The sequence below is a fragment of the Tasmannia lanceolata genome, unplaced genomic scaffold (assembly GCF_043159265.1).
Source record: "Tasmannia lanceolata isolate RefF3 unplaced genomic scaffold, GAP_Taslan_0.1 ptg000012l, whole genome shotgun sequence".
Lineage (NCBI taxonomy): Eukaryota > Viridiplantae > Streptophyta > Magnoliopsida > Canellales > Winteraceae > Tasmannia > Tasmannia lanceolata.
The window spans coordinates 51,291,577-51,435,755 of NW_027518689.1; the positions used below are offsets into that span (position 1 = coordinate 51,291,577).

Genomic DNA, 144,179 nt, shown 5'->3' on the forward strand with positions numbered 1-144,179 from the left:
CCACCCAGTATATAAAATCTCGTTCATGTAAACACCTTATCTTGTGTTGCCCTCTATTCTAGGATAGATCGGTCTGGACTCTGGATAAGTTCTTCCCATGTATTTTGTTTCACTGTTAAAATAGTTTATCTTAAAAAGTGATATTGAATACAAATTCCACCTTTTAGTATGAATCAAAATTATCTTAATTTTTGAAGTGAAGGTGCATTTTTTGGTGACATCTTGTTATGGATAGTTCATCTGTGGGGGGCTGTTCTCACTTGCAAAACCCAGCAGCGAAATAGCTCTCTGCGAAATTGCCTAGCAATGGGCCACCCTAAAAAACAATTGCATTGATTATGGATCTTAGCCATCGATTGAAGGAATTTTTCTTTAACCTTCCATTTGCCTTGGATGGTTTGGATTGCAACATCTATGTGAATTTTGGGTTATAGTTCAGATGCCGATGAAGGGTCCTCTTGATTTCTAGGTTGGAGTTCATACATGAAGGGTCTACATTTGCAACTTGGATCACTTTTGGAAATTTGGGTCGAGTTTTTACCATAAAATGGGGTCGGGTTCGGGTTGATTCTAATTCTTTTTTATAGCAAAACCTCAACCTCACCCCACCTCACCCAAGTTGCACCCTAGTCCTGCCAGATAAAACTTATTTATCCTTCCAGGGATTGTTTGGAAAAGAAAATCCCTTTCAGAATTTATAATTTTTCCGTTGTTTGACTAGAAGTGGAAAAACAATAACCCGTTCCACAGCGGCTTCAGTTTTACTTTTAAAGACCTTCATTTTATAATGATATCCCTCTACATGACTCATGAGCCATGATCATATCATTTCCCTCTAATGATTTGAAAATATTGGCTCTAGGGTGAGACATTAGAGAGAATATGAATGGCAAGCAAAAAATAAATCCTATTTTTAGTGGAGGTTTTTTTGTGTTTTTTATTTTCCATCTTTTCCTTATCCTCTCTCTCCCTCTCCTGTCCTCCCTCACCATTGGGGAAGCTAATATTCCATGGAAAAAAAAATTAACATGGCTTAAAACAAAACAAAAAATCCTTGGAAATTTTTTTTCTGCCAGAAATATTTTTCCTGGAATACAAACAGGGCATAATGCCTTTTTTTCTGAATAATGTCTATAATAAAAAGTTACTTGCATTGTTGACAGATCAATAGGGGTCCACAATTGAATTGATTAGGATTTGTTTGAAATCATCTCTGAAAAAAAGGCTTCGTAACAATAATGAAATTAGTATTTTTTTTTCTCTTGAATATAAATTGGTTTTGCCGTAATTTTCCTTGTGGAAAAGATGTGACCATTCACTGTACATACAAATTGAGTTAGAATTAAAGAATGCAAGAGCTAGGGATGCAACTTGGGTCGGGCTCAACCCGCACTTGACGGGTTCAACCGGATTTTGGCTCGGGTTGGGTTGGGAAAAGCCAACCAGATTTAATTTGGGTTGGGTTAGAGTTGAGGCCTTCGCAACCCGACCCGAACCCGACCTCCGTCCTCTAATTTTCTCATGACTTTTTAAGATTATGCTAATTTTTTCTTGTATTTTTCTATTTGGCCCTAGATCCCGACTCAACCAAACCTGATTTAGAGGCGGGTTGGGTTAGGGTTGACCATCCTCAACCCGAGGCTCGGGTTGGGTTGGGTTTGGGGTTGGGTTTGGGTTTGGGTTTGAAAAAAAGCTATCTCGGGTTGGGTTAGGGTTGGCCTCAACGCGACCCAACCCCGACCTGAGTTGCACCCCTAGCAAGAGCCTACAGAGTCCATGAAGTGGATAGTTAGGATCATTTCACCCCTAGATGTTGGGTCATGTTGATTATTTGTTAAAAAATGAAATGAAATGAAATCAACTCAAATCCGACCCAATTTTATAGTAAAAGCTCAACCCAAAATCCAAAAAAATTCCCCGAGTTGCACCCTTAGATGTCTCCCATAACCCGTACTTCAATCGACTTTTCAAAATGTTTCAATTTAAGTTGTGGGCAAATTGAGTTGGTCAATGGCCTCAATAGAAAAAATAAATCCCACAGTTGGGCAATTTAGCCATCGAATAAATAAGGGAAATGATAAATGCGCCCCTTTTCATCTTATGGGACACCCAACTGCATTGTACGTAGCAATCAAATCTGTTGAATACTTCGGACGTGAAGTACATCAGGCCCTTTGCAGTCATTGATACACTTCTGCTGGGTGTCCCAAGTGATGAAAAGGGGCGCATTTATCATTTCCCATAATTAACCTGCATATGAGTAAATAAAAGAAGATAAAGATTAGGCAAAAATGGCCATAGCTCTGCAGATATGACCTATACGGTCTGGTTTTGATGAACAAAAATGACCATAGTTCAGTGCACACATGACACATTTTCTTGGTGATTGGGCCCACATTACCCTCATTCTGTTAATCTATTTCAATTGCGATCGATACCAAATAAAGATCTCATTCGTCTGATTGATGCGTGCAAAAATCAATGGCTAGAAGATTTGCTAAGGATGTTTTTTCATCATGCTTGATTGGATAGTCTTCGGATGAGATGAAGACAGATTTTTAGTAAAAAATGTGAGTCATGAGATCGTAAGCCCCATTATCCATGATTTTTTATTAGTAACCTTATGGGTTTCTTGTTTTACTTCTTTCTGTCACATGTAATAATAAAAAGGAATTTTCCAGGGTTTTATCCCTATAGTATTAGTAGCCATCTCTGGTTTCTTCTTCTTATTCTTCTGCTGTGGCCTACATTCCTCTCAAAAGAAAGGGTTTTTTTTTTTTTTCCTGGGTTTTGGGCAAGGTTGCCAAGGCGGGAATCGAAAGCGAGATTCGATTCGGGATTCGAAAGCGGGAATCGAAGGCTCCTGGGATGGTGGGAAGCGGGAATCGTAGGTTTGCCAGAGAGTCGACGGGGATTCGTTGGGGATTCGCCGGGGATTCGCCAAAAGTCGCTGGGGAGTTGGGATTCGCAGGGAATCGCCTGGGAATCGGGGTTCCTATAAAGTGAGAATCGGGGTTTTCATAAATTGGGAATCGGGGTTCCTAAAATTGGGAATCGGGGTTCCCAAAATTGGGAATCGGGGTTCCCCATAATCGGGGATTCGAATCGAATCATGGTTCGGATTCACGATTCGGGGATTCGCGAATCCCCAACTCCAGGTACGAATCCTGCTTCCCTGGTTTTGGGTTAATAACTTTCTAGGTTCCTTCTTCTTCATCTTTCACTTGCTTACATTTCTATAAATGCACAAGGTTTTTCTCACGATGGGATGGAGATTTTTTTTTTCAGTGTTCTTATTCTTCTCTCAGCTTCTTTATTTGGTAATTTCTGATTTTTCATGAGGACCTTTTTCATTTTCCCTCATCATGGCAGGACTTCATATTTGATGTACTCATCAAGGAAACATGTAAGGATAGAAGGGTTTTGGAAACTCTATATAGTATGCTTGTTAACATTTATGTTCAGGGAAACATGATAGACGTGGCTTTGACATTCATTTATCGGATGAAACTACTTAACTTCTTCCCTGCAATAGGGGTCTGTAATTGTTTAATTCGGGTATTGTTGGAGTCAAAGCAGATGGAACTGTTGGAGAATTGATTGTTGGAGAACTCGAGAGTACTGTTTGTGATAGAAAACAGAAACTAAAAACTGTTGCTTCAAGGTGTGATATCACTTTCCTTAAGACAACATTCGCCCCACCAGTAGTGTGCAAAGGGGATCCGTGAATTGCCTCCAAGATACAATGAAGCCTAGTAGGGAAGCCCTACTAACGTTTGATGACGCCTCGCACTAGCGGAATCAAACTCGAAATGCCCTTCAGAAATTTCAAGCCTTAGAGAAATTTTCAGATACTGTTTCTGCAGAAGAATAGTATCTAGAATAATAAAACAAAAGAAAGCAGTATGTAGAAATACTTGGGGAATTTGTAAGAATGTAGAAGTGTGTTTAGAATCTGTCAGAATGGCAGAAGGAAATTGGTAATTCGATTCTGTAATGAAATGACAGAATTCTGCACATTTTACAGACCACCAGGTGTCTTTTCAGTGTGTAAAACACCTCTACAGGGCACCTTTCCAGAATGATTGAAATCTGACCGTTAAATCGCACCCATTTGAAATTGAACGGTCCTGATCGATCTTAGACGTGACTGTTGGTTTGAGCAAAACCTCACTCCAACCCCGTCATCGTTAGATCAATTATCTATGGTGCGGATCACACCCCCTTGGCTCTTGACCGTTGGGGGAAGGGACATAACCCATTTGATCACACTCCTTGACCGTTGGAGTTCTGGGCCCGTTGGGCAGACTGTTAGGCCCGAGTCAAAGCCCAACCCAACCGAACCATTCGGCATTGGGCTTGATGGGCCTACGAACCATTTGGCCCATCCATCCAACCGGTCCACCTTCATCTTGATCCAGCGGTCTAGATAAAATCTGGAAAAATTAAAAGCTCCAATCGCTCCTCGCAACAATGTGTACGTGTGAAGTGCAAAGCGTGCATTAAAAAAGCGCAAATAAAGTGCCACTATGTGCCCTATAGCCCACGCCGCGCGCGCGTGTGTGAACGGTGCGTTGCACCGTCCCGTGGGTCCAACCATGGGTTCAACCCGATGTGTAACCAAACAAGTGGTAGAAAAGTATAGTGCTTTATAAGCTCTTCTCTTTCCTTTCTCTCATTCGGTACGGGACTATCTTTTCAACTACACTTCTACATCCTTTTATAAAAAGCAAATCTTTGCAAGAAAACATTTTCTTTTTTCCAAACGCTATTAAGAAAAACACTAAAACATGGCAAAATATAAGATTTTGAAAACCAAAATCACTAACAATCCCCCACCATTTTCAAAATCAAAGAAAATTTTCTCATCAGGCTTGGAAATCTTATGCATAGATGAAGGTATCTCTCAATTTGAACCTTCACTTAGTGAGGACACATCAAAGTTAACCAGAATTGCATAGTAGACGTATCTTTGAACTAGCTATTCTATTTGGTTAACCGGATACGTCTCACACACATGATTTAACCTCTTCGGGCAATTTCTAAAAACCGACACATGTACTGGCCTTGTGTCTATATCTTGGTTTCATAAGCGCTCTAGAGACTAGCCAGGTCTCATAGGAAGCGGCACCACTCCCTCACTCACATATGTAGGCTTATCAAGAGTGCCCCTGTAACTAAAACACTCCAACACTATGTTATAAGCCTATTAAGAGTTTAAATACTCAGCCTTCTCCTTTTAAACATTACAGGTACCAAGCACTTTACTTTGGGATGGCAAATAATAAAGATTATAGTGCTTGCAATCACTCCATATGATGTACTTGGACTTAATGAACTCAAGACTTGATGTTTATTCAAGTGTTGAGTTGATGTTCCATCATTGGTGACTATTGGTTAATGGCTTTAACCCCATCCCTAATGATATTTTACACACTAGATCTCTTGCAAGAGCTTTAGTGAATGGATCGGCCAAGTTCTGGCTCGATCTCACAAAATCAATAGTTACTACTCCATTAGTAAGTAACTTTCTTATAGTACTATGGCTAAGTCATATATGTCTGGACTTACCATTATAAACATGATTATATGCCCCTGATAGTGCGGCCTGACTATCACAATGGACATAAATCAATGGCATTGGTTTAGGCCATAACGGAATTTTCAATAACAAATTCCGAAGTCATTCCGCCTCTTTACAACATGCTGCCAAAGCTATAAACTCTGCTTCCATAGTTGAAGTTGTTATGCATGTCTGTTTCTTAGAAGCCCAGGAGACTGCTCCCCCACCAAGGGTGAAAATTCACCCACTGGTTGATAAATGGTCTATTCGCTCAGTTATCCAACTAGCATAAGTGTATCCTTCTATTATAGTTGGATACCCACTATAACATAAATCATAGTCTATAGTTTTCTTTAAATATTTTAAAACTCTATAGACTGCATTCCAATGAGAAAAACTATGATTACTGGTAAACCTACTAAGTTTACCTACAACAAATGCTATGTCTGGTCTAGTACAAGTCATAGCATACATAAGACTACCAATTACACAAGCATACCCCAGTTGAGAAATAGTCCTACCAGTATTAAGATACAACTTCATATTTGGGTCAAAAGGTTTTGAAATGGGTGAACATTCAAAATGGTTAAACTTTTTGAGAACTTTCTCAATAGAATGAGATTGGGTTAGAATAAACTATTATCCTGTCTTATGATTCTAATACCCAAAATCACATCAGCTTCACCCATTTCTTTCATATCAAAATTTTGAGAAAGAAATGATTTAGTACTTTGAATGCTTTAAATATCGGTACTAAAAATTAACATGTCATCAACATATAAACAAAAAACAACACATTTGCCACCTTTAAAGTTACTATACACACATTTATTTGACTCATGAATCCTATAACCATTTGATACGAAGACTTTATCAAATCTTTCATGCCATTGTTTAGGGGCTTGCTTAAGGCCATACAAAGATTTGATTAGCTTCCATACTTTATGCTCTTGGCCTGGCAGAATAAATCCTTCAGGTTGTTCCATATACACTTCTTCATCAAGTTCACCATTTAAGAATGTGGTTTTAACATCCATCTGGTGAATGTGAAGTTTGTATATGGAATCAAAAGCAATCAACACTCTAATGGTAGAAATCCTAGCAACTGGTGCACATGTGTCAAAATAATCAATACCGGGTTTTTGAGTAAACCCTTTGGCAACTAACCTTGCCTTAACTTTTCTATGGTCCCATCTACTTTGATCTTCTTCTTGAAGATCTTTTTACATCCTATAGGTTTAGACCCAGGTAGTAGATCAACCAAAATCCAAGTTTTATTACCCATGATAGAATCCATTTCGTCATTAATTGCTTCTTTTCAAAAGACAGCATCTTGTGACTTTATGGCTTCTCCATAGGTTTGAGGGTCACTTTCTATGCTTAAGCTTAACAAGACAGAACCTTGGAGTTTTTCTCTTGTCCCTTCTACCAGATAGGTTACAAAGTCAGGGCCAAAACTCCTATCTCTTCTATCTCTTGAACTTCTTTTTATTTTACTAGGTTGTACACTAGGTTCACCAACTTCTGTTTGTGATTCTAAAGGTTGATCTACAGAATTTGAAGGTTCAATTTCTTTAGGAATTGAAGTGAACCTATTTTCATAGAAAATGGCATCTCTAGACTCAATTATGGTATTGACATCTATGAAATCATTAGGTTTTATAACTAAGAACCTATAGGCCTTACTGTGACTAGCATATCCCAAAAAAATACACTCAATACCCTTTTCACCTAATTTCCTTAACTTAGGTTTAGGGACTTTAACTATAGCCCTACAACCCCAAACTTTAAGGTAACTTAAGTTTTGTTTCATTTTCTTCCACAATTCATAAAGGGTTATATTAGATTTCTTACTAGGTACCCTATTCAAAATGTGACAAGTCGTAAGTAAGGCTTCACCCAAAAAACTCTTATTTAAACCAGAATTAACAAGCATAGAATTAATTATTTCAGTAAGAGTCATATTCTTCCTTTCTGCTACACCATTTTGTTGTGGTGTATAAGGGGTGGAAGTTTCATGGACAATGCCTACTGATTCACATAAATGAGGAAAGTGATATTTACCACCTCTATCCGATCTGAGACACTTAATGCTTGTTTCACATTGGTTTTCAACTTCTGTTTTATAAATCTTAATTTTTTCTAAAACCACATCTTTATGACTAAGTAGATATACATAACAGTACTTAGAATAATTATCAATAAATGTAACAAAGTACCTTTTACCTCCCTTTGTGGGAACACTATGTATGTCACATACATCACTATGTATTAAATCTAATAAATTACAAGTTCTATCTACTTTAGGAAATGACTTAGTGATTATCTTGGTTTGCATGAATATTTTACATCTATCTACTAAGTCATTTTCATATTTAGGAGTTAAAGCTAACTTAACCATATCATTCATTTTCCTAGTATTTACATGTTCTAAACGATTATGCCATAAAGATAAAGAAGAATCCAAAACATAAGCAAAGACATTCACTTTATTGATATTAAGTTTGAACATCCCTTCATACATATATCCCTTCCCAACAAAAGTACCCCCCTTAGAAAGAATGAACTTATCAGATTCAAATACAAGTTTGAAGGCATTATTGTTAAGAATGCTTCCAGATACTAAGTTCTTTCTAACTTCTGGTACATGAAAGACATCGGTTAGAGTGAGTCGCTTGCCGGATGTGAACTCAAGTTCTACCTTTCCTTTCCCTTTGACTTCTGCTGCCGACGAATTTCTCATGTATAACACGCTTCCATCTTCAACTGTTTCATAAGTTGAAAACAGGTTCCTGTCTTTACAGACATGCCTCGTCGCACCAGAGTCAATCCACCAATCATTGCCATCTTCAAGCATATTTGCCTCTAAAATCATGGCGACAAACTTTTCTTTATCTGTTGGTGCACCGACTTCTTATCCTTAAGAAGCCGACACTCACTCTTGTAATGGCCTGGTTTGCCACAGTTGAAACAAGCACCCTTCTTTTTCTTATTCTTATTATTCTTCTTTTCAGGGTGTTTGTTTCTCTTCCGATTGCCTTTTCCTTATTGGTTCGGTTTATTGACATTTTCCACCAAGTGTATCTTAGAGGAAGAATTCTCATGATCTTCTTTAGGATCTTTAATTCTAGACTCTTCCTCAATCCTGAGACATTGAGCCAAGTCATCAAGAGAAATCTCCTCCTTCTTGTGTTTAAGACGCTTTCTAAAGTCTTTCCAACTTGACGAAAGTTTGTCAATAATCGACGGAATTATGAAGGAATCATCAAGTAAAATGCCTTGCAAATGAATTTGACTCACCATGTGTTGAATTTCATGCAGTTGATCAATAACAGGTCTATCATCTACCATTCGATAATTCAGGAAACGACTCACAGAGAACTTTTTGCTGCTTACATCCTCTGCCATGTATTTTGCTTCGAGTGCATTCCAAAATTCGCTTGCCAACCCCATTCCCTGATATATGTCGAATACAGTATCCGACATAGCGTTGAGGATATGCCCTTTGAAGATGTAATCATCTTGTTCCCATTTCATTCTTGCACGAGCCTGCGCTAATGTCTAATTTTCAACTGCCGCCGGCCTTGGGGATGTGAGAACTCGAACAACTTTGAGCGACGTAAGGATGAAGTGCACCTTCTTCTGCCATCGCTTGAAATTCCCTTTGTCAAACCTCTCATGTTTGACAAAGTCTTGGGACATTTGACGGATTGAAAACAACACCATTGAAGCAAGAAATAAATCTTGTCTTAAGATTGTAGGAGAATTGATTGTTGGAGAATTCGAGGGTACTGTTTGTGATAGAAAACAGAAACTAAAGACTGTTGCTTCAAGGCATGATATCACTTTCCTTAAGACAAGATTCGCCCCCACCAGTAGTGTGCAAAGGGGATCCGTGAATTGCCTCCAAGATACAATGAAGCCTAGTAGGGAAGCCCTACTAACGTTTGATGACGCCTCGCACTAGCGGAATCAAACCCGAAATGCCCTTCAGAAATTTCAAGCCTTAGAGAAATATCTAGATACTGTTTCTGCAGAAGAACAATATCTAGAATAATAAAACAAAAGAAAACAGTATGTAGAAATACTTGGGGAATTTGTAAGAATGTAGAAGTGTGTTTAGAATCAGTCAGAATAGCAAAAGAAAATTGGTAATTCGATTCTGTAATGAAATGACCGAATTCTGCACATTTTACAGACCACCAGGTGTCTTTTCAGTGTGTAAAACACCTCTACAGGGCACCTTTCCAGAATGATTGAAATCTGACCGTTAAATCGCACCCATTTGAAATTGAACGGTCCTGATCGATCTTAGAGGTGATTGTTGGTTTGAGCAAAACCTCACTCCAACCCCGTCATCGTTAGATCAATTATCTATGGTGCGGATCACACCCCCTTGGCTCTTGACCGTTGGGGGAAGGGACACAACCCATTTGATCATACTCCTTGACCGTTGGAGTTTTGGGCCCGTTGGGCTGACCGTTAGGCCCGAGTCGAAGCCCAACCCAACCGTGCGAAGTGCAAAGTGCGCCTTAATAAAGCCCAACACATTTTACAGACCACCAGGTGTCTTTTCAATGTGTAAAACACCTCTACAGGGCACCTTCCCAGAATGATTGAAATCTGACTGTTAGATCGCACCCATTTGAAATTGAACGGTCCTGATCGATCTTAGAGGTGACTGTTGGTTTCAGCAAAACCTCTCTCCAACCCTGTCATCGTTAGATCAATTATCTATGGTGTGGATCGTACCCCCTTGGCTCTTGACCGTTGGAGTTCTGGGCCCGTTGGGCCGACCGTTAGGCCCGAGTCGAAGCCCAACCCAACCGTACGAAGTGCAAAGTGCGCCTTAATAAAGCGCCAATATGCGCCCTATAGCCCATTGCCCACGCCGCGTGTGCGAACGACGCACCGTCCCGCGGGTCCAACCCAATGTGCAACCAAACAAGTAGTAGAAAAGTATAGTGCTTTATAAGCTCTTCTCTTTCCTTTCTCTCATTGTACGAGACTATCTTTTCAACTACACTTCTACATCCTTTTGTAAAAAGCAAATCTTTGCAAGAAAACATTTTCTTTTTCCGATCGCTATTGAGAAAACATTTTCCAAAAATACTAAAACATGACAAAATATAAGATTTTGAAAATCCAAAATCACTAACAGGAACTGGCTTGGGAAGTGGTATGGGAAATGCAGACTTGTGGAATGAGTCTTAGTGCTACTATTATGAGCTTATTTATTCATGCTTACTGTGTTGAAGGTAGCTTGTAATCTGCTTGTAAATTGCTTTTTGATGTGAAAAACTATGGGTGTGAAACAGATGTTATTGCATGCACAACAGTGATTAACACACTACGCAGAAGGATTCTCCTTAAAGAGGTGATGTCATTCTTTTACAAAATAATCCAAATGGGTATGCATCCCGATTCTGTTTTAGTTGCTTCTGTCGTTGATGGTTACTGTAAAGCAGGAAGGCTTGTAGCAGCAATGCATGTGTTTAAAGGTGTCTGGCATTTCTCCTGACATTTTTGTGCATAATAGTTTCCTATCAGAGTTATGAAGAATTGGTAATGTAGTGGAAGCCGCTAAGACGTTTGATGAAATGTCTGAGTCAGGAATGTTTCCTGATTGTTGTAGTTATACTACTATAATTGGAGGTTGCTGTAAAGCTTGTAAAATAGATCAAGCTCTTATGTTTTTGGCAAAACGTTGAAAAATGGACTTAAACCAGCTATTATAACATATACAATGGTGATTGATGGCTATTGTAAGATCCACGATTTGTAAGGGGCATAGTATTTCTTTAAGATGATGTTGAGAGACGGTTTGAAACTAGATGTCGTCACTTACAATGTGTTAATAGATGGGCATATGCATAAGGCTTTTCAGTGGCTTGATATGATGAGGAGAGCTAATGATTCTTCGGATGTTGCGACTTAAACCTAGCCCAATCCCTCAAATGATTTTTAAATATTGGCTCTAGGGTGATACTACTTATTCCCACTGCATAAGTTGGAGAATTAAAAACAGCATAAGTTGGGGAGCCGACTGTCCACTGCATGGTCAATACCGGACTTGTTCCCACTATTGACTTTGGAAAATCATATCGGATTTTGATGTTCTCGTGCATTCCAAAAACCTTGGAGAGTCTACTTTCTGTTTAAAAATGATTTCAATATTATTTGAAATTTCCCCAGTGCAATTATCCACACATATATAAAGAGGGGTTAGTTTACATTCTAAGACTTTACACACATCTTCAATTCTTCAAGTCGTCTTCAGTCCTCTTCTTCATAGATCTTTTTCTCCTTCCTTTGGTTTAGTTGATGTTTAATTCAATCCTTGCTTGTACCCAAGCTTTGGTTCCTTGATTCATGCCTTCTTGCCTCAATGCACTACTTTTGTTCTTTACAAACTATTCTTAGACAACTTTGAAGGCATTAGTAAAAAAATTAAAAATAACATATTGTGTCTGTTGTCATCAAAACAATCCTTGAGAAAATGACCGAGGTTGAACCCTTGGGCAATCACATAGTAGAAACCTCTTCACTAGAAGCTTCTTCTTCCAATCTTTACTTACAACCTACTACAAGAAAGTGTACACATTAGAACATAACATTTTGTGTTTGTTGTCATCAAAACAATCCTTGAGAAAATGACCGAGGTTGAACCGTTGGGTTAACACATAGGTGAAACCTCTTCTCTAGAAGCTTCTTCTTCCAATCTTTACTTACAACCTACTACAAGAAAGTGTACACATTAGGACCCTAACCTTTTACTTTTTATTCCCTTTAATACTACTCAAAAGTGAGTGATGGGACACAAATACGGCGTCGCTCTCAGATATCGTCACGTGTCGTCCACGCACAAGTAGAGCCTAACCATCATGAAGAAAGGCGTTGGAAAACGGCAAAGACCATACAATCATGACACGTGTTGCCCTCTCACCGTCCGGGTCTCATCATCACAAGTTATTGAAGGAAATATCCGGCAAAGCCACGCGTGCCAGCGAAGCAGGGGGACGGCCCAATCCTGCAAAGGAAGGTTTTCTCTCCATAATGATGAAAAGGCCCGCGCACCTCCCTTTAAAAAGGAGGGAAAGGAAGAAGAGAGGGGATCCACATTTTTGGAAAGACTTCCCCCATTCTCAACTCCCGCAAAACAACCGGAAAAAGAGGCGAGGCAACAACAGAGGAGACTAGGAACTCAATCCTACTCTCCCTGCTAGTCCCCTCCGACCCCCTCATCTCCGCACCCAGAAAAGAGCATGCACCTTGGTCCTGGTAACCCTGATACAATCCCTCACTCTTCTCGCCGTCCTTTATATTGATTGGTCGAAGGATCTGACTTGGGTGTCGAAGTGGTCGTCCGGGACCCACCCCGGACCCCCTGACCCCCTTTGTTTGTGATTGCAGACCCCGCGGAGGCCCTCTACCGACCGCGCGATCGCAGACCCGGATTCAGACGCCATCAGTGAGCTTTACAATCATATGTATAAGCCTCCACATGTAACCCCAATCCTAATGAACAATACACGTGAATAATGAGGAATAGTGAAGCGGTCTGCATCTTTAAAACATAAAGATGTCTTAACATGACTGAAGAACTCACATGCCCCAATTTCATGTGAATTGATTCCCTTCGAATAGTGCTTGATATTTCCACCCCTTGTAGTTGCATTCTTCAGCTTCTTCCTTCGATCTTCAGTTCCTTCAAAGTGTCCAGGAGGATGAACTACATCACCATGAGTCCATGACTCATCGCTATCTTGAAAATTCAACAATGCCAAACCTTAGACACTATGGAGAAGGCAATAGGACATCTCTCCATCACTTGCTAGCTCCTGGTTTGATCCATAGTCACAAATATCTATCTTGGTAATTTCTCGTGAAGTTTGTATTGGTATATTTTTAGTGTTTTTTTGTCATTTTTTATTTTATATCGAGAAAAATTAAAAATATATTAAAATATAAAGGATTAAGAACAAATTAGTGAAAAAAATAATATTGTGAATTTACTTTTCCTTGCTTCAAAAACTAATGCAGCAGGTTTTGTCTCCTTCCGCCCTTTACATTTTCACGGTTGGGCATCATATAATTTCTCTTTTTCTAGTTGTCTCAAGATGTCCAACCATTAATTTCATCTGTGGGGGCTGTTCTCACTAGCAAAAGTCAGCAGCGAAATAGCTTTCCGCGAAATTGCCTAGCAAAACCCATTATTTGTTAGGGTAGGTGTGGAGGGTGCGTGTGTGCAACATCGAGGGTTGCCCACCGTAAAAAAAACATTGCATTGATTATGGATCTTACCCATCGATTGAAGGGCCCATTTGCCTTGGATGGTTTGGATTGCAACATCTATGTGAATTTTGGGTTATGGTTCAGATGCCGATGAAGGGTCCTCTTGATTTCTAGGCTGGAGTTCATACATGATGGGTCTATGGGTGCAACTTGGATCACTTTTTGGATATTTGGGTTAAGATTTTACCATAAAATCGGGTCAGGTTCGGGTTGAATGTAATTCTTTTTTTTTTTTAGCAAAACGTCAACCTGACCCAACCCAAGTTGCACCCTAGTCCCGCTAGATAAAACTTATTTGTCCTTCCAGGGATTGTTTAGAAAAGAAAATCCTTTAGGGGCGTTTGGATACGCAGATTTTAGAATCCAGGTTTTAGTTTGAAAATAGTGTAAATGAGGGTCATGAATCATGATCAAGCTGCTGGTATGCTGTCCAGGCAGCATTTTTAAGATTTTAAGTAAGAAATCTAGGTTTTAGAAATCTCTCCCGCATCCTAAGATTTCTGAAAGCTGGAAACTTGGGACGATCGCCAGTTCTCTTGCTGCAGGAAAGAAGGGTTAGAAATCATAAAACAACGGCTGCTCTCTTTCTTCTCTTGTCTCCCAACTACAATTTTGAGGAAATCTAGGATTCTAAAATCCGCGTATACAAACGGCCCCTTATAATTTTCCATTGTTTGACTAGAAATGAAGTTTTTGGTTAGAATTTATTGGAGTTTTTTTTTTTTCCTTATCCTCTCCTCTGTCCCTTTCATCTTGCTTCCTCTCCCATCCTCCCTCACCATTTGGTATGCTAATATTCTATGGAAAAAAATTATGGTTTCCAAACATGGCTTAAAACTTAAAAAATCCTTGGAAATTTTTTTTGCCAGAAATATTTTTACTGCAATCCAAACGGCGGACAAAGCCCTTTTTTTCCTGAATAATGTCTATAGCAAAAGGTTACTTGCATTGTTGACAGATCAACAGGGGTCCACAATTGAATTGACTAGAATTTGTTTGAAATCACCACTGAAAAAAAGGCATTGTAACAATAATGAAATTAGTATATTTTTCTCTTGAATATAAATTTTTTTTGCCGTAATTTTCCTTGTGGAATCAAGGTTTTGCTTGAGAAAAGGTGTGACCTTTCACCTTGTACATACAAATTGAGTTAGAATTAAAGAATGCAAGAGCTAGGTGTGCAACTTGGGTCTGGCTCAACCCGAACCCAATGGGTTCAACCCGATTTTGGCTCGGGTTGGGTTGGGAAAAGCCAACCCGATTTAATTTCGGGTTGTGTTAGGGTTGAGGCCTTGGCAACCTGAACCGAACCCAACCTCGGTCCTCTAATTTTCTCATGATTTTTTATGATTATGCTATTTTTTCTTGTATTTTTCTATTTGGCCCTAGATGAACTCGAATCTAACCCGATTTCACCCCTAGATGTTGGGTCATATGTATTATTTGCTAAAAAACGAAATGGAATCAACTCGAATCTGACCCAATTTTATAGTAAAAGCTCAACCCAAAATCCAAAAAATCTCCCATCACCCGTACTTCAATGTTCTTTTTGAAATGTTTCGATATAAGTTGGGGGCAATTGAGTTGGTCAATGGCCTCAATAGAAAAAAATTCCGCAGTGGGTCCAGATTTGACCAAAAAGGGTGAGCCATGAGATCGTAAGCCCCATTCTGTTCATCCACAGGATCAAAGCGGATGACTGTAATAAAGTATTGGCCAAGTCTGTTGTGGCACGTGTTTCGTAAAGGGCTCCACACATGTCTCAGCCCTCGCACTAACACGAAACACAAGGCACACACAACCATAGCTCCTCGAGGAGGCTACATCTCTGCAGTAACACGGCCCGGGGACTTTCCTTGGTCTGTCCAACTGCTTGAGTCAGACGCGACCAACCCGCTTCATCTCAATGACTCGAAGAAAGACAAATTTTCCCCTACTTTTATACACTGATGTCCCGTTTAAAAGACCCGATGTGGGACTATTTTTAAAACACTAATGATAGTTTCACCACTAATATTACACATAAATTACCATAATACAAAGAACCTTGAAGCTCTCTTTGGATCAGAAACTTGGATACTGCTGAAACGAGAAAGTGAATAAAAAAGATCTTTCGAGCTAGTTAGGTTGCAGGGACACATGTTCTCCATGATTTTCCATTAATATCTTTCTGGGTTTCTTGTTTTACTTGTTTCATTCACATGTAATGGAAAGGAGTTTTCTGGGGTTTTATCCTAATAGCCATATGTTTTCTTCTTATTCTTCTGCTCTGGCCTATATTCCTTTCAACAGACATGGGTTTTGGGTTAATAACTTTGTGGGTTCCTTCTTCTTCATCATCTTTCACTTGCTTACATTTCTATAAATGCAGAAGCCTCCTCTCACGATGGGATGGAGATTGTTTTTTTCACTATTCTTCGTCTTCTTTCAGCTTCTTTATTTGGTAATTTCTGGTTTTTCATGAGGGCTTTTGTATTTTTTTCCCTCATCAATGGCTATGTTGGGGGGTCAAAACTGGTATATAGAAGGGACAACATCCTTAAATTCCTATTCCTTTCATTCAGGAATTTTGGCTCTCCATGTTCCTCTTTTTTGGATAATGAAATCTCAATTTCTGAAGATTCTGGAGACGAGATTTCATTACCGAATTCGCGACAGGTTCAAATCGAATCCGGGGAACAAGATGGGTTTTCTTTTTATGGGAATGGAATGTGTGGCCCTGTTAGAAGGAATCCATCAATATTAAGTTTTTGGGAAAGTACATCAAATTGTACAAATTGGGAAATACATGAAGATCCTATGAAAAGGATAGTATCAATTCTTTTGCTTCGAGGATGGGATTTGAGCCTCTCAAATGAGCTCATCATTGATCTCGACGATTCAAATGTAGCCCTGATATTGAATGATTTGTTCGATTCGAGTTCAGATGCCGAACTTGCATTCTATTTCTTTAGACGGTCTGAGATGTGCAATGGATCAAAGCATGGAGTTCGATCAGTTTGTACGATGACACATATTTCTATTTTGGGGGGAATGAATCACCTTGCAATGGATTTGCTTCCAAATCTTATTAGAAACAATGTTGACGGAGAATCATGGCAGGACTTTGTATTTGATGTACTCAAGGAAACATATAAGGATAGAGGAGTTTTGGAAACTGTATATAGTATGATTGTTAACATTTATGTTAATGATAACATGATAGACATGGCTGTGAAATTCATTTACCAGATGAAACTACATAACTTCTTCCCATCAATAGGGGTCTGTAATAGTTTTCTTCAGGTATTGTTAGAATCAAAGCATATGGAACTGGCTTGGGAAGTGTTGTGGGAAATGCAGAGCCGTGGAATGAGTCTTAATGCTACAATTATGAGCTTATTTATTCATGCTTACTGTGCTGAAGGTAGTTTGGCATCTGCTTGTAAATTGCTTTTCGATATGAAAAAATATGGGTGTGTAACAGATGTTGTTGCATACACAATAGTGATTAATGCACTCTGCAAAAGGAGTCTCCTTAAAGAGGCAACGTCATTGTTTTACAAAATAGTCCAAATGGGTATGCATCCCGATTCTGTTTTAGTTACTAATATTGTTGATGGCTACTGTAAAGCGGGAAGGATTGTCGAGGCAATGGATGTTTTAAAAGTGTCTGGCATTTCTCCTGACATTTTTGTGTATAATAGTTTCCTATCAGAGTTATGTAGAATTGGTAATATAGTAGAAGCCGCTAAGATGTTTGATGAAATGTCTGAGTCAGGAATGTTTCCTGATTGTTGTAGTTATACTACTATAATTGGAGGTTGCTGTAAAGCTTGTAAAATAGATCAAGCTCTTATGTTTTTTGGCAAAATGTTGAAAAATGGACTTAAACCAGCCATTATAACGTATACAATGCTGATTGATAGCTATTGTAAGATTGATGATTTGCAAGGGGCAGAGTATTTCTTTAAGATAATGTTGAAAGAGGATTTGAAGCCGGATGTCGTCACTTACAATGTGTTGATTGATGGGCATAGCAAAAATGGTCGTATGCGTAAGGCTTTTCAGTGGCTTGATATGATGAGGACAGCCAATGTTTCTCCGGATGTTGCGACTTATAACATTCTCATCCACGGCCTTATCAAGAGAGGCTTTGTGAAGGAGGCCAAAGAAATATTTGATGAACTTGTTAGAAGGGGGTTTTCTCCCGACCAGTTCACTTTTACCAACATCATTCATGGGTTGTCTAAGGAGGGTAACTTCCAAGAGGCATTTCTTATATGGTGCCACATGGGCGAAATTGGTATAGAACCTGATATCATTACTTGCAGTGCTCTCCTTAATGGTTTCTGCAAAGCATGTCGTATGCAGGAAGCAAATGCTCTATTTAATAAGATGATTGATGCTGGTTTGAATCCCGACTTAATATTGTACAATATGCTTATAAATGGTTTTTGCAGTGAAGGAAATATACATGATTCTTGCCAATTGGTAAATATGATGGCGGAACGTGGTATAATTCCAAATGATGTCACTTATCGGGCATTAGTCCATGGTTTTCAAAAAATTGGGGTTAATAATGCAGCTAAAAATGCCACCACCAAGATCCGACACATATTGCTGAAGAATGGTATTGATGTCGACGAATGTCGGTACATGGCCAAGTGCGAAGTAGCTGATTAAGAGATTACATGGGTTCGATGGTCACCCCTGTGTTTCCTTATGGAAAATATCCGCCAAATGAATTCTCTAGGCCATCCAGTAAAGGGAGTGGTCTACCACCTACACGTTTGACATGCAGTTAATCTGGCACCTGCCTGTGCTCTGAGACCAAAGGCAATTATCATTAATTTGGACTTCTGAAACTTCAAAGACATGTAAGTTCTTGGTATTTTCTTGGTTGGTGATGTTGACTGAACAGAGTATCTATAACTGTTATATCGAGGTATATAATGTTTGTGCATGAAGTTTATTCATGTTGTGTATAAGAAAGATAAGTTTCATTCGGTGGCCATGATTTAATAAGAAATAACTACATGATACTATGCCTTACACAGTTACAGAGAGGAGCTCACTTATTGATGAACTAGAGGGGAGCTCATTCACCGATGGAGCAGTCTCGTCATTGCTATGTTGTAAGTACTAATTCTTTTAAGTACCATATGTGAATCTTTGAATGTAAATTCGTCTTTTTCAGTTTAGGTACAATAGCCTAATAAATGTCTCAACATTTGATACCTTTCCACTTGCCTTGTCTTTCCCTTTTTTCTTTTGTGACGTTAGATTAAATTTATGAGAATGTTAGCAGGCTGCAGAAATTCTGAATCTTTGGAACAAAACAGATCTCGGTCTATTTATTCTTTCTTTCTTGTTCTGTTATTTTGATTGTTGTAGTTATATTACTATAATTGGAGGTTGCTGTATTGCTTGTAAAATAGATCAATGCCTTATGGTTTTTGGAAAAATGTTGAAAAATGGACTTAAACAGGCCATTATAACATATACAATGCTGATTGATAGCTATTGTAAATCGATTATTTGCAAGGGGCAGAGCATTTCTTTAAGATGATGTTGAGGGAGGGTCTGAAACCATATGTCATCATTTACAATGTGTTAATTGATGGGCATAGAAACCAATGGTGTGCGTGCGTCTGGGAATTCATTCTACATTTCTTATGTGAAAGTGTAGCTCTTGAATCCTTGAACCTTCACATTGAACTGGTTGTAGATCTCTAGATTAATGAGCCTTACCTATGTGCGTTCACTAGGGGCCATGAGAACAATGCTATTGAAGTAACAAAAGCTTGAGTTTGTCATTGAGCTATCTTTTCCCCTGATGCTGAAAGGAATCTGTTGATCAGAAATTAGATTGAGACCCTCTCCAAAGAAACTCCTATCTGAAACATATCCATTTAATTACATTCGGCAACTCTCTACTATGAAAGTGGCTGTGAATTGGGAGAATAGCAGCTTGTAGGACTCAGTTCATCTCTAATAGTGCCTTATGGCTTTGGCACGAGAGGGGGTCATTTAGCTCGAGCTCTTTGCTATTTGATCATTCATTCGTCTATATTGTCTTATATAGTTTGTCATATTCCTGTACAATGGAAAGGGATGTTACTAGGAAAATGACTTGAGGCTGCCTGGGGGCGGGGGCTGGCGGGATGGCCTGTGACATGAAATTCTAAGTTGCTATTTCTTTGCTGTCTCACAGGGAATTCCCTATCATAAACTCATCCGGTTCCAAGGCTCTTGGGGAGGATATTGATTTGAGAACTCGAAAAAATTCCGCATCGATCAGTGGACTAAGGAGTGTTAGGTTTTCCTAATCCGTTAATTTCATTTGAATATGGGCAGGAGTAGTAATTGTAGAATGTGGGGTGAAGCTGTGTAGTTTTTTTTATTTTATTTTTTAAGATGTGGAACAAGAGGGTTTGCTTGATATTTTGGGGTAATTTAGGATGAGTTCATGTTGGCTTCTTAATGTGGGGATTCAGTTTCACTATCATTGACGATTGGTCATGGTATGGAAGAATTTTGTTTCTATTACTTATTGAAGCCAATGAATGACCTGGAGTCCTCAAACTGAGGAGGACATCTCTCCTGAGCAACATACCCAAGAGATTGCACCATATACACCTCCTCAGTCAAACTACCCATGAAGAAAGGCATTTTTGACGTCCAGTTGATATAGGGGCCATCCTTGATTGACAGCGAGGGAGATAAAAACTCGGACATATTTGATGGAAAATACCCAGCGACAACCAATAGCCTCAGCTCCAGAAGGAAGGGGAACCAAATCCGGGGTATGATTAGATTGAAGGGCCTCCATTTCGACATTCATAGCAGCACGCTAGCCACAATAGGTGAATCAACTGAAGTAACAGGACTAGAAGCAACGGATACCTGAGTGGCAGCAGCCGGGATCTCTGTCTGGGAGGAAACCTGCTCAGGCATGACATTAGATGCCTTCTCTTTTGCTCGTCGTTGGTAGACCTTAGTAACAGGCGGTGGGTGACACAGTGCATCTGTAGTAGGAGGACTAGGATGATCAATAGGATCATGAAGAACGGGGATAGGGAGAGGAAGCAGCGACGCTGAAATGACAGAAGCATCTCCTGAAGTGGGAGGAAAGAACGGCTCCGACTCAAAGAAGGTAACATCGGTTGAAACAAACATGCGTCTCAACCATGGGATATAGCAACGATAACCTTTCTGGGTACGAGAGTATCTTAGAAATACACATTTCTCTACCTTACGATTCAATTTATTAGCACCTGGAGATAGATTATGGACAAAACAGACACATCCGAACACTCGCAGATTCAGATGAAAGGGCTCATCCGTAGGATGGAGAACGGAAAAAGGGGTAGAGCCATCCAGAACAGAGGATTGAAGATGGTTAGCTAAGAAACAAGCAATGATTACGGCATCACTCCAATAAGACTTAGGAACTTGCATTTGAAAAAAGCATAGAGCGAGTGATATCGAGAAGGTAGCGCAGCTTGCGCTCAGCCAAACCATTTTGCTGTGAAGTATATGCGAATGAAGACTGATGCACAATACCACGAGAGGATAAGAAATCCTGAAACTCAGTAGAGAAATATTCCCTAGCGTTGTCAGTGCATAAACATTTAATGATACAATTGTATTGGTTAACAATCTATGCATAAAAAGTGCGACAAAACATGAAAAACCTGAGATCGATCCTTAAGCTAGTAGAACCAAGTAACACGATAATAATCATCCACAAACACAATAAAATATCGGTAACCAGAATGTGACATAATCCGTGAAGGACCCTATACATCTGAATGTACTAAAGCAAATGACTCATAACACGACTAACGACTCTAGAGGGAAAAGGCACACGACAGTGCTTCCCGAGTTCACAAGACTCGCAATCAAAAGACTGAACAGTAGATGACACAACTGACAACTGGCGAAGCTTCTGTAGAGAAGGGTGGCCTAAGCGACAATGCCACAAGTAAGAAACAGCAGAGTTGTGCAGAATATGACGAGGTGGGCTACTGTCCAAGCGGTAGAGCCCATCATGCTCACGGCCCGAGCCAATCATGCTCCCAATTGAGAGATCCTGAAAGACACAATAAGACGGATAGAATGAAACAGAGCAATTTAAATGTTTTGTAAGCTGACTAACATAAATGAGATTAAAAGGGGATTTAGGCGCACACAAAACAGAAGATAAAAAGCCCAGAATGGGGCGAAAGAGTACCAATACCCGAGATAGGAGTGGATGTCCCATCAGCGAGAGTGACCGAGTGGGAATCAGAGGGAAAATGGCGAAAAGAGCTAAGAGAAGAGGAATTACCAGTGAGATGGTTCGAAGCCCCATAATCAATGATCCAGGAGTTGGAGCTACTAAGTAAGGATGCTGGAGAACTACCTGTCTGGGCAAAACTCGTAATGGCTGTACAGATGCTCAAGCGAAGACATCGAAACTCATCATAATCAACTCGTGAAATGGTCAGTGTATCCTTAGCAGGTACAGGAGCCGAGTCAAATGGAATATAAGTATCAGGTAGACCGGCAGCAGTGATGTGGGTCGAGCGTGGAGATCGAAGCTTAGGATGGAGCTGAAAACTGATATCAACATGGTGGCCCTCTCTCTGACAATAGGTACAAAAGGAGCATCTTTGGCCGCGACTAAGATGACCACCACCACGGCCTCCACAGCCACCTCCACGACCAAAGGAGGCACCACCACGGCTCGAACGAGAACCGCTATCATATGCTGCTAAACACGAGCCATCAACAGACACTTGCTACTGAGGAGTCACCAGGAGAGCACTGCTGAAGATGGGAATAAACTTCCGTGAGTGAATGAATGGATCAAGATCCAATAATCTGCTGACGAAGATGTGTGTACTTGGGACCCAAACTCTCAAGGTAATAACACCACACATCTGGTCCCTCTGGTGAGCAACAACAGTAAGATCAGACGTGAGAGGCATAAATACATCAAGCTGCTGGCAGAGGGCTGCGAACTGACTGTAGTGGGCAACAGTAGACATATCTCCACGGAGAAATCGTATCCACTCAGAGTACGTGGAGCAGATACGGCTGATGTTGGCCACACCAGAATAAAGAAGGGTAGTCTGATCCCAGACCTGCTTCGATGTAGGAAGAAGCATCAAGGGACCAACAATATGAGAGGCCATACTCTGCTAAAGTATTGTACGGGCTAGGGCATCCTCTTGTTCCCACCTATCATGGGTAGTATCAGTAGGAGGAGGAGGATCACACCGAATGATGTGGGCCTTTCCACGAGCAACGAGATAAGTCTTGACTGCAACCTTCCAAGTCACATAGTTTGTCCCATCTAATTTGACAAGGGTCATCTTTGGGACTAAACCATCCACAGAGAAAGAAGAAGTCGAAGGAGAGGGCATCGCATGGATCCCATGGGTCACGCCGGTAGATGGATTCTCAATAACAGGATCCATAACGACAAACAAGAAGAGATAAATGACAACCCTGACTATGTGGCTCAGAAATCACAGATAAATGAAAAGAGGGACAAACTAAATGAGGAAGAACATGCTAAACGCGGCTTTGACGAGAACAGACACATGAAGTAAAGCGCAATAAGGCATCCATAGGGAACAAATACGAAGATGCGAACGAGAGAAAAGGAAGAAGGGAAGATGGAATGGCAATCTAGTGCATTAGGGAACTAGGAAAAATAGAAAAGCTGCAAAGGAATAGAAAATAGACGATTTAAATGATGGTTAGGGTTAGGGTTTTAAGAACAAGAAAGTAGAATAAGGTGGGGGCAGGGTTTTAGAACATGTGTTGGGGTGGGATAGAGGGTGTTGTATTGATTTAGGTAAGGGAGAGGGGATGTGGCACTGATTTGGGGTTGGAGGGGGTGACACTATTCACAGTACTGTTCACGGGTTAGGGTTTGGAAAGGATGGATTGATGGATTTGGGGTTAGGTTAGGGCTAGGGTTAGAGTTAGGGTTAGGGCTTTGGAGTGGAATCGTCGATCTTCAATCTGGAGCTTCGCTCGGGTTTGTGGCGGAGATGGGGATGGGTTTGTCTGAGAGAGAGAGAGAGAGAGAGAGAGAGAGAGAGAGAGAGAGAGAGAGAGAAAGAGAGAGAGAGAGAGAGAGAGAGAGAGAGAGAGGGCGAGGCGGACGTGGTCCCTAGGGCATCGTAACCCTAGGGCTCTGATACCATGTTAGAGTGGAAATGAGAGAATAAGAAGAGTTGGGGACTTGCTCCCCCTCACTATGATATTTATATTATAAAGACAAGTGCAATGACTATATTGCCCTCAGGCTTATTACATGTATCTAACATCGCTTTATCTATATTTCTCTCTTATAGACCCCGCAATGGCCGGAGCCTCATGCACTGGGCCGCCCTTTCTTATCTATATTCTCTCTTGGCTCTGTCTATTTTGCAAGGAGACAATTAGGATGCTACAAGGCCACCCTTGACGACCAAACACACCAACGGGTTTACCACTACTCTACCAGTTGGCTACTCACCCACTACTCTACTAAGACACAGTGGTGCATCCACACAGACCTGCATCCAAACAGACCCCAGAAATGTGAATGAAATAGCCGATAAGTTGTGGAAAAATAGGGGTGGGATGGGTGTTGTATTACTGGCAGTTGCTGCCCACCGATGTAAACTTGTAATTTTTTATTTTTTAGGGTCCAATCCGACGATCGGATTTGATGGAGGCAGAAGTAAGAGCACATACAACAGACAGGGACAGAGCACGTATGGAGGCTAGGGCATTACATGAACCAGATATTTGAAAAAAATGAGGGGTTTGTGGAGTGTAACCACCTTCCTAGAAGTGGGAATGAAACAGCCCAAAGTTTGGGAAATCAGGGGTGAGAACCGTGGAGTTGCATTACTTGCAGTTATGCCCACTGATTTAAATTTGTAATTTTTCTTTGATTATTTCAATAAAATTATCCTTTCAGTCTTTCACAAAAAAAGGGTAAAAAAATTGAAGGATCTTGTCAAAGATGTAAACATCCTTGTCATCTACCCAATCAAGTGATCTTTCCATTCAACCAATGAGTAAATTGGAATGGTTAAAATCTTCAAATTGGCACTCCTTTTCTAAATGATCTACAAGAGCTTCTTGCATTTTGTGAAGTACAGTGTCCTACATTTCCCAATTGCATGAGGGTTATTCTTAGATGGTTGTAAATCAGATAGCTATTAGACTTTGGCATACATTGTCCTACATTTCCCAATTGTATGAGCGTTATTCTTTGGTGGTTGTAAATGAGATATATGTTGGACTTTGGTATAAATTGTTATGTGTGTGTGTGTGTGTGTGTGTGTATATATATATATATATATATATATATTGAGGAAAAGGACTGTACGCTCGAGCGTACAAAGCTTATGGTACGCTCGAGTGCCCCAATCACATGGGTCCCACATTTTTTGTGCTGATCCAAAGCATTCATTTGCAAGGCCCTATCATAGATAGGGTGTGTACCAAAAATCAGCTCCATTGAATCATCCTAACCCCTCCAAAAGTGGAGGGCAAAAATGGGCAGATTTGTGGTCTGTCCATTTTGCCCTCCACAAATGGATGGGTTAGGATGATCCTATGGAGCTGATTTTTGGTACACACCCCATCTATGTAAGGGCCTTTCAAATGAATGCTTTGGATCATCCTAACAAAGTGGGCCCACATGTGATTGGGCACTCGAGCGTACCATAAGCTTGGTACGCTCGAGCGTACAATCCTTTTCCTCACATATATATATATATATTCCTGTTATTTTAGATCCGATTAAAGTTTAGATCTGTAAAGTGTTTCTAATTAGTGATCATGTCTTCAATTGGACATTACTGTTTCTCAGGCTTGAGCTACTGCAAATCTCGCCAATTTTATTCAGCATGGTGGTCTGTCTGCAAATGCTGCATCTCTCGCCCCATCTCTAATAGAGGTACATATTGCACGCATTAATTGTATTGCTAAATCACTATCTCTCTCCCTCATTCTAGGGTTTTCTTATCTTATAGGGTTTCTATTAGCTTTGCAGCAGATCTCTAATTTTGGATTAATATTTTCTCTGATTTGATCATTTTAAGTTTTTCTTTTTGCACGGATATAATGAAGATTAGACTAGATCTTTTGAAGAGAAGCTAGATCTGCTGAAGATCGTTGCACACTGTATTTTTGCACCCCATAATTCTGGTTTTGCTTGGACTGTTGGTGGTTAAAGGGTTTTTTGGTTACTTTTCATTGTAATATTCTTGTCTTCTGTTTCAAGTATTGAGGGTGCCGCCGTGCCGGACTAGGAAGCATATTTGATTTGATTGAGAATTATTATATCCAACAGTTGTAACAAATCTTGCTCTGATACTATCTAATTCCACCAACACTCAATACCTCGAGAAGCCTAACAACCAAACCCAAGCATATCCTATAACCCAAGCCCATGATAGGCCAATGCCAAATATCTTTATTCTGCCAAATTCCAAATCCTACAATTTATCCTAGGCCTAAGTTCTTACTCGAGCATAAACATATTAAGTATAAAATATTAGTACTCGGGAGAATGTGGGGAAGAATGTGGCTAAAGGTCCCTCTACCATATGTAGCAAAATTTCCAAACTAGAGGGTATGAATACAAATCTTTGGCCGAAAGCTAGAACCCATTAATTTGGCAGCCATATGAGAAATTTTTATGCAAAATCTTCTCGTTTAGATCCCTTAAATATTGCTGTTCATGTTTGATGCAGCTAGTGGAAGGAAAATGGAATTCTTCAAGATTATAAGCATCTCAAATTTTGAGAAAGGAATTTGATAGCTCCTCGATTTTTTTTCATAACTGTAGTTCATGGGTCGAGTGATTTGTGTAGATCTGCATTACTAGCCCACTGAAACCTTGAGTCTTGAAACATGGAAGTGGTGAGAGGAGGTACTAGAATGCCATGTTTTGTCTTAAGTCTCTTCATCCTCTGATGTATAACCAAAAAAAAAAAATGTAAATTCCAAATTCTATGAACAAATCATGTCTTAACAAATCTCCTGATAGAATAGTAATTAAAATCTCTTAACTTTAAAGTTAGAAAGAAAAGAAATCAAAATCAGAGGAATAAAACACACGTAGTCCATTAAAAAGATAACATAGGTGGGATTAGAGACTTTAGTAGGAATGAACCTATGACATCATCATTCCTAGAAGCGTCAAGCAGACATACTTAGATAATCTGGTGTTTCTCATTCTTATCTGTATGATGTTATTCTTGAATGAATGTGGACCGATTTTAATAGAGGGTTGTAGTTCCTCATATGATGCATTGGATTATATTTTTTGTTTTTCTAGAAGTGCTCCTTATGATGCGCTAGATTGTATTCCTTATTTGAATGTAAAAGGAAATCAAGTTAGGGGTAGGGGTTTCTTTAGTTTTTTTTTTCCCTTATGAACTTTGTTTTGAGTGTGGTCTACATATGCTACTAGTGAACGAAGACCACAATCCTCAAGATGACTGTTATCTTCTAATCTTCATTGAATACTGTTAAACAATGTGTAATCTGACATTTAAAAAAATAATAAAAAACGAGACTAGCTTCGTGCATGTTTGAAGGTTGTCTTTCTCATTCTTTATGGTGACATGGTTGTAGGTGTGAATTAATCTACCAGTTGAAATCAGATTTCACACATCTGGCTAAGGACCAACATGCCATTAGTCATGACCGAGCTTCAAGCCCAGATTGGGAATTTCCAATATGCGGTGAAATGGTGTTTCAGCAGGTGGACTTGGACGGCCGTTCAACTCTCTGGGACTATATTTATTATTTTGTAAACTGCCCTACTAGGAAATCAGCTTGTATACGGCTCAAGTGGCGAAGGCCCTTAGCTCAATATGAAATCCTATTTCATTGCAAGACGCGTTCGAACAAGGGGAAACACCAAAGATTGCTTCGAAGTTGGATCCTCATCTCGTGTAACCACTCCATGTGTCTATTTATTCTTTGCCACTAACAATTATCTTACTTTGCATGTAAATGTAGTATACTTCCAAGTAAAAACCCATTTCATCATTCTCCGAAAGAGTTGCATATGTGCATGCTTCATGTGAGTACTAGTCATGGATCTTTATTGTTTTGAGTAACATGGAGAATGTGATAGCAAGCATATCTTTGAATTATGAGCAAGTTTGTTGGTTGAGAGCCAATTCATGGATGACCTGTCTGCTAATGACGATGTACTGTGCTACCATTGTAGTTATACATATAGATAATTTATCTTTAAGCTACATAAATGAGTTAAAAACAAGATGAATTTCCACATACTCAATTCCAAAATTTTCTCTCAAGCATTCGTTTAACATGGTTTTGACCGTAAGATCATGTCAATATATTTTAGGCAGAAGTACAAAAGGTTGACACTAATTCACAGCAAAACATGTTGCAAATGCAGAGATTATATTGGAAAGTTTACTTGGTTGGACTTGGGTTTGGATTTTCATTATTGCGTGGGTTACAGGCCCATATGCATGATAGAGGTAGTTTAGTTATTTTCTCTTAAATAAGGTATATTCCCATTTTCCAGGAGATAAGGTATTTTGGTCATTTCTCATTTGAATGGGGTTGGTTATTTTTCCATGAGATAGGGCAAGTTGGTCATTTTCCATGAGATAGGGTATTTTGGTCATTTTCTATTCGACAAGGGTATTTGTTTGATAATATATGGGTGTTTGTCTCATTTTCAATGAGATATGAATTAATGAATATGTTTGTTATTTTCCATGATCGGGTTACTTCAATCATTTTTCATGAGATGGGTATTTTGAAAATGTTTTATGACAGAGAAGTACTTTGGTTATTTTTTAATGAGTTAGGGGTACTTTTGGAAAGTTCATTCATTTTCCATGAGATAGGGTTATTTTAGTCATTTTCCATGAGACGGTGGTATTTTACTCATTTTCAATGAGACAGTGGTATTTTAGTCATCTTTATCCTATGAAGGTACTTTGGTGGGGTTTTCTAGTCCATTTGCATGATATAAGGGAATTTTGGTCATTTTATGTAGAGGGGTGTTCTTATTTAATGTCATTTTTCATGAGATGTATTTTGGCTATATTCAATGAGATATGGGTATTTTAGTCATTTCCCATGTGATATCAGGTGGACAATGGGAGCCATCCGGCGTTACTGGACAGTGGGCTTTCAATGTGGGCCCATCCAGAAAAAATCAAAAAATATATAATTTTCCTTTATATACTTGTAAATCGAATAAATTTTTTTCTTCCTGTGGAATAATTTTCATTTCAAGTTTGGTAATCCAAAGCGTAGAAAATGTTAGATGTTAAACTTTGATGGTTCTAGCTTGAGGAATCCGGGGCCGTTAGATATAGGATGCATTCTTAAAGATCGACGAATGGAGTGGCTAATCATCTAGCTCAAGAAGGAGTGTTCAGATTGGCACTTGAGGCCTTTGATTTTCTCCCTCCTCGAGGAGGTTTTTGTTCTTTTATCTTCCCCTTTGCTTTGCTTCCTTTCTCCTCATGATTGTCTCAGTCATTGGTCGTTCTATTTAATAAGTTTAACCAATTAAAAAAAAGGGATAATTACATTTACACCCCCTCTAGTTTCTGACACATCCACTTCAACACCAATAGTTTAAAAAGTGATAAAGACATCCCCTCTAGTTTCGTTTTGTTTAAGGTTTGCCCCCTCAGCTGAAGGTTCGTCTATAGATTGAAGGGTTAGGATGATCCGATGGAGCTGATTTTTTGGGCACACCCTATCTATGTCAGGACCCATCAAATGAACGCTTTGGATCATCCAAATAATGTGAGCCCATACCCGAATCCAAAGTGTTTGGTAGTGTTTGGATTCGGGTATGAGCCCACATTATTTGGATGATCCAAAGCGTTCATTTGATGGGTCCTGACATAGATAGGGTGTGCCCAAAAAATCAGCTCCATCGGATCATCCTAACCCTTCAATCTATGGACGAACCTTCAGCTGAGGGAGCAAGCCTTAAAGAAAACGAAACTAGAGGGGATGTCTTTGTCACTTTTTAAACTATAGGGGTTGAAGTGGATGTGTCAGAAACTAGAGAGGGTGTAAATGTAATTATCCCTAAAAAAAAAGGAAATAAATTCCAAGAAAAAATTCTGCCAGAAATATTTTTCCTGCAATCCAAATGGGCCCAAACATGATTCATTATGAGCGTAAGGAGGTTCGAACCATTAACAGAGCAAGGTTGCGGCCTCAAAACTATAGAACAATCAGATTCAGAAGTACTCTCCCATAAGCATTTTTCTGAAAGTTCTTGCTACACTACCTTCTGTGAAATTCAGAACTGAAAAACCTATTCATTTTTCTGAATGATATAGATATATGGAGTTTATATTCTCATATATATATATATATATATATATATATATATATATGAGAATAGAGTTCCTAAGGTGTCATCTCATATAGCTTATATGAGGTGGCGCTTACAAAACATAAGGGGCCCACATTTTTGGGGTGATCGAAACCACTCATTTGAAAGGCCCTTAGATGGATATGGTGCCTACAAAAAATCAGGTCCATAGGATCATCCTAACCCTTCTATTTATGGAGGTTAAAAATTGGCAGATTTATGGAAGTTTATACCCATCCATTTCAACCTCCACGAATGGAAGGGTTAAGATGATCCTATGAAGTTGATTTTTTGGGCACACCCTATCTATTTGAGGGCCTATCATATGAATGCTTTGGATCATCCAAACAAAGTGGGCCCCTTATGTTTTTAAGCGCCACCTCATATAAGCTATATGAGGTGACACCTTAGGAACTCTATTCTCTCTCTCTCTCTCTCTCTCTCTCTCTCTCTCTCTCTCTCTCTCTCTATATATATATATATATATATATATATATATATATATATATATATATATATATATATATATATAGGGTTAACATTTTCTGTGGGATACCACACCCTGAGCAGCCCTCTATAAAACACCACCTGCGTGTTGTTTGACTCATCCTACCCATTCATTCTATAGGACCTCACATAGATAGGGTGTCCCTAAGAAACCACCTCCATACCATAATCCTAACCATTCGATTTATAGGAGTTTAATTTGCAGCCATCCATTTGGAAACCTCCACTAATCATAACCATAACCCATAACCCATAACCCTAACCCTAACCCTAATCCTACCTATAACCTACATAACCAATGGGTTGGATGAGTCAACCAACTATGGGAAATGAGATATCTAGAGGGCTGCTCACGGTGAGCGATACCTCAGAAACCTTTTTCCATATATATATATATATATAGAGTTTTTATATGGTGCCCGACCATCAAGTCCCCTGTGGGCGGTACCACCCTTGATGTTTGATCCAACAAGAGATCACTTTTTAAGATGCTGCTGGTGGATCAAACATCAAGTGTGGTAAGGGATTTGACGGTCGGGCACCATATAATTTCTCTAGATATATGATCAAACAGAAGAGATGAAATGCATCTACAAACTGCACACCCTTTTTGGATTTCATGCGCATGAAATGAAGTTTATTGCATGAAATAAGGCATGCCGAGCAACCATGACATTATTTTTCACGGAATATTAGTTTATGACAGTTGAAGAAAGTAGAGTATAAGTATCCTACCATGCATCTCATGAAACTCCCATCTCATACTCTTAGGGACTGTTAGGATGTAGGGAATTTTTTTTTAGATTTTCTTTCCATCAAAAATGAATTTTCAAGTGTTTGGTATACTCATTTTCCAAGGATTTTTTTTCTAAAATAAATTTTTTTCCTTGTCTTCCAAGAAAAACTGCATACTTTTGGTTGCCGGATGTAAATGCTGAAGAAATGCGTATTAACATTGGTCCATATTCAAAGGCCAAATACACATTATTAGAAGGGCGCTGATATTCTCTCTCTCTCCCCCGCCCCCACCCTCGCTCTCTTGTAGGCTATTTCCCCGCCCTTGACGGCTGGCTAACGTTAAACATTAGGATTTAACATATACGTCACTTTCCCACCATTTGACTCACTTTCCCACCATTTGACTGCTCTCTCTCTCTCTCTCTCCACACACACAAGAGGAACAATTGGTGGGCCCATCTTTGAACAATGTACGCCCCGCCCATACCACACCATAGGATAATCCAAACCGTCCATTTGATGGGCCATAAACGTAAATAGGTTGCGTCCCAAAATATCATTTCCATAGGCTGATCCTAGTCCTCCGATCTAAATAGAAACTACATCTTATGCAACCTCTATAGATTGTAGGGTTGTGATCATCCTATGGAAATGATTTTTGGGGCACAACCTATTTACATTGTGGCCCATCAAATGAATGGTTTGGATCATTCTATGGAGTTGGTCGTAAAGTAACATTAAGGCCCGTCCACAACATAGGACGATCCAAGCCGTCCATGGTTTGGATAATCCTATGGAGTTGGTCGTACAGTAACATTAAGGCCCAATCGTAGGCCCCACCGATATTTTTTTCAAATTGAAGCGTACCGTCCACAACATAGGATGATCCAAGCCGTCCATGGTTTGGATCATCCTATGGTGTGGTTCGTACAGTAACATTAAGGCCCAATTTAGGCCCCACCCATATTTTTGAAAATGAAGTGTACCGTCCAGACCATAGGATGATCCGAGCCATCCATTTGATGGGCCATAACGGAAATAGGTTGTGCCCCCAAAAGGGTTGGCCCATCAAATGAATGGTTTGGATCATCCTGTGGTCGTATAGTAACATTAAGGCCCGTCCACAACATAGGATGAGCCAAGCCGTCCATGGTTTGGATCATCCTGTGGTGTGGTTCGTACCAATTTAGGCCCCACCCATATTTTTGAAAATGAAGTGTACCGTCCAGACCATAGGAAGATCCGAGCCATCCATTGGATGGGCCACAATGTAAATAGGTTGTGCCTCAAAATCATTTCCGTAGGATGATCACAACCCTACAATCTATAAAGGTTGCATAAGATGTAGTTTCTATTTAGATCGGAGGGCTAGGAGCAGCCTATGGAAATAATATTTTGGGACACAACCTATTTACGTTTATAGCCCATCAAATGGACGGTTTGGATTATCCTATGGTGTGGTATGGGAGGGGCCTACGTTGTTCAAAGATGGGCCCACTATTCCACCAACTGTTCCTGTTGTGTGTGTGGATGAATATCAGCGCCCTATTAGAATTGTATGATTGGCATGATTTGTAGACCATTAAAGATATGATGTAGGTCTTATCAGATGGATGGTCAAGATCATCCAAAGGTGGGGCCTCTGGCCAGGTCTATTGCCGTGCTTCCTTGAGTCCCATAATCAGTTTTCGACTCAAAAATCAATTCTTAAAAAATTCAAAATGAACGGGGCATTTGTTTCACACCTCTCTTTTATCTTTAAAAAAAATGAACAGGTCGTTAGGTTACATTCTTTACCCTTTCTCTCCTAACATTTCTGTGCTTTTTCCTATTATGGATAACGAAAAGAGTTGAAAAGACATGGAGAATGGCATTCTTTAATCCGGCCTTGGTTCATTTCTGCAAATTTCTAATGAAAAGCTGCTGGGAGAAATAGTTTTTCTGAATGAACAGGAGTCGCTCCATGTGATTCCATGCTACCCATTTTCCCAGTGTTTGAGTGCTTAGGACAGATACTCTATCGACCCTCGCATCCTTTTTTTCTGATTGAAATGAAAATTTTATTAGTGAATACGAACACATTCACTAAATCAGTGGATTAGGAATCCAAAACATGCGATTTGATTGAGTACTTGGTTGATATGGAATTAGAGCAGGTAATTCCATAAAGTTTTTTTGTTGGCAGGGTGCCAATCACTTTTTCTTTTAAATCCTCTGGTTATGGTTTGGGTTAGTGAGTTATTTGGATCATGGATGTTATGGTATATAAATTCAGGAAAAGGTTTTTGAGGTATCGCGCAGCCTGAGCAGCCCTTTATATACACCATCTCCCATGTTGTTTGACTCATCCAACCTATTCATTCTATAGGACCTTACATAGGTAGGGTGTCCCTAAGAAATCATCTGCATAGGATCATGATATCTGTTGATTTGTAGAGTTTTAGAATGTACGGCCAGACAGTGGGCTTCTACAGATCGAGTGGTTAGGATGATTGTATGGAGATGGTTTGTTACGAACACCCTATCTATGTGAGGTTGTATGGAATGAATTGGTTGGACGAGTCAAACAACATGGAGATGGTGTGTTTATAGTGGGTTGCTCAGGGTGAGCTATAGCTCAGAAACCTCGCCCTAAATTACCAATATATGTATATTCTAATGCAGTTATGTTATGAATTTCTAATGATAGAAGCCTATTTACCTTCCAGTGAATCTTTGCCCATTACAGAAATGTACAAGAACCCTCCATGCAAAAGAGGTCGTTATTAGAATTCCATGAAAGCTTCCATTCATCCCTCATCATTCAGTCATTCTCCATGTTCGCAAAACCCTAACAACTCTCCTTGTGAGGGCAGTCAGGATTGAAATTTCGACATCGTAATCAACACAAGGGTGAGGGGAAGACCACAGTGCCAATCTCATGTTAAGACAATTTTATCGTTTCATGATCGCGTGGATTCCGCAATTGTTAACATGTTGAGGAAAAAGAATTTGATTGCAGTGAAGGGCTTAGTTGACAGGGATTTTGAAGGGCATTTCATCATTTCATGATCGCGTGGATTCTGCGATTCTGTTTGGATTCTGCAATTCTATCTCGGAAGCAGTGAAGGGAAAATTTTTGATAGGATTACAAAGAATCTGATTGTGCAGATATGGACAAAGTGCTAATCTCCATTGGATATCAGGAGATGGCTGAGGATCAAGCTCTTCCTTTACGAGGAGCTTAGTTGAGAGGGATTTTGAATCCCCGGGGGACTTCGCAGATGTGGGTCACTCTAGGGAACTCTAGCAAACTGTGCCGACTCTGGGTTTGGTAGTCTATCACATTCGTCAACAGAAAAAGGCTTCAAATTTCATGGTAGGAAAAAGGGATTTGTAGTCTATCATACTCGTAACAGAAAAGCCTTCAAATATTTTCATTACACCATTATTATTGAGTGGATTGGATAATGATCATCAAATCCTGTGTGTAATGTGTAACTTAGGAGGATAATCATCCACCTGCGGCATCTCCAAAAAATATCATATAATGGTGAGTGTTGACGTTGATTGAGCAATTTTATCTTTCTGAAAAATGCAAGCAAGATCAAACATGACGTATTGTGAGCTTATGGATCCATGGTTCAGTAAGATCAAACATGGTGGATTATGAGCTTATGGAGCGATGGTTCAGTAAGATCAAACATGGTGGAGTCTGAGCTTATGGCGCCATGACACATTAACTGTTGCCACTCGATGTGTGCTCAGAAAACAAAGCAAGTTTAAGAACCTAACCTCAGCTCAAAACATTGGAATGATCAGATGCACAGGTTTCTTCTAGAGGCATTTCTCCATGCATGGGGTCCAAACCAGAAAGTATCTTCTACTTACCAATGTCGAACGTCGGAGACTCGATCTCAGATCTGTATCGTGAATGAAGCATTCCAATTGCTTCATGGGGGAAAATTTTAAGATGATTTTACACTAGAATTCCTTACCAAACATTTGTATAAGTTATCTTAAAAGAACACCCAAGAGATTTCAAACCAAAGAAAAGAATATACCCAACAATTTCCCTCAACACCCTCCATCATCTGCAGTCAAACCTGCTCATCAGCCTTGAGAATGTTGAATTTGCAGAGTGGGCAGGTAGCATTTATCCGGAGCCATTTGACGATGCATCCGGAATGGAAATAGTGATTGCAGGGAAGTGAGTGCAGTTCCACCCCATCTTCATACTGAGAAAGGCAAATGCAGCATTCCTACAACAACATTTCAATACACGTTGAGTGAAGGTTCTTACGACACTACCTTGTGTGAAATTCAGAATTGAAAACATTTTTTTTCCCGAATGATAGATATATAATCAAATGGAAGAGATGAAATACATCTACAACTGCACAACTTGTTTGCATTTCAAGCACGTGAAATGAAATTTATTGCATTAATTAAATAAAAAAATAGGATTATTTCCATGCTTATTCTTTCGTTTTTTTAAAGTGACAATTTCATTTATGGCCGAAAGATACATAAAAACCAGAACTGACAGTTGGGGGGACAAGAATTCCCCCATTACCACCTATTGTCTGAAACACAAAAACAGAGATCCCTCATATTTTAAGGTCCTCCCCCTCACCCCACTTTGCCTTTATATTTACATTCTCTACTTCCTCCTTGTCCACTACTTTTGCCAACATGTCCGTTCTTTTATTTGTTGACTGCAGCCTGTGCTGAATTGGGAACCAAATTTTTGGGTAAGGTCCCCAATTTCTGCTATAATATCTGATATCTTCTAAGGCGCTCCTGCTTTGTCAGTGGCCCAGGCCAAGGCATTAGGTTTGCATGAGCACAAGCAAGAGAGAGCAGCTGCTGAGAGAGATCGTCTTCTCTACTGCTTGGAACTCGCACAATGGATACTCAAGTGAAGGTTGTTGTGATGATGATGGTGATGGATAGAACGGAGTTGAGAGGAAAAGTGGGAGGTCAGATGATCAAAATCGACTAAACATGATGAGTGTGAGGGAAGGAGAAATCATCACTAAAGCTAAAAGAGAAGCAACGAGGTTCCATTGAGGGTGGGCTGTCCCTTCCTATAGGATTTTGTAAGGTTTGTTCAGATGCAAGTTATATCTTCCTATTGAAGTGCTTCATATTTATGTTTGCATGAGACAGGTTTCATAAAATTGGGCTATTTTTATTTTGCTATTCAAACATTGTACGAGCAATTTCATGAAAAAATGCAAGAAACACAATCTGAGAGGAAAAAAACGATGATGTTGACAGTTGCAGCAAGAGAAATACGGGAAACAGCAAAGGTTGAAGTAACACCTCAAAATTCTTCAGACTCAGGAAAATGTGGCAGAGGTGTATTCCTTTCATTTTAGGGCACTTACCATATCCACATCGGTCCGATGTTTTAAAAATGCTTAAAAGTAATATGTATGAGCTAAGTTTTATTGGTTATTGATGAGGTATCATCCAAGATGTCATGAAGAATCATGGAATTAAGATGTGGTCCATCGTTGATGTTGAAAGTGTTTTATTTAGCATTTACAGTATCATTTAAGTTTTTTTTTAAATAATAGGAGGCATTAGAGTCTTTTCCCATCAAAACCACTTAAGTTCTTTGAGTTGTGTTTTAAATAGGCCCTACAGATGTATTACGGGAATTTTAAGTAGGGAGCAAGTCTTCAAGAGTTCAAGTCATTAGAGGGTATTTTATTTTAGAACTTTAGTTCTCTTCTTTTTCGTATATATTGTATGTCGGAGGGCGCTTTTCATTTATTCTATAATATGCCATGGATCAATAAATGAAAATCAATTTTTTATTGCTCTCATTCAAATCACGGATGTGAAGTCTACTTTTTGAAGGGGTGACACGTAGCACTAGGGAGAAGAAGCTGTACAGGAAACCGTCCCTATAGTGTGCAATTGGGTACACCTCAAAATACTAGATGAATTGTATTAGCACCGTTGGGAAACACCACGAGGTCTCTAACCTAGGAAGCACGGGTACTCTCCCAGGGCTCCCGTACCCGTACCCGACACGTATTGGGTGCGGGTACGCCCTGGGTACGTCTTGGGTACGTACCCATATTTAGGAATAAAAAAAGGCCCAATTTTGGTTGTTGGGTGCGTGTCGGGTGCGTTTAGGGTGCGCACCCACGCGTACCCGACACATCCTGCTTCTCTCAGTTGGTGTAAATCCTTCCTGCTGCTTCTCTCTCCTCTCCTCTCCTCTCCTGTAATTAGTATTTACATGTAAACCATTTAAGTAAATGTCATTTACTTAAGATTTACATATAAATAACGGAATACCCCCCATTTGGATTTATTAAAAATAGTTTCAAGACCCAAATCTAAAAGGAAAAAAAGTCAACTCTCCTATTCTAGTACAAAATTCGAAGAAAAATAGTCGGGTCAAAATTTTAACTTTTGTAACTTCCAAACGGTGGGGTATTTTTCAAAAATATAAAAAATCATAAAATCTATCATGTCCAAACATTGTTAAATCCCAAAAGTCCGGTATAAAAAATCTCATAATTTGGTCTCTAAAAATTATTCATCTTGTCAGGCACTGGTCAACACAACGACGGCAGACTTTTTTTTTCTAATGAATGATGTATTAATGCCTCATGTTATGAAATATGGAACTTAAATCACTTATGAAATGAAGAGTAATATTAGAATTTTCCATTTTGGTAATGTTATTGTTATTTGATTGCTGTCCAATTTTTTTTTTAATTTTATAAATATATTTAAAATATTAAAATATATTATTATATTCGACGTACCCGAACATACCCGCACCCGGTTTTTTTGGAAAATCACATACTCGTGTCGTGTCGTACCCGCACCCCGTACCCGTGTACCCATGCTTCATAGTCTCTAACCTTAGCTGCATTAGTCTCTTGTGTACACATACTGCTTGATGAATTCAGTCTTATGTATCGCCCTGTCCTCTAGTCAAATGCCATCTCCAAGCTCTACTTGAATGCTATGCTCAACAAAAATGCCAAACATAGGAGTGTCATCATTTTCTTTGTCCATGTGTGCTAGGTCCCAGCAAGAGCAAAGTAGGGTAGCCAAACAACCAACCAAACATTGTAACCTCTATCAAAACAACCCTGCAAACATCCTCTAGGATTATCATAATTAGGAAATTCTTCTTTTTTTCTGAAAAAATTAGGAAATTCTTTTGCCTGGCATGCTCTAATACCAATTTGATGCACGGTAAAGGTTACAAGAGTCTGATATGCAAGATAAAGCCAAGTAAAGGAATGTGTGAGTGGCTGCAATTGGTCACTCAACTCAACTAAGCCTCTGTCCCAAACTAGTTGGGGTCAGCTAATGAATCCTTCAGAAGATTTTCATGAAGGTGAAAGAATCTACCCGGCTCAAATTGACTAATGTCTAATCCCGACACTAGTTAGGTTCGTCGACATGGATCATTTTCTTCCATCCTCTCCTATCCAAGGTCATATTCTCTGCTATGTTCCTAGCCATCAAGTCTTTCCTCACTATTTCTACCCAAGTTGTTTTCGGTCTACCCGTACCTCTTTTTACTCCATCAATTGGTCACTAAGTTAAAAAATTCTGAACTAGTTGGAAACTCTTTTTTTTTTTTTTTTTGAATGGTGATTATAATATATTAATATGGACCCAAAAGAGCCGAAAATGTACAAAGAGGAGAAAAAACAATACAGAAAAGGGAAATTAAGGAGGCAAGAAGTCAAACATCGAGATAATATCCCTGGAGACTCCATCCTTACCTAACTTGTCTGCTACACTATTAGCTGATCTTTTCACATGATAGGCTTGAATGTGGAAATCGCCCATTTGTCATGAATTTCATCGAACCATGCAGCAAATCTCCACGGAGCTGTATGAGATCTGTTAAACCAACTGATGACATTCTTTGTCCCCTTCAATTTCCACTCTAGCCAGTAGTTCAATGGGTAAGGATTTGATGCCATAGTCAATTTCCACTGGCACCCCTGTTGCTATTATTTCACTAAATTCACAGCTTCTGTGAACAGATCTGCTTCCCTTCTTGCCATTTTCCACCAAACACGAAGGATCCAGCAAGGGGATCCTAGGATCAGATGTAATGAAGAAAACATTGCTTCACAAGACAGCCACAACAGGAGAAAGGAAGTTCAGCTTGGAATTGAGCTAAAAGTCTCCCTTCTTGGACGAATTTCAGCAAGAGGATTTCTCCAAAGAAATCTTTCCTCCAAGCACACCAAGATCTCAGATCGCTTTTTAATTATACAAGATTCAAAAAGAGTTTAAAAAATTAGTTACAAAGAGTGGGAAAGGGCCCTTTTATAGGTTGCCCATACATTGTAAAAGACATAACTACCCCTAATTATGACAAATGACTAAAAATGACTTGTGACAAATGAACAATGACAACCAAGAACATGAATGCTAGGATTTGACTAAGCTAACTACCAATGAAACTACCCACTACTGAAAACAAACTACTAACTGAGCCAAGTGTAGGGTGATGTAATTGCTCTGGGGATGCTCCTGCGTCACCCACTCCATGGCCCACTTACCTAGTGTCCTTATTCTATATTGGACCATAGAAGGGGCCCCACCAACTAAAGCCCCACTCACTCACTTATATGACCATGTCTATTGAGAGCTTAGTGGACCCTCACTTAAATAACCCCAAAACGTTATAAATAACCTATTCTCCCCAAAACCCTAGACAGAATTGGACGATTGGAGCAACTCCTCTCCTTGGCAGCCACAAGGTACCACTCTCCCTACTTTTCTCTTGTTTCATCCTCTCTCCCTCTCTTCCTCCTTTCCCTCTTCCTTCTCCTCTTCCTCACTTCTCTCTCCTTTATCCTTTTCCCCTCCTCCACCAGCTGTTTCCTTCCATCCTTGCCATCCTCCAGCACTTCCAGTCCTATTACTACAGCCGACATCCCACTTTCCCCCTTCTTCCCACTTCCCTACTTTCCCCTATTCATTTCCCTCCTTAGCACCTTCCCTGCTATTTGACCATCACTGTTGTCGACCAACACCTCCCACACTGCAGCCGTCAACCACTTCCCCTCTTCCTCATATGTGTTTCCCCTTTCTACCCTTTCCCTCTCTCCAGCACTCCACGACCAACAGTCCCTTTCTGGCTTGCAGTCCTCCTTTTCTCCTCTTCACTTCCTCCTTCCCTCACCTTATTCTCCTCTTATTATTGATAGCACCCGCCGTCTTGCAGCTGCTGTCTTAGTTCTCTTCCTGATGTTTTCATCTTCCATTCCTGTTTTGTTTTTTTTTTACGGTCCTGCTGCCCACTTGATTTTATTATTAAAACTGTAGGTAACAATTCAATTTTTTTTTTTGAATGGTAGAATTCAATAAAAAAGACCGAGGAGGTCAGAATGTACAAATAGAAAAACAATACAAGAAAAACAATTCAATTTTTATCATCAATTTTGTTGCTGCTGCTACTTACTGCCCTGCTGTCTTACCTACTTCCACATCCCCTTTTATCCATCCTCTGGTGACTGTTACAGCATCTATACTGATTGGGGCTGCCGTTCTCTCTCCATCAGGTCTTGGGATCTCCTCTTACACTCCGAAGTTCAAGGCCAATGACTACATTCTCTTCCTACCTAAAAGTATCCAAGATTCATTACAGCTTCTCCTAAACATTATAATCATATTTGCAGCCCATTCTTGTTTGACTAGCCCCTTCATCTACCCATATCTTTATATCGTGATTCCCATCCCCTTAGACATAGTTTCTTTAGCCCTAGTTTTGATATTTTTACATCATTTTAGTTTGAGGACAGATGAATATATTATTGTTTCTGACTAAAAGGCTTTAAATCTTTGAGAAAACCCTAGTTTTCGTTTGATTGTTTGGATATTAAAACTATTCATGGAATGGTGGTCCTGTTTTATTGAAGTCAAGATACTTTTATGCTCCAAAAGTTCTCTATAAAGAACCTATGAACCCTAGGTTCGCATTAGAGTCATGTTCCTTAGCAATTCCTCGACATGGTCGGTGAGGTGATTGACTACATCTGTAGGCACAACATGGAATTTTAGCATGCAAGGTGTTTCACCAACAAGACAGAATGAGCACTCTACAGATGGTGTCATGCGGGTCTCCTCAACTCGTATGTTGATGTAATTGGTAGACCATTGTAGTCCTTTTACCTTTCTTTGTTACATATTTTTTGTGGGTGCAGGACCATCTCAGTCTGCAATTTGGGTGTTTTGCTCTCGTTTAATAGAATCACCACGACTGACAAAAGAAAAAGAAAAAGAAAAATAAAGGCTTTTACCATACTATTTCCAACCACAAGCAAGTAGGTCACAGTCCCTAATTCATCTAATGACCTCCATGAACTTCCATATTGTCGTATCCCAATAAAGAGAATAATAACAAACTTGGTAGAAATACGTAAAGTAAAGTGGATATGATAAATCATGAAAATACTACTAGAGCTTCTTATCAAGGTTTTAAATTTCGGTGTCGGTTTCGGTCACCACGAAACCGAAATTTCGGCTGAAATCATGTAAAAATATGATTATGATTTCGTTTTTTTTTTAATTTCGACCGAAATGTCTAAAATTTCGGTGTAAATTTCGGCAATTTCAATGGAAATTTTGGCTATTTTCGGTGAATATTTCATAAATTTCGGAGGGAATTATAACATTTCGGTGGATCTATTTAAAATTTCGGTGGAAATTTTGTAAAAAAGGGTAAAAACGAAATTTCAACCGACCGAAATTTCGGTGACATTTCAGCGAAATCTTGTAAGGAAACGACTTCATGTAAATTTCGTTTCGGTCGCGGCCAAAACCGAAACGAAACGTTTCAGCCAAAATTTAAAACCATGCTTCTTATAAATGTGATTTTATATTTCCACCGAAACTAACACGAAATGACCGAAATGTTTCCATATCCATCCCCATCGAAAAAATACTGAAATCGAATTGCATACCGAAACCAAAACCGTATGCGTCTTAGTAGTATACTATATCAGTACAACTCAACTCAACTAAGCCTTTGTCCCAAACTAGTTTGGGGTCGACTTATACTATATCGGTACATGTTACATACTTAAATTTAGGGATTTGCTAGCGTCCATCGCAAAGGGCATTTCACGGATGCCCTGTTGCATGTCAGAGAAGCCACCTCAAGTCATAGGCATGGTTTTAAATTTCAACCGACATCCGAAATTTCGGATTTCGGTGAGGACCGAAACGTACCGAAACCGAAATTCTCGAAATTTACCAAATTTCGTCGAAATTTGGATTTCGACGAAATTTGTGTTAAAATAATAATTTTTTATTCCGTTACAGAATTTCAAACGAAATTACCAAAATTTCGCCCTAAAAAATAGCCGTTTCGAGATCGAATACCAAATTTCGCCCGAGATTTCGGGATTTCGGCTAAAATTTCGGTTTCGGATGAGTCCGAAATATAAAACCATGGTTATAGGGCAACTAAATTAAGATCTTTTCTGTTTCATGATTTCTAGCAAAATCAGAACCCTTTGCGGTTTCACCAAACTACACTAACCATAGATAGGAAGGCTCTGTTTCTTTCGACGTAAAATGGGCGTAAAACAAATTTTACGCTAATTTTCAAGTGGGAAAATGGATGCAAAATTTGCTTTACGCCCATTTTACGTCGAGAAAACAGAGCATAAACCTGAACTTTTTTTTATTTGATGACATAGGGTATCCCCACCCCAATTTTTAGGCGGGACTATTCCCTAAGGATGCGTGCAATCACCTGTAAACCACACGCATCGGGTAAGCCCGGAGGGATTTGAACTCACATCAATGGAGAGCATACCCATGACTTTAAGCCAAAGAGCCACAACCGCACGGGTTAGCATAGACCTGAACTTGGTGTGTGTCTGTGGGGGGGAGGGGGATTTATGGGCGCACGGTGCAACAACTCACAAAAAGAACAGTCTGTAAAGATACTAACCGAATCTTCTGGTGAAAGAGAGACTTCATTTGTGGAATGTCTAGCACTCGGCTCTGCTGTTGTAACGGCAACTGCTGGCCGTTCTAAATCAAAGTTCTCCGCTCGGTTAACCTGACGAAACGTAAACTTTGGAAGACCATTGATATCTGCATCAGATGCACCTTCCTGACCGGCCACAGAGTATAGAAATGCTATAATGCATGGCAAGCAGCAGCACAAGGCAATGCCAATGAAACAAGCCAATGCAACGCAAAATATTGCAAAGAACACATCAAATGCTAGAAACACTACTGTTAACCTGCGTCATTTAAAAGGAACCACAGTGAGATCTGTATGTAATAAGACTAAAGGCTAACATAAGAGATTGAGATATATTTAAAACAACATTACTCCAAATCTTTTCACATGCCAGTGTGTCTATATTTAAACAGAACAATGCTTCATCGAGATTTCAAGTTGTAGGATCAGAATGGAGAGAAAAGAATGAGTAGATACTGAACAATGCTCTTACCAGTAGAGGCGAGGAGCATCTTGCAGAACCGCTTGGCCGCCAATAACGATCCAATAGAACCCAATTATCCACCAGACGAATGAAATCATCGTATTCACAGACTCCAATTTTTTCGCAATGCTGAGAAGCAAATTAAGAGTTACAACAGAAAACATGATTTCTCACGCAAATTATTGGCAGTTCCAAACCTTTGTATAGATTCATGAACTCCTTTCTTATTTCATTAATTCTCTGAGTCCAAAGATTATAAAACTATAGAGGACACATTATGAAACAAATTAGATTCTACATAATAACTGAAGAATTGATGATGGGCCTATTAGATTCTACATAATACATGCAGAATTGATGATGGGGTTCCTGTATTCTGTGTTTGCAAATTTGCAGAAGAATGAGGGCATGTCTAATTATTGGATACATATATTATGTCTACATTATTATGAGAAGAAATAAATATACAGGCATATCAAACCTGCATGCTTTTATATGATTTTACAATGCTGAGAGAACATCAGAAGGTCAATTCTAAGATTTCTTACTGGCCCCGCAGAACCCGACTCAATGTGATAATATTTCCAACTCAAACATCTTTCAAATACTCGCATGAAAAATGAGTTAAAATGATGTATGGTATCTATAGATGTATAAAAACACAGAAATACAGATATACATATGAAGGACGTTGACAAAGAGATAAGAAGAATAAAAAAAAAATTATCACTTCAAACAGTGAAAGATGTTGCCCAATTATTTTATAATAATCAAAGAGATCTTTTTCAAAAGAATGCACTCAATCTACTGTAAGAATGATCACCTTGTGCATAGAATAACCAAGATGACCCTAACTAAGCCACTGTATCTTTAAGTTTGACCCCTTTTTTTGAAGAAGGTAATGTTATTATTCCCTATAAAGTCGATTAAAAGCTAAGTCAGGGGGCAAGATGTCCCCCAAATGGTAGATACATGACGGTAAACAATGCCCTAAAGAGTCGATTAAAAGCTAAGACAGGGGGCAAGATGTCCCCCAAATGGTAGATACATGACGGTAAACAATGCCCTAAAGTCTAAAGAGAAGGACACATCGCCCGACTATCCAATCCCAAGGAATTGGATCAGCTTCACTTACAATTTCTCCACTCCTGTTTTTACCGACTCTTCTGCTTTGTCGTTGGCGGACCTATACTTGTGGGAAAAGAGGGGGCAAATAGAACTGCAGCCGAGCTGCTTGCCCAAACCAATATGTTAGAAGTATCCCCGTCGACAAACAAAGGGGCAGAGAAGTGAGACGTGTATCATCTTAGGCCGAGCAATAAAACTCTTGCTTCAGCCTCATGAGACTCGCAAAAGCTGGCCGGACCCAAGAAGGACATTAATGTACGGCCGAAAGAGTTCCTTATAAGAACCCCAATTCCTGCTATCCCAGTTTGCCTTTGCCTCTCCCGCTCCTGTCAAAATTGAGTTTTAGCCCTGCAATAGGTGTTAGAGTAGGTGCCCTAAAACCCAGTATATCTCGCATGTTAATCAATAAAAGTTTATTTTCATGACAATTAATGGGTGACTATAAGTTAAATATGTGTGACATGCTACTTGTTATTGACACGTATTTGTCCTTAGGTAGCAAAGTAGGAAACCCATGCTCATGGATTCACATATCCTGGGAGCAAGGAGATATGGGATTCTGGTTCTTTGCAGACCTTAATAGTTCCTAGTTGGGGTTGAGGTTGGACACCTCTTTCTGTATACAACTAGCATCTATCTTGCCAACATACACGAGATGTGGAGTGACTTATCTCAATCACTCGAGTAGTAGACCCTAAGCAAGATAGAATGGGTATGACAATTAAATTATGTACTGAATGGGATAACATTACAATAGCTTGTGGACAGGAGATAGTTGAGTTATTCTACGAGACAAGACCCTTTACATGTCCTTTGACCTGAGGGGTCATATTGGTCTGTTGGCGAGTCTCTCATTCTTGGTCTATCTAACCATGATTCTCTTGGAGTCACTAGAGAGTAGTACTGGAGTGTTGGACAAACCTTCGAGGTCAATAGTAATACTCGACATGGAATTATCCACCTATTTCATAGGATAACATCTACGATTTTGGTCAGAGCAGTAGGCCTAGAAAAATACCTAGCCATGTGGATTTGATAAAATGTTTATCAAAAGGATTTCACAAAATAAGTTATGAAATGTTTTCAGCAAATGCATTTGCGGGCCAACACTGCTTGATTGAAAGGTATACCGTGAGTGAGCCCGGGGGTAGTTGATGTCCACCCCTGTAGGACTCAACTCAGTAGATGTGGACTTGGAGAAAAGACTTGCACATTTGATGTGATTAGGGGTATGATGATTTGACGGTTATCTTCAGGGTTACGTCTCGATGCAGGCCACTGACTCAATGGGATTGTAGCATTGGCTACGGAGCAATAATCGCAGTGGAGCCCACTTGTGGGTTCTGCAGGATCTACCGTTGAATCCCTGATACGATCCCACTCACTACTCGATTGACCTATTATTATCTATTAGATAGAGGTCCCGCTTTTATTTGGTTACTTACACGAACTAGTTTCGTGGCATTGGATGCATTAAAATGATATATACAATGTTTATAGTGTATATGCACTATGGGATACAATGGGAATACCAAAATGGTTAAGTATAAACCATAAGGGTATTTTGAGAATTATAGAAAAATATGGATAAAGCTTTTTATCCCATTGGATGGAAGGAAATATGTTTATTTAATTAAAAGAATTAAATAAATAATTGTAAGTTTAGCTTATAGACTGGTTTTACTAAAACAATCATAACTTACTCATCTCTGGTCAAAAAATAATGTGTAAGTACTCGTTTCGAAGGATTTTGAAGGATCTACAACTTTGTAGTTTATGATTTTTTCTAATCCACCCATTTACTTGTCCAAAAATGAGGTTGAAATTTGACCTACAGGCTTATAGTGGGAATGTTGAAAATGGAAACAATGTGAGATATTTTTTGGATTATTTTTATCCAATAAAGCAACCTCGTTTTTTACTTGGAAAAAACTCAAATTAGGGATTTCTAAAAGTCTAAGAATTTCTAAAAACATTCCCGACATTGTTTGGTTTCTATTTTGAAAAAGCCAACTAGCGTGTTTCCAAATTTGAGCTTCTAATTGTGGCTAGTTTCCATGTTTTGTGAGATTTCTCTAGAAGCTTTGGGTTGTGTATATGGAAATTGAGAACTCTATAAATACAAGGAAAATGAATAGAGTTTACAAGAGCTCCTCCATAATTACATGTGTTGGAAATTAGTAGCAACATCCTAAAGTCTTTCTCTTCTTCAATTCCATCAACTTGTTTTGTCTTTTCTAAGTCAAAGACAAACATCCAACAAAGCTCCATTGATCTAAATACATATTCCCACATTATAATCTGATTTAGATCAGGTTATAAAGTAAACAAAGAGTTGTTTACAAGATCTTTTGTGCAAAGAAAGGAATCCATCGGTTCAACTTGCGGTTTCGCATCGATTAGATCGTTGGCGGATTTTCGAGGAGTAGATCACGTAAACATTTTTCTTCTCATCAGCAAAATAAGGTATTTATATTTATGTTTAATAAATCATATTAAAATCAATTAGTCCCTAAGAATCCTGGGTTAGAGCAAATTTTTTGTTCTACACGGTTTATTCTTCAGCAATGTGTAGCGATTTTGCTCGGGGTTTTACAACCAATCTAACAATAGGTGGTGACCGCAAACGAGAGGGTTGGTTTTTAACACTTTTCTCCCAAATCACCGAATGCCAATTTCGAATAATATCATCTGGGAATAGACTCTGTTAAAGTGTAAACGATAAATAACGCCTTTCTCCAATAGCTTAAACTTTTGGAGAAGTTGGTAAGTTAACATGGTACCAGGGCCAAAGGTCTCGAGTTCAAACCTCCCGGATAGCAAAAATCCACATGCAATGGTCAGCCCAAAGTGGGACCACATGTATCACGTGTTTGCCAAGTGGGCTACACGTGCGGGGGAGTGTTAAAGTATAAAAGATAAATAATGCCTTTCTCCAATAGCTTAAGCTTTTGGAGAAGTTGGTAAGTTAACAGACTCAATATATCCTCTGCACTCAAGCAATGAGACCGATCTTTGCTTCCGATAGGATTCTACTAAAGCTCTTTCCTTTTCTTCAAAGATTCTCCTATTCCTCTCCTTCCATATGTGCCATCAGAGTGCATATGGGACCAAACTCCATAAAAATCGACCCGCCTTTCCCAACGGACTAGGCGATCAATGTAGTGGTGTTCTTCTGATGGACCTATGAAACTCCCAGGAGAAGCCAAAACTATTTATGATCACCCTCCACAAAGCAAAGGAGAGGGGGCAGTGGAGAAGGATGTAATCTAAAGACTCTTCTTCCGACTTGCACAAGATGCAACGGCTTGCCATAGAGACTTTCTATCTCTTGAGTCAATCACAACTTCACAAGTGTTTATCCACTTGTTAGCAACCGTCCAAACGAATGTTGCCACCCTAGGAGGAGCTGACGATCTCCATATTATTGAGAACTTGATATCCGTGTCATCATCGCTAACCGATCTGTGGAAAAATGACTGAACCGAAAAGAGGCTGGAAATGTCAAGGGACCAAACCCTACAATCATGACCGAACGGGGAACAGTGGTGCTCAAGGAGTGAAAGGATGTTGGAGAGGATGGCTATTTTCTGATCCTTGAGATTAGGGTTATAAATGGACATTCGAAAATTTGATTACAGTCTGCATCCGAATCCGTTTAAAGCGAATATTATCCGAATCTGTTTCAAGCGAATATTATCCGAATCCGTTTATAAGATATCCGGCTCGTAGCGGATACGAATCTGGTTAATGGCACATCCGATCCGTTTAACATCCGAATCCGAGAAGTACATCCGTTTATCCCGAATACCCGGATCCGTATCCGCATCTGTATCCGTAAACCCTGAATATCAGTATCCGTATATTCGAATTCGTATCCGAATCTGAATCCGTATCCCGAATCATTTCATTTTTATTAATATTTATTAGTGATAATATCATCAAATAAGATTCACATATCAGCTAGCTGGTTTTCTTTGTGGCCCATCACATAGACGGTTTGGATCATCCTATAGTGTGTCCGTACAATGTGTCCGTACAGTACTTTTAATAAAGCAAATATATAGTATTCTTTTCGATAGGGTCCCTTTTCACTCTGGACCACCCTCATGTGCATGAAATGGACAAACGAATTACACTACAAGGGGCTGCATTTGGAAAATCAGGGGGTGTCCATTTTACTCAAAAAAGGGGACGGATGAGATGATCTTATATACATTAAGAGAGAACAAATGGAGCGTGAAGATGGACTTTGATTTTGGGAACCCTAGCTATAAATTGGATGAAAGCTGCTGCAAAAAGGGGGTCTCATTCTCGTTGGAAAAAAAGAGAGAGAGAGGGAAAGGGAAAGAAAGAGAGGTAGAGAGGAAGAGTGAAGGAGCTTGAGCTCCACACCCAATCAGCCACGACCACCACCATTTTCCTTCCCTTATTCTTCTTCCCCTCCATTTGTACCATTATCTCCATCCCCATCTATAGCAGCCCATTCCATTTCAGCCCCAAACCCATATCTGTAAACCCCAAACCTTCATCATATCCGGTGAGATTTCCTGGAATCTGGCCCTCTCCGACTCAAATCCGATCTCATTCACCCATTTATCCCCTCCATTATCACCAGCACCATCGTCTTCATTATTCTCTTCTCTAAAGACCACAGCTCCAATCACCTTCATCACCTAGATCTAGATCTAACTCACTTCTATCATCTTCAACCCTAGATCCATCACCACGGACCTCCAGTTTCTCTACCCATTGAACCTCAAAACCAGAGATCTAGGAGATTAGGAGTTGCAGAGCAAAAGAGGGAAAAAGACAGAGAGTTGAGAGAGAGAGAGAGAGTTGAGCGAGATCTGAGAGGGTTTAGTGGAGAGAAGAAGAGAAATTGCAGAGAGAGAGAGAGAGAGAGAGAGAGAGAGAGAGAGAGAGAAGTGGGCTTCGGCCATTTTTTTTGTTTGGCCAATTTGTCCGCCGTCCACCTTCTCCGGCAAGTTACGTCAAGCTCCGGCCACTTGCATTTTCCAATCGATTTGGCTCTTCCTTACTGAATCCGAATTCGGATATGAATTTACCGGATAAATGGATGCGAATTCGGATATTCGAATTTACCGGATAAACGGATTCAGATAATATCCAAATTCGAACAATATCCGTTGGAATCGAATTCGAAAAAAAAATATTACATATCCGGCGAATTCGGATAGTGTTTGCTGGAATCGGATTCGGATTCGGATATAGCCATATCCGCTTCGAATTCGATCTGTTTACAGCCCTACTTGAGATCTCTCCTGGGTTTGATAATCCAATCAACCTTTTCATCTCTTTTTCTATCCATGTAAAATCTCACCCTTTGTCGGTCGCCAACCGACAAAATGTCCAGGAAAGAATGTCACAAACAAAAGTCCCCTAGCCATACGTCTTCCCAAAACAGTGTATCCTCCCACAAAGAAACTTACACAAGGCTCAAAGAAGAGACGAGATAAGTTGACAGACTTCCATGCACCTGATTCTTTTCCATTAGGATGGTCCCTACATTCCCAACTCCACCAACCTCGTCCATATTTATCACCAATGATTTTTATGTCATAAAGCCTCACTACTCACTATAGCACCAGATCCATTTCCCCAATAAGGATATATTCCTCATCTTAATTCAGCTGATACCAACCCCTCCATGCGGTTTGAGACTGCAGACCTTATCCCATCTCATGACATGTTTCAACTATCCCTTAGCCTCCCTACTTTCACAGAGGAAATCTCTCTGCAATTTCTCTATGCATTTGGCCACCTTAGACGGAAGTTTGTAGAGAGATAAATAGTACACTAGAATGTTTGCCAAAGCGGCCTTTATAAGCGTGATTCTCCCTCCAAGAGATAGGTATTGTCTCTTCCACATTGCCAACTTCCACTCCGATATATCGACCACAAAGAGGCTCTAGGCATCCCAGGCCCCAAGGCAATCCTAGATAAGTTATTGCCAAGTCCTTGCATTTGCAACCAAGATAGAAGTGTGGTGCACTGCCTTCTTCTCCAAGTTCAAACCTGCTAGTAGACTCTTTGAGAAGTTGACTTTTAAACCGGAGGACATTTCGAGCCATCTGAGGATTCTTTTTAGATTCCTTGTACACTTTACGCCTTCCTGTAAGTAGCGTGTTGTGAGATGAGTATAGAATTCCTGCTCAGTTTCAACCTGTGAATATAACCTTTACTCTCATCTTTTCTGAGAAGGAGGCTGAGAGCCTCCGCTACGATGATAAAAAGGTAGGGAGATAGACGATCCCCTATCTGATACCCCTTGTATTCCCAAAATACACACTGGGGAATCATTAAAAAGAATGGAGAAAGATGCTGACGATCCACTTTCCTTAATCCAAGATCTTCATCACTTCCCAAAGCCCATTATTTCCTGAATATAGTCCAAAAACAAACAGGCCACATTGTCATATGCCTTTTCCATGTCGGTTTTGGTTAGGGTTCTCCTGTCACCACTGCTGATACTGGAGTCTATAACCTCATTTGCTATGAGGATCCCTTGTAGAATCTGCCTACCCATGACGAAGGCCCCCTGAAATTGAGAGATGATATCCTCCATAACCATTCTGGACCTCCTAGCCAGGACCTAAGCCAAAACCTTGTACATGCTGTGAACCAAACAAATTGGCCTGAAATCCTTCAATTAAGCAGCTCCATCCCTTTTTTGGAATAAGGGTGATAAAAGTAGTATTAGTAATATTAAAAAAAAGTAGCATTAATTTCTTCCCGCAGCTTTCCTCTCTTGTGGAATTTGGCGAGAAAGATTAGAATGTCTCCTTTAACAGTCTCCCAATATTTTAGGAAGAATGCAATAGGAAAACCATGAGGACCAAGGGCTTTGTCTTGGGCTCTGTCTTTGGCCAAAATCGAAAAATCAGGCATGTACGAATGTTTTTATAGGCTGTTTTATGTAAACCCTTTTATATACTAGCTATATAATGCAGGTATTTTGTTTTTCATGAAAGATATAGTATATATAAATAATATATAAGCCCTAAATGGCTGCTTTTCATTAAATACAACACCTAAAAGGGTTAAATAATTATTTTATTTTGGTTTTCAAAAGGAAATCAGATTTATAAATAATAATAGAATGTGTTATAACAATTGCTTTACGAAAAAATCAACACTTAGTTTTAACTTGAAGCCTCTATGAGTTTTAGTAATAAATTTGGCATAAATACGAACGGTGTTTCTTTTAAGGTATGAGGTTTGTGTAGGGATAGTTTAGAATTAGAGTTAACGATGATTCTTTTAAGGTAAGAGGTTTAAGTTGAAGACTCCATGAGTTTTAGTAATTAATTTGGCATAAATACGAATGGTGTTTATTTTAAGGTAAGAGGTTTATGTGTAGAGATCGTTTAGAATAGAGTTAACGGGTGGAAACTAATACAATAAGATGAACAAAGTTTAGTAGAAAAAAATTGAACATTTGAACGAATGGTAACACCCTTGATATGTAAATTGTACATGATTATTTTCTGACTGATACATAGAGCTTTCATCTCAATCTTCACTCAAATCCAAGGCAAGTGATAGTGACTTTCATACTAATGGCTTCCAAGTGTAGAGTTGTAATTATGACTAAATTTTATATGATTTATCTTTTGCTTTTACATTTTCTATTGGCTGTTAGAGAGTCGAGCATGCTCCTTTTTAATTAATGGTTGAAGAAAATAATAGAGATTGTTAAAGACTTTTTTTTTTTTTTTGAAATAGAGATTGTTAAAGACTAATCATGCAATGGGATAAAAATGTTCACCAAAAAAGGAGAGAAGGTACGTACAAAAAACATGATTGCATGCATGGTAATTGTGGGAGGGAGGCCCAAAAAGGGAGCCCCCCATGAAGCCAACCTTGGGCATAGCGCCAAAAGTCACCCCTACAAAAGAGCGTACGACCTCGGGATGGTGATGCATTTCTGGTGGACCCATATAGGGTGACCCAAAGGAAATCCTATAAAGGAGCACACCCATATGTGGGTGGAGGGTCCTTGATGGTCGGGAACCAATGGCTGGTGTAAAGTACAAAGAAAAAGAAATTGAAAAAAATGGGGATGTGGAATGCCATATGATCCTGGGGTAGTGAGCATATGTGATTGCATACTTCCTTCTCATGCACATGCATCTTTCTTTTCCATCTTACTTCATGATTGAAATAACTGTTTAGCCTGTTTCTTATTTAGTTTCACCTTTTGTATTATTGTCATTCCAATGACTAATGATAAGAGAACTGTTTTAATGCGACTTGTATTTTTGGTGGACTCTTACTATGCGAGCCACTAAATGATTTTGCTCAGCGTTTGCTGACCCCAATACCTCTACAGGTTTTGAGGAAAGCGAGGAAGGAGCCTTTACAGATGAACAAACCTAGAATAAGCATCATGGGATGGAGAAGAGTCTTCGTATTGTTTGAGTTAGTGTTGGGAAAGACTCTTACTATGCGAGCCACTAAATGATTTTGCTCAGCATTTGCTGACCCCAATACCTCTACAGGTTTCAAGGAAAGCGAGGAAAGAGACTTTGCAGATGAACAAACCTAGAACAAGCATCATGGGATGGAGAAGAGTCATCGTAGAGTTTGAGTTAGTGTTGAGAAAGACGATTATGTCACATCCCGTAGTAGTAGGTGATTCTTTTATTTTCAAGAATTGTAGTTTTGGAATTTTACAGTCTCCTGGAATTAATATGTGAGTTTTATCTTGCTCCTCTTGTAGTATGTCAGCTTGTTTCCCTTTTTGTGGTAGCGATTCGGATTATGGGATTTGGCAAAAAAATTATGTCTAAAAAATTTGCCCAAATCCGAGTTGTTACAATCCCCAAGTTTTTGAGTCTGCTTCCATAGACATTGAAAGGTCACCTCCCTTTGCTCTTCAATGATCGCCAACGCCTTACTTTTTCTTTCAATCGAGCGGGATTGAAATTTACACCCTGAGTCCTTGTCAAGGGAGGAGGTGGATTAGGATTCAGCAAACGGGGAAGAGAACTTGCCTCCTTGATTGCAGAGTGCCAAAGGAATTCCAAAATCAAATCATAATCTGGGAACTGGAGAAATATCAGCCCTCCACACCCTTCAACAATCTCGTCTACATCATTGCATAGCAGTAGGGAAGTTCTTTCGTGACACGGAGGCGCCCAAAGCTGGACCCACTCGCAAGGATTGCCATTTGTTCAACCCGCGATGACTCGATGACCAGCTGGAACCAAATATGACTGACAGGCCCATCGATTGAGGTTTATAAAATTGTCCTAGAGTTCCACTTCCATCTGAAATTCAAATTTGAACCATAGTTTTAAAACTCCGTCGTGTATGCATCAACTCCCCCGAGTGGACTCCCTTTTATCTTGGCCATGTTCCCCGTTGCTCTGCATCCACGTTTTGCCCTATAGAGTCAATAAAAATTCCTTTGACTCTCCCAAATTACAACCGTGTCATTCGAGTACTCAGCCGCGTCAACCGAGTACTCAAGCGGGTCGTACCTAGTCACTAGGATTTTCTTCTACTGAGTTCTGCGCCACATCCGCATTTTTAAAAATGATTCGAATGCCTTTTTGGAGTACTTTTCGGAAGAGACGACATTGCTTTCCTTGCATGTTTATGTCACAAGAGAGTTACCCAATGAATACTTCTTTTCCCCTAGAGAAGAAAGCTTAGAGTAAGAGGACACACATGTTTCCTTACATGTTTCCTTGCACCAGCTCCTTGCCTTTTTCGCTCGCAACACAAGGAGAGTGTTTTAGCCAACACGTGTCGTCATCTGGTTAATTGATACTCAGCCCAATCGACAGCTAAACAATCATCTTCCTCTCAAGTGCAGTTGGTGCACAGCGTGTTTTCTTCGTTCTTCCAATGCACTCTTTCGGTAACGAGATTGGCTTGTCGCAAGGCAACAAAAGATTTGCTAGCCAACTCTTCTCCAAAAGATTTGCCAGCCGACGATGTCAAATAGTGGGATGGGGAAGCCATAGCCACTTTATTTATTCTGTGATTTCCCCTGCCGTCGTTGTTTGGGCATTCCGACTAAAGTGGGGAGACATTCGGCTCCTTGGCCTCTTCTCTCATGCCGATGGTGAACCAATTGTCTAGAACTTTCAATATCAAGGACAATTGGAAACCTGTTGCCCTGCTAGTCAACACATTGCCTCTTGCGTATTCCAGAATCCAGATTCTCCCTGGGTTTGAATCAAGATCCACCTCCAAAACTGCAACGATGATGCTTCCCAGACATTCTATCGTCTTCCTGTCCCAAGCATGGAGAGGAATTTTGGAAAAGTGCAACCACACCGCCTTTAACCCTGCTCGGTACCTGTGTTCTAGGTCTCCCATCTAAACAGCCATTCGCCATATGCGCCACCACCCATACGCAGGAAGTCCAGAGCCTGTTGTTCTGACTCGAAGGTGAACAGGGCTTCATTGTTTGATAGCCTACTCAGCTTTTGTAAGTGCAGAAGATCCCAGAACATTTGGCCCAATGGTAGAGGTCATCCAAGTTCCAAGATTCTGTCTCCAATACCCTAATCATACATGACTTCAAGATCTTCACTCTCTCTATAACTTCTTCTCCCAAGACGGTCACGATTGTTTGGCATCCTTCTCTACCATTGTCGGTGATCCATGTGCTGGCCAGTACTTGCAACGAAAATCCCTGGTAAACTTACAACCATAAAGTAAATTCTTTTTTACTTTCGGGACAAGCAACAGATTTTGAACAGCAAGTTTAAAAAAATCTGTAGGATTTTGATGCATTTCCGGCCGTTTCATTTCCTTGGTGACTCACACCATCTGCATTTTCCTATCCTACTGAAATTGTGGTAGCGACACACATCATAGTTACAATCTCTAGGTCGCCGGGGGCTTTGTCCTGAATCTTCTTCTCCTCAATTGCTGTTCGCAAACTCCATCGTCCTCCTCTTCAGCCCAGACACCAAGGGGTCCTTCATGGTCTCCTTTCTTGCTTCTCCAAGACTCATCTTGTCCGGATTTCTTCACACTCCCTCCCATGCTCTTTCCTGATCCTTACTCATTCCATGATCGCTGCCCCTCGTTTCTCAGATGAGGCTCGCTCAAGGTTTTGAATTTCGGTTTCAGTTTTGGTTCAAGTTGGCACGTAAACGGAAACATTTCGGTTTCAATGGAAATATTATAAAATCACGAAAACGTATGGAAACATATGCAAATGATGATATGGAAACATATGCAAATGATGAAATTTTAAGATGAAACTTTGGGCAATGCTAGAATAAGCACAAATACATACTTATAAACCAACACATAAGCAAGAAAGCCATCCATAATGGATTAATCACGTCGAACAGCTAGTGACATGCATTGGTCCGATGCCGATCTGACATCCCAGGCATAAGATACGGTCACTTTGTTGTGCAGTTCAATCATGTTGCCTACCAAATATCATTATCTACACTAATGAAATGAAATGTGAATCACATCATCTTTCCATTTTTTTTTGTCGTTACGACCATTTCGATCGAATTTCGGGAATCCAAGGAATTTCGATCGAATTTCAATAATTTCGGTCGACTTTTGGTCAAATTTCGGAAATTTCAGTCGAATTTTGGGAATTTCAACAGAAATAATGACTTGGAAGGAATTCAAGTAGATTTCGTTTGGTGGGATGGAAACAGATATATTTCAGTCGTTTCAGGGAAATTTAAAACCATGGGCTCGCTGCCTACATTGTGAGGGCAGCACATTTCGTCTCACTTCAAAGTATTCACAGAAGATTTAGGGGAATAAACTACTTCAATCAGATCTCAAAGAACTTCCTGAAAACTCCCCTCCTTCCTACCACAGTTGCAATCTTACTCCATGAGTTTCTCCATCGCATCCCATTCACCTCTATTCATTTGCTCACAATTCTTCTAAAACCATCTTTAAGTTTAACCTTAAAGCAACATCCCATTCACCTCTATTCATTTGCTCACAATTCTTCTAAAACCATCTTTAAGTTTAACCTTAAAGCAACAGTTACACAACAAAGCGTAACGCTAGCAAATAACTACAGAAAAATTTTAAAGACCAAAAATTTACGAATGTAATTCAACTGAGTGCAACTAAATCATAAAATTCAAAATTGGTTTTCATGATTTGGACCAGAACCAAGCCCCAAATAAGTGAAGGAAGATATGGCTGATGATTCCACTCCTTTACATGAGTAACAACGACAAGCTATAGAAAGGGTGAAATGATTCAAGAAATTGTAGGGATGTACTGGGAATTACAGATCTTCCAGGAATTTATTTAGAAATGAGAAGCTATTCGTTTCTTTTCTTTTAAATTTTAATGGGAGAAACGAGCAGATATTAGCCTGAAGAATTTCCAAATCTCAGCATAAATGGATAATCTAATTATTTAGAAATCTGGACAAAGGATGAATAGAAATTTATGTTTCAAGAAGCTGAAAGAATTCATTCATCTCAGATCTTTAATCCAACGATCAATCAAGAAACAAATTTATATCTTTTTTTTTTTTGAAAGATGACATTTTATGAAATTTTATTGAATAGTGGTTGGGACAAGTTGTCCCCGCCATTATACAAAAGTGGAACAAAGTCCAATTACATTCCTTAAAGGAATTACAGAGATGAAAAGACCGTGATTTCCTCCTTTAGCGCTACTGCTTTGGCTAAAACATCTGCCTCTTCGTTTGCCAACCTTCTTTGGTGCTCAATTCTAGGTTGCAGCACCCTTATAAGGTCAAGGACTTCTGCTATGACACTCTGGAGGCGTCAGGGCACTGTTGAAGTACCCGAAGCCAAGCCCACTGCATCCGTGGAGTCCCCTTCCACTATTATGCTCTGTTCTCTTACGCTGGTTTCCGCAGAAACCAGCCTTATTTTCCAGGGAAACTAAAAATTTACGTGTTCTATTGACTTTCCTCGGAAACTTTTTCTCAAACGTGGAAAATAAAAAAAAATTACGTGGAAAATGGGTTCCCTCGACTTTTCTTCTCCTGAGTTTCCGATATAAACTATCGGAAACCCTAGCTTTCCCTACCCTTTCCGCGAGAAGAAGAAGAAACGGCCGGATCGTCGCCTTCATCGCTCTCCACATCTTCCATTTTCAGCCATTCCCACCAGGTACTCTCTCTCTCTCTCTCTCTCTCTCTCTCTCTCTCTCTCTGCAACCACCACAAACCCACGACCATCATGCACCTCAGCCCCTTCTCCACCAAATCGAAAGGCACACAGGAGGGGGTTTGATCTGCGAAGCCTATTACTCTGAATCTGTGATTCTCGTTTTGGCCATCCAATTGTCATTCTCCTCATCTTTTTCTTGTTCTTCTTCTTCACAACCCAAAACCCAAATCCGACCAAACCCTACTTTTTCCAAACCCTTAGCCCATCTGGCCATCTCCTTCAATCCAACCCTTCGATTGCTTCAAATGTAAATCTCTTCTTCTTTTCTTTCATTTCTTATCAACATAGCATAAAACTTGCTTAGATTATGATTTTTTTATCGATTTATTTTGATTATGATCCATTTTTCTTTGTATTTTGCAGTGTGTTGCTCATCCGTAGAAGCTAAATACCTTGTTTTGATTTGCTCTCAGGTTTTTCTCCCCCCTCCTGTATTTGTATGCTATACATTTTTTCTGGTGGATTTAGAGAATGGTTTTTTTTTATTGTTGTGATTTAGGGTTTTTTTTTTTTTTTATTGTTTTAGGGCTTTGACCTCTCTTCTTTTATTAGTTCTGGCTTTCCTTTTTTTTTTTTTTTTTTTGGTTTTGGATCTGATGTGTGTGATCACTACATTGATGAGTTTTTTGGTTTTGATACTGTCATTCTACACTTACTGATGTCCCATTTGCTTTTTATGAATAAACATCAATTCAAAGGATTAAACTGGTTTTGACTTTTGAGAGAGGGTTTGAGCTTCTAGCTCAATGGTCAAGGCTTTGTTCTTCAACCTCCCAGAGTGCCTACCAAAAAGCTGGTTTTGAGATGTTTTGGTAAAAACAAGTGTTTCCTCTTTATCACTTTGATAATCTTTGATTCAAGATAATAAATCTAGGGTTGCTCTGAATTGCCATGTTATGAAATCAGTTTTAATGGGCTTCACGAGTTGGAGATAGGTGAATGATACAGTAAAAAGACTTAAGTACATAGGGTATTATAGAGTATTATGGCATTTATTTTCTTTATGTTATAGCACTCTTCTGTCGTGTACTCTGTGTTTTTGCTGTGTTAAACCACATAATTGTTAACTCATGATTCATGTTTTAATTGGGTTTTGACTGTTCACGTTTTAATTGTTATTGTTAACTCATGATTTGTTTTTGAGTACTATCCACTTGTTGTTAGATGGACAATAGGAGACTTAGAACCGAGAATGGTCGCCCCACAAAGAGGGCAAAGTTGATTGTGAGTGCTGTTGCGACAATAGTGAGCGCAGCAACCACTGCACTCGTATTCTTCCAACAGTATTACGACGAATACCTACGAAGAGCTCCATACAAAAACAACTACTTCACAGATCGGGAATTTATTATGCGTGCCGTGACGTCAGACGAACATTGCAAGCACTTACTTAGGATGAACGTCAGGTGCTTTGGACGATTTGTTCGACTGCTTAGAAGCACCTACGAACTTAAAGATACAATACATTGTAACATTGACGAGCAGGTTGCAATGTTCTTACATATTGTATCTCACAATCAACGGAACCGGATCAACGGAACCGGTCAATTAGAGCCTTCACACAACGATCAGGTTCCATGGTTTCTCGTTATTTCAACAAGGTCTTGAAAACTATTCTAAGCTTGAAATCCGAGTTTATAAAACCTCCGACGAGTGATACCAGAAGTCATTCGCACTAATCCAAGATTCTGGCCTTATTTCAAGGTAACCTCAAATACTAAGATTCTGGCCTTATTTCAAGAGACCGACTGATATATTTTAACCTTTCTATGCTAGGATTGCATTGGTGCAATAGACAGAACTCATATTCCTGATAAAGTGAGAGCCGAATATAAGCCTCGGTTTATTAATCGAAAAGGTTATCCTTCTGAAAATGTGTTGGCAGTTTGTGACTTCGATTTAAAGTTCAATTACATTTTGGCTGGGTGGGAAGGATCGGCATCCGACTCAAGGATATTAGGAAATGCAACATCACGACCTAATGGGCTTCCTTGCCTTCCAGGTATCCTTTACCTTTCGTTCTACTTATTATGTCGGTTATGAATAGACAATGGCGATACTGAGACAATACTTTCTTCGTTGTAGGGAAGTTTTATCTCGGCGATGGTGGCTATCATTTACTTCGTAGTTTTATAACACCGCACCGAGGCATAGCGTATCATTTAAATGAACTCAGGGGTCGAAGACCATGAACGCCAGAGGAACTCTTTAATCAGAGACATTCATCGCTCCGGAATGTAGTGGAACGTGCATTCGGCGTCCTCAAGAAGCGATTTAGAATTTTAAACGAGGAACCGATGTACCCATACGAAAAACAGATTGATATTGTTCTAGCTTGTTGTTGTGTCCACAATTTCATTCGGAGGGAGATGGCAGATGATGATCTTCTTGATGACGTAGATCTAGAGTTACGAGCAGTGGTCCAGCCTGAGGAAGAAGAGCCTGTCCCATATGTTCCACTTAGTAGGGCCGATGATGCACGAGAGGGGACTAGGATTAGAAATGAATTGACCACGAATATGTGGAATGACTTTCAACGTTTATTTATGTATCGCCTTTTTTTTTTTTTTGGTTATGGCTTGTTTGTAGCTTGTTTTTAAAAAACAATAAACTCGTATTCTATGGTCTCATGAGTTTTATGTATGGTCTCATGAGTTTCTCGTTATTATATGGTCTCATGAGTTTTATGTATGGTTTCATGAGTTTCGTGTTATTGTATGGAGTTTCTTGTTATTGTATGGTCTCATGAGTTTCTCGTTATTGTATGGTCTCATGAGTTTCTCGTTATTGTTTCAATTCATATAGGATGGCTGCAAGTCGCGTGGGTAGGAACCATTACTGGAATACTGAGATGGATAAGGTGTTGGTGGATGAATTATTGGAACAAGTATCGGAAGGGCACAAGATACCCAATGGCTTTAAAGATGTCGCATACACGGCGGCAAGCAGAGCAATGAATAGTCGATATGGGAAAGATATGACAAAAGAGCATATCAAAAATCGAGTCAAGACCCTAAAAAAGAAATTCGTGGCCGTCAACACTATAATAAACACAAGCGGATTTGGCTGGGATGACGTCAATAAGAAGATCGAAATGACGGAAGATGTCTACAATGCTTGGGTCGCTGTGAGTACAAAGTGACATCTTTGTTTCATTTGTTAATTACTCTGGCTTGTAATATTTATAACTATTTTTCTGAATTTCTTGTAGGTTCACCCTGAACATAAGAAATATTTTACAGAGAAACATGTGTTGATAGATGATTTTCGTCACATTTTTGGCGAAGACTATGCCACGGGTGGGTGGAGTTAGGGCTGCAACTCGGGTCGGGCAGGTCGGGTTTTGGAGAACCCAACCCTACCCGAGAAATATCTTGGGTCGGGTCGGGTCGGGTTTTTTTTTCGGAAAACCCACGATTCCCAAACCCGGCCCTACCCATGATAAATCTCGGGTCGGGTCGGGTTGGGTCGGGTTTTTTCACGTTGACGCAATTTTTTAAGGAAAATTCTTGTTTGGCAAGGCAACTCAACTCATAGAAGTAGAAATTACACTCACATTACACTTGAATCAAACAATGATGTAATTACACTCACATTACACTTGAATCAAACAATGTTGTAATTACAATCAAACAATGCTGAATCAAACGCTTGAATCAACTCAACTCATAGAAGCAGAAATTACACTCATACAATAACAGTGGGTGCGTGGGTTTTCACTTTTAACTTGTAACTAACAATAGAAAAAAATGTACATACTATAACTTATGTAACTCGGGTCGGGTCGGGTCGGGCCCCTTCAAACCCGGCTCGACCCAAGATTCATGTGGGCTTTTGAATGCTCAACCCGGCTCGACCCGAAACCCATGAAACCTGAACCCGACCCAGGTTATTTTCGGGTCGGGTCGATGCGGGTCGGGTAAAACCCGGCTCGAGTTGCAGCCCTAGGTGGAGTAGGGACGACGTTGCCCCTAGTCAGGAGGTACAGAGTTCAGCTCCGCATATAGATGACTTGGGGATTGGCGATACCCCTGAGACTGAAACAATTCCAGAGTCTCCTATGGTGGGTGAGAGCAGTAGGGGACCTGGGCCTAGAACTTCATCTCCGGTTAGAGATTTTGCAAGAAGCGATGAAGGTCAGAGGGGGACGAAGCGTAGTGCAGCAAAATATATGAATTTGATGGAAGGGTTTACTTCAACTTTGGAGAAGGTTGCAGATGCAATCAAGGATCTATCGAAGGAACCTTTTGACAATGACGAGCTTCATGATGCCGTGTTTGGGTTAGAAGGATTCGAGGAGGACATCTTGGAGAGGGCTTATGAGTACCTCAACCGTAACCCTACGGAGGTTCGTGCTTTTATGAAGTACACAGTAGAAAGGAGGGAGCGCTACATGTGGAGGAAGATGGAAAACCTTGAATTCTGAGTGATTGTGGATGTGGATGTGGATGTGGACGTACATAAACATGTGGTTGTTGGATGGTTCTGGATGTGGACTTCATTTGGACATGATCTTTTTTTTGGTTGGCTTGTCTGTTTTTTTTGGTGAACATGTTTATGTACTATTTTTGTTAGTTGGCTTGGACTTAAAGATTTAAGGACTTGGCTTGGTCTTTTTGTTATGCGATATTACGGTCTGCTTCTTCTTGGCAACTCTATATTTGTGACAATTTTTTGTCAAGTCTATGTTGGTTGCCTGATTTATATCTTGGCAGCTCTATATTTGTGACAATTTGATTGGCATTGTTATTGTTCAACTTCTGTTTGTCATGGTTTTCTTATTTTGATTGACTTCAGAGGGTTAGACCCACTTATTTTAGACTAGATTCTATGTTGGCATCATTCTGCATATCAGTTTGTCACAGTTTCTATTTAACAGGTTTCTATTGAGTTTCCCTGCAACGAAACGCATATTTCTGTAGTTTCTGTTATTTTCTGTGAGGTTTCTGTCAGGTTTCTGTGCAACGAAACGCTCATCTGACAGGTTTTTGTCAGGTTTCTTTTCCTTCACTTTCCTTTCTACCACATCAGTTTACTTCCCTTCACTTCCCTTTCCTTTCCTTTCCCGACGAGAGAACTGAGCATTAGAGATCACAAATTGTTTTCATAAGCCCATCGTAATCCAAAGAGTAAGGCCTTGATTTCGGCCTCGTTAGCATCACAAATTCCTGCTGGACCAGAGAAGGACATGATGGTCGATTGTTGGTCATCCCTGATTAGGCCTCCAATCCCTGCCCTACCAGGGTTTCCTACCGAGCTTCCATCGAAATTGAGCTTAAGCCACCCGTTTGGCGGGGCCAACCATTTGGGTTTGGGTTTGGTTCGGATCGCTCTATCCCAGATGATTGCCCACCAATTCCTTATTAGATCCCCCACTTCGTACAGTAATTTCTTTTTATCCTTAGCCCATGTAATCAATTCAACTTTAATACCAGTCGCCACACGCCCCAAAGTTCTACTCTGATCTTGAAAGATACACCTATTCCGCTCTTTCCAAATACTCCATACGATGGCGTAGGGGAAGGTGGGCTAGAGAAGTTTTCCTATCTCTCCAAAAGGACCTCCCCTCCAATAAATGAGAAGCGAGCTAATGGATTCTGGACAAACCCAGCACATTCCAAACGCTCCAACTGCTCGTATCCAAAGTTGATAGGAGAAAGGACAATGCAACATCAGGTGGTCTAGCATTTCCTCATTTTGGTAACATAGAACACAGATGCTTGAAAGGCTGAAATGTCTTTTTATCAGTCGGTCACAAGTGTTTATCTTTCTATGTACCAAAGTCCATCCAAAGGCAACCACTCTTGGTGGAGCCAAAGACCGCCAGATACGCCTCTTATCCGTCTTGTTCCCGAAATCAGTTCTGTGAAGAATGATCTGACCGTAAATAGACCATTTGATTCTCGAGCTCATAGGATTTCGTCATCTGCAGATCTGGAGCAACACACCTAGTGTAACTGTAGTAGAAGCCGCTCGAGATCCTGTATCTCCTCATCTTTAAGGTCCCTTCTTAAGCGTATGTCCTAAAAACTGTTAGTTTTGTTGTAAAACCCCAAGTAAAATTGCGACACGTTGTGGAAGAATAAACCGTGTAGAATAAAAATTTTGCTCTAACCTAGGATTCCTAGGGACTAATTAATTTTAATGTGATTTAATAAACATAAATATAAATATCTTATTTTGCTGATGAAAAGAAAAACGTCTGCCTGATCTACTCCTCGAAAATCTGCCAACGATCTAATCGATGCGAAACCGCAAGTTGAACCGATGGATTCCTTTCGTTGCACAAAGGATCTTGTAAACAACTCTTTGTTTACTTTATAATCTGATCTAAATCAAATTATAATATGGGAATATGTATTTAGATCAATTGAGATTGATTGGATACTTGTCTTCTTGTTTGTCTTGTAGTTGATGGAATTGGAAAAGAAGAAGAAGAAGAGACTTTGGAGTGTCTTTACCAATTTCCATCACATGGAATTATAGAAGAGCTCTTACAAACTCTATTCCTTTATCTTGTATTTATAGTCCTCAATTTCCATATGCACAATCCAAAGTTTCTAGAGAAATCCCAAAAACAATGAAATTTAGCCATAATTGGAAGCTCCAATTTGGAAACAAGCTAGTTTGCTTTTTCAAAATAGAAACCAAACAATGTGGGGAATGTTTTTAGAAACTCTTGGACTTTTAGAAATCCCTCAATTGAGGTTTTTTCCAAGTAAAAAACGCGGTTGCTTTATTGGATAAAAACAATCCCTAAAATATCTCCTACACTCTTTCCTTTTTCTACATTCCCGCTATAAGCCTGTAAATCAAATTTCAACCTCATTTTTTGACAAGTAAATCTCCGAATTAGAAAAAATCATAAACTACAAAGTTGTAAATCTTTCAAAATCCTTCGAAATAAGTACTTACACATTAATTTTGGCAAAGAGATGAGTAAGTTATGACTGCTTTAGAAAAACCAGTCTATAAGCAAAAACTTACAATTGTTTATTTATTTATTTTAATTAAATAAACATATTTCAATGGTATAAAAGCTCCATCCATATTTTTCTATAATTCCCAAAATAATCTTTATGGTTTATACTTAACCATTTTGGTATTCCTAATGTATCCCATAGTGCACATACACTATATACATTGTATATATCCTTTCAATGCATCAAATGCTAAGAAAATAGTTCGTGTAAGTAACCAAATAAATGCAGGACCTCTATCTAATAGATTATAATAGGTCAATCGAGTAGTGAGTGGGATCGTAGCAGGGATTTAATGGTAGATCCTGCGTAACCCACAAGTGGGCCCCATTGCGATTATTGCTCCGTAGCCAATGCTACAATCGCATTGAGTCAGTGGCATCCATCGAGACGTAACCCTGAAGATAACCGTCAAATCATCACCCTTAATCACATCAACTGTGAAAGTCCTTTCTCCAAGTCCACATCTACCGAGTTGAGTCCTACGGGGGGTGGACATTAATTACTTCCGGGCTCACTCATGGTATACCTTTTAGTCAAGCAGTGCTGACCCGCAAATGCATTTGCTAAAAATATTTCAAAACTTATTTTGTGAAATCCTTTTGATATACACTTTATCAAATCCACCTGGCTAGGTATTTTTCTAGGCCTACTGCTCTGACCAAAACTTTAGATGTTATCCTATAAAATAGGAGGAGAATTCCATGTCGGGTATTACTATTGACCTCGAAGGTTTGTCCAACACTCCAGTACTACCCTCTAGTGACTCTAAGAGAATCACAGTTAGATAGACCAAGAATGAGAGACTCTCCAACAAACCAATATGACTAGGGCTAGCAATTACATCCGAAAAAATGGAGATTTGCCCTGCCCTGCATGGGGCGTAAATTTCCCGATCTGTGCGGAGATGGGGACGGGGATTTAAAAAATTCCCTGGAGCGGGCCCGCCCCGCCCCGATTTAATAACTTACATTACCCCATTATCAGTACATAATATGTATTTTAAAATATATTTTTTTTAATTCCAAATATGCCCTTTAGCCTTTGCCTTTTACTATGCTGGGCAAGGATAGGGATTAAATATTCCTCGCGGGGTGGGGACGAGGATTCCCCGCCATCCCCGAAGAGGGGACAAGGTGAGGAATGCAACATCCGGCCCCGCCCTGCCCTAAATATGACCCCGCAGGTCAAAGGACATGTAAAGGGTCATGTCTGGTAGAATAGCTCAACTGTCTCCTGTCCACAGGCTATTCTAATGTGATCATGTTCAGTACACAATCTCATTGTCATACCCATTCTATCTTGCTTAGGGTCCATTACCCGAGTGATTGAGATAAGTCTCTCCACATCTCGTACATGTTGGCAAGATAGATGCTAGTTGTACACAGGAGGAGGTGTCCACCCTCAACCCCAACTAGGAACTATTAAGATCTGCAAAGAACCGCAATCCCATATCTCCTTGCTCCCTAGGATCTGTGAATCCATGAGCATGGGTTTCATACTTTGCTACCTAAGGACAAATATGTGTCAATAACAAGTAGCATGTCACACATATTTAACTTGTAGTTACCCGTTAATTATCATGAAAAGAAACTTTTATTGATTAACATGAGAAATATACTGGGTTTTAGGGCACCAAGTCTAACAAAAACCTCTCCCAAAGTCTCCCTCTCGCTTGAGATGATCCACCACTAAAGCTTCTTGGTTAACTGCAATCGGGTATAATCTTGGATAATCAACCGAGAGTAGCGTTTTATCACACCAGAGATCCTTCCAGAACCTGACCTCTTTCCCTTGTCCCACTTTGTTTCTAATTCTCTGAATTCTAATTCTCTGAATGAAATCATCCCTGACCCAGCAAATCGACTTCCAAGAGCCCGATCCCTTTCTAGAAGCCAAATTTTTACCGATCAAGTCTTCATTTTTCATACCATATTTAGCATCAGCCACAGTACGCCAAAGAGCCTTCTTTTCTTTACGATATCGCCATAGCCATTTCCTAATTATGATTTGTTGCGCAGTCGTCACTTTCCTATCCCCAGTCCACCATCTCTTTTCGATTTAGTTACTGTCCCAATTTATTAGATGACTTAATTTTTTAGACTCTCCACTGCCATCCCAAAGAAAGTCTCTTTGTAATTTTTCTATGCGCAGCGCTACCTTCACCGGGATTTTAAAGAGCAACATGAAGTATACTGGCATGTTGGATAGAGTTGCTTTTATCGATGTTATTCTGCCCCCTAGTGATATGTATCTTTTCTTCCAGGTAGCGACTTTTCGTTCCACCCTTTCAATTACCGGATCCCACAGCGACGCCGATGGTATACCGAAACCCAGTGGCAATCCTAAGTATGATACCGGGAAGACCCCCGCAATACATCCCATAGATGCCGCCAGATTCTGGATGTTCTGCTGCTATATATTAATGCCCAATAATATACTTTTTGCAAAGTTGATTTTGAGCCCCAAGATAGCCTCAAACCATTTAAGGATTCTGATGACAATAGGAATGGCCTGAGGGGTGAATTGCAAGAATACAAGGGTATCATCTGCAAATTGCAAATGTGTAATCTTATCAGCTCTTGGCCCAGCCGATAATCCATGAAACAAACCAATTTCCCCCGCCTTGGTCAACATAAGACTGAGGGTTTCCACGACCATGATGAAAAGATAAGGAGCTAGAGGGTAACCCTGACGCAACCCCCTGGAACTTTTAAAGAATCCTTCCGCCGAGCAATTGATGAGAATTGAGAAGTTATTGTTTGATATTAGCGATATCGTCCACATTCGCCATTTGTTCCCAAATCCCATACGATCTTGAATGAAATCGACAACCCCCCAGTCAATATTATCATATGCCTTCTCTATATCAATCTTGAAGATTAGACCAGAACCTCCACTTCGCTTGACCGAATCTATGATTTCATTAGCTATAAGTACTCCGTCAAGAATTTGTCTAGAATCCACAAAGGCCCTTTGAAATTGAGAGATTATATTCCCCATACAACTCTACCCTTTGCGCAAGCAATTTGGAGACAATCTTCGGAACGCTGCGGATCAGGCTAATTGGCCTGAAATCTTTTATCCCTATCACCCCTTCCTTTTTCGGAATTAGCGCTATAAGCCACTTCACTAATTATGCCTCGTTCCTGAAACTCAAGAAAGAATGCCATAATATCTTCCTTCATGATGCCCTGGAAAACCATCCGGTCCCGGAGCTTTGTCGCTTGCCATGGAGAAGATAGCTCTTTCCACTTCGTCCTTTGTGAAATCTCGATCCAAAGAAATCCGTTGTCCAAGACTGATAGAATTAAATTGAATCCCTTTTACTTTCGGCCGCCATTCCACCGCTTTTGAATATAAAGATTGATAGAAATCAATAATTCTCCATTTGATTAAATCAATATCTTCAATTAATGAACTCCCCTCCTTGAGGCTCGAGATAGTGTTGGTTCGCCGCATCGAATCTGCGATTTTGTGGAAAAATTTTGTATTCCGGTCTCCTTTAAGCCATGTAGCCCTTGATTTTTTACGCCACTGATCTCTTCTCTACGCAGAATCTCCTCATATTTTTCCAGAAGCTCTAATCTTTCTATTTTCTCAGCGGTCGAAAGAGAGTTAGCGCCTTCTTTTTCTTCCAAAAATTCCAAAGCCGTCACTGTCTCTGCCTTATTACATCTAGTCTCCTCGTCCATTGTTTTCTGCCATTCTTTTATTTTTTGCTTTATAGCCTTGAGCTTTTTACAGAGAATATATCCCTTCCAGCCTTGTATGGAAGTCTCGTCGCACCATTGCTTGATATTTTCATCTACTCCCGAAATTTCAAGAAGATTTGGATTGAATCTGAACGGGCATGGACCACTAGAGAAGTCTGAGATTTCCAGTACGATAGAATTATGATCGGAAAGAAACTTAGGAAAAGCTTTCTGGGCGATCAAAGGAAATCGGTCTTCCTAGTTTGAGGTTAGAAGAACCCGATCCAGCCGACACATTACTAATCGCTCCTGATTATTTGACCAAGTATAGCGCGCCCCTTGTAATGGCAGATCAATTAACTCCATTTCTTGTATAAAATTCGAAAATCTCCTCATACTTGTGGTTATCCTGGTTTGGGAATTCTTTTCTGAAGGGAATCGAATTGTATTGAAGTCTCATCCTATGATCCATTCACCCTGATATGTATTACGAATCAAGCGTAATTCCTTCCATAGATCCTTCCTCTCTCTAACTCTTACTAGACCATATACCGCCGTAAATATCCACTTCTCATCCCATTCTGCTGAGGTGAAGAGAACTGTGACAGAGTACCTCCCAACCCTGGTTCCTTCATTAGCAGATTTCCCTTCCTTCCATATTACAATAATTCCCCAGTTGTTCCCACTGACGACAAAGCGACCCATTCCCGATGGTTCATACCGAATTTCGACCGAAATCCAAAATTTCGGTTGGGACCGAAACCGAAATTTGGAATTTCGCGAAATACCAAATTTCGGTTTCGGTCCCAACCGAAATTTGATCTAGCGAAATTTCGAGAACATGTATATATATTTATTTTAAAAAATAAAGATTACAAAATTTCGTCCGAAATTTTGGAATTGCGGTCCAAAATTTCGAAATTAATTAAATAATAGTTTTTAACTATTACCAAATTTCGGACCGAAATTTAGGATTTCGCCGAAATTTCGGATTTCGATGGGGTACGACATAGGTACCGAAACCGAAATTTAAAACGTTGGTTCATACCCCATAGTTTGTTAATAAGTTGATCTATGACTCCCATTATTTTTTATTCAGTGATGACCACTAGATCTAGTTTACGCTGGAAAACAAAGTCTTTGATTAATCGAATTTGTTTATCTTCCCCCAATCATCTTATGTTCCAAAATCCCATCCTCATTGGGAGCAAGGATTAAACTCCCAACGAGTGAGAGGTTTTGTTTAAGAGAAAACCACCACCCTTGAAGGAGGATTCTGAGAACCAACCTCTCCCAAGGACCAGGGTGAGAGTTTTTCAATAAAAAATTGAGGATGAGAAACCCTTTCCCATGATTCTTAGTACCCAGCTTTCCGCTTTTGTTATTTTGATATTCAGAAGTAAAGGACTCACCTTTTCGTCTCCATTCACGCCTGATATTATTTCTTTCTTTCAGGACCCCTTTTTAGAAAGTAGGCCCCACCCGCACTGCTTTAAGAATACCCAGGGCCTGCTTGACTTTAGCTTCCAATCCAGGAGAAATCGTAGTCGCCTTATTACTATGTTCTTTACGCCATTTTTTCCTCCAACTGTCATTTGATCTGTTTTCTTAACTGGATTGGAATTTTGAATTTGAAGTTAGAAAACTCCACGCCATGATCCGTACAAAGCCCCATGTCCCTGACATTATGTCGGTTTCTACTTTCACACATTCCAACGCAAGTTCCCTCACTGACAGCTGTAGAGGCAAAATTGACCATTGGACCTTCCTTGGGGCATACCTAAGTCTCCCCCCGACGGGAATCTATCATCGTCGCTGGGAGAGGCCCTGGTTCCCCTTGAAACCCTCCCAATGGCGATGGAAATGGATTCTGAACCTCCAATCCAACCATAAAGTCAGAGTTTTGAACTCGGAGACGTAAAAATTGTATTGATAACCTCCATTTTGGGATGAGGATTCTCGCTGATGCATAACTCATGCATTGTCCATTGTTTTGCTCCATTCTTATTTCCAGCACCGATCCGAGACATCTTCCCAGGGCTTCAATAGTGGAAGTTGCCCAAACATGAAGGGGGATGCCATAAAAATTAACCCAGAACTCCTCCGCTCCTTGTTGATAATCAGGGTCCCATTTTTTTAAGAGAGAGAGAAGGTGACCACCACAAGCTTCATCTCCCATTTTAAGGAGCTTCAGAGCTAGGTCCTCACAGTCAAACATAAAAAGGAATTCATTTTTGGCCAGGATATCGGGTCTAGGTAGAGACGGAATGCCCCAATGCTTCCTAGCCCAGATCCAAAGCTCCCCGACACTCCATTCCTTCTCCTTTGTTCGTCCTATCAAACAGGCATTCAAGAGATGTCGCCTGTCGTCTATTTCCTTCCCCGAAATATAAAGAAGAGGTAGTCCGTTCTCCAAGGTAGTTGCAATTTCACCTGAGTCCAGCCACCCATCTCCTTCATGTTCCTGACCGTCGTTGGTTATTGGTACCATCAATGTAGGTTCTTCTTCTGATGGAAATTCGCACACCATCGACATTTTCCCCTCCAACTGAAATTAAGATACTCATAATTGTTACAGCTCCATTCCTTCCAACCGTTCCACCCCTGATTACGATTACTGCCATCTATTACCCGGCATCCAATCCTTCCACTCTTGTTTACCCTATTCCACCGCTCCCCGTAGTAGGGAGCCCTTGGGTTGAAACCGACATCTCCCGTCTGGATCACGTCTCCAAGGGCCTATAGATTCGCTCCAGTTGGAACCATTATTTTTTTCCCCTAGTTTATGAAACAAATTTATATCTTGATCAAAGGATTTTAGATTCACCTATTTCCTCAGCAAATAAGGAAGAATCAATCTGCTGATCAGGCAGGTAGATGAGCAGAAATTCAGCAAGAAGAGGAAACTAGAAATAAAACTTTGTAACCGACACTAAAAATGAGATACAAGAAAGCAACAGCAAAGATCTTACCACAGACGAAGGAAAAATAATAGATGGAGAACCAAGTGAACAGAAAGAAAGAATAAGACAGAATGTCAAGTTTAACAAAATGACGAAATTACCTAAATATAGCAGATATGTCTGTTACGGAGTGTTTAAAAACGCAGATGTGACGTGGAACTCGGCCAAGAAAAATCCTTGTCAATTCAGCACGGACACGGCAAAGAACACTGTTGGCGCAGTCGTAACTTGGGAGAATCAAAGGAGTTTTTATTGACTCTGTAGGGCAAAACACGGGATGCGGATGCGGTGCAACGCGGAATGCGCCCAGGTAAAAGGGAGTCAACTCGGGCAAGTTCCGAGTCGAGTCAATGAGTTTTTAAACACTGTTGTTACGTAGTCAAAAAATTGTTGATGCTCCAACACACAGAGGAAGAAAGAAGACAAAGACACACACACACACACACACAGATAATTAAACCGAAGGAATAAAAAATAGTTCCAAGGAATCCACCTTGGGCTCTAGGAATCCACTTAGAGAAGATTCAAACGAAATAAAAGGAATCCACGATTGAAAGTAATTGATGAAGAACAAAGATGCGAATATACAGAAAAAATAAGACAGAATTTTGAGTTTAACACAATGCTGAAATTACTTAGATAGATAAGAGATATGTCTGTTACGTACTCAGAAAACTTGTTGATGCTCCAACACAAAAGAAGAAAGAAGAGAGAGCAGATAACTAAATAGGAGTAAAAAATAGTTCCAAGGAACCCACCTAGAGAAGATTCAAACAAAATAAAAGGAATCTACCCTTCGCTTTAGGAACCCACCTAAAGAGTTTGAACCTTTTCAATAGAATCCACTAGGATGGGTAAAATAATTCAAGATATTGTAGGGATGTGCTAGGATTTTGAGCCATCTTGGCTTGTGATGGATTTCTTATGGTTAGTTCTATAGGGAAAAATCCTAATCTGGGATCAACGGCTAGAAAGATACATTTACAAGATGACTCATGGAGAAAAATTCCAAAACCTTCATTGGGTATGACCTTAGCCTTGGACGTCTAATTAACAGATAATCATTGAAATTTAAGGGCCTCCAAAACCAAGCCCCTTAATGTTGAGGTGTCATTAACTCACACTCTGCCCATAATTCATCCTTAGGAAAATGCAGCTCTTAATGTGGTTCCTTGGGTAAAGATAAGAGTGCGTGGGGAAGGAAAGGGCAGGGCTACAGCTAGCAGTAGATCCAACAGTTGATTCATCCACCATAGTGGATATGGGCAATTCAGTGGATAAAGTCGCTCAAGGAGCAGAGGAATCCTCTTAACCAGTTGACTTTTAACAAGGCAAGTGTCCGTAAGAATTTTTTTAGCCATAATTGCACATTGAATTTGTCGATTGCTCCCCCTCCTGGCCGGCCGTAGCTTAACTTTGATGGCAGCAGTTGAGTTCATTGTACCGGTGATCAACATTTAAGATTTCAGTTTCGGTGTGTGTTTCGGCCGTTGCACAAAAAGAAACATGACGGTTTTGGATAAATATTTTGGTGAAAAATCCTACAAAATTGCAGAAACGTATGGAAACATGTGATACAAAAAAATGTCAGTTTCGGATAAATATTTTGGTGAAAAATCCTAAAAAATAGCAGAAACGTATGGAAACATATGCAAATGATGGACATTTAAGATGAAACTTCGGGAAGTATCATATAAATATTTATACATAACACATATATTACATTTCGCATGCAATTCCTATAAATATAACACATAACACATATTGGTAAAGTAGACCACTAATACACTTAAATTTTTTGGTTTCGGTATGCATTTATGTTCCAATATACGGTTTGGTGGGGGTGGAAACGGAAACAATTCAGTCGTTTCGCATCATTTTTGGTGGAAATTTAAAACCAAGCTGGTGATATTGTTAGCCGAATGGGTGGCTACAAGGGAATTATTTATGTCTGTAATGATGAGATTTTTGTGTGTGTGTGTGTGTGTGTGTGGGGGGGGGGGGGGGGGGGGGGGGGGCGGGGTTGCAGGAAAAAAATCTATGAAAAAGCAGGAAAAAACATGTTTATGTGATTTCCATATTTTTCGATTTATAGCAGATTAGGACAGGATTTTTTTTTTTTGAGAAAGCATAGCTTTATATGCTATAAATCAGAATATCTTTCCATTTTTTGTCATTTTGACCATTTGAGATTTTGTGTGGGGGTGGAAACAGAAACATTTTGGTTGTTTAGTGCGAAATAATAAAGTGAAATAAATCCATTGTCATTTCGTTTCAGTGGGATGGAAACGGAAACATTTTGGTCGTTTAGTAAGAAATAATGAAGTGAAATAAATCTATTGTGATTTAGTTTCGGTGGGGATGGAAACGGAAACATTTTGGTTGTTTAGAGCAAAATAGTGAAATGAAATAAATCCATTTTGATTTAGTTTCGGTGGGGATGGAAACGGAAACATATTGGTCGTTTCGTGTTGGTTTCGGTGGAAATAATGAAGTGAAATGAACATATTGAGATTTGAGATTTCGTTTCGGTAGTGATGGAAATGGAAACATTTGAGTTGGTCGTGTTGGTTTCGGTGGAAATTTAAAAGCATGCTAACAGCCATATTATCACCAAAATAGAACTGAAATCCAAGAATATCGAGGAATATCATGCTAGAAACAGCACAGGAACGTGAAGAATATATTACTTAGGCCTTATAATTCCAGAAAGGAGACCCAGGAATATCTCTTAGAAGCAACAAAGGAAAATGCACAACACTTCACGATTAAAATGCTAGGAGAAACGGGTTTATTGGAAGATTACAACCAAGTTTGTAGGAAAATCAAATATTAAAACAACATGAATCACAGTATGCTAACTCTAAGCATGACCCTACCATTTAAACAAAAAATGCATGACCCATAATAAATTTCTGACACATTTGGCCCAAACTAAACAACAATTCCTCCCAAGTCCCAACAAGTACAAAAAATAAAAGGGCATCCCAACACAACATGCCATGTAAACAAATTCAGCTACAGAGACCTGCAATTCCTTATCTCAATAACAAATAAATGAGTAAAATCTTCAAACACAAAACAAAATCCAAACAAATGCAATCAAATCAAACATCCATTTCAATAATTAAAAAAAAAGACCCAATTCAAATTGGAATATAAATTTACCTATTCTGACCCTCCATCCCCACTTCCTCATCCTGCCCAGCCCGATTCCTCCTCCGATATTCAAAATAAACAAAACCCACATGGAAAAGACACTGAATAGCATACCCCGCGATCCAAACCCTTAATGGGGTCGATGGCCTCTCTCTGACCGTCAAAGAGAGCACAACCACAGACAACAAAACAAAGGCAAAATTCCAGATCAAATCAAGAACAACAACAGGCTTTGAGTAACCCCAATCGGTCTGATGTTCTTCCAATTGGAGAGCCGCGGTCTCCCTGACAAGCATCGAGGGCTCGCGCATGATCCGACGGCTGGTGGCGCGGCTTATGAGAAGGGAGAAATTAGGGTTCCTGTTGTTGGAATTAGGATTAGGGTTTCTTCTGGTGGGGGTTTGGAGAAGGGGAACGTGGTCGAACCCACGGCTTGAGGGTTCTTCCTCCATTGTTGAGGGAATGGAGGGGTGGGAAAGATGGGTTTTGATTCTTTTCTTTTGGTAGTTGTGTTTGAAGGGGTTGCAGAGGGAGAGAAAGAGAGAGAGAAAAGGGAGGGGGTTTGAATGTGAATGGTGGAGAGGGGGTTTCGGTGGGGAAAATGTTTTGAGGAAGGAGGGGAGCGGGGAAAATTATTGAACGGTTGATTAGCTGTCAGGGGAAGATAAACACTGAAAGACAAACTTCAGAAGGGCAAATTGATATCTGCACTCCTTTTACCATCTCATTTAGGGAAATGTTATCAGCACTACTGTATTTGATGAGGCACTCCTCACTTTATTAGAAGTACGGTATCGCCCATACCATAGGATGATCCAAACCGTCCATTAGACGGGCCACAGCCTAAATAGGTTGTGCCCCAAAAATCATTTCCAGAAGTTGATCCTAAACCTCCGATCTAAATATTAGAGGGTTGATCCTAACCCTCTATAGATTGGAGGGTTATGATCAAGAATAACTTTTGAGACACAACCTATTTAGACTTTGGCCCATCTAATGGACGGTTTGGATCATCCTATGGTGCTGGCCATACTGTACTTCTAATAAAGTGAGGAGCGCCCTCATCAAAATACAGTAGTGCTGATAACATTCATTTATAGTCCTTATTTTTCAAAAGTACTGTATGGACCACACCATAGGATGATCCAAACCGTCCATGTGATGGGCCACAGCGTAAATAGATTGTGCCCAAATATCATTTCTATAGGATTATCCCAACCGTCCGATCTATAGGGGAACTATATATTATGGAAACCTCTATAGATCGGAGGGCTACGATCATCCTATGGAAATGATTTTTGGGGTACAACCTATTTACGTTGTGTTCCATCATATGGACACGGTTTGGATCATCCTATGATGTGGTCCGTACAGTATTTTTTGAAAAATATGGAATTATAAGGGCTTATTATACCTTATCAAATCTCCTCATTACAGTTCTCTCTTCATTTGACACTATTCTAGTTACATGTTAAAAAGGTATTGTAATTCCCAACCCAATAGGCTATCAATAACCGATAAAAAAAAAAAAAACGTTTTAATGAAACAAGGTGTGCGGATATCATTTCATAGAAATAACCATAAAGAAATATGGATATGGAAAAAGCAATAGCAAGTTGGGAAGACAAATGGCAAGGTTTGGAAATTAATGATTTTAAGAATAGCAGAACGGTGATAGATAGCCAGGCACATTGTTTTTCTTCGGCTTGTATTGCGCTGGTGGGTTTTCTTTTTTCCTACAGAAAATACATGAGAAAGTGATTTTCGACAATGGAAAACTATTTGAAGCCGCTGTTTGTCAAGATTCTACCAAAGTAGGTGTTTTCTTCACTGGTCAAAACAACTCTCCTAAGAGGTTGGTCTTACCTAGCAAGAGTTTCTTTCATGTATATTTATTTTATGGGATAGTCATGGTGCACATGTAATAATGTTTATTCATTTTATTCAATAATTATAAGAATAATACTAAACTCAAGGGCGCCCTTGCATAAATAACATGAAAGGGCATCCTCATTGGTTGAAAGTCACTAGAGAGCATTTATAATGGCACCGACAAACATAAAAGTGAAGGAGATTAAATGAACTTTGGTGACTTTCAACCAATGAGAGCATGCCCTTTCATCTCATTTATACGAGGGCACCCCTGAGTTAAGCATCATTCCTCTAATTATAATTTTAGATTTATATATTTTTTTTTGTTTACAGTATATCTATTTGAGAATTAGGCCAATTAACTGTTAATCTTTAACGGTAAGGAGTGCAACTCACACAACTAAGATCAACCCAGTATGAGTGTGTTCAAGATGAGGCAAATGATAAAGAGGCGATTCACTGACAAAATGTTGTTCTATCATTTGTATGATCATCTGATTCTTGCATTTAGGCTTGATAAAAGATCAGGAGCCTATTTCATTTCCAATCATTCCATCATTCTTACTAGGACTTTAAGTCATCTGATTCTTGTATTTAGGCCTATAAAATATCCTAATTTACTTTTGGATTCGGCGAAATTAAAGTCCATCCACTTTCTTCAGTGTCCACACCTAGAGTATTTATTTTTAACATAAATGTCAATTTTTTGGAGTGAGAGCACAAGGCTCTGCGACCCATATGCGTCTGATCGATCACAATTCTTCTTTTAGAGTCGTACCATGAGAGTGAAAGGTTCTAGTACCCATCATCCAAAATGTTTAGTCGACCTGTGTGGCAAGAGTTTAGTCTCTGAGACCCATCATCAATCTCCAACTTTGCTTCATGGAAAGAACACAATATCCAACTACCATGATTTTAATTTCACTATAGCCAACTAGCAAAGTCAAGTATCCAGGGCAAATCCTTTGGGATTGTCTCGGAGGATTGCGCTGGTGAGAGGTATCTCCAAGACCCAATAATTATATGTTCTCTTCTTCCTAAGTATATAACCTTAGCGAGAGTTCTTCTCATGGGCCTACCATGCTGTTTATTATCATATTTTCAAATTTTTAATTGTCAATGAGAGATTTAGTAATAGGTTCTTTCGTTGAGGAACCAAATTCTAGATCCAAAGCCCTGCGACAATGAAATTTCATTGTCTCTGGGCATTGGCACTTATCTACTGCATGCTCGACCAAAGAAGGGCATACATAGACACCTATTTTGAGCCATTTCAAAAAAAAATAGACACCTATTTTGTCTCTATCCTAGTATACCATTAGCCAACTAGAGCAATGCCCCAATGATGTGTATATCTTATGAGACTTGAAACATCGGTAATAAAGGATTCAATGAAATACCTATATTTCCAAATCCTTTTGAGGGAAAATTTCTGAATTCTTTCATAATAAATTAGAAAATCATTAAAATCGGTTTCCAATATGTTACAAATTGTTTACGTCAAAATATGTTACCAATTGTTTACGTTAAAATTCACTTGACCTGAATTCTAGGCTCCATATAAAGTGGTGAATTCAGATGATCTTTGGCATTGGGCTAAAGGATTTTGAGACATTCTTTCCTTCACGAGACCATGTGCCCTAGCAAAGGATGAAGTTCTTTTATGTTTGAATCAGTGGACTTGGCTGCTAGGATACTGGCCAAGGGACTGGAGGCCTGTGGAAACCATATGCTCTCTCTTTCTACTTGGCATCAGGACTTTGTACAGGGCGCGGAAGAAATTTGGGTTAATTTTTATGGAATTCCGCTGCATGCATGGGCCACTTCCACTGTTGAAGCTTTTGGTCCGGTCTTGGAAGTAAAGATGGAAGGAAGTCATGATCACTGTATGAGTTATGTGTCGGCTAAAATTCTCACTCCTAGATGGAAGTTATCCTGGCCTTTTGTTCATTTCTGAATTTTTGGTGATTGTTTCACCATTGGAATTGAAGTTCACAAATCCCAATCCATAGAAAGTAACGGGTCTCGGTCAAGTTCGGATTCACTCAGCATTGACTCCCATAGAATGGCGAGCCTAGACTCGATGAATCTGTTGAATCCGCTGGTATTGGTTCGAGTGGCTGATTCTCCTGTGGGTCGAAATTTCGATTGTGCAAGACCGCCGGCAATCCCTGTCATGGCCATGGTTCGTTGTCTGACTGGAGGAACCCTTGCAGGAAGACCGTTGAACTTTTGGGGCCCTTCCATTCGAATTCAAAATTCAAATCTCTTCATCAACCAAAAAAGAAGGGCGTGTTTCCCAAGGAACCCCCCGGTCATGACTCCATTTGGAAATCCTCTAGTGACCGATGGAAATATATCGGGATTTGTGGTCAGTCGGTTTAGAAAAATGGTCTTTTACCTGATCGACCTAGTGTACTTTCTAAAAGAAATGACTTGTCTGCATCACAAGGGGTATTTGGGCAGGTGGGACCTACTCTCAATCGAGGATCTAAGTGAAATAGATCAGTTAAATCTAAGGATCCTGCTGGAATGGAACCGAAATCAAATAAGACCTTGGGCATTCTTAAAAATGGGATCTCTAGACCGCGCCCTACCGGAATGATCTCTAAGGTTCGGAATTCTAAACTTTGCTCTCTGTGGAAGCGGAGAGCAAGTCAAGAACTATCAGGGGACGAATTTGGGAGGAGCACCTCTGTAAAAACCAAAAGCAAACCAGACTATATCATAAAGCCGCCTTCAGGAAATCATCTGAAGGAAAGAGTGGTTGAGTGGGTTTCAAAAAAATAATAATTCCCAATCTATTTCCAGGGCATGCGTAGCCCTTGGGTGATTAGATAGAAAGGTCATGGGGGTTTCTCCAGCTTCTGCCCCTAATGAAGCTGGATGGAAAGGAGTTTTAGGGGATTGGGGGAATAAAAGGTAAACCTAAGTGACATAGCTAAGTATTAGAGCTAAAATGTAAGGAATGATGGGGCATTTCGTGGGTCTCCTTATTGTTGGAGGTGGGGATCTTAGATTTTATGCCTTGAAAAGCAAGTATAATGACATTTTCTAATCAATAAAGATTTATTTCATCATGAATGGGTATTTACATTAATGAATGTGTGTGATGTGCTTGTTTATTGACACATGTTCGTCCTTATGTAGCATTGTAGAAATGTCATGCTCAAAGGATTCACAGATCCAAGGGAGAAAGAAGATATGGCATCTCGGTTCTATGCAACCTTAATAGTTCCTAGTGAGGAAAGAGACTGGACATCTCTTTCTGTATACAACTAGCACCAGTCTTGCCTACATGCACGTGTCGTGAGGTGACTTATCTCGGTCATCTGGGTAGTGGACCCTAAGCAAGAAGAGTGGGTGCGACGATTGGATCGCGCAACCGAACCGGATCAAATAAAGAAAAACGTGTGGACAAGAAAGTATAAAGTTGTTCTTCTAGATAGGACCCTTTACATGTCCTTAGACCTGAGGGATCTTATTGGTATGTCGGCCCGTTCTAGGGTGTTAGTCTATCTTGCAGTGATTCTATTTTAGAGTCACATTCGGATACAGCTATATCCTAAAGCAAACCCTCGAGACCAATAGTGATACTCAACAAGGGAATCTTCGCACTAAAATATAGGAATTGACATTTACAATTTTGTTCAGAGCGGTAGGCCTACTAAATAGCCTGGCCAGGCGAATTTGATAAAATGTTTATTGAAAAAGTTTTATGAAATATTGAATTGTTTTCAAAGGATTTTACAAATGCATTTGGAGGCCGAACACCGCTTGATCAAAATGGTATACCAAGAGTGGGCCAAGGGGGTAAATGGTGTCCACCTCCCGTATGACTCAACTCAGTAGATGTAGTTATGAAGAAATGACTTGCACATGCATGATGTGATTAATGGTAAGATGATCTGACGGTCATCTTCAGGGTTACGTCTCAATGGAGGCCACTGACCTAATGCGAGTGTAGTTTAACTACAGAGCGAGACCGCAGTGGGGCCCACCATAGGGTTTTGCAGGATCGACCGTCGGATCCCTGCGACGATCCCACTCATAACTCGATTGACCCAATAACATCCAAACGGATTAGGATTTTGTATTTTATGTAATTGCACGGACGGATATGATCCGTTAGATTAATGTAGATATTAATTAAGTATATATATATATGTTGATATATGTATATATATATATATATATATATATATAGAGAGAGAGAGAGAGAGAGAGAGAGAGAAGATTGTGTGCTCGAGTGCACCAAGCCCAATCACATGGGGCCCCACTTTGTTAGGATGATCCAAAGCTTTCATTTGAAAGGCCCTTACATAGATGGGGTGTGTACAAAAAATCAGCTCCATATGATCATCCTAACCCATCCAAAAGTGGAGGGCAAAATGGACAGACACCATTTGCCACAAATCTGCCCATTTTTGTCCTCCACTTTTGGAGGGGTTAGGATGATCCAATAGAGCTGATTTTTGTTACACACCTTATCTATGATGGGGCCTTGCAAATGAATATTTTTGAAATACAAGTAGGCAACCCAAGAGGGGGGTGAATTGGTCAATTAAAAATATTTGTCTTAATTAAATGTGATGTTAAAATCAATTTATCAATTTAACCACTTTAAATCTAACCCTTGTTAATATAGATTAAAAATAAATACAAAGAGAAAGAAGTTACCAATCACCAAAGAGAAAGGGGAGAAGAGAAAGCACGCCATAAGGAACACAAGATTTAGAGTGGTTCGGTCTATCAATAAGACCTACTCCACTCTTTCAAGCTTTACCTCCTTGGTTACTCCACTAAAGATGAGATTCTCCATAATGGCCGAATCTCCAAACCGTACAAAAACACCTTCTCCAACACCAAGAGAACAAACCCTTTTCGCTCCGGATTCTCCTTTCTTAGCGGGCCGAATCGGAGACCCTCTTTACAATCAAGCTTCTCCTTAAGGCCGAAGCGAAAACCCCTCTCACAACTCCAAGATTCACTCTTCTTAACGGGCCAAATCGGAGACCCTCAATACAATGAAGAAGAACAAAAGAAAAACTCACTTCGCCTCATTAGACTTGATACAAAAGTGATAGCTCACAAATACTCTCCACAAGATAAACAAATCAAAGCCCTATTGAGGTACTCTTGTTGAATGTAGATTCACAAATCAAAGCATAAAGAGGATAAAATAAAAACCTTAGATTTGAAGGTGTAAGCTCAAATAGATTTGAAATAATCTTGCAAAAAGGTTGTTTAGTTAGTCTAGGATAGGATATAAATAGCCCATGAAGAAATATGACCGTTTGGGCATAAAATTGTAAAAAACTGAGTTGAAAAAGTCAAGCCCCGCAATCCTCAACGGCTACTTTTCCAGATCGGCGCGGTCGACCGAGGTGTCGTGGTCGCCCGCCCTATCGGACGCTCTCCCTTTTATTTTGAAATTCTTATCGCCACGGTCGACCGGGTCTATCACAGTTGCCCGCCGAGAGCAACCTGGACATTTTATTTTTGTCTAGATCCCTATCCGCGGTCGCCTGGCCCTATGGCGGTCGACCGGCCCGACCATGATAGATTATTTTTGGATTTTCAGAAATACATCTGCGGTCGCCCTGGAGGTCCCGGTCGATCGGCCCGCTATGTTTCGGGAGGTGCTGGACTTCCAGTCACCTTACCGCGGTCGCCCGGGGAACCCCGATCGACCGACACTGCTTTAAAATCTCAGTTTTAAATATAAAGTTTCAGGGACTTGGGCCATGGTCTTTGGGCTTTTGTCCGAGATTTTCAAACACCTTTTGGGGAGTGTAGATGGTTTCTAAAGATATCAAATTTATTTTAAGAAACCATTTTGAAAACCTTTGAAAGTGCAAATACATTTAAAACAAGAGGACTCCAAATACAATCTAAAAAGATAAAATCTTGAGTCTTCCTGGATTGCTTGGCTCGACATCTTGAACTTGCGAGTGAACTCTTTGACTTGATTTGGCTCTTGTGACATCCTCCATTCTTCAAATCATGTTGAGTGGTACATGAGGTGTCACCAATTCTTGTTCAACTCCAAGCTTCTACTGGCACTTGCTAGGTATGCTTGTGAGATCTTTGACTTGAGCTCTTGACTTGAACATCTTCCAGGGATGATGTCTCCAATGTATGCGCAAGCTCCTTGGTTCATTGTGTATGTGGATCCGCAAGCCATGTGTTGAGTTGTGTTGTGTAATGGCGATATGGCATGTGAAATTCTTGTATAAGGCACAACACTTCAAAGCAACACATTAGTCCATAAAGACTAATGAATTTGGGTTTGCTAGCATCAAAACAAGAAGGAAAATGTGAATGATTGAACCCATGGGAACCCTTGGGCTTACAGTTTTGGATCACCACAAAAAATGTGGGACCCATGTGATTGGGCTCTTGAGCGCACCATAAGCTTGGTGTGCTCGAGCGCACAATCTTTTTCCTCATATATATACACATGTCTTTGTTAATTAGTAACAAGAGACAGTAAGAGAATTTTCCGAAGACAAATTGGAGTCAAAATAACTCCCATTGGATGTGAGTTATTAATTAATTAATTATTTAATTATTATACATTATTATGTATTATTAATTTGATTAACTATAATTATAATAATGTGTAATCCAAATGAGGATAGTTATTCATAAACCGGTTTTGCAAAAGTGGCGGAATTGGAATGGAATTGGGAATTGGGATAAGACTACACATTTGGATAAGGTTTGTGGGACCCACAACACTCCTAAATTAGTTGGAGAGCTGGAAAAAAGAGTCCCAATTGCTCAAGGATTTTGAGTTGCACTCAAACTCCTTGTTGGATAAGAATTGCTAAATTGTAGGATCTACAAAGTAAGAAATTCCTTTCCAACACCAACTCTTATGAGATAAGGCCACAAGAGCTGGAGAGAGGCGTTCATACACGTTCTCCCATATATCTTAAGTGTCCCCACACAGCCTTGGAGGTTTGGGAGAGTCTCATTCACTCGGGGAGTCTTAATTCAAGTTGGTTTCTCAATTTGATAGGATTTGGGAGAGAGAAACAAGGATTTATGAAAACAAAACTCTATTTTCTATAAATGATAAAGGGCTGAACAAAATTTTGAGTGAGGAATACTCCAAAATTCGCTCCCCCTTGATTCCCCCTTTGAAAAAAAATGTTTTCCATCTCTCTTTCTCTCTATTTCTCTTCCAATTGAAATAGATTCAAAGAGAAAGGCTTCCAATCAATTTCTCTATTCTCTACAACAAAGGTACTGATTAGATCAGACCTTAAAGAGGTGAATAAGAATTATTCACATCCACAATAGTCCGAGTAAAGAAAAAGAATCCATCAGTTCAACTTGCGGCGTTCAGAACGATTGCAACCGTTCGAGGAGTGGATCAAGCAGCGTGGTTCCTTAATTTCTTCTTCAAAGAGGTATTTATTTATGTTTGATTAATATAATTAACTAATCTAGACTCTAGAATCTTAGGCGATTGCAAGATCGAAAAGAAAAATTTAAAATTCTATGCAATTTTTATTCCGCTGCGCATAACTATCTTGCCAGAAGGGGATAACCTTCCTTTAGGGGATAAGGGTGAAAAGACGTCCTTGTATAAACCAAAGGTTTGCTTGAGGCGATATTGGTCTTAAAAAGCGCTTGAAGTGAGGTTTTTTCACTGTATCATTAAAAGTGGCAACGTGGAGTCGGCGGTTTCCTCGAAAGTGACATTAGTCATGAACAGATATCCTCGAACATTAAAGGCGTCATTGGTAGTCGAAGTACGATTTTAGACATCTGTCACGAATAATCGAAATGAATCTGGTCCCATAAATGTTTTACTATCTAAGTGTGGAAAACTTTATTTCACACGCAACCGTGGGAGGTGTAGGGACCTGCTATTGGCCATCATAGGCAGTCTCTCTCTTAAAAAGATGTCTCTTGGGCTTACTCAGGAGGTTTAAAAGAAAGAAGTTTACGTTTTTGCCAACAAAAACTAAAAATGGAGCAGAATGATAACTCTTTCCTCTCTTCCAGTTCCTTGAGTCGGAAAAGAAAACGGTTCATGGACCTTTCGAAGTTGGAGGAGGATCTTCGCAAGATGAAGGCGATGGCTTACAATGAAGACATGGCCTCTAGAATGCTTTGACCCCCCCCCCCCCCCCCCCCCCCGGGAAATTATCAAGGACTTTCTCAAAAGACAATGGAAGCTGTTTAAGGAGGAGTCTCATCGGAATACTGAGGATCTCTTCCGTTTGACTGGGTCATATAATATAAAGGAAACTCACGTGCCTTTATACAAACACCCTTTTTTCAACAAAACTCTAGCTGATGAGAGGAGATTGCGGTGTCTTTGATGGGAGGCTAGCAAAGCGGTGGGGATTCAAAAGTTGGAAGAAAGGATTGCTGCAAAAGGCGTTCCTGAAAGTAAGGAATCGGATCCTAAGGATCAACTACCTTCCTGTCAAAAGAAGATGAACTGGCTTTGAGATTGAGTTGTTATGAGAGAGTTGGGAAAGTGTTCTTCTTGAAGGGGTGTTTATTTGGGTATTGTTGATGAAATTTTTGAGGAGTTTTGCTTCTGGTAAGTTGTCTTCAAGATCTTCGAGGAAGATCTAACAAGGTTGAGGGAAGTTTTATTTTATGGGGGTTTTGTTTTCAAGATCTTCGGTGAAGATCACAAAGGTTTTTTGGTAGCTTTATCAGGATTTTTTAAGAATGATCTTCTAGGAAGGTCGCAAAATTTGGATTTTTGATTGGGAATGGTAGATGTAAAGGGGATGGGATAGGGGGAATAGTTTTTTGGAATTTTTTCTTCTTCAGGGCCCTAGAGTTATCTCCTAGGCCTTCATACGATGAAGTTTATGGGGGACTCCTGGTCCCTTCTCTATGTAATTTTTGTATGAATATTAATATATCTCTGTCACTTTTCAAAAAAAAAAAATGGTGAATTCATGCCACAGAAGAGAGACTTTCACTTCAACTTCTTGGTGGAAAAATCCTTGAGAAATCTTCTTCAATATGACTTTTCGAAATTTCAAAAGGCTACTAATATTGGCACTACCATGTTTTGATTATTGCACTGACTCACCTTGTCTTTTATTAGTTAAATTGTTGTCAAAGGTTATTACAATTACCAAAAACCTCTTAGAAGCCAATTAAAAAGAAAAGACAAGGTGAGCTAGTGAAATTATCAAAATATGCTAGTGCCAGTGGCGTTTCCAAAATCCAATAACAACTTTCTTTTGTTGTCAAGTGTTGAAAAGGAGTTCAGGGGTTCTTCAACAAATTCAGCCTTCCTCCTTCATTAATTGAGGCAATTTTCTTTATATTTTTAGTCAATTCCTACATTTTCCATCAGGTTAGCTTCATATAGTTTTAATTCTAAATTTAAAGGTTAATTCTTAGCATGTACAATATGATCTAAGTTGATTCTCACATGCTAGATTAGTTTAATTTCAAAATTTATTTATAGGTATCATATTGTATATCTAGTTTATTTCATTTCCACTACATACATCCATGCATGGTTTTAAGCCATTTTTGGAAATCATAGCCTTAAATTAAAATGCAGCTTAAATTATTTAGTGAGGTATTTGGATCTAGGGAAAAGAAAATCATGGAAAATAATATTTTCCTAGAAACTCTTTTATTAGTTTTTATCTGGATTTTCTATTTCTATTGTTTGGTTCACATCCATTAGTTTTATGAAAATTTGAATTCTAGTGTTTAGTGTATGCAAAGAGAAACAAGCATTTTAACAAGCCCTTCAAGAATTCGGGATCCCTCTTTGATTGATCTTGGAACTTTTTGTTTGGAAAACTATCGCCAGACAAATCATCTTCATGTGATCTATTATTTGAGAGAGAGGGAGAGAGATTTAAGAGAGAGGTACGCTTGAGAGAGAGAAAGAAGAGAGAGATATTTCATAATTAGGGTTTTTTGCAAATAGGGTTAGCATTTATATGCATACGCTAACCCATTAAGGAAATGACAAAACTAGCCCCATTAATACTCCCCCTCAAATTGAGCATAGATATTGATCATGTCTAGCTTGATGCACATAGACTGAAAAAGAACTACACCTATAGCTTTAGTGAATACATCACCTAGTTGATCCTCTAATCTCACATGAGGCTTCACACTCTTCTTGGTCATAACCAAATCTCTAATAAAGTGACCGTCAACTTCTATGTGTTTTGTTCTCTCATAAAATACTAGATTGTTAGCAATATAAATGGCTGCCTGATTATCACACATCATACTTATCATTATAAGAATATGAGTATTAATCTCATCCAGCAGATGTTTAACCCACATCCAGCCATAGCTTTGTATGTAGCCCCAACACTCAATCTGGCCATCGTATTTTGCTTCTTGCTCCTCTAAGTGACTAGATTTCCTACTATAAAAGTTACATACTCCTAAGTTTGACCTTCTATCTAACTTATTTCCACCCCAGACTGAATCAGAGTACCTCACATTGTCTAACTTTTTAGAATGTCTAAATACAATACATGTACCAGGTGAACTCTTTAGTAATCTGAGTATCTAGTACATTTCATCCCTTTGTGGTTGACTTGGAGCATGAATGAACAGACTAACCATATCAATAACAAAGGTAATGTCAAGTCTCATAACTGTCAAGTATATTAACTTTCCAACCAACTTTCTATATTTCCCTGGGTCATCCAGTAATTTACCTTGCTCCTTATTAAGTTTCACTATATGATCCATAGGAACCTCCGCTGGTTTAGTCCCTAACATTCCTGTTTTTTCTAGTAAGCCTGCCACATACTTCCTTTGAGAGAGACAAATATCACTCTTCGACTTTACCACTTCAATGCCCAAAAAATATCGTAATGGTCCGAGATCTTTAATTCTAAAGTGTCTACTAGGATGCTAGTTTAGATCACCCCACACTATCATTACTAGCAACAATAATGTCGTCCACATACACCACCAATACTATTACACCTGCTCTTACTTCTCACAAATATGGAATGATCTGATGATGTCCTCTCTATCCTATATGATGCTACTACTGCATTAAATTTATCAAACCATGCCATGAGAGATTGCTTAAGGCCACATATTGACTTCTTTAATTGACATACCTTATTAGACAACTCCTCTTAAGCAACATAACCCGAAAATTGCTTCATATACAATTCCTCTTACAGATCACCATGGAGAAAAGCATTATTCACATCAAGCTGAGATACCGATCAACATAAAGAAACCACAACTGAGAGAATAACTCAAATGGAATTAACGCGGGCAACAGGTGAAAATGCCTCAAGGTAATCTAGCGCAAAAAACTGAGTATATCCTTTCGCCACCAATCTATCCTTCAACATCTCAATAGAACCATCAGGCTGGTACTTGATGGTATACACCCAACAACAACTAACATATTTTCCAGGAGGCAAATATGATAAATTCTAAGTATGGTTCATATGAAGAACATATATCTCTTCATCCATAGATCACTTCCACTCGGGAGATGAAAGAGCATGTTGCAAACTCTTAGGAATAGACATCGTAGACAATTCCAAGGCAAACTAACGAAAAGAATTAGATAATTGGGAAAAAGAAATAAATTGATAAAGAGAATAATGACTAGTAGTACATGAACGAGTACCTTTGCGTCATGGTTTAGGTAGATTGAGAGAGAGAGAGAGAGAGAGAGAGAGAGAGAGAGAGAGAGAGAGAGAGAGAGAGAGAGAGAGAGAGAGAGAGAGAGAGAGAGAGGGCCGTCAGCCCATCAGATGAAGATGAAGATGGGTGGGAAGACTGAACTATCACCAGAGCATCTGGAACAGTGTGATGTTGTTGGTGAGATATCTGTAGTGGCCGAGCAGGCACCTGCACAATAACAAGAAGAGGAATATCAATAGATCTATCTTCGCCATAATAAAGTGACAGTAATCCTTTATTTACTATTGTAGTTCCTAAGCTTCATGTCAAGAGTTTTTATATGGTGCTTGACCGTGAAGTACTGTCAAAATGGTACCACCCTTGATATTTGATCCAACAACAGCCCACTCTGTTAGACTTACTTTCCAGTACATATACACTTGCCACAAATCTTCTACGAGGATTTCTAAGAGCCAATGCTAAAAAATGCCGCAAAAAAATGCCGCCAATTGTGCAAAAATGCCTCGGGAGGCACCTAGGCTTACCCCTTTTTTTAATTTTCACGCACACACCATATAGGATTTCATCACCCGCTTGCATACTACCTATTTACCCGGGAGTGACTAGCTCTTGGAACGGATTCGGTTGTATTTGGTATTTCATCACCCGAATCTGCTGGTCACGGATCCATTTGAGGTGAAAGCACCACCTCTTTGCACGTCACCCTTGTGGTGGCGTTAAAACGATGATGTATTAACTTCCCGCCGCGTCCGGGAACACTGAGCAAGGGATTGTTTAATCACATTGGCGAGAGGAACCTTCAAGCCTTCATCCCCTGCATAGCCCAGCATATACGAACTTAGATGTTATCATGCCCTGCTTAAGGGCATGCTGATCCTAGAGTTAGGCAAGCCTACTAGTTACTCTCGAGAGATATGAGCGTCTTCCAAAATAGGGATACACTAAACCTTTAGCCCACTGCGGGCATGTTGAGTGAGTCTAGAAAGGTGTCCCCGGGTTGCCTCAATTCTTGCTAGGGATGTCACTACCCTAGCTCCATGCGCAAACGGTCGCAGTTTACTTTTACCTAAGATTAAAGGCCACTTCTAACCTTTAGTTTTGTCTAGAGTCATGTTTGCTAAACCCCTATCATCACATTCCTTGGATAAAGCAACCATTGTACTCTGGAAGGATGTTCATCCTACGGTTAATACCCTTAAACCAAAAGACCCTCATTCTGGTCCCATCTTTCAAAGATTATTGCAATCCCTCATTCGTCTCCTTTTCCTGACCAACACGGGCACAACCTCACCAGGCTCTACTTTTCAAAGAGAGTTCAGACCCGTCTTGACCATCGTTATGGTCAAAGCGGCGGAGCTCTGCTCAAATAAATGTCCAGATCATCTTGGTCTCAGCCTCGTCCGGTTGTACTACTTTTCGAGTCTTGATCCGTTATGACTATCATTATAGTTAAGACGACGAAGCTCTGCCCAAATAAAGTCCAGCTATCCATAGACCTGCCCCGATCACCCTGGTTAAATCCTTTTTGGAGTCATCTTCTCACACAGAGATAAACCTTCCTTGACCTCCTTTATGGTCAAGAGCGGTGGAGCTCTGCCCAGATGAACCCGTCTTCTTGTACGAAGACGATCCTGTCATGACCATTATTATGGTCATAGTACCCGAGCTATGTTCAATCCAAGTCAGTCTTTCCGAAAGGTTAGACTCATCCCGATCTCTGTTATGGTCAAGAGCAGCAGAGCTCTGCCCAAATTAACCCGTCTTCTTGTACGAAGATAATCTTGTCATGACCATCGTTATGGTCACAATACCTGAGCTTCGCTCAATCCAAGTCAGTCTTTTCGAAAGGTTAGACTCATCCCGATCTCTGTTATGGTCAAGAGCAACGGAGCTCTGCCCTAATGAACCCGTATTCTTGTACAAAGACGATCCTATCATGACCATTATTATGGTCACAATACCCGAGCTCTGCTCAATCCAAGTCAGTCTTTCCGAAAGGTTAGATTCATCTCGATCTCTGTTATGGTCAATAGCGGTGGAGTTCTGCCCAAATAAACTCGTCTTCTTGTAAGAAGATGATATTGTCATGACCATTGTTACGGTCACAGTACCCAAGCTCTGGTCAATTCAAGTCAGTCTTTTTGAAAGAAGAGACTCATCCCGATCAACTGTCATGGTCAAATCAGCAGCAGAACTCTGCCCAAATTGTCTCTATCCTCCTATGGAAAGATAGACCCATTTTCTAATCGGTGTCTTGTTCATCATTCAACAGTCATGCTCAAGTCATGTTGTCTTCACTTTTGAAGACAATCCTATCCTGACCATTTTTCATGTTCAAAGTGTCAGGGCTCTATGTTTTCTCGCGAGAAGATATACCCAGCCAAACCTTTGTTCTCCAAAGTGTCGGACCTCTGTCCAATTGTCATTTCAAAATCAGGGTGGTCTCTGGTCTCAATTCTAATCTTTCCAAGGATGTTTTCTCAGTCAGTGATCGTAGGGGTAGACCTCATTCTCAGCTCTTCGCATGTCCAGATTCTGTCGAAGTCCTGTCAAAATTTAAGAAAATTGTAAAAATTACAAAAAAATTACAAAAAATAAAAATAAAAACTTTGTATGGGTTTTCTTCCTTCTGTGAAAAAGCTCTAAAACTAGTGTATGAATATTCCCGTTTGTAGGTAAAAAGTTTTTATACTTGAAACCATTGCACCTGAGAAGTCAAGAACCTGGGCCCGTACCCAAGCCCATTTAGAAAGAACCTTGGAACTGCCTATTCCCTCAATTCCTACTCCTCATGTAGAAATTTCAGAACCTTCTAGTCCTTCAACTCCTCTTGCCATCATGGGAGAACTCACGGACCTGTCCAGGACATTCAGGATCTGCAACAACCCGTAGCGCCGATGTTGGATCTGTTTTTGCAAGAGAGGATTGGGATAAGACAATAGAACCTCACTCCCCTCCCCTATGTGACATAACCGTTCATTGCTTCGCAAGTCTAAAGTGCTTCATAGATATTGAAAGCAAAATAGAGGCACACATAGTTCATAGATGGATTGATGGTGCTCAACTTTTTCTGGAGGCTGTTATTCAGAAACCCCTTACACCCAAAGAAGTTAACATGGTAAAGAAAATCACAGAAGATTCTGAACCACCTTTTGTCTGGCAACAAAGTGACGCACCCCTAGAGCTTCCTATTGCAAAAAAGCCGCTAAGGAAATTCACTCCCTTACCGGCCAATCCTTCTACCTTCATGAAGATACTCCTCCAAGAAAAGAAGATATTCTTGCTTGCACCCCGTCCGCCACCTAACCCTTTGCCAAGAAGTTGAAGCAACTGTGAGTACCATCAAGGCAGGGGACACCAAACAGATAAATGGCTCACCTTGAAACATGCTATCCATGACCTTCTCGAGAAGAAACACTTCGTCATCCCATCAGGGGCGGATGTTGCCCTCTAAAGGATCGTAGCTGCAAACTGGAAAGCGTAGGTAGTTGCACTTTTCCTCAGAATATGATTACCAATGCTGGCAAGGCAGAACCCTTCAACTGATTGTCCCACTCCTTACTCTTCCGGATATAGACTTCTCGTCCTCTGAGTCAGACTCCTTTTATGGTTCTGACTCATCTTTTAAAAAAACTGTCAAATATAACCGAGCCTGAATAAGGCGCGTCAATCAGCTCTTCTTCTGTTGTATCTTGCAAATCAATAAAAGAACTTTCTCTGTACTCGCTTTTGTCTCTCGATTCTTCTGAAGTAAATGCTTTAAAATATAATGAACAAACCCTCCTCAAACGAGGATGCAGATGAAATTTCCCTCAAGATTAAGGAATTAATCAAACGAGAGGAGGAGCGTCGAGCAAGAACATATAGAAGATGAGTTTGAAATTATTAACGTCGACACTGAATCCCTGCTTCAGGAGATTAAGATTGGCAAAATCTTATCCCCTAAAGAGCATGCATAATTAACCAAATTGTTAAAAGAATTCAAAGAGGTCTTCGTCTGGTCTTACAAAGATATGCCAGGATTAAGTGAGGAACTTGTCCAGCACCATATCCCTCTGTAGACACCCCCATTTTGCTACGCTTTAAAAAGCAAAAGATTCGGTCGTATCATCGAGTCTTGAGTCCGTATTCAACATTAGATTATGCATCCATGCATTTTAGGGTAGATTTCACCTCATTATGGGAGTTTTGAAGTTGATTCGCGATCCTGAGATCTCTAGGGGATTCCTTTGGCCTCTGGAAGATGTAAAATCAAGTTTCCAAGCAAGTGAAAAAACCTGCTATTTTTAAAATTTTCAGGGTTTCCCTCATTTTTGCCCATTTTGCACTACAGGGGTATTTTGGTCATTCCTGATGTGTCCCGTTTGAACCCCGAGCTGTATCCGAGAGATCTTGAGCGATTACATGAATTTTGAAAAAGCTGCTATTTTTAGAAACTCATGGGGCTTCCACATTTTCATCATCTTATTGATGTTTCAATTATTTCTCATATATCCAAAACCATATAGATCTATTAAGATTCTCTTAGTCTTGCACTTCGGGGGTATTTTAGACATTTTCAATATATCATATTTGGTCCCTAAGTTGTGTCTAAGAAATCTTGAGTCCGTTCATAAATTTTCGGAAATCTGCTATTTTTGGAATTTCTCAGGATTTTCCCTAGTCTCGCCAAATTCTAGCACCTCGGGGTAATTTGGTCTTTTCTTGTGTAATTCTTTTGATCCCCGAAATATGTCTGAGAGATTATGAATGATTTCCTGAATTTTGGAAAACCTGCTAAATTTAGAATTTCTCAGGGGTTTCGCTTAATTTGGAAATTCTAAGTATTGAGGGCATTTTGGGTATTTTCAGGGGATACCAAATGATCCTGTTTAATATTGCTCACTGAAAGGACCCAATTTTGAAAGTTTCTATTTTGAAAGTTTGACCACAAAGACTTTTCATTTTTAATTTTTTTCTTTAGAGGTGAACCAATTTGAGGGTATTTTGGTCGCAGTTGGATGTCTAACAGTCAAATAGGGGCATTTTGGTCCGAAAAGTTATTTTTCAAAAAAGATGGTCCGATAATGTGTGAGGGATGCACCATAAATGTCAAATGGGTTGGGTCCATATATAGAATGTTGAATTTAGAAAGATTTTATTGAATTTTTACGGAAAAATCTGAAACCCGTGTGAAATGGCCCATTGGGCTAAAGCCCGCAAAGATGGAGCTCATGTGGGTTCACCCATATGGGTCGACCACCATGGTGGGCACCCCACATGGCTGACCCACATGAGTTGAGCACCCAACCTTGATGATGTCACAATGGTGACATCATTGTGACATTATATTTGTTAAAAGAAAAATAAAAAGAATAAGAAAAAGAAAAGAAGGAAAAAGGAAAAGATGAATGATTGCTTAAAAAAGTTTTCTTCCAAAGAAGCAATGTAGAATGAGAATAGCATGTCTTGATTGACAAGAAATTAAGATTAGAATCAAATCAAATTTGGAAAAAAGAAAGAAAGAAAGCAAGAGGGGAAAATTGGAAACAAGCAAAAAAGGGAGCTCTCACATTGGAAACTATTATTTCTCTCTTAACCCTAGTTTTTTTGTATAAAAATCAAAGCAAACAATCCTAGGAATGATCTAAAAAAAAAATAATCCAAATTCATCCTTTTTCGCTCTCCTTCAAAAAAAAGAAGGGAAGAAAAAAACCTTTTCTCTCTTGAAGTGTGTTCATCTCTCTCAAAGGTTCTTCACAAAAGGGATTCTTCAATTCCCTTTTCTTCTTCAACAAATCACACATCAAGGATCTTTGGGGTGTTCTTTGGGTCTTCTTCATCATATAAAAGGGTGTGACAAAGCGTATACCTCAGATCTATGCACCCTAGAGACAAGGAGCACGATCAACGGTAGGATCTTTATCTTTGTAATATCAAAATTAGAAAAGCATGCTAGGGTTTTACTTTTGATAGATCAAATCAATGAATTTTTTCTTGAAATTCCAGTATGTTATAATATAAATTATAAGTTTTTCAAAATCCAAAATTTCACAAAAAAATTAATTTTCCTCCATTTAATAATAATTTTCTTTTATTTTTTATTCAATATGGATTTAAATCGGATTATCAAAGCAAGTATTTGAAAACGTGGGTTTATTTAAAAACTGATATTTTTTAGGATTTCTATAAAATAAAATACTACTGGAAACGTAATTTCCAATCGCGGTTTGGCCGTTTTAATTGTCATTCCATTTTTCAAAAAATAATCCCGAAAGGGGTTATTTCTTGATGAACGAACCCAAAAGTATATCAAACCATGTCAAAAATTTGTGAAATCTTGTTTACAAACCACTTTGTTGATTCCAGACAACCCAAAAATTTTCAGAGTTTTTTGAATTTTTTAATCCGGTTTTAAATTATTTTAAATTTCGGCTATTTTTAATAAATATCAAAAGGTTTTAAAAATTGATGAAACTCTCCAGAATTAATTTTCAATAATAAATTGAATTTAGCATGAAATTTTTTTTTTGAAAAAAGGTTTATTTATTAAATTACGTGTCGTAATTCTTTTTTATATTAAATTAATAAAATTTTGAATCTTTTTCCTACAAACCAGTAGTTTAGGCCATTAGAAGGTTAGTGAAAAATATTTAAAATATTTTACAAAGGTTTAATACGATTTCACAATTTTCTTTTAAAAAAATGGGTTTTAATTCCTAGGAAACGAAATCCCCTTTTTATTCAAAAATTAATTTTATGGAGGAGCATTAATTATTAGGTCTTGAAATTTGACAGTAAATTATATAATCTATTTTATATCTACTGGAGTTTGTACATGATTTTAGGATACCATTTAATCTACGTTTTAATTGATTCATTGAGTTTATCTGAATTTTGTGTGAATTTTAATTGGCATCAAATCTTGATAAACACCTTCGAAATTTTACAGTAGTCTAATACCATGATTCTGTCTATACTGTAATAGTTTTACTTGATTTGAGATTCGTATGCTATGAGTTGAGTTGTTAATTTGTAATCTGACCCAAATTTTGGAAATTCGGAAATTGATAGACAAACTTATTATAAATTCATGAAACTCTTCCAGTAGTCTAACCTCATTCATATCTTATTACTAAAAAATTTCCAATGAATTTATAGTTTGATTGCTTAGGGTTACTGTGTAATCCTAGCAATCTGGTCTTAATGTTAATAAATCATAACTTAATAGCAAATCAACACAAAAGTCAGTGTAAACTTTCAGAGAACCCTAATTTTTATCATATATTTAACCTTAAATTTTTTTGAAACAGAAACCCTAGAGGTTATAGATTTCCTTTGTAAATTGACTATGCTGCGATAGTTTAATTGCCGAGATTGCATTCATAATCGTATACTAATTGTGATCGTTCCTACATAATTTGAGCATGTAAATTATAGTATGTTGTTGGCTCCAAGGTCCACTGTCCGCGAAAATCCTGAGAATCATGCCAGGCAATAATATACTATAATTTATGTGTTAAATTATACAAGGATTGAGAACACGATGCCCTTCCATGGATGCAATTCAAGGCTGAAATTTGCCAACCATAGAGCCTCTGGTATTCCTTAGATTTTAGGATTCAGAAACCTTTAAGGAACTAAAAATCATTAACTTCATCAAATTGAATCAATTTATCCCATGTCTTTCGAAACCGTTGGATTGCGGTCTCCATGGTAAGAACCTTTAAAACCCCCTTTAGGAACACTTATGTCATGTCGTGTTCTAGGTTTTAGGGTGTCCTAGAGTTAGAAGTCCAGCCTCATCACGGCCGTTTGCTATGGATAGCAATCGTGCCATAGATCTAGTTACACTAGTCACCTCACTTTTCTCATAGGACAAGCCTAGTTACCTAGGATGTAGGTTCACCTGCATTAGTCTAAAGGGTGTCTTGCTCATAGATAGGACCATATAGCATCTTAGATGAAGTCCTAGGATAATAAAATCTTCAACTTGAACTAAATAATTTCTCTTAAACTGTTAAAACAGTAAATTCAGTCTAGATCGGTGTCCTAGATGAGTTAGGCATAAGTAGCTTAGTTCATGTGCACCAAACTACGATCGACTCTGATTCTAGTAAGGCTGGGATAAGTAGGCAACTTGGATACTTGAGTGGCATACCAATCCCGAGTCGGCTCCACACATAAGTGGTGGGGTTTTGTACATTAATCCTTAAATTAAAAGTAATTAAATCACTTAGGACTTTCCATGAAATTAGAATTTTAGGAGAACTTTCACTTAGATTGAATTCAAACAAATTAAGAAAATCAAGATACACATTTAGGAATTACACTGAAATTAGATCTTAGGATGCATGTCATGTAGTTCGCACATTAATATAGAGTTAAATGAGCCATTTAAAACAAATTCAAAAGAGTTAACTTTTGGAATTGAAGACCGATTATCAGGCAGGAATGATGCATGTGGTGGTAACTCCCCATACCTTCCATTCTGGTAACCAGGTAACGAGTCTAGATTTCTGGTCAATTATGGGTCCTAGATCCCTCATCTACGTGGCGACTCTGTCACTCTCTTTTGCGTGGAATTCGGATTGCCTTAGTGATCCCAAGTTCACGAAAAAGATGAATTAAATCACACCTTGTTAGGCTCGGCGGCTTACCCCTGCCCTTATGGGTACTGGGTTGCACGTTTGTTTGCACCCTATGGCTTGATTGGGTAATTAAAATCAATAATAAAAAGCACACGCCATTCGCGTGGGTACGAGAGACCAAGAGAGTGTAGCGCCTCGCGCGCTCGTGACACTCTCGCGGGATCGGGTCCCACACCCTCTTTACCAAGAATTCAAGCCGAAGAAGAAGAAACTCAGAAGAATGAGACAGAATGGCTTTCCAGATCAAAATGAAGTGACAAAACATTTGGAAGCAAGCTTTTTAGAGATTGCCACATATCCTGAATGGTTAGAAAACATCGTTGATGAAAAAATTCGGTGTTGTGTCAATTTCAAGAATCTGAACAAAACCAATCCAAATGATAGCTATTCAAAACAGTGGAACCCTGAAGGAAAAGAAGCCTTCGAAAAAAATCAAGGGTTGCTTGTCATCTCCCTCAGTGTTATCACCAGCAATCACCTGACGACCATTCGTCAAAATTCGACGTCCTGAACGTTATTCAGAAGTTTCTCAAAGAAAAAGTTATCACAGAATAGTTAACTGACACACCTACTGAAGATACAAAGTAGAGCAGTGAATTTCCAGAGAGGGGGATATGGTGTTTAGATAATGCTGAACTCATGAAATCCTGTCCGGAAAAGCCATCAGACTTCTTGACCAAAATGGAGATAGAATTTCCAAACCTACCAACCTGGCTTCCGGATCACAAAAGTCTGGAAGCCGCGCGGTAATTACTTTCAAATTTTTACTTTTTTATCTGTGGTTCTTCTATAACCTATAACCGACCTCTCGTCGTTAAGAAATGGGGGCCAAATGCACCCCTTGCCCGTGATGCATTCAAATCCATCCCCCATCTGGATTAAGCTCCCCGGAATGTCTCTAAACTGGTGGTCACCTTCCAGAATAGGTAGATGGGACTCTTTCTAACAACATTGACTGATCGCTGAGTGTGAAAAGCTAGCCAAATCAAAAGAATCAAAGGCCTCCGTCTGCCGACCAGAGTCAAAATGACTCACCTGCAAAATTCAAAAAACCTTTTGAAGATGCCTTCAAGCCACGAACTATGTAGACCTGATCCCAACCTCTTTGGGGTACGTAGGCAACCTGACAAACCCGAGTTCGGTCACCCTTTGGCAAAGCCAAACAAAACCCTTCACATTACGCTTTTCGATCCTTTTCCCCACAGAAAAGCCTCAAACTACGCGGATCTGATCCCAACCTTTCTTTAGGGTACGTAGGCAACTTGATCATCTCAGGTTCGGTCACCGCTGGCAAAACCGACAAACCTTTTTCAGGATCCCCACAAGTCTTTCCAAATGTCTAGAACAAGAAGATCTGAAGATCCGCTAAGTCAAAAACCTGAAAGGGTGATTTAGGCAAAAATTAGGGTCATCGTGCCTGTAGAAACAACTAGAAACATGTTTCTAGCAAAAGTCAGAGCAAAACGGTCGGTCAAGTCGAGAACCTGCAAAAGGCAACTTGGTTGTTGGCAGGGCATGTCTTCAATAAAGATCGTGCGAAGTACTCTTTGGTCTAAAACGAAATGCGTTAAAACTCTAAACAATCTATAGGGTCTTTGGACCATGATTGAAAAACCAGGGGCAGGGAACACTACCCATGTTCAAATACATCCAAACTCATCTTCTAGGGTTCGACCTACGTAAAATAAATCAAAAGCATTTGTTTCAGTAAGAGTAGTCTCCTTCCTTTCCTCCCTCGCAGAGAAGGTTAGAAAAAACCTCATTTCCCCATCAAAGCCATTACCCAGCAAAGGTAATCATACGTTGAAGGAAAGACACAGTGAATCTCTCATCGATTAGAAGAAATCAGGATCCAGCTAAGTACTCCGTGTACAGGTCTTAGAAAGACAAGATCCAGCTCAGTACCCCGCGTACAGAAAAAGAATGCTCAGAAAGATGTCACCTCACGATCAGGAACGCTCAGAAAGACCCTCTTGTTGTGGCAATGAAATTGCTCTCTTGTTTTCTACCTTGTATTAACTTTCTCTTGTCTATGGGAATATACACACTAGGGGCATTTTGTAATATTAGCCATAGAAGTATGACTAATAATATAAAATATATGATCAAATCATTAAGAAAACCATACTAGGGGCATTTTGCATTGTCAGTTGTCACTAACAATGCAAAATGCTCAAAATTAAGTTGTTCAAAGAACTAAACTAGGGGCATTTTTGTATAAATATCCACCTAGGACAGGTGTCTATTTATAGAAAAATACACTTTATTTCAAAACAAACAACAAACACAAACCAGTGCAAATAAAAGGCACTCAATCCCCGGAGAAATCTATCACCAAAAATCATTATCCAGACTCAATCTTATCAACCTGCGCTGGCCATGACTCGTTCGCGCGCCAAGCCAATCCCTGATCGACCCAGGCTCACTCGTCTGCCTGGTCGATTCCATTGACCCTGGATCCTTCGCTCGCCAGGCCAATCCCCTATTGACATCGGCTCCCTCGTCTGCCTAGTCGATTCCTTTGGCTCTAAGCACACTCGCGCGCCAAGCCAATCCCTGATCGACCCAGGCTCCTTTGTCGTCCTGGTCGATTCCATTGGCCCTGTATCTTTTGCTAGCCAGGCCAATCCCCTATCGACATAGGCTCCCTCATCTGCCTAGTCGATTCATTTGGCTCTAAGCACACTTGTGCCAAGCCAATCCCTGATCGACCCAGACTCCCTCGCCAACCTGGTCGATTCCATTGGCCCTGGATCCTTCGCAACCAAGTCAATGATTAGATGTAACCCTCGACATCCGGGTAAAGCTGTTATCACATGGTATCGAATTAAGAGCAAACCCATTATCACACGGTATCGAATTAAGAGCAAACCCATTATCACACGGTAGCTCTCCAGGGTAAGTCTGTTTCTACACGATAGCCATCCAAATCAAAATAAGTCTGTTCCTATGTAGTGAGCCTGCAAAATCAAATCAAAGCCCAAGTTAGTCCGTTTGTACACGATAACTTGTCAAAATCATGTATACTGTCGAAGCACATCATCAAATCAAAATCATGCATACCATCTGTCGTATCAATCACCATGTGCTAATTTGGCATTCCTGTTATCAGTGTCCGCACTGGATGTCAAAATGACATCCCCCGAGGTCCCTCCCCAAGTCAGGTGTCCTGAATCTGACTTCCGATGACCCACAGGTCCCTCCCCAAGTCAGGTGTCCTGAACCTGACTTTCGATGACCCTCCCAGCTGTTAGTAACGACGTCCATCCTAGGGCTTGTTCTAATAGTCGCATTTTCAAAACCCCAAAACCGTCAGCGAGAGGTTTCCACTCAATGACCTGACAGCAAGATTTCTTGGTGAGGGCTGCACGCCTTAGGATCTGATGTGAGTCTTGCAAGCCTATCAGTGATAAAATTATGTTGTCTCCTTACTTTGGCATTCAGGTGCTTTGCACCCTCTACCAAAGAGGGCATCTGTAGACACCCAATTTTGTCAAGGCAGTACTAATCATAGGTGTTGCGAGGAAGAACCTTATGACGAGTCCCAGAGCACCAGTTGTATTTCTCTCAATCTCTCTTTAGGGTATTTTCAAAAGGAAATGATTTCTGAAAACCGTGTTCTCTCAGAAATACAACCGAAATGCCTGTTTTACGCAGCACCCACCTTTTCGACAACCAGAAAGCCTGTTTTTACATAGCACCCGCCTTTTTTTGGCCAACCAAAAGACACTTTGTCTCCCCAAACCAAGCAATAATAAGTTCATTGGAAAGTACGTAGAACGAGGAATCCAACGCACCTGACCGCGTGTAAATCCGAGTTCAAAGGAAAAAGTTATGCGCGTTTTAAAGTATCCGATAAAAAGCCGAAAACCATAAAAAACAAACCATAAAAGACAAACAGAGAAGAGACGAACCATCTCATGAACCAAGGACGACATTACCCAGATATTTTTGGGTGATGTCATCCCCAAATTTGCCCCAGGCGAATTTGGTTCGGTTCACGATATTTTTTACCCCACCTATAAATAGGTTGGGGGGGGGGAGAGAGATACAACTCTTCTCTCCCTCTCTCTCCTCTCTTTTGGGTTTTCTCTCGCCTTGTGTGATTGGACATACACCCTGCTTGGGTGTATTTCTAAGGTGAGACATAGAACCCTGCTTGGGTGTATTATTGAAGCCCCAAACCCCAACTGAAATTTAGAAAAATCCTTATTAGCTTACTTTTTAGAAGAAAGAAAGTAGAGACACACTAGGTAGCTCTCACTGGGTGTCGGCACTCCGCCGAAATTCCGAAGGTTCAGAGTGACATCCTCTTTTTGCGCAATTGTTCTGCCGAATTTCCCAGAACTACGAGCTACTTTTCAATAGCAGCGCTGTTGTTCTACCGAAATCTCGACGAACTCAGAGGCTTTTCGGCTATATAGCGTCGTTACGCCGCCGGTTTCTCCGCAGCTCCAGAGCTCCCCTTCTCCACACAGCGCAGTTATGCTACCCAATATTCCAATGGTAAGATAAAGCCCTAAAAAAAGATATAATTTCCTTTACAAAGTACGGTATGAGGTGGTGACGTCATAATCTCGTTCCATTCGGCCGAGCGCTTATGATATAAACCCCTATGCCTTTCTTTTACTTTCTGCAATTTACAGCTTTCTGTAATTTTCTTTACAAAGTAAGGTACGAGGTGGTGACGTCATAATCTCGTTCCGTTCGGCCGAGCGCTTATGATATAAACCCCTATGCCTTTCACTTTCTGCAATTTACAGCTTTCTGTAATTTCCTTTACAAAGTAAGGTACGAGGTGGTGATGTCATAATCTCATTCCGTTCGGCCGAGCGCTTATGATATAAACCTCTCAGCCTTACTCTTACTTTCTATACTGTCATTTTCTGTTTGATTTACGGGGAGGGGGCCTACATGGAATCAGTTGCAGGATTCCTTTGGAGTCTGTGACATGGTTTCAAACAGGATCGAACTGAACTGCGCCTTTTTTTTATTTTTTGTAAATTCATTTCATTTACATCGCGAAATTAAGCGTAACCTAACAAGGGCTAAAAAGATCAATTATCTTGTTTCAAATCTTTCAAAAATGCCAATTCAAGTTAAGAGACCGGATTAATTCGGGCAAGAGGGGTGCCTAACACCTTCCCCAATTCTCACCACAACCATTACCCAGATATTTGTAAAGACCATGCCTTAAACAGAGCAAAATATATAGTTCAAAGGCCCAGAGCAAAAGAACCCTTTGATTACTGTTCTTCTAACGAAATTTGAGTCCTGTTGCTCATTTCCTTAGAAGAACATACACGGGTCCTAGGCCCTCATCTTGGTGGCGACTCTGAGTTTCTCTAACTTGCGAAGTTAGGAGTATGATCCCGAGTCCGCAAGTAGCGCAGATCAAATAACACTCCCTGAAAACCCGATGTGGTGATCCCTTGCTGTCCTGCACAATGAGGGAAAAAACCAGCTCCCTTGCCTTCTCACAAAGAAGTTCCGTCATTTTTCAAGGAGAAAGAAGGGTAACTTCATGAAAGACAAGCCGTCATGGAGAGAGGAAGACGGAAAAGCAGATGATCCTCCAAGATGCTATAGATGCAAGAAAGTCGGATACATCTGGCCTAATTGTATGCTTTGGACGGTCAAAAAGGACAATTCAAAAAGGAAGAACATGGAAATGAACAAAAGTTTCGGTGCAACTTTGGACGGTCTAAGTTGCTCATCCGCAAGTGAGTCAAGCGAGGAAGATGATCTAAATGTATGCTTCATGGCAGTTGAAACCCATGATGAAGAGGTATATGTCGAATCCCTTAACTCTGATAATGAACTAGTTGAAAATGAAAATGACCCTAACAAACCCTTTACATATGATGAACTCTTTGATGCGTGTGAAAAATTTCAAGAAGGTCTTCTTCTTGAAGTTTCGAGGACCAAGAACTTAAAGAGTTCACTTGAGAAAATTACCAAAGAGTTTGGAATTGTAACAAGGGAACGAGACTTTCTCGCCTATGAAAATAACTCCTTAAATCAAAGAATTGAGAATCTTGTCTTGAAAAATAAGGAATTGAAAGAAGAAACTAACAAGATATATGAAAATATTTAAAGACTCTATCTTGGAAACAAAGAGTTGAAACAAGATAATGATGAGCTCCAACTAAAATTTTCTTGCGGAAAATCCAAACTTGATGAAATACTTGAGAGAAAATTTTCCAATGAAATAGCCGGTTTGGGTTACCAAAAATTCCAAAAGAAAGAATCTCACAAGAACAAGTTTGTCCAACCGCACAGACAAAAGAGAACCCTAAGGTCATATGCAAAATCTAACACATTTGTTCCTACTTGTCATTATTGTGGAAAAAGTGGACACTAGAACTATGCTTGTAAAATGAGAAAACAAACAAATGTGAAATATATATGAGGTAGAAAAGATGAATTGTATGATACTAACATTGAAGGACTCAAGAGAACTTGGGTACCGAAGTCAAGAACATGAACTTTGTCTTGTAGATTTGTTTGAAAGGAGGAATCAATACCGACAAATGGTACTTAGATAGCGGGTGCTCAAGACACATGACCGGAGACGCCTCCAAGTTCTCTTCGATCACCATGGAAAATCAAGGTAAAGTCACATTTGGGGACGACAAGAAAGGAAAAATCATCGGTGAAGGTACAATTACTTTTAAAGATATTACAATATCTAATGTTTTGCTTGTTCATGGTTTGGCTGTGAATTTGCTTAGCATAAGTCAACTTTGTGATGTTGGTAATAAGGTCACTTTTAGGAATGATAAATGTATTGTCAAAGGCACACACAATAATACTGTTAGCTTTATTGCCACTAGAAATGACAATGTTTACACTCTTGCACTAGAAAAACTCATAAGCCAAAATGTTAAATGTCTTTCTTCTATTGATAACAATTCTTGGACTTGGCATAGAAGATTAGGACATGCACATATGGAATTGTTATTTAAACTTTGCAATAAAGAAATAGTCAATGGTTTGCCTAAGCTCAAGTACTCTAATGATCATGTTTGTAGAGCTTGTCAAAAAGGGAAACAAGCCAAAGACTCTTTTAAACCCAAAAGCATCATGTCTACCACTAGACCACTACAACTTCTTCATATGGATCTTTTTGGTCCTATGAAAACTTGTAACATCGGTGGCAAGAAATATGTATATGTTATTGTTGATGATTTCTCTAGATATACATGGGTTATGTTTTTGAGTATCTAAGATGAGACTTTTAGAGTTGGGACTTTTAGGAATGAGACAAATGAGAGTTGCATTTACAGACAAATGAGAGTCCTATTTCCCTTTGCAACTTTCTTCTTAAAATCATATCCAAAATTCTTTCCAACAGATTGAGAATTGTGCTTAATGATATAATTAGCCCATATCAATATGCTTTTGTTAAAGGCAGACTTATTTAAGAAAATATTCTGCTCACTAATGATCTGATTCAAAATTTTCATAAGGAATCCTCCAAACCCTCCATGTGTCTCAAAGTGGATCTTCGTAAGGCCTTCGATAACGTTTGTCACTCTTCTCTTCTTACTTTCATGGAAAAATGGGTTTCAACAACACCTGGTGTTCTTGGGTTCGCCAATGCATTACCAACCCCCGATTCTCTATTCTTATAAATGGCAGCCCCAAAGGATTTTTCTCTTCGTCAAATGGCATTAGGCAAGGAGACCCTCTTTCCCCCATGCTTTTCTACATCATCATGGAAATGTTCTCCTCCATTTTCATCCAAGCTGTAATTGCAAATCAAATCACTAATCCCTTCGGAAGAGGAAGCCTCCAAATCAGCCACCTTCTCTTTGCTGATGATGTAGTAATCTTTGCTAATGCTAATCATCTTTCTGCTCAAGGTATTAACAGCTGCTTCGAGAAATTCTCTTGTTGTTCTGGTTTAACAGTTAATCTGTTAAAAAGTGAAGTTTTCTTCTCAGGGGGGTCTCTGTTATGAAAAATCAACTCATTTCCTCCCTTGGGATCCCTGAAGGACAGCTCCCTGTGAAATACCTCAGGCTCCCTCTTGTCTCGAAAAGACTTAGTGCCAGAGACTGTCTGCCTTTGATCTCAAAAATAAGAAAGCGTATCAGCTCCTGGAGTAATCGTCACTTGTCCAAAGCTGGAAGGCTCGAACTGATTCAGACAGTTCTTAATTCCTTTCAACTTTACTGGACTGCTGCATTCAATCTTCCTCAGAGCACCATAAATGAAATTGAGCGTCTTTTTAGAACTTTCCTCTGGTCGGGTTCGGATACAAAATAATTCTACCATACCATCTCTTGGGAAAGAGTCTGTCAGCTGAAAAATGAAGGAGGCCTGGGAATTCGTCGGTTACACGATCTTAATAAAGCTAGCAAAATGAAGATGTTCTGGAACATCATTTCTGATAAAATATCTCTCTAGGCTGAATGGGTGAAAAAGAAATATATTAGAAATCAAAATGTGTGGCTAATGAAGTAGCCCAGCCGGCCATCATGGAGTTTCAGGGGAATTTTCACAGCTCGAAACTCGATTAAGGAGCATGTGTGCTACATTATCGCTGATGGGCGCGGAATAGACTTCTGTAAACAGTAATGGCACCCGGATGGTATAATTAAACATCAAACTTCCATTACAACAAATATTCCATCCAACTGTGCTGTCAACGATCTGCGCTCTGATGGGGGATGGGGCAACATCATTGATCTCCCCCACCTGGCCGAGCTCAAGAAAATCTTGCACAAAGCTCTACTGGACCCGGATGGGGAGGACACTGTAGTGTGGAAGCCTTGCCCTAATGGAAAGTTCTCGATTAAATCTGCCTGGGAAGCCATCAGGGTAAAAATCCAACTCTAAGCTAGCACTCAACCATCTGGTTTTCTGCCAATATCGCGAGACACTCGTTTATATCTTGGCAGGCAATTAACTTAAGGCTTGCCTCCCACGATAGGCTACTTAGGCAAGGAATTCGTGTTCCACATGAATGCTCGTTGTGCCTTCAATCTTCTGAATCCATTCCCCACATGTTCTTTGAATGTGCTTACTCCAAATGGATATGGCAAGCTATCCTCAGAAAACTAAATATTAAAAGAAGATCTACTGGTCTTATTCAGGAAGAAGAATGGATCAGAACCCAATTTAAAGGCAAAGGTCAACTCAGCACTGCAATTAAACTTCTGTTCCAGGCAGCTATCTATAACATTTGGCATGAAAGAAATATCAGAGTCCATGACAACAAAAGACAGCACAAACAACAAATCCTTCATTTTATTATTAGTCAGGTTAAATGCAAGCTCATTGATCTCCAAAGATGTGACCCTCCGAGTGCTAAAAGCATCAGTTGTGCTGCCCTGTTTAACCTCCCCTGCAACCCCAAAGTAAAGCCGAAATCCTTTTATTCTTGGGAAAAGCCCCCAAGCCACTGGGTCAAAATCAACACAGACGCTTCTCTTGCAAATGATCAGGGAAGTATTGGAGGAGCCATTAGAAACTCTGAAGGGGATTGCCTTTCAATGTTTTCTCTCCCTGCTGATCCTGGGGCAATTCACATACTTGAGCTCCAGGCAATCCTTCAAGGGATTCACCTCGCAAAAATTCATAATTTCAGTCACTCTTGGATTGAATAACTCCTTACTAGCAGTGAATATCATAACAGCCAAAAGTCATTGCCCTTGGAGAGCCATTCCCATCCACTCCTAGATAAAAAAAGAGTTACTTAACCTTCACTCTTGGAAAATTTCACACATCTGGAGAGAGGCCAATTCCGTTGCCGACTACCTCTCCAAAGGTGATTGCTCTTGCAGAGGAGAAGATCTCCCTCCCTCGGATGCACCGGATGACCTTTTAGAGCTGCTTGCCAAAGACTCTTTTGGATCTTTATACCCTCAACTGTAATCATTCCCCCATGTACTCCCTCCTATTTGCTACCTTCGATGCCATGATGGTCTCTCTTCCTCCATCTCTTATTGTGAGTTTAAGATTCATCGTTGCTATGAAGACTCTCCGTAATTTGATGTCTTTATTGCCGTTGTTTTGGCTACTTTTATGTTGGGAGCTTGTTCCCTGTTTGCTGGCTTTTCAGCCTCCTTAATCTTATGTATTGGTTATTTCTTTAAATGAATCTGGTGGGGGTCTTGCCTAACCCCAGCTTGCCCATCAAAAAAAGAAAAAAAAAGAAAAAAGATGAGACTTTTCAAATGTTTTTCAAATTGTGTAATAAGGTTCAAAATAAAAAGGGAATAACTATAACTTCTATAAGAAGTGATCATGGAACCGAATTTGAAAATATTGACTTTGAAAATTATTGCACAAAATATGGAATAGATCATAACTTCTCTACACCTAGAACTTCCCAACAAAATGGAGTAGTGAAAAGAAAAAAATAGAGTTCTTCAAGAAATGGCAAGAATCATGTTGAATGACTATAGCACCTCTAAACATTTTTGGGCCAAAGCTGTTAATACGGCATGCTATGTCATTAACAAAGTTCTAATCAGACCAAAAACTCTTAAAACTCCATATGAACTTTGGAAAGGAAGAAAACCAAATGTATGTCATTTAAAGTCTTTGGTTGTAAATGCTATAATTTCAATATCAAAGATAATCTCCATAAATTTGATTCAAAGTCGGATGATAGAATCTTTCTAGGTTACTCTAATCGTAGTAAAGAATATAGAGTATATAACAAGAGAACCTTAATTGTGGAAGAAGTAATTCATGTAAAATTCAATGAATCTCAAGATTCTAAGCTAACAATTAGTTATGAGGAAGAAGAAGTCTCTCATAAATCTTTAGAAAACAATGATGCTAATGAAATAACAAAGAATCTAGAGGAAGCAAGTCTTGAAAATGAAGAAATGAATGAAGAAGAAGAAGAAGAAGAAGAAGAAGAAGAAGAAACTCTAAACAACAAAAAGAAAAAGGATCATGTCAAATCACCCTAAATCACAAATATTAGGTGATCCTTCTCATAGAATCAAAACAAGATCTCATTATAGGACCATATGTGGAGAGTTGGCATTTTTATATCTCACATAGAACCTGAAATCCAATTATGAGTCCGGTTTGACAAGCTAAAGGTGGGGGGGGGGGTGAATAGGTTGTTTAGAAAACTTTTACCTTTTGAAAAACTTTTTCCAAAATCACCCTAGTTTTATCCCTTAGTTAATTAAGTTTAGTTAGTTGAGCTTAAATGAATATTACAAATAGTGTAGGCATGGAACGATGGTTATTAGTATTTAGTAAATGTTTTTGATAGATTAGGACATGAGTTCAGTTTTCATATTAAATTTCTCACGAGAATTACAAATAATATTTGAGAAAATTGATGTAGTATTTATCAAATTTGCATTCAATTTGAAAAATGAGAGATTTTTTTGAGTTGCTTGGGATTTTTTGAAGTTTCAAATGGGGAATGACTTGATGATTTTTTAAGAAATTTTTGATTATTTGAAGAATTTCATAACTATGTTACAGAGTAAGAAACCTCTTGCTTGTTATATTGCAGGTGGTACCAGCTCTGTTTCTAGTATTTTCAACTGTTCCACAGTTGTCATAGATCTCTTATATTGGGGAAGATGGGCTTTTCTTTTCATATTATACAGAAGGAAATCATACGCTTGTGTTGTTTGCAAATACATCATATTCTTCTTCTGGGTCAAAGTCGAATTCCACCGTTTATCGCTGGTATAATCAGCTTGTAAATGATGATACAGGGATGAGATATGGGGAAACAATTGACTTAGGTCCACACATACGTGTGAACACAAGCTGGTTTAATGATACCTTGGATAGTAAAAATGGGTGTGCTTTATGGGGTTTGGGATGGGGAAAATCTCAAGAGCCTCTATTCCTATCCATGGCTCAAGTAAAAGATTTTCTTCCCCGAGGTCGACGAGGAGTGATTTCTCTTGGAGTTGCTGTAAAAATCTTTACGAATTTTATGTCAAGAATAGACCTTCATGGAGGGATCTTGTATATGGCTACCGAAGACGGGCATGTACTTGCAGAGACTAGATTTCCATACAAAAGTGTAGTGCTTAGTAATGGGACAGTTTCAGTGCAAATGACAAAATCAGACAATGGTGTTATGATGGAATCGAGTTTTAACCTTTCATGTAATCTTGACAGTTAATCAAACAATTATCTTAATCAATTAAGCAGGTCGAATGTAAAGATTTGGGGCAAGAGATTCACAATTTCCTATGCTCCCTTTGAGACTGTTGGAGTTCGATCGGTATGTTGTTACATCATTGAATTTTTACTCCCTTTTGAACAATAAATGGTGCTTCTGAACTCATCCTCTCTTCTCATTTTATGAGTTTTAGTTTATTTTATTCATTGTTGTTGTTTCCATTTTGAAGGGCATTTCATTCTTCTTCTTGAGTGAAATGTTTCAATGTTCAGAATAGACAAGATAAAAAATTTAATACTAGAACAAAAAATAGATGACAGTAACAATAGAATACACTAAAGCAAAAAATATAACTACATATTTCATTCAACCTATCATTTATTAATATGACTATCAACTATCTATAATCAACATAATGTAAGTAACATCTATAGAAGATTTTGTTAGTGTTAAATTCCCCATTTGAATGGGGTGATTGAGTTGGCCTCTAAAGCCATTCAAAACAGATCTGAGAAAGCAAGGTAAAAGAAACATAAATTCGTGTAAGAATTATAGCAAAGAAGAAGAAGATGATAGTTTGAGCATGGCTGGAAAATCGTCGGAGCTTTGCCGGGGAAAAATGGAGGAAAATGACTCAGGATTATGGTTTGATGATTTAGGGATTTTTTCTCTTCTCTTTCTCTCTCTGATTTCTTCTTCAAAACCCTCTCTGAAATGGAAAATGGGGAGATCTTGAGGTAAGGGGCAGAAAATGGGGTTTGATTAGGGTTGGAGTCAAGGTAGAAGGGAAAGAAAGATGATGATGGGAGTATTCAGAATTGACCAGGACACAACTAGGAATGTTGTGGTATAGTCTCAATGTGGTTTCCTTACTAGAACCAAACATTCTAAAAATTTATTTTGGAACGTAATGTGATTTATAACTATAATTTTATTTGTAATTTGTGATTCTACTTTGATTTGGTTTCATATATTTGAAAGGTATCTCTATTGGCTTTTCCTCATCCGCGGTTCGCAGATCATGTTCATAAGCAGAGTGAGATAGCATTGATCATGCCGGTATTCATGCTTGCCTGTGTTGCTCTTGTAACTCTCTTCTTTATACTTTTGATTACTAGAGCTTCCAGAAGAGAAGTATTCCTTTGTGCTTTGTTGATTAAACAAATGGAAGCTACTCAACAAGTAGAGAGAAAGAGTATGAATAAGAGCATTGCTTTTGCCAATGCTAGTCACGACGTGAGAACATGTCTGGCTGCTATTACTAGATTAATTAAGCTTTGTCGTAATGATGTTTCCTCAAAGTCGGAAATGAAAACGAACTTGGTGCAGATGGATGCTTGTGCATCAAACCTCTTAGGTGAGTTATGAAATGATACTCTGTAATTCATAATTTTAATAATCTTTCTCCGGTTTGTGATCACTTATTTTGCAACTTGTTGCATGTTTTGTAATGGTTTCATTGGTATTGTTTGTGGAATCTGAACTCATAATTTTTCTTTAGATGATGTTTTCCTTGTAAACTTGTGTTTAAACTTTCATGCATTGTTTATTAGTTCTTATGGATATGTTGAAATTTCATGGCACAACAATCAATTTTTAATTTAGTAGGTTGCATTACGTTACTGACACAATTTATGTATCTTCTTTTTGTGGAAATTTAATTGTTTCAGGGATACTGAATTCTATTCTTGATACACGTAAAATAGAAGCAGGGAAGATGCAACTAGAAATGGAGGAATTTGATTTGTCCAAAGTCCTTGAGGAAATAGTAGACATGTTTCATGTTGTTGGTTCAAAAAAAGGGTTAGAGTTATTGTGGGATCCTTATGATGGATCAATTATGAAAGTTTCTCTCGTTAAAGGTGATTGTAGAAGACTTAAACAGATCTTATGCAACTTACTCAGTAATGCAGTGAAGTTCACATCAGAAGGCCATGTTGTGGTGCGTGCTTGGGCCAAGAAATCAATTTCAGAGAACTCCATTCTTGCTTCTAATTATGGTGGTGGGTTTCCCAAATTATATAGCTGCTTATCGCAGTTGGTTTGCAAGAGTGATTGTGTTTATGATGTGTAACGACCCGATTCCGTCAAGTCGCTACGAGCAAAAGAACAACGCAAAAATCATGAAAATATATATATATTTTTTGATAATCAACAACCACGACAAGATCTTATTCCAAATTAAATAAGTCTTACCATAACAATTTCCAATACTCATACTTCAAAAGAAAAGTAAAGTTTTAAATCACCAAAGTCCCAACTAAAGAAAGTCTTGACAAAATAAAAATGGCAAATGACGCAAGACGTCAAAGTGCAAAAATCCCAGAAGTGAACTCTCTGATCACACGGTCCCTTATCCCATGGTTTCTTCATTTGTAAATGCTCCGCCATCTAACGCCTCAACCCCTGTGGTGGAGGAAACAACGTTAGAGCAGGGTCCTCCAGAGACCGAGCAGAGTAAGTGAATTACACTATACATGGCAACATAAATAAAAAGAGTGATCATGATTCAAATTTATACTATATATGCAACGATTATGTAAATTGAGACAACACATTCCCCAGGTACATCCGGCTTTTCCCCAGTTTATTTTTCTGTCAGTTCTTTCTGACTTTTTTCCTTTTTGCCGGTGTCCTCACGACTACCCACTACCCCTGTCCAAAGGTAGTGGCGTTATGGACTCGGATTTCGGTCTCGCATTTAATGCCGAGCCGTTTCGGGGATACTATCCCTTTGGATGGTTTGCCAACGAAAGGCTGTACACGCTTCTCGCGTTGGCCTTTGGACCTTAGGTCCCAGGATGATACCACCACACCCTTAACTTTCCCCTTTACTCTCCCCCATGTATGATATGAAATTAGGGATTTTTAAATACATTACCTCTGTCTTCTTTCCTGCATTCTTTCACATAAGGTTTAGAACAATTTATTTTTCAGTTCATTTCATTCTAGGTAATCGAGTATAATTTAGCTAAGCAGGTATTAATAATACAAAATTTTATACACAGAACTACATTGCATATAACAAATTATATTGGAAACCATTACAAAGCAAGGTTTAGCTGCCACCTGCCTTTTTAAACCTGGAGATGTGTGAGATTAAGATGGGCCCCTTTTAGTGGGAGAAGGAAGTAGCAGGCCTGTAGATCAATTATTTAAAAAAAATATTATATGTATCACTGATGAGATATTATTTCTACATAAAATTTGTACTAAGAGGGCTACTAAGCGTAGAACTGATTTATTGAAAATTATACAAGAAAAGTCATTTTGTAGGATCTATTAGGAATTGATAAAACCGTGCATTACAACTTTTTGGGAAATTAAAAGTCCCTTATATATGTTTCATTTGTGACCAAAAAATACAAAAATGCTGGAACAGACGTATGTCTTTAGAAAAAATGAATAACTAAAAAGGGTGTCTCAAGGTAAAAACGAGGGGCATAAGCATGTACATATTACGTTATTTATTTTCCCCCTTTCTGTATCTTGTTTTCTTTCTTTACAGCAGCCTTCTTTTCTTTTAACATAAATGTGGGTTTTTGCAGGTTTTGAAATATGAGATTGAGCATGGAAGAAAACGAGGAATGAAATGGGTAATGTATAGATTACTTTATTTATGTATTTATTTTTCCTTTTTACATCTTGCTTCCTTGGTTTGCAGAAACCCTATATTCATTTTAACGTAGATGAGGGTTTTGCAGGTTTTGGAGCGTGAGATTGGGCGCGGAAGAAATCGTGAAAAAGCAATGGGTTTTACAGAATAAACGGAGAGGGTTCCATAGCATACACGGTTGGGGATGCAATTCCATGGCTTCCAAAAAGGTAGAAATTGCCATGGAATTGAGAGTAGTTATTGATCAAGGGTTTCAAGTAAAACTCAAAAGAAGCATACCTCTCGGCTGTGGTGAATGGGGAAGACGAAGAATCAAAATGGGTTTCCCGGCCAAGAACCGTCCGAGCCTCTCTTTCTTCCTCCCTCACTGTATTCTTTCCCCTTTTTCTTTTCTTGCTGTTGATCTTAACAATACGGTAATGTAAATGATTTGGTGGGATTTTTAAGATTTTCTAAGCAAGAATGTTGGTTCCACAAAAATATACGTTCATATAGAAATCTTCTGTTTTTTCCTTTTTAACGTTACTAGCTTTCTTAATTTAGCCATCAAATGACCCTAATTGTTTACCCTAATTATGTATATTGAATGGCTTTATGAACGTTAGATCAATTTAATAGCAAGACCTAATATAACAATGGATTTAAAAAAAAAGGAAAGTTCACACGTTTTTCCCACAAGAGGGAAAACGTGGAACTCTCTTACTTGCTATTTATTCTTCACTTTTATCTTGATTTTCCATGTACAAGAATTTCCAAGGAAAATCCTATAATTAGCAGTCATTTCATGAATTTATTGAATTAAATTAGGGCCCTTGATTTTCAAATCGTTCGATCCAAGATAATCAAGGAAGGACAAAACAAATCGATAATCTCGACCCTAAATTTTGATGCAATGGTCCAGAATTTACAATTTTAAAACTAATTTTATAGATTTAACGAGAGTAGTCGTTACATTCTACCCCCCTTAAAAAGAATTTCGTCCTCGAAATTCCTCTCTCAATTCTTTGACAAGGGTAATTACATCAAGGGTTACACATCAAATCTTTATATAGTACTACCTAGCAATGATTTCAAACATAAACAGTATTACTAAATAACTAAAGGCGTACCTCCAAATAACTCTGGAAAATTTTTCTGGATATCATATTCTCGCTCCCAAGTAGCCTCCTCGACGCCATGGTGACGCCAAAGTACTCTGACAAGGGGAATCGACTTGTTCCGCAAAACTCTTTCCTTGCGCTCCAGAATGTGCACAGGCCCTTCCGAGAAGGACCAATCACCCTGAAGCTCCACCTCGTCCTGCTCTAGCACATGAGAAGAGTCAGGATGATATAGACGGAGCATGGATACATGAAATACGTTATGCATCCGATCAAGGTTTGGAGGTAATTCCAACTCATAAGCTCGAGATCCAACTCGCTTAGAGATGCGATAAGGCCCGATGTAACGAGGGCTCAACTTACCCTTCATGCCGAACCGCATAACCGCTTTGAATGGCGAGATTTTAACAAAAACCATATCTCCCTCCGCGAACTCGAGCTTTCTACGCCGCTGATCGGCATAGCTCTTCTGCCTACTCTGAGCTGCCTTTAACCTCTCTCTGATCAAGGTTACTTTCTCAGAAGTTTCTTCCACCAATTTCGGCCCAAGCAACTGCCTCTCACCAACTTCAACCCAACACAATGGTGATCTGCAAGCATGACCATAAAGAGCCTCGAAGGGAGCCATCTGAATACTCTGCTGATAGCTGTTATTATAAGCAAATTCGACTAGGGGCAAGTGTCGCTCCCAGTCTCCCCCAAAATCGAGAATACATGCTCTCAATAGGTCCTCCACAATCTGGTTAACCCTCTCGGTCTGACCATCCGTCTGAGGATGATAGGCGGTACTAAAATTTAGCTTCGATCCCAAAGCCTCGTGCAACCCACGCCAAAACCCAGAAGTGAACCTGGTGTCCCTGTCTGATACTATAGAAGCAGGTACTCCATGCAATCTGATAATTTGTGCCACATACACCTCAGCCAACTTGTTCAAAGTCCAAGTCTTTTTCATTGCAATAAAATGTGCAGACTTGGTGAGGCGATCAACAATCACCCAGATGCTATCACAACCGCTCTTGGTTTTAGGCAAACCCATGATGAAGTCCATAGAAATGCTATCCCACTTCCACATGGGTATTTCCAAAGGTTTAAGAGTGCCTCCAGGTTTCTGATGCTCAATCTTTATTTTCTGACAAGTCAAGCATTTCGAAACATAGCTAGCCACTTCTCTTTTCATTCCGCTCCACCAAAAGTTTCTTTTCAAATCATGATACATCTTGGTGCTACCCGGGTGAATAGTATAGCGAGACTTATGGGCCTCATCCAAGATACTCCTTCTGAGATCTTCTTTAGCTGGCACACATATCCTGCCTTTAAAGTACAAGTAACTATCTGCCCCAATTGAAAAGTCTAGTCTGAAATCTACCTCTTTCTTCAACCTGACCAACTCTGCATCAACAGCTTGAGCCGCCTTTATCGACTCCAAAAAGTCTGACTGAACTCAAAAATTTGCTAAGATTGATTTTTCACCCACTTTACAAACACCCAATGACAAATCTCTAAACTGCTCAAGGAGTTTCCATTCGTCCATCATCAAGCATGCAAGTCTAGCACCTCCTTGCCTACTGAGAGCATCGGCAACCACATTGGCTTTACCCGGATGGTAGCTCAATGTAAAATCGTAGTCCTTTAAGAACTCAAGCCACCTCCTCTGGCGCATATTTAATTATTTCTGATCAAACAGGTATTTGAGGCTTTTGTGGTCCGTAAAAACCTCAAACTTCACACCATACAAATAATGACGCCAGATCCTGAGCGCAAAAACCACATCTGCCAATTCTAAGTCATGGGTGGGGTAGTTCACCTCATGCCACTTCAACTGCCGTGAGCCATATGCAATCACCTTCCCATCCTGCATAAGTACACAACCTAACCCCTTTATGGAAGCATCGCTATAAATAACAAAATCCACTCCTTCAGAAGGGAGGACAAGAACAGGCGACAAAGTCAACCTCTTCTTCAATTCTTGGAAACTGAGCTCACACTCCTCCGCCCAAATAAACTTGACATTCTTTCTAGTCAACTTGGTCAGAGGGCCAGCCAATGTAGAAAAACCTTCAACAAATTTTCGGTAATAACCGTCTAGCCCCAAGAAACTCCTGACCTCAGTTGCGTTAGTAGGCTGTTTCCACTGCAATACTGCCTCTACCTTAACTGGGTCAACTGAGATGCCCTCCTTAAAGACCACATAACCTAAGAATGTCACGCTCTCTAACCAAAACTCGCACTTGGAAAACTTGGCAAACAAATGATTTTGCCTCAAAGTTTCAAGTGCTCTCCTCAGATGCTCTGTATGATCTTCCTTGGACTTAGAATAAATGAGTATATCATCAATAAATACTACAATGAACTGATCTAAGAAGGGTTTGAAGATCCTGTTCCGAGTTCTCTTCATACAGTTCAACAAAGACCAAATTCCATCGAGTTTATGTTTGAGGTGGAAGATACAGGTAAGGGAATCCCAAAGAAGAAGCAAAAACCAGTCTTTGAGAACTTTGTTCAGGTCAAAGAATCAGCTTCCAAAGGACATGAAGGCATTGGCTTGGGACTTGGTGTTGTTCAATCTTTGGTAAGAAATAGCAATAGATTGTTTGGTACAAAAGTATGTTCATTATTTGGGTGCTTTTTATATTCATTCCTATGGTACTTTCTGATTATTATATTATGAACATTATATGATCTACAGTCGAGGTCCATGATTAAAGTATTTCAGTTTACTTTGTTGGGTGTTGTTCACATCTTTATGACCAGATGATTGTTAGCATGTTCATACCAATAGAAAAGAAAGTGTGTGAACGGTTATGGTTGGATTAATTGCGCAGAAGTAATTGTAGTATTGGTTTAATTGTTCGACTTCTATGAAAAGTAGTTCTTTGTATTCCTTGTGAGTTCCTACGTAGCATGTTTTTTCTCACTTTGATCTACCTTGCAGTTCTTCAATATTATGTTTTAGGTACGTCTAATGGGTGGAGATATTGACATTGTGGATAAAGAGATTGGTGAAAAGGGATCCTGCTTCAGGTTCAATGTTTTGCTAGAGACATGCGAGAACAATCAATTTGCCATTGTAAAAGGAGAAGATACTGACTTACTTGCAGATAAAGTCCCAATTGGATCACATCAACCAAATGTTGTTACTAATGCCTAGAATCCTGGGCTAAATCTTTTGACCCTATCAAGTGTTAGATCTACACCAAATAGTAAAGGTAGCAAGAAGGAAGACATCTATGCAGTACTCCTAATGCAAGGTGCAAAAGGGAGAAGAATTGCAAAGAAATGGATGGAGCAATATGGGATAAAAGTTTGGATTGTAGGTCAATGGGAGCATTTTCATTCTGTACTTGAAAGTTTAAAGTAGAAATTGTTCCCTATTCCCTTTGATGCTTCGGGGAAATATGAATTGGCTTCGCTAAGCGACTCCTCAAGAAGTTCACCATTCTATAGATCTCACAAAGGTGAAAAGGAAGGGTATGCAAGTGCCAATGATGGGGCTAGCTATTCTTTGCCTCTTAGTATCCACAATAGAGATATTCATAAAATGTCAAGCTTTAAACGTTCATCAAATTACATACTACTTTTTATTGATATGAGTTGTGGGTCTTTCTTGGAAGCATGTTCACTTTTGGCTAATTATGATAATGAAATTTTTTATTCTCAATATAAAGTTGTTTGGTTGGCCAATTCAGATGCTCCTAGAAGTAATTTGAGAACGATAAAAAAAAGAAAAGCTCCATGTAATCTTATATTGCAAAAACCATTCCACTGTTCTCGTCTATGTGCCACTCTAAGACTTTTAAAAAGGTTTGCTGGAACAAGTGGAAGCTGCCCAAAAGAAACAAAGATGGAAACTAGAGTACAAGAATCACAAAATCCTATTGAACATGATCCATCTATAAAACCGGATCATAAAGCATCAAGTTCAATAGCTTCTCAAACCCTTGAGTTGCATGAATATCTTAGTTGCTGAAGATAATGTTGTATTTCGCCGGGTGATTGTTTCCATTCTTACTAGACTTGGTGCAACCGTTGAATTGGCCGAAAATGGCAGAGATGCCTTAAACCTGGTTTGTAAAGCTCTACAAGAAATTGATGGTGATTACAATGGAAGGCATATGAATCATAGGATACAAGAAGTTTCTAAAAGCTTCTCATATGATATTATTCTCATGGATTGTGAGGTAACATGCTTATTCATTGATACTTTCTTTTTAAGATGATTAGTAAATGTTGATTGGATGGATGTTAAAATAGAAGCAAGGGAAGAGGAACTTTGATTTGTAATGGAGAACAATAAATGCTTGGTATACTGAATGAACATGAAGTTTAGGCAAAAGCATAGAAATGGATAGTTGAAAATTTTTCAAAATTCTATGAATATAAAATAAATACTTTTGACCATTACAGTCTTTGCTCTGTATCTTATCATCTGTTGGATTTCTATTGATCATTCTACACTGCAATGACATCTTACAAACCTAAAAATCATCAATAATACACAAGTAATCAAAATTATCACAACACAAATAATATGATCAAAGTTTTAAGTTTGAAGACACTAACATGATTTATTAGCTTTTTTTAGTAGTATAACGTAGTTTATATTTGTGTTTCTAAAATGATTAGGAGAAAGTTTGTTGGTTTTTCCTTCTATAGATGTTAATGTATTGCTTGACTCTATTATTGGTTCTATCTATTTTATCTTGAATTTTCCTACTATGGTAGTGGCTGAGGAGTATTGCAAGCCAGCTTCCTTTTAGCCTATATGACCTCTCAAAAGGAATTGAGCTATAAGAGAAGCCATATTTTCCTCACTGCTGGAATCTTTGGATCATTTTGAGCTTGAAAACCTTCCACTGCAAATTTTTTGTTTTAGCTTAATAGAAAGCACCATCTAATGCTACTAACCTTCTTAAATACCCCAAGAAAGTTTTAAAATGTCAAGAAGAGGTAGAACTTGAATTACATTAAGGGAATAACATTATAAGACACCTCAGGACAACATTTCATGGGATGGAAATTCTATATCCTTCTAGATTTTACTCATCGAAAAAAATGAAAGCTGGACTTATCTAGATTGCATGAAGGTTGTCACCCAACTACTTACACTCTTCTATTTCATGCAATTTTCCAGGAAACTATAGATGTTGCACCAAAAGTTTCTAGCATAGGTCATAAATAAGTTGTAGAACTATTTTTGGTTATTTAACATATTTAGTCTTATTGTTTCTCGTATGCCAGTAATGAATGGATTTGAAGCAATAAGACAGATAAGGATGGAGGAGAGACGCTATGGTATTCACATCCCAATTATAGCATTAACTGCTCATGCCATAGCCTAGGAAGCAAACAAGTTCATCCAGGCTGAAATGGATTTTCATTTAGTGAAACCATTAACAGCTAATCATCTGTTGGATGCAATCCGCAACATCAATTGTGGCTGAAAATACATGATGTATTGTTTGTCCTTAATGGTTATCTTCCTTTTTGATGGAATAACAGTCATCCTAATAATGATGTTGTACAACATATGTAGTTACATTTAATCACCTGTAAAAATGTATTGTAATAGAAAATTGAGCATTTCCCATAAATTTTAATGGAAGGCTATAGAGGAAAATATTTCATTTACCTACAAGAACTGGTTTGTTCAATGTTGGTTGTGTTTGTCTCTTCACTCACTTGAAATCCTAGTGGAAAATGACGACAAAACTCGACAATCTTAAGGAGGTATTCCATCTAGTTCTTTGATGGAATTATGTACATGCATTACTGCATATATGCTAAATGGTGTATTTGGTTCTATATGCGCTCTAGAAAATGGGCAATGAACTTAGCACTCATCTATGTGGTTTCCGGACCATGTTCCCCTCCATAGCTTTTCTACCTGGCAAGCTATCCACAATAAACTTATCACAAGGGATCGTCTCCTTTTTCTAGGAAATTCAAGACAAACAAACTGTCCTCTCTGTGTGAACGGAACCGAAGATATAAATCACCTTTTCTTCTCTTGCTCCTACTCGGCATGGGTTTGGCGTTCAATCCTCTAGAGGTCGGAGAAAGTCCAAAAAGATGAAGAAATTTGGTTGAGAAAGACCTTTAAAGGTAAAATCCAAACCTCCATAGCCATTAGGATTGCATTCTGTGCCACCATTTATCACCTTTGGCAAGAGAGAAATCTTAGAATCCACGGAGATGCTCCAAATCACAAGCAAAGTACCCTTCATAGCATTCTCGTCATCATCAGATCCAGGCCGATCCACCTCAAGCTTCCTGATCTTCCATCCCCTAGATCAACCTCAGTTGCCTATCATTTCCAACTTATAATCTATTGCCCCAACAAACCGATCAAAACCTGCAATTGGAAGCGGCCTGACCAAAATGAGATCAAGTTAAACATGTTAGACTTTATTTAATATAGAAATTAACGAGGAACATACCTCCGGCCATGGCAATTAGATTTGAAGATCATGTATCCCTCAAGCTTTGGCAAACCATGAACACGAACCATGATCTTCGATGCGCATGAACAAGAGAAGAGAGATCTTCTAATCTATAGAAGACCTTAGGGCTCGATCGACGGAATCGCAGGTACAGTTTTCCTCTCAGATTAGGGACCCTCTCTTTAGATGGAGCTTTAGCTATACATAGGAGTGTGTTCCCATCAAACAAACAACCATATTTATAGAATTTAGGAGCACATGTATTTGTGTCCTTCCACACTACAAACACCTTAGTGTTTCACAAGGTTTTAAACACTTGGGATTTATCTCTTAGACTCCTTTGTGAATAGAACACTTGTGGATAAGCCATATAGGAGAAATTCGAAACGTTTTTCCCATTGTGTGGGTCCCATCAATGTGGGCCACACCACCCACTTGGTCCACATTGGTATATATTCACAAAGTAATTTAGAGTCTTAAGATAATTATGTTTTTCTTTCTGAAAACATTATGGCTATTGTTTTGAAAAAACATTAATCCCAAATATCTTTAACTCTGCCTTTATTGAACACCCTTATATCATGTCTCAAATGTACGAATCATAGCGGCATACACCTCTAACCCGAAATGATACCTTCTATGTATTACATACACTGATTCACACTAATATACACTTTATGTATGGTTTAAAACTTTATTGAATAAGCCCACAAATGCTTATTCGGGTCCAACTTTATATGTCCTCATGGACAATCTGTCTTATCAAACCTTGATGTATATTCTCTTTATATAACACAAAATATTTGTAAAAACATATAAACATAATCATCATCTTTATGTTGCAACCAAAAGTGACAAATGTAACTATGCACCAAATATCTCAAGACCCATATGATCCACATGTTCCGCATATAACTTAGGCGGAAGTCCGTAGTCATGGGATCCACTGTCAACTGTATAGTAGAAATGTGCTTGGTAGCCACTTGATGATTCATAAAATTCTCTCTAACTTTAAGGAACTCCATGTTAGATAAGAATACCATATCAGAATTATCATAGTAAATCACTAATGGCTTGGAGATGAAAACCAGAATCCTAAGCACTGTGATTAAATTCCACAATCATAACGCCTGCATAGTTACCTTATAGCACGCAATAATCTTTGCCTACATAGTGGAAAAAGCTATCTATTTTGCTTTATGCTTTTCCACGAAATGATGCCTCCTTCAAGTAGGAAGATATACCCCAATGTTAACTACCTAAAATTAAGACACCTGACAAAGTTCAAAATTGAATATCCGATCACCTTTGAGTGATTCGATCGTCTATATGTAAGCATGTAAACCTTCGTACCTTGAAGGTACCGTAGAACCTTCTTTGCAGCTATCCAATGATCCATTCCTGGATTACTTTGGTATCTCCCTAACATCCCAACATCATATGCATTATCTGGTCTAGTACAGACCTATGCATACATCAAACTGCCAACCACCGAAGCATAGGGAATATTCTTCATCTGTTCTCTTTCCAAATCATTCTTAGAGGATTGTGCCTCACTGAGTTTATCACCTTTAAGGATATGTGCTACACTTGGTGAACAATTCTGTATCATAAACTTTTCCAAAACTTTGTTAATGTAGGCCTTCTGAGATAGTCCCAAGATACCTTGAGATTTGTTTCTATGAATCTCAATGCGAATGACATATGAGGCATCACCCATATCCTTCATATCAAAGTTTTGAGTTAGGAACTGTTTCACCTCATTTAGCTTTCCCAAATTATTAGTAGCCAACAAAATATCATCTACATATAGGCCTAAAAATAAAAATTTACTCCCACTAACTTTAAGATATATGCATTGGTCCCCAATATTTTCAATGAATTCAAAAGAGGATATCACGTCATGAAACTTGAGGTACTACTGACGGGAGGCCTGCTTTAGTCCATATATGGATCTCTTTAGTTTGCAAACTTTATGACTACTACTTTCCGACGAAAACCCTTTAGGTTGATTCATGTATACCTCTTCCTCTAAACTACCATTGAGAAAAGCTGTTTTCACATCCATATGATGTAACTCTACATCAAAATTTGCTATAAGGGCCATTATAATCCTTAATGAGTCCTTTTCAAAACTGGCAAGAAAGTTTCATGGTAATCTATGCCCTCCTTTCGAGTGAATCATTTAGCTACAAGTCTCGTTTTATATCTTTCGATATTGCTGGCATAGTCTCTTTTAATCTTATAGACCCACTTACAGCCAATGGCTTCAGCTCCTTTAGGCAATTCGACAAGATCTCAGACTTGATTCCTAGTCATAAGCTCTAATTCATCTTTCATGGCCTCATGCCATAAATTAGAATCCTTACCACTCATGGTGTAAGCCCAAGGATTCCCATGGGTTAATCATTCACCTTACCTCTTGTTTTGATGCTAGCAAACCAAATTGATTAGCATTTATGGACTGATATGTTGCGTTAAGGTGTTGTGTTGTATACATGAATTTCATGTCATAATAGCCATTACACAACTCTTCACAACACATGGCTTGTGGATCAAGGAGCAAAGGAACCAAGAGCTTGTACCTACATTGGAGACATTCTCATTTGAAGATGTTCAAGTCAAGAAGCTCAACATGAAGATCCCACAAGTTCCCTAAGCAAGTGTCAAGAAGGAGCTTGGAATTGAACATGCCATGGTGACACCTCACAACATGCAGTGAAGATTGGAGGATGTCACAAGAGCAAGACAAGTTGAAGATGTTCACCTCAAGCTAAAGAAGTCCAAGGAAGTGCAAAGGAGCGAATACATTCTAAGAAGACTCAACGGTACCATTTTTAGAATGTATTTGGAGTCCTCTTGATTTTATTTTTAAGTGCACTTTCAAAAGGTTTTCAAATGGTTTCATACTTAACTTTTTACATCTTTGAAAACCATACACATACCCCAAAATGTGTTTGAAAATCTAGGACTTAAGCCCAAAGACCATGGCCCAAAAGCCCCTGAACTTTAAAGTTAAAAATGGAACTTTACACAGGGCCACTCGATCGGGCAATGCCGTGCGACCGCGGGATGCTACCTGGAATTCCAGGACATCTAAAAAATTATCGGGCCGGTCGAACGGGTCAAGCCGGGCGACCGCGGATATGTGTCTGTTTCAAACAGAACAATCTGTCATGGGTTTGGGCGGGCAACCGCCGTGGGTTGGTCGACCGAGATAGGTTTTTGAGCAGAATTTTTAAGCGAATAGGTTGACCTCGTAGGGCGACTACCATGAGGCCGGTCGACCGCGGCGGTAAGAAATTTGAAAATATAAAAGGGCGCCCGATAGGGGCGGGCGACCGCGATGGCTCAGTCGATCGTCGCGGTCGAGCAAACTAGCCGTTGGGGTATTTTCTGCTTGACTTTTTCAAGCCAGTTATTTACAGTTTTACCCCAAACGGTCATATTTTCAAATACACTATATATACATCATTAAAACCTATCTCTACAAGCTTTTGAACATTTTTAGAAGAATCAAATCCCATTTTCTTTGAGCTAAAACTTTTCTATCAAAAGCTAAACCTCTTTGATCTTGCATTTGCACATTCTATCAAGAGGTACTCAATAGGCTTTACATTTTATCTTTCCTTGGAGTGTTGGTGAGCTATTAAAATTTGTAATCTGCCTATCTAAAAAGGCATTAAGAGTTTTTTATTTATTTTCTTCATTGTACTCGAGGGTCTTCTCTTCGGCCCGTTACCAAAGGTGAAGACGTTGTGAGGGTCTACTCTTCGGCCCGTTAAGAAAGAAGAAGACATTGTAAGAGGGTGTGATCCCTCGTCAAGGCTTCGTGTGAAAAAGGGTATGTCCCCTTTGGAGTTGAAGGAGTTGGTGTACGGCTTGGAGGTTCGCCCGTTGAAGAATCTCATATTTTAGTGAAGATCCCAAGGAAGTAAACTTGGAAGAGTGGAGTAGGTCTTGTGATAGACCGAACCACTATAAATCGTGTCTTCCTTGTGGTTGCTTCTCTTCTCCTTCGTCTCTTGCACTTTGTGGTGATTGGTACACTCTACCCTTTTTTGTATTTATATTTTATTAAAACAAGGGTTAGGGCAAATAGGTTTAAAGTAATATTTAAACCCTAAATTCAATTATCTTGAATATTTGAACAAGGGTTAGATTAATAAGTGCTTAATTAGTAAATTAATTTTAATAACCCATTTAATTAAGCCCAAAACTTTTAATTGACCAATTGACCCCCCTCTTGGGTTGTCACACCCGTATTTCATTTAGTATAAGAGCTAAGGCTCTTAAAGAGGTTTTTAATTTAAAAAATCTACAAGAGAAAAGATCAATGACAATCCATATGGATTTTGAGAAATGCCGATCAACCCTAATTCCTCCACTCTTTGATGGAACGAATTATGGAGCTTGGAAAGCACAAATGCAAGCCTATCTCAAATCCATAGATCATGACATTTTATATGTCATTGATGAGGGAATTTCTTTTACAAGAAAATGCACTGAAGGTGATATGAAGTTATTTTCCTTGAACTCAAAGGCTATGATTTTATTGTGTTGTGGTTTAACTCCAAACATTTTTTACTGTATTTCAAATTGCATCAATGCAAAAGATATTTGGTCTTCATTAGAAAATACTTTTGAGGAAAATATTTGTCTCTTTTCAAATGATAAAATTTCTTGTCAAAAAGAGACTTTACAAAAATCCTTTGCAAAAGAAAATGCTTCCAAACCTTCTATTTCCAATTTGAAAATTCAAGTTGAAAATTTGAAATTGGAAATAACTGAAAGTTTGAAAAGAATCGAGAAATTAAGTCAATTGAGCATATTTTTAATAAATAAAAATATTGACTTATTTATAAGATGCAATGTCTTTGTGAAAGAAATGAAAAGCCTTGAATTCACAAACATTGAACTTATTGAAAAATATAAACATGTTTGTGAAAATGAAGATCAAATAAATGAAAAACTCTCTATTACGAATCAAAGACTTCAAGAAGAAAACGATAAACATACTTCTAAGTCTTGTGATTCTAATCGTTCCACATCTACAGATTATGGTAGATCTGGACATCACAATTCTGAGTGAAAGCTAAGAATTGTGAAATCTAACAAGTTTATTTGAATAAGAAAAGGTACACTCCCACAAAGAAACTTTGATAGAACCAAAGGGATTTGGGTTCCAAAGAATCCCATTTAAACTAATTAGTGAATGAGTTAGTTTAGGGATCATGCTAAAATGTTCATATCATTCACATTCATTTTAGATACCTCAATTCATTGATTATGTGCTTGGAATTCAAATTTATATTTGAATGCACATAGTCAGGGGGAGCTTACATTTTTACATATGTAAATCTCTAAGGGCAAGCAACAAGTGATCTCCAAAAGTTATATCACAGTTCAGAGTATAACCATGCTTAGGTAGATACTTACATGATCAAAAGTTGCTAATGGAGCTCAAGTTTTTAAATCATTCACCTTTTCCATCATAGTGTCCTTGTCATGCCCTAACATAGGTTTCACCTAGGGCAAATGACCAACACAAAGGGGGAGAGCTAAATGGTTATACATTCATGTTTATATAGACCATTGTGATGTGCTCACATGGTTTATTGGCCCCATACTTGTGCTTAACTGGCAAATCTTTAGAGAAAAAAAATTAGGCTTATCATTGCATTTCACTTTTCTTTTATATTTTGATAAGCATCATATGAGCTTGAATGTCATATCATTTATCATATATATATAGCTTCTATACACTATCATTCATCTTGACACCCCACTTGCACTATCACTTATGAATCCCTTCCTTTTTGCTGTTGCCAAAAGGGAGAGAGTTTTGGGAATTGATTAAGTAGTCCATATTTTGTATGCACCACATGCTTTACATTATCATTTTAAACTTGTGCATAGAGTGAGGGGGAGCTATGCTCTATTGTTAATATCATATTATGCTTATTCATCTATTTAGTTGATTTCTCCTACCTCCCTAATCAATTTGTTCGCCATCATCAAAAAGGGGGAGAATGTAAGCCCAAGGGTTCCCATGGGTTAATCATTCACCTTACCTCTTGTTTTGATGCTAGCAAACCAAATTGATTAACATTTATAGTCTGATGTGTTGCTTTGAGGTGTTGTGTTGTATACAGGAATTTCATGTTATAATCGCCATTACACAACCCTTCACAACACATGGCTTGTGGATCAAGCATCAAAGGGACTAAGAGCTTGCACCTACATTGGAGACATCTTCATTTGAAGATGTTCAAGTCAAGAAGCTCAACATGAAGATCCCGCAAGTTCCCTAAGCAAGTGTCAAGAAAGAGCTTGGAGTTGAACATGCCATGGTGACACCTCACAACATGCAGTGAAGATTGGAGGATGTCACAAGAGCAAGACAAGTTGAAGATGTTCACCTCAAGCTAAAGAAGTCCAAGGAAGTGCAAAGGAGCGAATACATTCCAAGAAGACTCAACGGTATCATTTTTAGAATGTATTTAGAGTCCTCTTGATTTTATGTTTAAATGCACTTTCAAAAGGTTTTCAAATGGTTTTCATACTTAACTTTTTACATCTTTGAAAGCCATACACACCCAATAATGTGTTTGAAAACCTAGGATATAAGCCCAAAGACCATGGCCCAAAAGCCCCTGAACTTTAAAGTTAAAAATGGAATTTTACACAGGGCCGGTCGACCGGGCTATGCCGGGCGACCGCGGGATGCTACATGGAATTCCAGGACATATAAAAAATTATCGGGCAGGTCGATTGGGTCAAGTCGGGCGACCGCGGATATGTGTCTATTTCAAACAGAACAATCCGTCATGGGTTTGGGCGGGCGACCGCCGTGGGTCGGTCGACCTAGATAAGTTTTTGAGCGAACAGGTTGACGTCGCAGGGCAGCCGTCATGGGGCCGGTCGACCGCGACGGTAAGAAATTTGAAAATATAAAAGGGCGTCCGATAGGGGCGGGTGACCGTGATGGCTAGGTCGAGCAAACTAGCCGTTGGGGCATTTTCTGCTTGACTTTTTCAAGCCAGTTATTTACAGTTTTACCCCAAACGGTCATATTCAAATACACTAGATATACATTATTAAAACCTATCTCTACAAGCTTTTGAACATTTTTAGAAAGATCAAATCCCATTTTCCTTGAGCCAAAATGTTTCTATAAAAAGCTAATCCTCTTTGATCTTGCATTTGCACATTCTATCAAGAGGTACTCCATAGGCTTTACATTTTATCTTTCCTTGGAGTGTTGGTGATCTATTAAAGTTTGTAATCCGCCTATCTAAAGAGGCATTGAGAGTTTTTCATTTATTTTCTTCATTGTGCTCGAGGGTCTTCTCTTCGGCCCGTTAACAAAGGTGAAGACGTTGTGAGGGTCTACTCTTCGGCCCGTTAAGAAAGGAGAAGACATTGTAAGAGGGTGTGATCCCTCATCAAGGCTTCGTGCGAAAAAGGATGTGTCCCCTTTGGAGTTGAAGGAGTTGGTGTACGGCTTGGAGATTCGCCAGTTGAAGAATCTCATATTTTAGTGAAGATCCCAATGAGGTAAACTTGGAAGAGTGGAGTAGGTCTTGTGATAGACCGAACCACTATAAATCTTGTGTTCCTTGTGGTTGCTTCTCTTCTCCTTCATCTCTTGCACTTTCTGGTGATTGGTAAACTCTATCCTTTCTTGTATTTATGTTTTATTAAAACAAAAGTTAGGGCAAATAGGTTTAAAGTAATATCTAAACCCTAAATTTCATTATCTTGAATATTTGAATAAGGGTTAGATTAATAAGTGCTTAATTAGTAAATTAATTTTAATAACCCATTTAATTAAGCCCAAAACTTTTAATTGACCAATTGACCCCCCTCTTGGGTTGTCACACCCGTATATCACATAGCTTGTGAAAACGTCAAAGGGTCTCCATCATTCGCACACTCCTGGTCAACCTCTTGAAGATACTGAATGTAGTATGAAGAGATAACATGTCTTATTCTTGAATATCTCCTTAGTGCCACTACATCCTCCACTTCATGTGGATTATAGTTAGCATTTTCATTGACAACATCCTCTTGGGGTAGCAAACCATCTATTGGTCCATCCTCCATAACCACATCCTGTGGAGGGTCATGAATTCCAACCAATTGATCCTAAGGTGCATAAATGGTAACTAAAATTCGCACTTCCTCGAAAACTAAGTCTCGAGGTGGTTCGCTCCCACTGTTGTCACCATCCTCAAGAAATACAGCATTCCTTCCTTCAACAAACTTAGTAGTATGATTAGGACAGTAAAACTTATAACCTTTAGACCCTTCAGTGTAGCCAATAAAATAGCTACTAACGGTCTTTAGGTCCAGTTTTCTCTTATGTGGTTGAACACTTTAACCTCAGCTGGACAGCCCCATATCCTCAAGTGTTTTAAATTGGGTTCCCAACCTTTCCACAACTAGAAATGGAGTTTTAGGAACTGCTTTACTGGGAACCTTATTTAAGACATACACGGCTATCTTTAAGGCTTCACTTCACAAATTTAATGAGAGTGTTGAATGGCTAATCATACTCCTAACCATATCCATTAGCAGGTGATTCCTCCTTGCAACCACATCATTTTGTTGTGGTGTTCCCAGTATGAAATATTGAGCAATAATGCCCTTTTCCTTTAGGAATTCTCCAAAGTGACATGGCCTTTGTCCCATTTCAATGTATCTACCGTAATATTCGCCTCCTCTATCTGATCTAACTATCTTTATTTTCTTTCCAGATTGTCTCTCTACTTCTACTTTGTAAATCTTAAAGGCACTTAATGCCTCACTCTTTTCAAAGAGAAGATAGAGATACATATATCTCGTATGATCATCGATAAAAGAGATGAAATACTTTTGACCATTCACTTAAGGAGTAAAAAACGGCCCACAAATATCTGTATGTATGATCTCTAACTCTTCTGAACTCCTCTTGGCAACCTTCTTGGACTTGTTTGTCTGCTTTCCCTTTACGCAGTCCTTACAGGTTCCAAAGTTAGCAAAATCAAGAGTCTCTAGGACCTCATCTTTTACTAACCTTTTAATGCGCTCTAGGGAGATGTGACCTAATCTTCTGTGCTATAATGTAGATGAATCTATATTCTCATTACTACGGTTAATGCCAACACTATCTTGCATAGTTAGGATATTTTGAGGAAAAATATTTAAGCTCAAACGATGTAGGCCATCAAAATAAGGTACCATTAATAATGATAGAATTCTTAATTATATCAAGGGAAGAAGAATGGAAATTAAGGTTCTTATCACCGCCCAAAAGTCTAAAACAGATAAAGGTATGTAAAAGGTCTTGTAAAACAAATCATGTAGATGGCTCAAGCTGGTAGGTCCCTATATCTTCCACCCGTGAGTGTTTCTAGTTTCTTGAGAAGATAAACCGCTCACTTTTCGTCGGTGTCAGATGACTAACTAATCCTTGTAAGGTGTTGGCAACATGGATTGAAAAACCAGAATCAATCCACCACGTGTCGTTTTGAACATAAACTATATTATATTCATACAAACGAATGGAGATTATCTCGCTTTTGAGTCACTTTACGTACTTGAGGCAGTCTTCCTTTACGCGTCCGTTCTTTCTGCAGAAGAAGCACTTTACTTGAGTATCCTTAAAATTAGTTTGGTTAACTGACGAGTTATTTGCTTTCTTCTTCATAGGAACACTTCTACCTTTCTTTCCTTTGTTCTTTCCTCGAATGACAAGATTGGTTGTTTCCAGCTTCTCTTGTCTCAACCTCCCTTCCTCCTATACGCTCATGGGCAGAAGTTTATTGAGAGACCATTTGCCCTTATGAATGTTGTAGCCAATCTTAAATTGGATGTATTCAACAGAGAGGGAGTTGAGGATAAAGAATACCAGGAATGACTCGGAGATCTCGACTTTCAGGGCCTACAATTACGCATCAATATTGCTCATTTTCATGATGTACTCTCTCACTCCTTTATCTGAAGTGTGCTTTGAAGATACGAGTTTGCCCATAAGAGTAGCTGTCAATGCCTTATCTAAACTAACAAACTATTCTTCAACAAGTTACATAAACTCCATGGCATTGGTGATCTTATGGAGAGATGTCCTGATGCTTTGAGCAATGTGGCTCTGAATGAGCAACAAGGTTAAGCGTTTGATCTCTCTAACTCTTTATAATGGTCCCCTCTTCTTGTGTACTCTCATCTGTAGGAGTAGATGGTTCATCCACTCTGAGAGCAAGATCAAGGTTCATCCAGCCTAGAGTGGGCATAACCCTATCTTTCTACTCAGAAAATTATCCCTAGTAAGGAAAGGGATTGTAATAAATTCATAACACAAAATATTGACAGATTAGTTGCAAAATATAAAACACCAACACATGCTTACTACATGCTTGTAAGCCCGAGGTTTCTATGGGTTCAATCATTCACCTTTACCTTCTTGTTTTGATGCTAGTAAACCTAAATCAATTAGTCTTTATGGACTAATATGTTGTATTTGAGTGCTGTGCCTTAGACACGAACTTGACATGTCATATCGCTATTACACAACACAATACAACACATGGCTTGAGGATCAACATGCACAAAGGAACCAAAGAGCTTGCACATACAGTGGAGACATCATCCTTGGAAGATGTTCAAGTCAAAGAGCTCAAGTTGAAGATCCCATAAGTTGCCTCGCAAAGTACCTAGAGAAGCTTGGAGTTGAACAAGCATTAGTGACACCTCATGGACCATTCAACATACTCAAGGAATGGAGGATGCTACAAGAGCCAAAGTAAGTTGAAGAGTTCGCTCGCAAGTCAAAGAAGTCCAAGAAAGTGCGAATGAGCCAAGCAATCCAAGAAGACTCAAGGTTTACATCTTTTAGATTGTATTTGGAGTCCTCTTGATTTTAAGTTGATGCACTTTCAAAAGGTTTTTAAAATGGTTTTCATAAACAAATTTAATATCCTTGAAAACCCTCTACACACTCCCCAAAATGTATTTGAAAACCTTGGACATAAGCACAAAGACCATGGCCCAAAGTCCCTTGGATTTTATATTTAAAACTCAATTTTCAAACAGGGCCGGTCGACCGGGGTTCCACGGGCGACTGCGGTAAGGTGGCTGGAAGTCCAGCACACCGAAATTTAGTGCGCCGGACGACTGGGGGTTCCCGGGCGACCGCGGAGGTGTTCTTGGAAATCTAGAAACACTCCATCATGGTCGGGCCGGTTGACCGCCATTGGGCCAGGCGACTACGGATAGGGCTGGACAAAAATAAAAAGTCCAGGTAGCTCTCGCCGGGCGACCGCCATGACTCGGTCGACCGCGACGGTTTGAAATTTGAAAATAAAAAAGAGAGCCTCTGATAGGGCGGGTGACCGCGACACCTTGGTCGACTGCGACACCTTGGTCGACCGCGCCGGTATCAAAAAGTAGCCATTGGGGCTTGCGCAGGTTGACTTTTTCAACCCAGTTTATTACGGTTTTGCCCCCAAACGGTCATATTTCTTGTTGGGCTATTTATACCCTATCCTAGACCCACTAAGTAATCTTTTGGCAAATCATTTCACATCTATTTGAGCCTAACACTTTCAAATCTAAAGGTTTTTAGCTTTCCTCTTCTATGCTTTGATTTGTGAATCTACATTCAACAAGAGGATTTCCATAGCCTTTATCTTTGCTATCTTTTGGACAGTTTGTAAGAGCTATCATCTTTGTATTCGCGTATTAAGAGGCTTTGAGAGTTTTTTATTTATTTAGTTCTTCATTTGTGAGAGGGTCTCCGATTCAACCCGTTAAGAAAGGCAAATCTTGGAGTTGTATTGAGGGTCTTCGATTTGGCCCGTTAAGAAAGGCGAATCAAGAATTGTGAAGGTCTTACGCTTCGGCCCGTGAGAAAGGATAAGCTTGACATTGTATGAGGTTTGCTTGATCCGACCCGACCTGATAAGAAAGGAGAATCACATAGTGGAGTACACAAGGAGCTAAACTTGAAAGAGTGGAGTAGGACTTATTGATAGACCGAACCACTAAAAATTTTGGTGTCCATTGTGATGTGCTTCTATTCTCCCATTTGCTTTTGGTGGCTGGTAATCTCTAACCTTTATTTGTACTTATGCTAAATTGAACAAGGGTTAGTAAATACACATACAAAGTAATATCTAAACCCTAAGTCTATTATCCTACTATTTGAACAAGGGTTAGATTAATAATTGCTTAATCGGTAAATTACTTTTAATAATCCACCTAATTAAGCCAATATTTTTTAATTAACCAATTCACCCCCCTCTTGGGTTGCCACACCTGTATTTCATTTGGTATCAGAGCTTAGGCTCTTAATAGGTTTTTAATTTTAAAATCTACAAGAGAAAAGATCCGTGACAATCCAAATAGATTTTGAGAAAGGCCGATCCGCTCTAATTCCTCAATTCTTTGATGAAACGAATTATGGAGCTTGGAAAGTGCAAATGCTAGCCTATCTCAAATTCATAGATTATGACATGTTATATGTCATTGAAAATGGGTTCTCTTTACCAAGGAAATATACTAAAAATGATTTAAAATTATCTTTGAAATTTAGTACTAATTTTCTTTCAATAATATATATATATAATATATATATATATATATATTCATAAAAGCTTAATGTTCACATCACTTTCTAGCTATAGTCTGTAAGAAAAATAATGTTACATTTTTTTTGGGCTATATTTGTGCTTTAATTGAATATATTCTTGAAAAATCCATCTAAGTGCAAAATCACACATATTATGCACTTAGCATCCACAATAGAGAACTTAATGTGAAAACCATATTTATGCTTAAGTGATTATCAACCACTCCATTAGTCCTTGAGTTCTACTTAAACTAACAAGTACATTTCCTTCATATTTGAACTCTATCTTGGACAATTTGGTATTTGCTAGATCTCATCTCTAGCAAAAATTAATGATTTAAATGCCATGTCTAAGAAAATCCATTCATATCCTTTCTTAGACATCTCCTGTGCTCTAAGTGAGTACATATGTTTATTACTATGCACCTAGTTGTCCTTCAAATCCATTCTTGTATGCTTAATGGTTATCATTAAATGGATAAGAAGTTATAGATGAGTTAAAGTAGATGTGTTCCAAAAGCTTAAAATGGATATCCTCTCATGGCTAAGATGAACCTTGAAATTTATGTGAAATTATCTAGTCATGGTAGTTCATTTTGAAATACATGTGTCCAAGGTGTTCTCATTTATTGAATATTCTCTAAGTCCTTGGATCATTCCTTAAATTCACATAAGAATATATTATATAGGGAAGTTGAAAATAAGTTTAGATTCAATATATGCAACTCATTTGAGTAAAATTGAAAATGTCATAGGAATCTAGTATCATTGTTGGGCATTTGCCCATTATGGTGGTTGGCATGCAATACATTGTGATGGGAACATGTGTTTCCCACACATTTTGGTTTTTTAATGGGCTTAAGCACTTTGTGCTTAATGCCTTACCATTATATATGTAGGTTGTGGATGTGAATGAAAATGTTTGGACCATGCACCCTACGTGTCATGTTCCTTGTGTCCAAACATGGTAGAATATCCATGAATGCTTTAAAATGTCATATCTTGCTCATGATTACCTATAGTGATATGCTCTCACTTGCATGAGCCATGGATGTCTCTCTCAGACATAGTCCTCTATAGCTTATAGATTCGAGCTAAATTGGCATATTTATATAATCTATAGTTTTAACCCTTTGTATGTTATTAGCTGCATGGTAAAGATGGTAATCTTAAAGTTAAAAGCTACTCAATTGGTGTTTTTAGCCTTCTTACTAGTTAAGAGGGAGACTGTACCTTCACCTTAATTAAAACATCTAATCTCTTTGGCTTCTACCCAGAATCTTAACCATGATAAGTCATATGTGCCTTGAATTACTATTTACATATATGTACTGTATGCACATAGTTAGGGGGAGCATGTCTTGCTAGGATGTCTCACCATCTCATTTGACATCATATGAGTATCCTTAGCAAACATGTAGTTGTAGCCCAAGGGTTGTCTATCAATTATTCACCTCTCAAACCCTTGGTGACTCTGTTTTGGACAGCCCTTTGGATTCATAACTTGTATGAGTCTCTAACAAAGGGGGAGCTATATATATATATATATTTGTAATATCTGTCCTTTTCTATCTTATCATATGTTATTTAATATGTTTACTGCATTCCATATGATAAGAGCACTCATTTGGAGCCTCATTGCTCCATTTGTAATGTAATTAGGGTTTGTCTTTTGCTTTCACTTTGAGATCGTTTTTCATTCATGACAAGTACCTTAGCTTATGCCTTAGTATCATATATTCTTAGGCTTTTGACTTATCTTGGATGAACTCATAAGGTATCATCATCTCCAATGATAAGTATCTTGTTCTAGAGTCCAATTGGTTGAAAATTTTGTAGACCTTTCCTTCATAGGATAGTGCTTGAGTTGATTATCTCATTGCCTATGAATTAATTATCTTATCATGTGTTTTTAAACGTAAATACATCATTCTTCATGATAAGATCCATTGGCTATGCACTCACAGTCATATCTATAGCCATTATGTATTGTCATGCATTGCCTTATAGGTTTTACCAAAGGCCAATGACAAATACTTAGGGGAGAGCTTAATTGTCTTACTCTCATGTTTATATGGACCACAGTGATTGTGGGACCCTATCCCGTGAGAGGGGCGCGGCCCGCCTCCCTCTCTTGGTCTCTCGTACCCATACGATTGGCGTGTGCTTTTTATTATTGATTTAATTCATCCTTTCCGTGAACTTGGGATCACTAAAGCAATCCGAATTTCACGTAAAAGAGAATAACAGAGTCGCCACCTAGATGAGAGATCTAGGACCCATAAGTGACCAGAAATCTAGATTCGTTACCTGATTACGAGAATGGAATATATGGGGAATTATCACCACATGCACCATTCTTGCCCGATAATCCAGTCTTCAATTTCAAAAGTTAACTCTCTTGAATTTCTTTTAAATGGCTCATTTAACTCTATATTAATGTGCGAACTATGTGGCATGTATCTTAAAATCTAATTTCAATACAATCCTTAATGTATCTCTTGATTTTCTTGATTGGTTTGAATTCAATCAATGTGAGAGTTCTCCTAAATTCTAATTTCAGAATATCTAAGTATTTTAAATAATTCAATTAAGAGAAGAAATAAGTAAACTATCCTAAAACCCCCAACCATGTGAGGAGGGCCAACTCGTGCTCGGTATGCCATTAAAAGCATCCAAAGCTGTCTATGTATCCAAGCCTAACTAGAATCAGAGTCGATCGTAGTTCGGTGCATAAACTAAGATATATGCCTAAACATCTAGGACACCAATCTAGACTGGAAGAACTGTTTCAACAGTTTAAAATAGGTTATTCGATTCAAGTTGAGTAACTTTTATTATCTTAGGACCTCAGCTAAGATGCCATATGATCATATCTAAATGCAAGACACTCCCTTAGACTAATGCAGGTGAACCTACATCCTAGGCAACTAGGCTTGTTATATGGGAAGAAAAAAGGTAACTAGTGTAACTAGATCTATGACTCAATTGCTAATAATAGCAATTGGTCGTGATGAGGCTGAACTCCCTAACTCCAGGACACCCTAAAACCTAGAACACAACGTGACGAAAGTGTTCCTAATCAGCTCTAAGGGTTCCTACGAGGTGGTACCGTTATCCAACAGTTCCAAAAACATAGGTTTCATTAACCCAGATTATGAAGTTAATGATTTTCAGTTCTCTAAAGGTTTCTAACTCCTAAAATCTAAGGAATACCAATGGCTCTATGGCTGACAAGTTTCATCCTTGGGTTGCATCCATGGAAGTGAATCGTGCTCCTGAACAATTTGGCATATAAGTTATAGTATATTATTTCCTGGCATGTTTCTCAGGATTTCCGTGGACTTCAACCTCAGAGCCAACAACATACTATAATTTAAACGCTCAAATTATAAATGATTGATCGCAATTAGGATACGATTACGAATGCAACCTTGGCATCTAAACTATCCTAGTACTCTGAATTACAAAGAAAATTACTAACATCTATGGTGTCTGTTAAAATTATTTAAGGATTACATGCTTACTGAAAAGTTAAGATGTTCTGAAAATTTCCATGATTTTTTGAATTAAAATTGATTTTTAAAGGATTTTATCAATTTCAGGACAGATTGTTGATTTACAAAGCAACACATAGGAAGTCTATTCCGATTAAGTTCCAAGTTTTACAATAACATAATAATCATTAAATGAGCTTACTTTAAAATTTTCATTGATTTTTATTATGATTTACTATTAATTTTCTAATTTTAATTGTTTGAGTCGAGGTTATTGATTTACAAAGCAACCTATAGCAATTGGATTCTAATCAAGTTTAAATTTTTTACAAAAACTTACTAATAATCAGAGAAGGCTGCTGTAAAACTTTCATTAATTTATAAGGTGATTTACTAGAATTCGATTTTATTAGATTTAGTTCAGATTGTATGAATTACAAAGCAACCCATAGCAAACAAATTCCAAATTAATCCAAAATTCTACAGTAACATGAGAATCACGAATAAAGCATACTGTAAAAATTTCATTGATTTTCATCATGATTTTCTATCAATTAATGATCTCACAATATCACGCTATTTTGAAATAAAAACACAAATCACAAAATTACTGACATCCTAAAATCATGAAAAAATCATAGTTGATCTAATATGAATCATAATATTTTCTATCAAAATTTCAGAACTTGAAAATTAATATTCCTCCAAGAACTCAATTTTTAAGGAAACAATTAATTGTTTTCTTGAAATCCAAACCCCTTTTAATCATAAAAAATTCAAAAACCATAATAAAACTCTATACAAACTCCTAAAATTTTTCTCTAATATACCAATAACATATGTTACTGGTTTGTAAAGAAACATTGTAAAAATTATCAAGTTTAGTATAAAAAACAATTATTGCACGTAAAACGAGGCTTTGATTATAATACTATAAAGAAAACATATTTTTCAAAATTTTATTTCTTATAAAATTCTACTTATGTCTAAACTTAAGATCTGAAAAGTTTCATTAATTTTCAAATCAGTTTGATATTTATTATAAATAGGCAAATATTGAAATAATTCAAAATAAGACCAAAATAATTCACAAAATTCTGACATGTTTTGAGTTATCTAGAAATATTAAAAACCCACTAGAAACTAAATTTCATTCATTTTTGACTTGATTTGATACGTTTTTTATCTTATTAATCGAGAAATAACCCTTTTCGGAGTTACCATTCGAAAAATAAAACCAAAAATCAAATAAGCCAACTATAGCTGGAAATTATGTTTTCTAGTAGTTTTTTAATCTATTTTAATCTAAAAATATTTATTTTAAAAAAATTCAAAGATTTACATGACTTGCTTTGAAAACCTAATTTGAATCCATATTAAGAAAAATCAAAGGAAAATTCATTTTTAATGGAGGAAAATTAATTTTTCAGCAAAAATCTGAATTTTGAAAAATTATGATTCATATTATAACATACTGAAATTTCAATAAAAAAACCCATTCGTTTAGACCATACACGAAAATAAAAATCTTAAACATGGTTTTCTAAATCTAATATTACAAAGATGAAGAAAACCTACCGTTGATCGTGCTCCTTGTCTCTAGGGTGCGTAGATCCGCAGTATACGCTTTGACGCACCCTTATAATTGCTAGAAAATCCCGTTGATTGATCAAAAGATCTCCAATACCACAAATATAGAAGAAGAATGGAAGAGGTTTAATAGATTTTTGGAGAAGAACAACATATGAGAAGAAGATGAACAAGAGCTCTCCAAAAGTGGATGAATTTTTACAGTAGGAAGACCAAGTTGGACGTTTTTCTAGCCTTTTTCCAATGTTGAATTGATTTGTTTTATAGAAAAAGCTAAGGTTTGCAAAGAATAGGTAGTTTCCTTTGTGAGGAGTCTCACATTAGCTAGTTTCTTAGTTTTCTTCCTTATCTTTCCTTCCTTTTAGTTTTCAAATCAACTTGAATTCTAATTGTGATTACTTGCAAACCAAGACATACTATTTTGCATAAGGTAGATCTTTCAAGACTCTTCTAGAAGCTCTCACCAAATGGAAATAACATATATATGAAAGATTCCCGTCCAAAAAGGACTGCCCAACGTTGCAGCTCATTATTTACCTATTTTAGGGGCAGAATCAAGAAAAGTCGTAAACTAGAAAGTTGTAGATTTTTTTGAGCCGTTCGAAACAAGTATAACTGTAAAATTTTTGGACAAGTAAGTAAAACGTTATAGCCGTTTTACTAACCTGACCATACTAGCCATTTCTAATTATAACTCTTTCTTCTTTCATTCTTTTTTTTTTCAAAACACATCAAATATGACATCACCATCCCACCTCATCCATGTTGGGGGCCCAACTAAGTGGGCCACCCATGTGGGGAGCCCACTTATGTGGGCCAACCCACATGAGTGAGTCCATATGGGTCTCCCATATGGGGTCATGTCCAATAGGTCTTTTTAAAGTGTTCTTTTTGACTTTTTTAACAAAAATTCAATAAAATCATTAGATCCAAATTTTTATGAATGAACCCAACCCATTTGACATTCATGGTACACCCCTCAACTCATGATCGAGCCACCCTTTTTAGAAAAAAAAAAATTTGAACCAAAATGCCCCCATTTGATAGATACACCCAAAGGCGACTAAAAATGTTTTCAAATTGGATTACCCCAAAAGGGGAAAGTTAAAAATAGAAACTTTTCAAGAAAAACCTTAAAAATAGTAACCTTTTAAGTTCGCTTCTCTTGGTGGACAAGATCAAACAGGATCATTTGGCTTTCCCTAAAAGTCCCCATAATACCCTCGACACATAAAATTTTCAAGTCAATTCAAACCCCTAAGAGTTTCTAAATTTAGCAGGTTTTCAAAAACTCATGAAATCATCTAAGACTCCTTAGACACACTATAAAGGTCAAGTGAAACACATTGGAAATTACCAAATTACCCCAAGGCGCAAAATAGGTGAAAATAGGAAAAATCCTGAGAAATTCAAAAAATGGCAGGTTTTTTCACTTGATTGAAAACTTAAATTCTCATCTTCCGGAGACCATTGGAACACCCTAGAAACCTTTATGACTGCGAATCAACTTCAAAACACCTAAAATGAGATGAAATCTACCCAAAAATGCATGGATGCCTAATCTAATGCGGAATACGGACTCAAGACTTGACAAACCAACTAAATCTTTTGCTTTTTAAAGCGTAGCAAAATGGGGATGTCTACAGTGATGTGATCACAATGTTCACTACCCCATTAAATGTGCTAAAATGTAAATCTTATAGATTAGAAACAAAAAAAAAAAAAAAATCTACTTATCATGCACCGTACTCAATATTTCTTGAAAAAAAATCTTTATGATAAGCATTAGATGAGCTTAAATCTCATATCATCTCTAGTTTCATGGGCTATAGAAGCTATTTATAGTATATACAATTTTTCATTTGCCCATTCACAAACATAGAAATGTATTTCACTGTCATTTCATATGTCCCTTGGATTTTATATTTAAAACTCAATTTTCAAACAGGGTCGGTCGACCGGGGTTCCTCGGGTGACGGCGGTAAGGTGGCTGGAAGTCCAGCACCTACCGAAATTTAGTGGGTCGGTCGACCGGGGCTTCCCGGGTGACCGCGGAGGTGTTCCTGGAAATCCAGAAACACTCCATCATGGTCAGGCCGGTCGACCGCAATTGGGCCGGGCGACCGCGTATAGGGACCTGGACAAGTCACGGTAGCTCTCGTCGGGCGACCGCCATGACTCGGTCGACTGTGACGGTTTGAAATTTGAAAATAAAAAAGAGAGTGCCTAATAGGGCGGGCGACCGCAACACGTCGGTCGACCGCGCCGGATCAAAAAGTAGTCGTTGGGGCTTGCGCAGGTTGACTTTTTCAACTCAGTTTACTACAGTTTTGCCCCCAAACGGTCATATTTCTTGTTGGGCTATTTATACCCTATCCTAGACTAACTAAGTAACCTTTTGGGAAATTATTTCACATCTATTTGAGCCTAAAACTTTCAAATCTAAAGGTTTTTAGCTTTCCTCTTCTATGCTTTCATTTGTGAATCTACATTCAACAAGAGGATCTCCATAGGCTTTATCTTTGCTATCTTTTGGACAGTTTGTAAGAGCTATCATCTTTGTATTCGCGTATTAAGAGGCTTTGAGAGTTTTTCATTTATTTAGTTCTTCATTTGTGAGAGAGTCTCCGATTCGGCTCGTTAAGAAAGGCGAATCTTTGAGTTGTATTGAGGGTCTTCGATTCGGCCCGTTAAGAAAGGCGAATCAAGATTTGTGAATGGGGTCTTACGCTTCGGCCCGTGAGAAAGGAGAAGCTTGACATTGTAAGAGGGTTGCTTGATCTAGCCCGATAAGAAAGGAGAATCACATAGTAGAGCACCCAAGGAGCTAAACTTGGAAGAGTGGAGTAGGTCTTGTTGATAGACCGAACCACCATAAATCTTGGTGTCCATTGTGATGTGCTTCTCTTCTCCCCTTTGCTTTTGGTGATTGGTAATCTCTAACCTTTATTTGTACTTATGCTAAATTGAACAAGGGTTAGTAGATACACATACAAAGTAATATCTAAACCCTAAGTCTATTATCCTGCTATTTAAACAAGGGTTAGATTAATAATTGCTTAATTGGTAAATTCATTTTAATAATCCACCTAATTAAGTCAAGATTTTTTAATTAACCAATTCACCCCCCTCTTGGGTTGCCACACCTGTATTTCAATGCTAAATTCCAATTAAGCCATAATACCAGAATGCCAATCCATATTGACATTTCCGGTTGTAAATGCATCGTATCACTGTAGCCCTCCTTTAGGCCAAGGCTACATCACACATTATATTTGCCCTTAGTAATCGTACCGATCAATTAGATTAGAATTTGGTCCCTTCTCCAAACCTTTGGGCCTAGGACAAGAGCCTTCATCTAATTTCATTGATCTCACGATTCCAATGAATTCATAATACACAAGCGCTTTCCTTTGGGCCAAGCAGCTATGCATTACAAACTCATTGCAATTTCAGATACCATTACAGTAAAACAACTGAAAAGTTACACTTTATGTGTCAATGGGCATTGTTAATGCACCACTTGTCGCAGGTATCCTCATAGCCATAGGATGCTTTGGCCCGCCCCTCCCAGACTAATCGAATACCACTTTATAATGGTATCTATGGGTGTATGACTGTAGACAACCCCATTTTGCTATGCTTTAAAAAGCAAAGGGTTCGATGGGTCTACCAAATCCCAAGTTAGTCCTCTTGCATTAGGTCATGGATTCTTATGTTTTAGGGTAAATTTCACCTTGTTTCCAGTTTTCCTGTGTGGATTCGCAATCCCGAAGGTCTCCTGGGGGTTCCATTAGTCTCCAAGTGATGATATTTCTTATTTCCAATCAAGTGTGAAAACCTGCTATTTTTGGAATTTCTTAGGGTTTTCCCCATTTTATCATTTTATGCATCTTAGGGGTATTTTGGGCATTTCTAGTGTGTCACATATTATCCCTAAAGTTTGTCTGAGAGATCATAAATGATTTCAAGTATTTTGGGAAACCCGCTATTTTTAGAGTTTCTCAGGGTTTCTATCTTTCTTGGAAATTTTGTGTTCTAAAGGCATTTTGGGTATTTCCAGGGAGTTCCAAATGGTGTTGTTTGATGTCATCTACCATATCAAGTGAACTTCAATACTTTCTATTTTTGAAAATTTTCCTCATATACTTTCCATTTTTAATCTCACCCTTATGGGGCATTCCGGTTTGAGGGCATTTTGGTCACTTTTTGATGTGTTTTGATCAAACAAGGGCATTATGGTCCGAAAACTATTTTTTTTCGAAGGGGAGAGTGGTACGGCCATGTGTATGGGACCCACCATGTATGTCATATAGGGTGGGCTCGTTATTATATAATTCGAATTTCAATTGGAATGGGTTGGGTTGTTATAAAAAATTCAAAATACACCTAAAAAGCCCACAACTCAAATGCCCCATGGACCAAGGCCCATGTGGGAACCACATGTGTGGTTCAGCCACATGGGTTGGGCATCCAAACATGTGGTCCGAGATTTATGTACAAAATTAGAAAATCTTGTGAAAAGATTCTTTCCCTTATGTGGAGCTTCTAGAAAAATCATGAAATATCTTCTTTATGCAAAATATAATGCCATGGTCATTAAGATAGCCTCTTGTATGGAATTTGGAAATAATTTCAATTAGGAAGCAACAAGCAAAACAAAGTCAATAAAGGGAATTGGAAAGAGAGCAAAAAGGCAACTCTCACATAGGAAACTTCCCTTCTCTCTTTTCACCCTAATTTTTCCTATAAATATAGGACAAAGCCAACCCTTTTGGTCTCCTGGAATTTTTGTCCAGCTCTTCTTCTCCCCAAAGGAAATTCGTTCAGCCCCTCTTGTGGAGAATTTGGCCATATCTCTTGGATTTCTAGTGAAGGACACTCATCTCCTTCATCTTCTTATGGTTATGATTTGAAGCGGTCCATCTCCTCCCGGATCAGGTACCACAGATTGGCGACTCTGCTGGGGACCACCTAACTTCATTAAAATTTCAAAGGATAACTCATTTTAATTTAATTTATTTGGCTCATAAAAACTATATTTTCTATGCTTATGTTGTTATAGATAGATTAGTTTGTATGCTTCGCTTTGTATCGCACTATATTGCAGACTAAATCAAACAAAAACTTGAAGGCATCATAGATTTCAGAAACTTATTTGCACACACTATCATCTCTTCATCCAAACCCTTGAATATCACATACGCACAAGTCCTATTTAGGAACTCAGAGTGTTATCTAGCATGGTGGACTGGGAGGTCATGACCCAGTGCCTCTCGTGTTAGAGAAACATTCCACCCTTAGTCTAGTATCATCATGGTGCGTAAACGGATCCGTTGATTCACATACTACTACCCGGACACCGGTAGAGTATATTGAACATGGATTTGCGCTAAAGGAACTCTTGGCCTTACCCCTAGATTATCCTACACTTGCATATAGCACAAACATACGTACATCACGTGTGTGAGCCTAGATTAGGATGCATTACCCATTTGTGTCTAGATTAGGCCGTAGTCTATCTTCCAATGGCTGCAATCGGTCTTAGGAACACAAACTAGTCATGAGTTGAGATCCTCTCTCCACTCCGCTAGATTAGGATTAGGATTGATGCCTTCAGGTAACATTGCATAAAATGTAAAAAGAGTAAAAGTTGAAATAACCTTGGAGATTAGGATATAAATCTCATCTTTCCCAAGATCTTGTAGGTTATCTTCGTATAATATCCCTCATGTACGATCTTATCTCGACCGTATCCTTCTTCGTCTATGATCCATCCTTCAAGAGCTGTGATTTTATCTCCATATTTCTATTCCTGGTCCCATTAAATCTGATCCCATAGCTTTCATTGGTTTCATCTTCTAAAATTTTCTTGATCTTCATCATCTTGAGGTTTAGAAAGTCCATTAGCCTCCAGATCATCATTATTTAGCCTCAACCTCGTCAGTCTTTGTTCCGATCATTGTCATGGTTGTCATTACTTCTCAATTGTCTGTCCATTCGTCT

General features: G+C 38.9%; 2 protein-coding genes across 3 annotated transcripts; one reads left to right on the forward strand and one right to left on the reverse strand.

Annotated features, from left to right (window-relative positions):
• Positions 1-15,929: 15,929 nt before the first annotated feature.
• LOC143888438 (uncharacterized) lies at positions 15,930-28,008 on the forward strand. 2 transcript variants are annotated; one of them, XM_077392865.1, is made up of 4 exons: positions 15,930-18,785; positions 18,898-18,975; positions 25,710-25,796; positions 27,482-28,008. In XM_077392865.1, the coding sequence occupies exon 1, from the start codon at positions 16,250-16,252 to the stop codon at positions 18,521-18,523; it is 2,274 nt and encodes a 757-aa protein (XP_077248980.1). In that variant the 5' UTR covers positions 15,930-16,249; the 3' UTR covers positions 18,524-18,785; positions 18,898-18,975; positions 25,710-25,796; positions 27,482-28,008. The 2 variants fall into 2 exon arrangements, with proteins under 2 accessions (XP_077248980.1, XP_077248979.1); XM_077392864.1 differs by having other exon boundaries at positions 15,930-18,717.
• A 7,381-nt stretch (positions 28,009-35,389) lies between these two features.
• LOC143888439 (E3 ubiquitin-protein ligase At4g11680-like) lies at positions 35,390-75,675 on the reverse strand. Its single transcript, XM_077392866.1, has 4 exons — positions 75,055-75,675; positions 43,943-44,062; positions 43,432-43,729; positions 35,390-35,725 (listed from the first exon to the last, which is right to left on the reverse strand). The coding sequence occupies exons 1-4, from the start codon at positions 75,495-75,497 to the stop codon at positions 35,564-35,566; spliced, it is 1,023 nt and encodes a 340-aa protein (XP_077248981.1). The 5' UTR covers positions 75,498-75,675; the 3' UTR covers positions 35,390-35,563.
• Between the last annotated feature and the right edge of the window lie 68,504 nt (positions 75,676-144,179).

Coding starts and splice junctions, on each gene's coding strand:
- LOC143888438 (XM_077392865.1), top strand. CDS start 16,250: ATGGAGATTGTTTTTTTCACTATTCTTCGTCTTCTTTCAGCTTCTTTA.
- LOC143888439 (XM_077392866.1), bottom strand. CDS start 75,497: ATGGAGGAAGAACCCTCAAGCCGTGGGTTCGACCACGTTCCCCTTCTC. Junction 43,730..43,942: donor GATGCTCCTCGCCTCTACTG/GTAAGAGCATTG, acceptor TAAATGACGCAG/GTTAACAGTAGTGTTTCTAG. Junction 35,726..43,431: donor CTCTTTCACCAGAAGATTCG/GTTAGTATCTTT, acceptor ATGTTGTTGTAG/GAATGCTGCATTTGCCTTTC.